The sequence below is a fragment of the Acipenser ruthenus genome, chromosome 1 (genome assembly GCF_902713425.1).
Source record: "Acipenser ruthenus chromosome 1, fAciRut3.2 maternal haplotype, whole genome shotgun sequence".
NCBI classification, from domain to species: domain Eukaryota; kingdom Metazoa; phylum Chordata; class Actinopteri; order Acipenseriformes; family Acipenseridae; genus Acipenser; species Acipenser ruthenus.
The window spans coordinates 38,837,128-38,959,023 of NC_081189.1; the positions used below are offsets into that span (position 1 = coordinate 38,837,128).

At 38.2% G+C, this 121,896-nt stretch overlaps 1 protein-coding gene across 7 annotated transcripts; it reads left to right on the forward strand.

Annotated features, from left to right (window-relative positions):
- Positions 1-19,965: 19,965 nt before the first annotated feature.
- On the forward strand, positions 19,966-121,264 carry LOC117421088 (nipped-B-like protein). Of its 7 annotated transcripts, none has more exons than XM_059024926.1 (48): positions 19,966-20,467; positions 57,200-57,345; positions 59,703-59,868; positions 61,775-61,905; positions 63,518-63,629; positions 63,914-64,065; positions 64,975-65,100; positions 65,681-65,841; positions 66,227-66,317; positions 66,720-67,373; positions 68,285-69,763; positions 84,351-84,533; positions 89,048-89,239; positions 89,408-89,479; positions 89,594-89,683; positions 90,038-90,141; positions 91,348-91,434; positions 91,868-92,096; positions 92,322-92,473; positions 93,420-93,500; positions 93,720-93,820; positions 94,514-94,649; positions 94,892-94,974; positions 95,386-95,518; positions 95,731-95,874; positions 97,206-97,292; positions 97,471-97,691; positions 98,233-98,335; positions 98,532-98,630; positions 98,752-98,898; positions 99,465-99,599; positions 99,980-100,078; positions 100,236-100,289; positions 100,507-100,615; positions 102,096-102,232; positions 104,667-104,807; positions 110,619-110,712; positions 111,447-111,601; positions 111,700-111,790; positions 112,030-112,203; positions 114,280-114,470; positions 114,640-114,747; positions 114,901-115,101; positions 115,362-115,508; positions 117,362-117,657; positions 117,861-118,035; positions 119,732-119,908; positions 120,282-121,264. In XM_059024926.1, the coding sequence occupies exons 2-48, from the start codon at positions 57,282-57,284 to the stop codon at positions 120,642-120,644; spliced, it is 8,427 nt and encodes a 2,808-aa protein (XP_058880909.1). In that variant the 5' UTR covers positions 19,966-20,467; positions 57,200-57,281; the 3' UTR covers positions 120,645-121,264. The 7 variants fall into 7 exon arrangements, with proteins under 7 accessions (XP_058880909.1, XP_058880919.1, XP_058880922.1 ...); XM_059024936.1 differs by having other exon boundaries at positions 66,723-67,373; XM_059024939.1 differs by having other exon boundaries at positions 61,775-61,875.
- Positions 121,265-121,896: the final 632 nt, after the last annotated feature.

Sequence of the window (121,896 nt, forward strand, 5' to 3'; positions counted from 1 at the left end):
TTGGTCGATTGGCACAGGAAAATCTCAAATCAGCTCAGCACCGACAAGAGCAGCAGTACAATAAAAATGCATCAATTCAAACTGCTGCACCTTCCCATGTCCGAATCGAAACTGTGTGCTAAATAGCAGGGGCCATATGAGGTGATTCAGGCTATAGGAAAGGTAAATAATTTACGCGGCCCGATCGCCGAAATGAACATGAAATTTGCCATATTAATTTGTTGAAGTCCTGGCAGGCAAGGGAGGCCTTATTTATAGCCCCAGGTGAAGTAGAGGATGATTTAGGCCCCTGTCTAGAGGCCCATAGCACCAGAGACATTCCAATAGGGGAACAGTTACTTCCAGATCAGCAAAGAGAGCTGCGTAAGTTTATTATGTTTTTTCTGACATACCCGGTAGAACTAACCTTGTTGATACGCTATTATCACTTCTCCAGGTGTCACAGTGTGAGATAGACCTTACCGGATCCCAGAGTCGGCGAGGTGGCGTTAGCAAAGGTACGGGCGATACTCGAACTTGTGGTGATTGAACCTTCCAGGAGCGAGTGGTGCAGTCCGATTGTGATAGTCGCCAAAAAGGACGGCATCCGTAAGGATGTTGATTTCCGTAAGGTAAACGTTATTGCCAAGTTCGATGCCTACTTCATGCCTCGGGTTGACAAGCTTCTCGACAGAACGGCTAGGTTTATCTCCACTTTGGACCTGACGAAAGGCTACTGGCAGATCCCCTTAACCCACAGCTATAGAGAGAAAACTATGTTTCACTTTATAACCATGACGTTTGGGCTACATTGTGCGCCCGCTGGCTTTCAGAGACTGATGGACCAGGTCTTACACCCATATGTGCGTTTGCCAAAACAGAGACTCAATATTTGGGATTTATAATTGGAAATGGAAGGGTGAAACCCATTGTCACCAAATTCCACACTTAGATGGACGTGGCAATCCCCAAAACCAAGTCTCAGTTGAGGTCTCTATTATTATTATTATTATTATTTATTTCTTAGCAGACGCCCTTATCCAGGGCGACTTACAATCGCAAGCAAATACAAATACATTCAAGTGTTACAATATAAGTCATACAATAAGAACAAGAAATACAATAATTCTCAAGTGTGACAAACCACAATTCAATAATACAGCAGATAATAGTGAAAGTTACATCAGGATATGATTAAGTAGTGATAGTTACATCAGGATATGATTAAGTACAAAATACTACAGATTAAACACTTGGCAGATTACAATATTCTGAGGTACAGGATTAAATGCAGTAAAATAGGGGGCAGATAAGAGCAAAATAAAGCATATTTAAATGAAGGGTGATAGTGTCCCAGGATACAACAGAGGAGTTCTACAGGTGCTGTTTGAAGAGGTGAGTCTTAAGGAGGCGCCGGAATGTGGTCAGGGACTGGGCAGTCCTGACATCTGTAGGAAGGTCGTTCCACCACTGCGGAGCAAGGGTGGAGAAGGAGCGGGCTCGGGAGGCAGGGGAGCGTAGCGGAGGTAGAGCCAGTCTTCTAGTGCAGGCGGAGCGGAGAGGTCGAGTGGGGGTGTAGGGAGAGATGAGGGTCTGGAGGTAGCTGGGTGCAGTCTGATCAAGGCATCTGTAGGCTAGTACAAGAGTCTTGAACTGGATGCGAGCGGTGATCGGGAGCCAGTGGAGCGAGCGGAGTAGTGGAGTAGCGTGGGCGAAGCGAGGTAGAGAGAACACCAGGCGAGCAGATGAGTTCTGGATGAGCTGGAGCGGACGGGTGGCGGACGCAGGGAGGCCAGCCAGGAGGGAGTTGCAGTAGTCTAGGCGGGAGAGTACCAGGGCCTGGACCAGGAGCTGGGTAGCATAGTTGGTGAGGAAGGGTCGGATTCTTCGGATGTTGCTCAGGAAGAATCTGCAAGTGCGTGCCAGAGTGGAGATGTGCTGGGAATAAGAGAGGCAGGGGTCCAGGGTGACTCCAAGGTTCTTAGCTGAGGAAGAGGGAGAGAGTGTGGTAGATTCCAGAGGAACAGAGATAGAGAGATCAGAGGAGGGGGAGGAGGAGGGAAAGAAAAGGAGGTCAGATTTAGAGAGGTTGAGTTTGAGGTGATGCGAGTGCATCCAGGAGGAAATAGCAGACAGACAGGTAGAGATACGGGAGGAGATGGTGGAGTCAGAGGTGGGGAAGGAGAGGAAAATCTGAGCATCATCAGCATAGAAATGGTATGAGAAACCATAGGATGCGATGAGGGGGCCCAGGGAGCGGGTGTAGAGAGAGAACAGGAGAGGACCCAAGACTGACCCTTGGGGGACTCCAGTCAAGAGAGGGCGAGGTGTGGAGGTTGCTCCACGCCAGGTTACCTGGTAAGTGCGGTTGGAGAGGTAGGAGGAGAACCAGGCCAGAGCAGTGCCAGAGATCCCCAGGTCAGCAAGAGATGATAGTAGAATAGAGTGATCAACAGTGTCAAAGGCAGCAGAGAGGTCGAGGAGAATTAGGACAGAGGAGAGAGAGGCAGCTCGGGCACACTTAAGTGAGTTGGTGACAGACAGAAGGGCGGTTTCAGTGGAGTGAGCAGAGCGGAAGCCAGATTGGAGAGGGTCAAGCAGAGAGTGGTTGGACAGGAAAGCAGAGAGCTGGCGGTGTACAGTCCGCTCGAGGGTTTTGGAGAGGAAGGGTAGGAGGGAGACAGGACGGTAGCTCTGGAGGGAGGTGGGGTCGAGGGTAGGTTTTTTGAGGAGGGGAGTGATAGAGGCTTTTTTGAAGGCAGAGGGGAAGATGCCAGAAAGTAGAGAGGTGTTGAGGAGGGAGGAGATGAAGGGGAGTAGAGCAGGAGCAGCAGCTTGAAAGAGGTGAGTGGGGAGGGGGTCCAAGGCACACGTGGTGGGTTTGTGACCCTGGAGCAGGGAGGAGAGGTCAGAGTCTGAGAGGGGCAAGAAGGTGGAGAGGGAGGGCGAGTTAGTAGGGGATGTAGTGGGTGTAGGGGTTGGAGCAGGAGGGGGTGCGGGGGAGGGAGAGGTGTTAAAGAGTTTGCGGATATCTGAGATTTTAGAAGAGAAGAAGGAGGCAAAGTCGTCAGGGGAGATAGAGGAGGGAGGAGGAGGGGAGGGAGGGTTTAGGAGGGAGGAGAAGGTAGAGAATAGTTTACGTGGGTTGTTAGTGGAGGCTTGGATTACAGATTGGAAATAAGCACATTTAGCAGAGAAGAGAGTAGAGGAGAAGGAGGAGAGAAGAGTGCGGTAAAGGTCTAGGGCAGCAGGGAGTTTGGTTCTCTTCCATTTCTTTTCAGCAGATCGCAGTGTGATTCTTGCCGAGCGGAGCACAGAGGAGAGCCAGGGATGGGGAGGGGAGGGGCGAGCAGGTCGGGAGGTGAGGGGACAGAGGGAGTCGAGGGAGGAGGTGAGTGAGGAGAAGAGGGAGGAGGTAGCATAGTCTACGGAGAGTTGTGAAAAGGAGTCGATAGGAGGGAGGTGAGAGAGAGCAGTGGAGGCAAGGACAGAGGGGGAGAGAGAGCGGAGGTTACGGCGAGAGGTGACAGTGGGGGTAGGAGGAGCAGGGAGAGGGGGGAGACACAGAGAAAAAGAGATGAAATAGTGATCAGAGAGGTCCAGGGGGGTGACAGAGAGGTTGGAGGGGCAGCAGGCCCTGGAGAAGGTGAGGTCCAGTTGACGGCCAGCTTTGTGGGTAGGAGGGGACGGAGAGAGACAGAAGTCGAAGGAGTGAAGGAGAGGGAGGAATCCAGCAGAGTGGCTGGGGTTGGAGAGATGGATGTTGAAGTCACCCAACAGGACAGTCGGGGTAGACAGAGAGGGGAGGGAGGAGAGTAGATAGTCGAGTTCATCCAGAAAGTGAGTGAGAGGCCCAGGGGGGCGGTACAAAACAATGAGCAGGAGTTGACAGGGAGAGGTTAGTTGGACTGCATGAAATTCAAAGGTAGTGACAGAGAGGGAGGTGAGATCAGAGGGGACAGAAAAGAGTAAGGAGGGAGAGAGGAGAAGACCCGTCCCACCTCCCCGTCCGGTGAGACGCGGGGTATGGGACAGGACGTAGAGAGAGGACAGGGCAGCAGGAGTAACAGTGTTATCAGGGGACAGCCAGGTTTCAGTGAGAGCAAGGAAATCGAGCGAGAGGTGGGAGGCAAAGGCAGAGATGAAATCAGCTTTGTTAGCAGAAGAGTGACAGTTCCTATTGGGGTTGGCCAGTTATTACCGAAGATTCATCCAGGAGTATGCCACAGTGGTCAATCCCTTAGTTGAAAAAGAGCGCTCCAAATTTGATTAAATGGTCAGGAGAATGTCAGGGGGCGTTTGACACTATCAAGCAGAGACTTTGTCAGGCCCCCACCCTCATCACACCAGATTCTAACAAGAGATTCATCCGCCACACTGACACTTCGGATGTTGACCTGGGGGTGGTTTTGTCCTAAAAGGGAGACAGAGCAGAACACCCCATCATGTACCTCAGTAAAAAGATGCTCCGCCAAGAGCGCAACTACTCTGTAGTTGAAAAGGAGTGTTTGGCCATTAAATGGGCTACTCACTCTTTATGATACTACCTGCTGGGACATTCATTTGATCTTGTCACAGACCACACCCCACTCAAGTGGTTAAGCACAATGAAGGACAGCAATGCCCGGATAACATGGTGGTATCTGGCATTGCAGCCCTTCATGTATCATATGATTCACTGTACAGGTAAAGACCACCAAAATGTGGATTATTTTTCCCGGGAGGAGGGAGTAATGGGAAAAGTAGATTTAGCCGAGTGTTCCTTCGGCTCCACTCTGAGCGGTGGTATGTGACAGAGAAAGAATGAATCTTGGTTATAAATCTCCCTCCCGATCTATGAGGAAGCTGTGTAAAGGGAACAGTGTGCCCCGGACTGGATGGTCTGGCAATTCATTCCAGGGAAAGGTGGAAATCGGTCATCTAGAAAGGGGGCGGAGCTATGGTACACCAAGTCATCACCCCAGAAGGGAAGCAATGTGGCAACCTCAGATTGGAGGATGAACGGTTGCACTCGCTAACCAAGGGGGCGTGACTGATGGTACAAAAGGGGACGTGGCCAGACGATCTGTTCCTTTGTTATGGTTAAGAGCGAACCACTAAAGGAGGACTAAAAACTTATCATGAGTGTTTTCTTTGTTTGTCGTGTCTAATTATACTTGTTTGTTCTTGTTAGACGGCTAACACGATCCGGAGCTGTAACTTAAAGCCAGCATCAAACCCGGACACCACTGTGCATAAATAAATTGTATTTGTTAGCACTCACTGTGGACTTGTGATCGTGTGTGTGTCTTATGTGTGTTTAATACTGTGTTTATTATTTCAGGACTGTAACACGTGATTAACAGTGCAATACACATTGCTGTGTACTGCCTGGGATTATCATTTGCGGTCATAAAGACCTGGATTATAAAACGGTATCAAAATAAACATTGTTTGGACCGTACACTTATGTGTTTGTCATTACTTGAGCACTGCATCACCTCTACACCTGTGCACTGCAACCCATTTGGCCACATGCCTATATACCTGTAAGATACCAGCTGGTAACTGTAGACACAGTTGAGCTCAAGACTCACACAGCTCAATTCAACCTGTAACTGTTCGGAGTTCTAAATCCAGCAGGTACCTGTGAACTCAGATCACCTGCATGACCATTTCCATTCTAAAGGGAATAAAAAGAAGTAAGCCATGGCTGCACCATACACTTACCACGCTTTACCACTGCTATTGTGTTCTTTCTTTATGTGGCGGAGTGTCCCGCCCCTATTTATTATTATTTGTATTTTTGTTTGCGGCGCGGGTAAAAGCGCCGCGTCTTTTATTATTATTTAAAAACCCTGTGAGGATGCATGGCTGATCAGCTACTGATTATTTAAATAGCTGACAGTCATGCATCCTTACCAAACGCGTGCAGACTCTGGCCGGGGGATAATAAGATAATTACCAACTAGTTAATCCCTCGGCCAGAGTATATAAACCTGCAGCTCTCTGCACTTGATGTTGTGGTGTTGGAGTAGAGAGTACGGGGAGCGGAGAGAAGGAATAACATTTAAAAAACAATTGCTAATACGTGCTGGATTATCCAGCACGGCACTTACTTGTTTGTTTATTTATTCGTTTGGCCCTCGTGCCCTTTTGTTTGTATTTTGTTTAAATCTTTTGTTTGTTTATTATTAAATACGCTGAGTGCTTTTGCACTCGGTTTCACCCGCCCATCCACTGTTTTGGAGTCAGTTACTTCCTGGTCCGTGACGTCATCCACCACACCACTGCGAGCCAGACTGTCACATATGGTGTCCTGCGTGGGACAAAACAAACGCCTCCAATAGCCGGACCAGGAAAGAAAAGCTCGTTTTTTTGTTCGTTTTTTTTTTCAAAGTGGTTTTTGTGTGTTTTTTGGGGGGAAAAAAAAAAAAAAAAAAATATGGGAAGAAGCGGACGGAGGAAGCAGCAGCTACAGCAGCGTGGGGCCGGTCGCAGGTCCCACTGTAGCTCAACCATGCTGGACGTCTGCCCCACCTGCTTGAAAGGTGAGGAGTGGTGCTTCGCTGTTGGGGAGGTGGGTCACATAGCACCCGACCAACCCCCTCCATGGCAGGAGAAAGAGGAGCCAGAGCGTCCAGTGAGGGAGGACCTGCATCCTCCAAAGAGGACGAATGCACTCTCCTCTGAGGGAGTCTGGGACTGGCTGGTGGAGCCGGGGAGGGATTATGAGGAAGCCCTCCCTGCAGTGATCAACCTCCTGTGGGCAAGAGATGGGGAGCGCTGGGAGGCCTGGGAACAGCAACACCACCCAGCATCCCTCCCAGACATCGCAGCCATGGTGCTCAACTACCTGGCTGCGGATATGGGAGAGACCCTGCTGCTGCCATCTCCAGCACCAAAGGGAGAGGAGCCATCGCTACCGTCTCCACTAGCAGAGGGAGAGGAGCCATCGCTACCGTCTCCACCAGCAGAGGGAGAGGAGCCATCGCTACCGTCTCCAGCGCCAGAGGGAGAGGAGCCATCGCTGCCGTCTCCAGCGCCAGAGGGAGAGGAGCCATCGCTGCCGTCTCCAGCGCCAGAGGGAGAGGAGCCATCGCTGCCGTCTCCAGCGCCAGAGGGAGAGGAGCCATCGCTGCCGTCTCCAGCGCCAGAGGGAGAGGAGCCATGGCTGCCGTCTCCAGCATTAGAGGGAGAGGAGCCATCGCTACCGTCTCCACCAGCAGAGGGAGAGGAGCCATCGCTACCGTCTCCAGCATCAGAGGGAGAGGAGCCATCGCTACCGTCTCCACCAGCAGAGGGAGAATGCCTGCTGGTTTCGCCTCCACAGCCTGAGGAGGAGGAGCCCGAACGTCCTACGCCCGAGTGGGAGGAGCCCGAACGTCCTACGCCCGAGTGGGAGGAGCCCGAACGTCCTACGCCCGAGTGGGAGGAGCCCGAACGTCCTACGCCCGAGTGGGGGGAGCCCGAACATCCTACGCCCGAGGGGGGGGAGCCCGAACGTCCTACGCCCAAGAGGGGGGAGTCGGTGCGTCCACAGCCCAAGAGGGAGGAGTCGGTGCGTCCACAGCCCAAGAGGGAGGAGTCGGTGCGTCCACAGCCCAAAGAGGGGGGAGTCGGTGCGTCCATAGCCCAAGAGGTGGAAGTCTGCGCTTCCACAGCCTTAGGACCCAAGCTGCAGTCCCAAGAGCCAGAAGGGGAGGAGTTACAGGCTCAACCCCCTGAATTTTTCTGGGGGGGAGAAGGGCAGGATGCTGGTGTTCCCCAGCAGCCTCTATTTATGCTGCTGAAGGGAGCATGGCACACACCAGCCCAGCCGCCACAGCAGAGGGAGCCAGCACCGCCACAGCCTCCCTCTGAGTGGCCAGCATCCGCCCCATCGCCTCTGTCTCCACCACCACCAGGAGCAGAGCAGCAGGAGCTGCCTCTGTCTCCACCACCACCAGGAGCAGAGCAGCAGGAGCTGCTTCTGTCTCCACCATCACCAGGAGCAGAGCAGCAAGAGCTGCCTCTGCCTCCGCCACCTCCACCAGCAGAGGGTGAATGCCTGCTGGTTCCACATCCACTGTCGTGGGAGGACTGCTTGCCCCTCCCACCTCCACCAGCAGAGGGTGAATGCCTGCTGGTTCCGCCTCCACCGTCGTGGGAGGACTGCTTGCCCCTCCCACCTCCACCAGCAGAGGGTGAATGCCTGCTGGTTCTGCCTCAACCGTCGTGGGAGGACTGCTTGCCCCTCCCACCTCCACCAGCAGAGGGTGAATACCTGCTGGTTCCGCCTCAGCCGCCGTGGGAGGACTGCTTGCCACTCCCAGCTCCACCAGCAGAGGGTGAATACCTGCTGGTTCCGTCTCAGCCGCTGTGGGAGGACTGCTTTCCCCTCCCACCATCGCCATTGCCTGGGGATGGCTGTTCTGCATCGCCTGGGGCTGCCTTTTGTTCTCCACAGGACACAGGGTACGAGGGAGAAGTGGAGCTCCCGCTGCCGCCTCCATGGCCGGGGGCTCCCCTCCCGAGTTCGCCTCCCGAGGGTCCACTGCGGCTGCCGTCGCCTTCCGAGGGTCCGCTGCGGCTGCCGTCGCCTTCCGAGGGTCCGCTGCGGCTGCCGTCGCCTTCCGAGGGTCCGCTGCGGCTGCCGTCGCCTTCCGAGGGTCCGCTGCTGCTGCCGTCGCCTTCCGAGGGTCCACTGCTGCTGCCGTCGCCTTCCGAGGGTCCGCTGCTGCTGCCGTCGCCTTCCGAGGGTCCGCTGCTGCTGCCGTCGCCTGGGGTCGCCAGGGATCCTGCTTCGCCTGGGGTCTTCGAGGGTCCGGCTTCGCCTAGGGTCACCGGGGATCCTGCTTTGCCTGGGGTCGCCAGGGATCCTGCTTCGCCTGGGGTCGTCGAGGGTCCGGCTTCACCTGGGGTCGCCAGGGATCCTGCTTCGCCTGGGGTCGCTACACGATGGCCGGAGCTCCATGAAAGGGAGCTGCCAGAAATGAAGAAAGGGGGGGAGGTCAGGAGACCAGCTCCCCCAGCCGCACTTTCGCGGCTGGAGATCATGTGGTCGGAGCCCCACGGAGGGGAACTGCCGGCCATGAAGAAGGGGGGAGAGGTCAGGAGACCAGCTCCCCCAGCCGCACTTTCGCGGCAGGATAGAGTGTGGCGGGAGCCCCGGAAGAGGGAGCTGCCGGCCACGAAGAATGGGGGGGTGCCAGAGATTCCACCATGGCCACCCCCCAGAAGTAACTTGCTTCCCCCTCTTCCGGGACTTTAAGACTGAGGGGGGAGGTGGCCGTTGGGGCCATGTGTGCTGCGCACAAGGGGGGGCATGTGTGGCGGAGTGTCCCGCCCCTATTTATTATTATTTGTATTTTTGTTTGCGGCGCGGGTAAAAGCGCCGCGTCTTTTATTATTATTTAAAAACCCTGTGAGGATGCATGGCTGATCAGCTACTGATTATTTAAATAGCTGACAGTCATGCATCCTTACCAAACGCGTGCAGACTCTGGCCGGGGGATAATAAGATAATTACCAACTAGTTAATCCCTCGGCCAGAGTATATAAACCTGCAGCTCTCTGCACTTGATGTTGGGGTCTTGGAGTAGAGAGTACGGGGAGCGGAGAGAAGGAATAACATTTAAAAAACAATTGCTAATACGTGCTGGATTATCCAGCACGGCACTTACTTGTTTGTTTATTTATTCGTTTGGCCCTCGTGCCCTTTTGTTTGTATTTTGTTTAAATCTTTTGTTTGTTTATTATTAAATACGCTGAGTGCTTTTGCACTCGGTTTCACCCGCCCATCCACTGTTTTGGAGTCAGTTACTTCCTGGTCCGTGACGTCATCCACCACACCACTGCGAGCCAGACTGCCACACTTTATATAACTTTGTAAGAGGATTTTGAAAATATTTACTCATGTTTATAATTTTAATAAGTAAAACTTCGGTTTAATTTTTAATTTAAATGTATAATGTGTTTTGTCCTGTTAAGTAATGTTTTACAAGTTTTGGAAATAACAGTCTGAATGTGATTTACCATGCTTGACTGTGCTTTCTCATCATTTTCTTAATTTGGATTTCTAATATTTGACTGCACTTTGCTCCGTTTGTACCATGACATTGCACAGAAAACTTGTTTTAGGGGTTACATCTACTCACAGTTCAGTTTAAAATACTTGATATAAAGCAGTAAACTATTCAGTATTTCCTTAGGAATTATAGAACACACAAATGTCTGATTTCCACCACTTATTGTTTTAAAAACATGTACATTTTAAAGCTAGCAAGAAAACTGACTGTAAAATCAGTTTTTGTTATTTTTCTAGAAGAAAATATGGTGCAAATTCTGAATTTTATATAAACCCAAAAGTGTAGAAATAAAAGTCATCACTAGAGGGTGACAAATATACAATTGCTTATTCTGTTTATTGAACTCCAGTAAAGTACACGCTGTTGAAAACATTTCTGTCTTGGCTTAACATTCACGTCTCTCAAGAGTAATATCAATCCACAGAATATAATAGCAGTATAAGAAACTGGAAATTAAATCAAATACAAATATTCAAATGAACAGACTTGTAAAGGAGTAGATTATATATATATATATATATATATATATATATATATATATATATATATATATATATATACTTATATATACTGTATATGCATGATTATTTCCACCTCACATTCATATGCAAGAAAAATTCTCACCTGTTAATGCTAAGAAGCAGAGATTAATTTTACCCCCTAAACTGCGTTTCTGCAATGCTGATTGCCAGTACTGTTATGACATTGAATGTTGTACCTGTCATGACAGTCTATCAAATTGTGTTCCTGTGTTTTTTTTTTTACTTACTAGTTTTGTAGAATTTACCGTAGCCCAACAAGTAACATAATCTTTCATAAATGTATAGATGGAGAAAGATTATAAATACACAGGGTTGGGTCTGAGATTACCTGTATGAAAAGTCTTGATACACATAACAATTACATACAGACATGAATATCTTCTCATTTGGAACAGTTGATAATTGTTCTGGAACTGTGCGGACATAATGTTTAATTGTGTAATCCCCATAGATTTAATAACAGTAGATGTTGCTAGTGCTGCCCTCTATTGGACAATTTAGCACCTGCAGCACAAGCACGAGCAAATGCTGTTGAGCAGGGATTCCCAAAGTTATTTTTTTTTTTTTTTTTTTGCCTGAGGCCAGCCTGTTGAGCTGCACAAGCCACTACGGCCCACTATTAACACTTCTTCAGAAATCAAAATCATTTTTAAACCTGTAACACTGTAAATAAACTTAATGTAAATTGTTCTTTTTTATTTTAATCTTATTTTTTTTCATTAGTATTTTATTATTGCTTTTCTTTATTATATATGTGAAAAATAGAATGTTGTTTCTCCCATGGCCCGCTCTGAACTGCGTCATGACCCACCTTTTTAGAATGTATGTATTTATGTATTTGTTTGTATTTATTTATATATATATATATATATATATATATATATATATATATATATATATATATATATATATATATATATATATGTATATAATTTATAGAAGATTGGGAAGATAAGAAAATCTATTTTGCAAGTGAGACCTGGATTAGAGTAAGTCATAAAAATACAAACAACAATTAAGGAGGGGGCACGTGTGGTCAATCCATAAATACAGAAAAAATAATGTGTGTCGCATAACTGTGCAGTATTTAATGATTGAATTTACACCTTAGTTCAGAGCAGGTCAGAGTGCAAAGCATTATCTGAAACAAGAGAAAGTATCCATTAAATAAGGCCCTATATGTAAAAGTTAAAAGTGTGTTTTGATACAACCAGTCTAGAATCGTTTTATGATTATCAATAAAAGAGACTTTTACAGTTTGATATATTGTGGATGTCACAGTATGTCATCTTCATACCTGAAAAACATACTGGGCTGAGCCAACCCATTTTACAATACAAGTTTACTTTTTAATTCATATTATTGGAGTGGTCTAAACCCTTCGTCATTGGTAATGAATCAAATCCAGGGGGTCTGTCTCGCTCGGTCCCAATTCCAGTCTGAAAATGACAGCACACATTATGGAATTCTCTCAGGCCCATTCAGCCCCCATTATCTGGTTTGCATGAAGGTGGTTAACTCCTATAGCCTCCTGCTACAGTCAATGCTACACCTTTCAGCCTTCAGGCAGTTACTGGTAAAGCCATCTACACTGGGAGCTGCATGCAGAATGCCTCAGCTCTCACAGTCTGGTCTGTCTACACAGCGGAGGCTCTGCCACTGTCACAACATGCCTGGCTCCACACCCCTTTCTTCTAAAGACTGACTCCTTTTGTGCAATCCCATCATTAAGTCACTTCCTTTGCTCTTAACCAACCAATGTGATTTTTCCAGCATGATGAATTCATTTGAAACTAGCTTGCACACACACCCTCTCATACTCTATACAGTAAATTCCAGTTTCTAGAGGCAATAGTGATATCATTATACATTACAGTTTGCGTTAGTCTAATTCCAAAGCTTTATAAGTGAAACATCACATTATCATAAGTTATTCCTGGCTAAACTCTATCATGACAAAGCCATAAAGTAAAGGGGATGTTTAGATTTGGATCAAGCCTTCCAATCTCAGGCAATGCGTCTGTTCAATAAAACTACATTCTGTTTTAAAGAAAAAACTAAGAAAATCTAGTCACTGCAAACTTGCAGATGTGTTATACTCACTAGATGGCGCTCTTTTGATCTTTTCTGTTAATGCAGGACTGTTCACACGTTTACTGCAGATCACATACAATCATTTAACACTTACTATCTAGTTCTGTTGTACATTTTATACTGTATCTTCATTTGCAATGCACTATGTACCATACTATGGTTTGTAAGGATACATTTCACATACAGTATATGTATGAATTCATAAGAAAGTTTTGAAACTGCTTATAAACCTAATTTACCTGAGACCTATTAGTAAAAACATGTATTTTAAAATATGGCTCAAATATTGAATACATGAAAAGTATACAGCATTTACTATTTGCCAGAAAAATGCTATTCTAAATCCTTGGATACAACTGCAGATTTTCGAGAGAAGAAATAAAAGACTCCAAGAATCTGCATACAGCAGAACTTAAACATAACATTAAGTTAAATAATATGATTTTGGAGCTATATTTTGAATAATAGAATATAGTTATAATTGTTCAAGTGTAATTTTTACTTGTATATATTGCAGTACTTTTGAGAAGGTTTCAAATGTATTCCAAAGATGTAAGCACTGCAGGGCCAACCCAGGTTTATTTTGGGTAGCCACATGAAGCTTAGTCCTTGACTTCCATTACGTTTTGACTTATTAAGGAACATTGTCAAAGACTCTTGAAGTTACAAAACAGATATGTATTAGAACAACTAATTGGAATATATTTTAATTATAAAGGTAGATAAATGTAGAAGATTGCCAGTGGGGCCTGTATATATAGTACACAGGATTCTCCTTAGGCATAATCGAACAACACCCTTCACTTTAGTTTGTAACCTAAGATGGTTGCCAATGTGTTGGTTTCACAGTCTTGTATCTTAGAACAGACTCTCCATAAAGTTCCATTACAGGTGGTGTCCAGTAGAAACAAGCCTTTTCACTGCACTGTTGTTTTTAACTTCTGGGCATATCAGTGATACAATCTTTTCACATTTTTCACATTATTATTTTGCTTCATGTTTACAAACCATTCAATCTTATATGATGTGATATACCTCTAAGATTACGCAACAAAGGGTGCTTTGTTTTTGTTATATATATATATATATATATATATATATATATATATATATATATATATATATATATATAATTGCATTTTTGTTAATAGGATTTAACAAATTATCACTTTAACTAGTTAACATTTTTGTATTCAAATTTTCCAGTAAATATTCAGTTAATGTACAAATGTTAAGTAACAGGTTATGAATAATAATATAAATAAGTTGATTTTTTTACAGCCATATACACATGTTATACATAAATAGATATGTAACAAAGAGTTATATACATATTAACATATCAATTGCCAATATAAATTTACAATGGAAGGAGAGACAGACAGACAAATGGGGTTCCTCCTACCCCCACATTATGTAACACCCAGTAGCATTTATTTTAACAGTTGAACAAGCGTTTCTCTAGATATATATCTGGTTACTGATATAACCATAAATACTCAGATCACATATTGCTTGCACTGATACACTTTTAAAACAGCACATCTAAAACGCGGGAGATCGGAGCGCGTGACTTACGACGTTGCGGTGGTAGGTATTGGTTTACCTGTCCATCATTATTTTTTATGTTTATTTTGACATTGAAGTAAAATAATCTTAAATCTTTTTTTTATTTTTTTATCTGTATTATTATTTGGCCTGCTTTCAGTATCAGATTGTATTTCGAATGGCCTAAAGAAAACGCAATAAATCATTCACTGTTTTCATTAGGTGAGTAGGCACTAAACTGTAGATATTACTGTAAAAGGGTATGTTAAGCAGATAGGCTACTTGTGGAAATATTTAACTTCATTCGATTATAAAACGAAATTCCGTAGACCTTTAGTTCATGTGAAATGCAGTAGAAAGGTCTCTCTAATGATTACCAGCAGTGCCAGGGTGAGCAGGACAAAGAAGCGTACCGTACCACAAATAAATACACTTTGAAGGCCTATTTACATTACATACGCACAATTTAGTACAAAAACAAAACGTGAGGTGTTTTCAAAACGCCGCTGTGAAGTGTAGAAATGTCCATGAGACCTAATACGATATAGATATATATATATATATATATATATATATATCTATCTATATATCTATATAGATAGATAGATAGATAGATAGATGGAGAAAGATTATAAATACACAGGGTTGGGTCTGAGATTACCTGTATGAAAAGTCTTGATACACATTACAATTACATACAGACATGAATATCTTCTCATTTGGAACAGTTGATAATTGTTCTGGGACTGTGCGGACATAATGTTTAATTGTGTAATCCCCATAGATTTAATAACAGTAGATGTTGCTTGTGCTGCCCTCTATTGGACAATTTAGCACCTGCAGCACAAGCACGAGCAAATGCTGTTGAGCAGGATTCCCAAAGTTTTTTTGTTTTGTTTTTTTGCCTGAGGCCAGCCTGTTGAGCTGCACAAGCCACTACGGCCCACTATTAACACTTCTTCAGAAATCAAAATCATTTTTAAACCTGTAACACTGTAAATAAACTTAATGTAAATTGTTCTTTTTTATTTTAATCTTATTTTTTTTCATTAGTATTTTATTGTTGCTTTTCTTTATTATATATGTGAAAAATAGAATGTTGTTTCTCCCATGGCCCGCTCTGAACTGCGTCATGACCCACCTTTGTAGAATGTATGTATTTGTTTGTATTTATATATATATATATATATATATATATATATATATATTGTAATATAGCGGGTTGTGAGAGACGGCAGGGAGGGGGTTAACCTCCCTGCAAGAAAAAAAAAACAAGTTTTTTTTTCTTGCAGGGAGGTTAACCCCCTCCCTGCCGTCTCTCACAACCCGCTATATTACAATATATATATATATATATATATATATATATATATATATATATATATATATATATATATATATATATATATATGACTTATAGAAGATTGGGAAGATAAGAAAATCTATTTTGCAAGTGAGACCTGGATTAGAGTAAGTCATAAAAATACAAACAACAATTAAGGAGGGGGCACGTGTGGTCAATCCATAAATACAGAAAAAATAATGTGTGTCGCATAACTGTGCAGTATTTAATGATTGAATTTACACCTTAGTTCAGAGCAGGTCAGAGTGCAAAGCATTATCTGAAACAAGAGAAAGTATCCATTAAATAAGGCCCTATATGTAAAAGTTAAAAGTGTGTTTTGATACAACCAGTCTAGAATCGTTTTATGATTATCAATAAAAGAGACTTTTACAGTTTGATATATTGTGGATGTCACAGTATGTCATCTTCATACCTGAAAAACATACTGGGCTGAGCCAACCCATTTTACAATACAAGTTTACTTTTTAATTCATATTATTGGAGTGGTCTAAACCCTTCGTCATTGGTAATGAATCAAATCCAGGGGGTCTGTCTCGCTCGGTCCCAATTCCAGTCTGAAAATGACAGCACACATTATGGAATTCTCTCAGGCCCATTCAGCCCCCATTATCTGGTTTGCATGAAGGTGGTTAACTCCTATAGCCTCCTGCTACAGTCAATGCTACACCTTTCAGCCTTCAGGCAGTTACTGGTAAAGCCATCTACACTGGGAGCTGCATGCAGAATGCCTCAGCTCTCACAGTCTGGTCTGTCTACACAGCGGAGGCTCTGCCACTGTCACAACATGCCTGGCTCCACACCCCTTTTTTCTAAAGACTGACTCTTGATGGCATATATATATATATATATATATATATATATATATATATATATATATATATATATATATATATATATATATATATATATTGTTACTCTCATCTATACCTTATCAAACTTACTAAGGTTTGTTTTAATGTACCGCTGATTTCACAGACGCTGATTAGTACTGGGTTATCTGACCTAAAATAACATTACGTAGTCCATTAGTGCTTCTGGGATAATGGGTGTATTTGGAGTAACTGCTTTTGTTTACAAATCCTGTAAAATGCGGTTTTATTAATGCCATTTTTGTATATATAGTGCCGTGAAAAAGTATTTGCCCCCTGTCTGATTTTATGCATTTTTGCACATTTTTCACATTGTATTTGGTCAGATTTTGTTGTGGGTTGTAGTAGTATATAGAGGGAGTCTGAGAGAAAAGATGACACCAAAGTTTGGTGCTTCTTTCATTTGTTTGGTGTGCAAGGTATTCAAACATGCAATCTCCAGGTGTGAAAAAGTTACCCCCCCCCCTAGTTAACTCAACCCAGTTAAAGGGATAATTAGGGTCAGCTGTTTGAGTACTTTGGTTAACAACCAGGCCTGATTTGGGCCAGCCCTGCCCAGTATAAAACTTTGGCCGTTACCATCAGAGTGAAGTTGTCAGCACACAGGTTCTAGAGGCACATCATGCCACGAACAAAAGAAATTCCTGAAGACCTCCGGAAAAAAATTGTTGCTGCATATCAGTCTGGAAAGGATTACAAAGCCATTTCTAAGGCTCTGGGGCTCCACCGAACCACAGTCAGAGCCATATTGTCCAAATGCAGAAAGTTTGGGACAGTAGTGAATCTTCCCAGGAGTGGCCGTCCTGCCAAAATCTCTCCAAGAGCAAGACGTAAAAATCGTCCAGGAAGTTACAAAGAACCCTAGAACAACATCCAGGGATCTGCAGGCCTCTCTCGCCTCGGCTAAGGTCAGTGTTCATGACTCCACCATCAGAAAGACACTGGGCAAAAATGGGATTCATGGCAGAGCAGCAAGACGGAAACCATTGCTCACTAAGAACATGATGAATGCTTGTCTCAAGTTTGCCAAAAAGCACCTGGATGATCCTCAAGAGTTCTGGAACAATGTTCTATGTACAGATGAGTCAAAAGTGGAACTTTTTGGCCGACATGGGCCCCGTTATTTCTGGCGAAAACCAAACACTGCATTCCACAGTAAGAACCTCATACCAACGGTCAAGCATGGTGGCGGTAGTGTCATGGTTTGGGGATGCTTTGCTGCATCAGGACCTGGACGCCTTGCCATCATTGAAGGAACCATGAATTCTGCTCTGTATCAGAGAATTCTACAGGAGAATGTCAGGCCATCCATCCGTGAGCTGAAGCTGAAGCGCAGCAAGACAATGATCCGAAACACACAAGCAAATCTACATCAGAATGGTTGAAGAACAATAAATTTAAAGTTTTGGAATGGCCTAGTCAAAGTCCAGACCTAAACCCCATTGAGATGTTGTGGCAGGACCTGAAACGAGCAGTTCATGCTCGAAAACCCACAAATGTCACTGAGTTGAAGCAATTCTGCATGGAGGAGTGGGCCAAAATTCCTCCACGGCGCTGTGAGAGACTAATCAATAACTACAGGAAGCGTTTGGTTGCAGTTATTGCTGCTAAAGGTGGCACAACCAGTTATTGAGTCTAAGGGGGCGATTACTTTTTCACACAGGGGCATTGAGTGTTGCATAACTTTCTTTAATAAATAAATGAAATATGTATCACATTTTTGTGTTATTTGTTCACTCAGGGTCCATTTTATCTACTATTAGGTTTTGGTAGAAGAACTGATAACATTCAGTATCAAAAATTTGCAAAAATGCAGAAAATCAGACAGGGTGCAAATACTTTTTCACAGCACTGTACCTTTTTATAATTGGTATATGTGATTCATTTCCAGTATGATTCAGGGAGTGTTAACTTTCTCTGTATTTTTATTTATTTATTTGTTTATTTATTTATTTAGCAGACACCTTTATCCAAGGCAACTTACAGAGACTAGGGTGTGTGCTGCAGAGCCACTTACAACAACTTCTTACCCAAAAGACAGAGCATAAGGAGGTTAAATAACTTGCTCAAGGTCACACCGTGAGTCAGTGAGTGAGCTGGGATTTGAACCTGGGACCTCCTGGTTACAGCCCAGTTTCTTTAACCACCAGACCACACAGCCCCTTATAGTGTTATTGTTACAATTGTTTAAACTAAAGAATTGTTTTACTGTGAAGATGTGCAATCTTTTTTTTGTATTTCATTTTTATCAGAGACCAACTTATTTAATGCCTCTTAAATCGTCCTGGGCTGGACAAGGTACCATTTTAATTGAACAGCCATTGCATTGTATTTGTGTACTTTCAAGTTAAAAACACACAGCATGCAAGTTGCTAGAATGATATTTTATGAGGAGAAAGAATTGGCAAGGACAATGCAATATATAACTTTCCTCACTTTGGAGCTGAGGGAAATGAGGTTTGGACAGTATGACACAAAGCTGTTTTAAAAGTTGTTGAAGTTGTTTAATACAGCATTTTGTTGATGCATTCTTTTTTTTAAATTATTTATTTTATAGTTTCTAGCTCTGATTCCGGGAGTTTAGTTACTGTATATGTACAATCAGGGCCATTACCAGAGCTGATATTCTACTGAGGTTAAACTTAGGTTTCAAGCTATAGCTGGCAGTATTTATATGACTGCTTGGTATTTACTATTCATCCTCCAAATCTATGTTACTCTGCAAACCAACAGAGCAAATTAAGGAGTCTTTTGTACTTTAGCAGAATTTCTACATGAGCTCAGCATTGATGATGCAAAAAAACAACCGGGGACACATCCTTGAGTCCTCATAGCTAGTTATAGCCATGTGTACAATGTGCCATTTGTCAATTTATGTGTGATTTGTAGTTAGTTACTATACATAGTTATGATATTTCTGACAATCAACCAACCAGAGGAACACCCACCCCGCTGGTGACTTTCATTGTGTTGTAACTGTACTGTAGTGATAATTGTAAAAAAGTTATTGTAAGACACAAAAAAGCATTTTTTTATTGGCTGTAGTTACTACATTTTATATGTAATCCAATTCATCCGTTTCCCTATAGGAATAGGTCTGGCATTTACAAAATTCATATTTTTAATTTTATCAGTCACATGTTAACTTTGTCATTGCTTGTCATAGATGACTCTATTAAAAAGCACAATGGAAACACAATGCTCATTTTTGAGAATGATTGTACTACAGAGAAGCAAATAAATGGGGAAGTATTTATTTATGATCACATAGGTTCATAATTTCTCAAATATTAGCCTGATATCTAAGCCATTGTGCTTCAAAACAGTACAATTACAAATATTTAAAAAACAGATCTAACAGACACCAGAACAAGGTCACAGCAGCCCAAACATGACTGCCTAATTTGTCACGTGTAAAGAAGACCATATCATTTATTGAGATATAGTAGTATGCCAACCAACCCTGTGCTGTGTATTTCAAATTCCCTCATTAGTCCAGTGCATTGTTTACCTAAGTGCACATTATGGCAGTAGCCACTTGCGTCTCGCAGCAGTGCTTGCTGTATGCATGGAGAGCAGCGAGCAACGGAAATGAGTGTGTTGCTGCTGGTTGGTTTGGCGCCTGTGGAGGGAGTCATTCCTGCAACGGCACTTCCGGTCGGCATTTTGTTCTGCGAGAGGGAGAAAGAGCGAACGAGATAGTCTGAGTGGATTCGTTTATCACAGGCAGCCGCCTCAGATTCTTTTACATAATATTTCCAAAACCTTCGAAATTTACAAACATGTCCACGTTCAAGGTATGAAAATCTAGAAGAGGTTCGCTAAACAAATGTTTCCTTAGTAACCCCCGTTCGAGTCTACATGTTTGCAGTGAGACGGAAGAAGAGCGAACCCTCCCGACCCGGATTATTGTTGTTATATTATTTCTCAGAGCTGTGAGTGAGAGAGAGCGACAGACTCGGATCGTTTACAAGCTTTTTGTTTTATTTTATTTTTTTCCAACAAAACAAACATTCTGAGGTAATTACTTTACTTTTTTGTGGGGTTGTATATATCATGTGCTTCAACTGTCCAACTTGTGAGGAATTTACTGTCGTTTTTGTATTTTGGTGGTTGTATGCGCTGTGCCCGCTGAGAGGCGCCGTGCCGCGGTTTTGTCATTCACTGTGAGTCCGAGGATTCAGCCAGCCCTGAGAGGCCAAACAGGCCTCTGAGAAACAATAAACACAACAACCATTCACATGATCAAACATGGAAATAAACCAGCGATGGTGCTTGTATATATCTGTATGGAGGAGAACGTGATGTATCACATTTGTGACGAAAATGTTTTTGTTCGGTGCTGATTGTAGTTTTACTTACTAGTTATAAATGAGACTAATATAAATCGGTGTTCGAATGAAATGCGATCAAGGAAACAAACCCATTACAGTTATCTAGCGCCAATATTATTTATATGAAGAAAAGTGTCTTATGACAGTTGTTAAGAAGTACTAGGACTCTTCAATATCTGACTACAGTGTTTAGTTTTTTTTTCTTCTTTAGGTTTTATAGTCTGTGACCATGAATTAAATTAATTAAACATGATTACTAGACACCATTTCAAGTGTGATGACGGGCTTGTGTGCCCTTAGAAATAAACTTAATCTGAAGTTTGAAATAAGTCTCTCAAAGCAAAACCACAGTCATCAGCGGCTGGAAGATAAACTGAAACAAATAAATATGCTAATTGCATGCTGATGAATGCCTACAGTTTCATGAAAGCATAGTGAACCGCAAATCCTGACAGAAGAACCGCACATTGTTGTACTAGCTGGACATTGAGGTAAATTAGTTTAATAAAAGCGAGAAATATTAAACTTTCAGCAAGTTGTTATAGAAGGGATTCAAAATAATGTAACTCATTCGACGTTTGGGGTGGATTGCCGGTTTTGTAGAAAACCAAAAAAGAATAAAATGTATTGAGCTTTAATTAGACCACTGTTATCAAAAACAAATGTGCGGTGAATGTAACTTGGACATGTCTTCATTGGAGATTGAGTAGTACAGTACAGAATGCAAAATATTAAAATAGTCTTGGCTTGTCAGGGTAGGTCAGTGACGGCCTCCGTTTGTATCTGACTGGTGATGATGTGTGAATACGTAATCAGTGTGGTGTCATTTTAGGGCAGATGTGTTTGCAATTGTAGTAAATTGCTGTCACATTGGGTACACAAAAAGCATACACTATTACTATTTAGGCTTTTTAACGTTGGTTGTGGATATGTTATTAATCATACAATTTTTTGTAATAAGTAAATAAAACACTTGCATATATTTCATTCATTTGTTTAATGTGAAAGGCTTATGAACCCCAGCTTTGGTGCAGTAATAACGTAATTTTTTTTCAAAGGTTAAGCATGGAAATCTGATGAGAAATACTACTCTGTAAACACAGATAGCGGGGTGAACGTTTCTGGTTGATTTGAATGTATTGGGATGGTTCGTTTTGCGGATGTTAGTTTTAAAATGTATCTGATATATGTCGCTACAGTGAGATTGTAAATCGAAAGATTAACCTATTGTATCTGAAAGGCGAGCGGTTGGGTTGCGAGCAGAGGTTTTTGGTAACGGTCTGTGCAGATCGATAGACAGTGATTCATTTGCACAGGCAAAGAGCTGTTTGAATTTTAAAAAGCCTTAGGATCCCGCTGAGCCCCTATCCAGGCCTCCCTTCCTCTAATCTCAGATTCCTGTCTTTTGTGCGGGCTGCTTCCTCCTATCAGACGATCCTGACTGGTTGCAGCAGGATTTAGGGCCCAGATTGAAGCGCCAGATTTAACATAATAATTTTCACAGCAAGTACGTTTAATAATAACAATAATAATAACAAACCAGTCATACGAAATGTTACGCTAGAATCAGTCGCTTATAGCATTAAACAAATTCAATTCCACGTTTAGCATTGGTGGTTTCTGATGCTTTTTGTCGGACAGTATTGTTTTCAGGTAGACACAACGCCCCAATGAGCTTGCAAAACGAGAGTGAATATTATTAAGTTCAAAACAATATTCACTTTCGGTAGATTTGTGCATTATAATTGTTGGTGGTTTTAGCCTAGAATAGACGTATGATTATGGTATCCAGTCTTGGATAATGGTTTGGTAGGCAGGCTTGAGGCCTGCACTAGCAGAAGGGAATGTTCTCTAAACTGAGCAGCAACTTTTAAAGGAATTGGGTAAGAATGAAGCATTTTTCAGTTAGAAATAGTCTAGAGTAGTAAACACCATCATATTCTTCCAGTATAGAGTATATACAGTTGTGTGTGATTTTTTGACTAGGAACAAGCAGTATTTCGGTTATGTTATAGTAAAATAAAAATACCATTTTAACAATAACAAATCCTGTTTACAATTTGATTGGTCTATGCCTATAGAATATGTTATTGTTTATTATAGCTGAATGATGTTTTTTCCAGTTAGATTTTGGTGAAGCTGAAGTTTCATATTCTTATAGATATCCACCCCCCCCACACCCAAGAAAAAAAATAAATAATTTGTAGTGGTACAGGAAATCATAAGCATTTAATTTTGTGAACTATTAATTTTCAAATGCGGGGGGGGGGGTTACTTCAATGTTAGCTTCACGTGTTTTGAGTGATCCCTTCACTCATTTTATATAGTTTATAATGTATATGCATAACCATTGTAAGCTTGTAAAAAGTAGATTTGTAGCCTGAGTCTTGTTAAGCTCACATTTATTGTCAATGGCAACTTATGACATATGGCTGCTTATTTAAAGTTCCTGTTTTTATTGTATGGCTGGTAAGGACAGCTGTGAATGCATACCAGTTACAAAAATAGGGGTTTTCTGTTTTGTGACATACTAAAGCAGTTTTAAACACAGGACTTACATGACTTTTATTAATATTATTTTAATAAATTGGATTGCATCATAATTACAATTTGCTTGTCACTGTTAGTCTTTTTTTATGTTTAGCGAAGAAAATGTCTTAATTCTGTAAATACTGCTGATTCATAACTGTAAATGTTTTTTTAATCATTTATTTGGAAAAAAGAATGATCTATAAATTAAACAAATTGTAAGGCTGCAGTTACATAAATATCTCTGCGGTGGATAAATGTCCAGGTGACTGGAATATAGTTTGATGCGTATACATACATCACACTTCTAGCTACAGTCAGCACCTGTTTATCCGTGTCAGTGCTGTAACAGATTTATTCTATTTGAAAATATTACATTACCACATTAACATTCATGTGGCTAAACTTCCTTGAATTATTTTTATTGTCTCATGAAACATTTTTTTTTAATCCATTGTGACGTACTGCACAACAAATACATTCTATTGTTAAGCATACTGCATGTCATTTAAAAACACTGCTTGCAAAACAAAATCACAAAATACGAAATATTTTTAGATGGAAGTAAACTTTGATCTCATTTTTACTTGCATGAGGATATTTTAATAGAGGAATTTCACGGCATTAAAATAAACTAGATTACAGTAGTAGATAAAGTAATTAGTGTATTCGTTTACATTTATTTATTAGTGATTAGTAAGCCTATACAATCACTTGTAATTTAAAACATAGGTAGGCTTCAATGTAGTGATGTCAAAAGACGCATTACAATAAAAAATACTGTTAGTTTTAATATAGTCCTTGATAAACTAACTTGTACAACGCCATGTGTTTACAACAAAATTAAATATGTATGTACAGTATGTATTTGTTGATGTAAGCATTCATAGTATAGACAAGACATGTCATAAAAAAACATGTTGGTATTTCTGTCATGGGTGTTTGTTTGCTATCGCCCATCCACCCATGACAAAAATACTCAATCTGTATTTATTTTTTTTGTTACACTAGCACTGTATTGTTTGTTATTAACTGTCATTTATCTGTCCCAAGACATGCCTGGGTTAAAAACAAACAAGAACCGGTGGAAATGTTCACATCAGTAACTGCTGAACTGATATTTTTTGTTTGTTACTTTGTTATGTAGGTTTTAACAGTTGAAAAGCCATTCAAATAATTGTTTTTGTTAACTAGCTGAATAAAGTTAAATGTTACAGTACTGTTCGTTGCTGATGTTATATTTGATAAAGAAAAGGCACGTGCAAGCCGACAGTACACCTTGTATCGTAAGTGCACTAGCTCATTGTATTGTAAGTAAAATAGTCTTTTATTATGTTTTTTTCATTACTGTAGCTTTCAGTATTACAAGCTGTAATTTTGCTGTTTCTTTTTAATGCATTTTCACTGCTTAAAATAAGATTTAAATATAGTACCAGGGCTCTTCAAAACTTTTTTACCATTGAGGGTCCAGGACTAAAAAAACTGAAGATCTTCGAGGACAATTTGGGGAGTCCCGATGAAGTACAGTCTTAATGTTATGGTATACATTTTTTTTCTTCTTTATTTATTAAGGTTTTTGACAATTTAACAATAAGAAACAAACACTAAAAGCCACAAACAGACTTTTTCTGTCTGAAAGAAAGAAGTACAAAAAGGTGTAGAGCAATAGAATATACAAAAGCAAAATTCTATAAAGATCAAAGGACAAACAACTATTCTACTGAACCAGGCACCCCCTACTGCTCTCACTGTTAAAGGACACCAAATGCTCCATAACCAGGTTTTTAAACATACATTGTTTTTATTAACACGAATTCCACAAAGTAGATACTTGCCACCATGTTTTCTGTTATGTGGGCATGGTAACCTACTTCAGTCCAAGCACACCTGTAACATTGGGGCATATTTTAAACATACTTTGTTGTTCTGTTGCAGCCTATACAATGCATGTGTTAAAACTGTTCAAAAGATAAGTCATGTCTGAGCTATACCAGAGAAAATGTTTTGTAGAACAGTTCAGGACTAATGCTTACGCATGGGATATATATAATTACACATTATGTATAATTTACTATAGTTAAAATGTTTTAAGGATTGTACTCCACCTCAATAGTTATATGTATGAAGTATCGGACTGCTTTGATGTGGATAATTCCCATTCGCTTCAACCAGTATTACAATGCGGATGTGGGCATTGTATTTTATCTATTCAATGTGTACTGATTTATACACGGCATTTAGAACTTCCTAGTTGAAAAGGGGAGTGCACCAATGAGAAATTGAAGCCCAGGTGGGAATCATTGTGAAAATATTTTTTACTAGAGCCTGCAGTGGTTATTGTGGCTGTTCTAATCAGGATACTAATCTCTTCCTAGTTCTGTAACTACCAAAGACAAATCAGTCATACTTACAAATTTAAGACGAGAACAACTAAAAGTATGGTTTAAAAAATATAAATGTTTTCTTAAATTGTACTTAGAAAATTACCAGGGTTTCCAGGGCTCTACATTTAGATGTTTTACTACTGGCCCCTTGGGCCACTGAGGCATTTTTTTTTTTACTGGCCCGGATACCATTTTAACTGGCCCAATAATAATTACAAAACTGTATCGCCCTGCTCGGCAAGTTAACAGCAGAGTAATGTGTTGGGTTGTGTGTTAGCCTCATTCAAAAATAAAATAAACAATCTTATGGATTATTTGTTTAACCATTCTAATTATGTATATACCATATATTTAAATTGCAATAGCTGATTATTTTTTTTAATTCTGGCTTTTTGTACATTTAACATGTTTTGACTAGATAACAATATACAAATAAAATAATGAGTTATCTGCAATAAATTCACCCAATGTTTAATTTTTAAACTATTATTGTGTTATTTTATATACTGTTATTTTTGGCTTCAGAGTTGCTATGACGTCAGTAAATTAAAGAAAAAAAAAACTCCCAGTTTTTCACTGTATAAATCGGGTAATCCTGTGTAAGTGTAAACATCCGGTTCACACGCCATATAAACGAGCCGAGTGCACTTGCAAATTGCATTGTAAACACAAACTGACTCGGTCCTGAAAAAAACACATTGGTGTGCTTGTCAGAAAATTAAAATGCTATATTCAAGATTTGAATGTATGTGTACAAATGACACTCGTTTTTTTTACAAGCAAACCAGCAACCGAGCTGTTACCATATGGTTACAGCAGCGCTAAAAGCTTAACAGATTTATACTAATCCTAATAATAAACACTATTCAAACAATAATCATAATAAAAATAATCATTCTCAGATCGTTTTCGCTTGTAGCCTCTCCCAAGTAAGCATCAATCTTACTGCTGATGTGAACGAGTCCTGTAAAGATTGTGAATGGCATTTCTTACCTGAACACATTGTATCCCAAATCAAAAACGTTAGACAATTCGATCCTATTGTCCAGCTTTCTGGGTATCCGTCGGTGCATCTTTTTTCACTGCAGTCACAGCAGCAGACAAACACCTGCTATCTTGCTATTACTATGAGACAGGATATGAGGGCAACTAAATGTTGAATTCCCAACAAGTAAGCTGCTGTTTTATCGGCAAGTCTGGGTAACAGACATTTGTTTCACTGTCATCATGAAACCAGATTAAGTCTTTCTTCCACTCCACTCTATATATTTGGCTTATTATTGCAGTTGGTTGCTTAGTTGTAAGAAAAAGCACTTCAGTACGTGGTCTCAGATGATGCTGACTGTACAACAAATACGACGTGCGGCGGGAAAGCTCGGACGAGTTCAGTTACGCCATTATGGGGGTGGGGGGTGCTTGTTTTTAAAAATGGATTTGTAAATTTTTTTTCAGCTTTTTGGCACACTGACCCATTTTCCTGCGTTCATGAAACGGAAGCCATGTGCACTATACTATATACGTTATACAGTTAAAAAATGTTACCGGCCCAGTTGGGCCTGTGGTGCTTCACAACTACTAGCCAAACTGTGATCTCTACTGGCACCGGGCCACGGTTAATGTCGAACCCTGGTTTCTGTTAAACAGTGGTGATTAGTGGAAACTACATTTTCACCTTGTTTCACAGACTACCATTAGCACTGATGTTGGACTACTTAGCTTCTAAGATTAGTGCTAATTTGGTTGAAATCAGCTGATTACAATTCTGCAAAAACCCTGTATTTAGCACTATGAACGTGGCTTAGGATTAAATAAAACTGACTTATGAGCTGTGTACTTTACATTCTTTTTCATTCACATTTTTTTCTGTCTTTGATCTGGAAAGAGCTAATGGTTCAGTCACCTTCCGGTTGTACCTGTAGTCTAATTCATATTCACATATTGCATCATGCACACTGAGCTTGTTCTTAGTGTTAGCAAGGGAGTCAGTCTACAGTAACTCTCCCTTTTCTCTGAGTCATTTAAAATGGTGTAAACACAGCAAATAGTTTCACACCTGTGATGTCTCATAATTCACTACCATTATTATACTATAATCATAATGATGAATGCTGTGTTTACAGCTACATTTTCCTAATTTAAATTTCACTGCAGCATTCAGTGTTTTTTTTATTTTTATCAGTACAACGGTAAAGACATTAGCCAAAACATTTCTCTGCTTGACTTAATATTTATTAGTTTTACCTATGATTCTTAAACAAAAAAAAAAGAAACAACTATTTGAAATTTTAGATGTATAATTAAAGCAAAATTAAGTTGGCATGTCTGAAGTATTTCTAATTCAAAGATATACACACCTTATTTTACCCATGTCATTAATGATGTAATCCAATGTGGGATAGATGTTTTTTGTATTTTGTTCCCAATTTTATACAAAATTGAGTGAAGTGCAAAGTAAGCCATACAGACTTGCTTCCAATTTAGTTTGTGCCAAATTGCAGTTTTTGGCTTGGGCACACAGTGAGTGTGGCATTGGCCTATGCATTGTGCATAGTTTTCTTATTGTCCTTCAGCGACTCCTGATCAGGCGACTAGCCAGGCTGGGTCTCGTCTCAGGGGTTCAGTAGCTTGGCAACATCAGTTGTATCAGTTTGACGGGTGAAAAAAGCTGGTTGGCGTGACAGCAGGAAGAAGGTCACCCTTTAATCTTTGGTCCTCCTCACAGATTTGCAGGTTGCAGTGGTGGGAAGACAATGTCGTTTTTGCAGTGTAGACGTTTAAAGACACCAGTTTGGTCTAGCTGGAAGCTTATTAAGCATAATGTAATCAACCGCATCTAATCCAACATAATACATATTTAGGCTTTCATTTGTTAAACAAGTAAGCGTCAAAATATATCTCAGTGTTTTATGCTGAACATTACTATGATATAATTGTTCGGAACCCAAACAACTGAGCAGTGGAGTGGGGAAAAAAACCCTTTAATTTAAAAAAAAAAAAAAAGTTGTGCATGTTATGGTTAGAAAAAAATAACATACCTGGTGAGGTGGTAACAAACAGAATGTCTGTTTTTGTTTGACCTGAAGCAAAAAAAAATAGGTCAAGCTAATTTTTGGATATGACCATCTGCACAAAGCTGTCAAAGTTACCACCCTGTATTTCTGTTTGCTGACTAGGGATGTCACGGTATTACATTTTGACGGTATGACAACCGTCAAAAAATATACAACGGTTATCGTTATACCACAGTATAATGTCATTTTTTAAATGCATTTTTAAAATGGCTATTTAAAGAAATACACAGTGGTCAACTAATTTTATTAATTAAAAAAATAAGTTGTAATTTTAACATTAAGCTTTCTGTTTTAAAGCAGCTATGTTAAGATGTTTAAGAGCTCTTAATGTAGTTACATTTTTCCTACAAAACATTGAGAAAATCCAAATGTTTTCCATCAGTTTGAATTTGAACTGTATTGCCTGTAGAATTATAGTTGAGAAACACGATACTACTATAAATAATGTTAAATAGAGTTCTATTATGTACTGGCGATGTAAGTTTTCAGATTGCCTCTGAATTTACTATTCATAATCCATAGTGAACGGTTCATCTGTTCTGTAGTGGTGATTTTTTAATACATTTGATTAACTCATCAGCTTTACATTAAATGGCAAAAGAAAAATAAATGTGAAGGATAACGTTCTGGAACTGCCACTATTAAATCTTTTGTGACCAAGAATCACAGTACAAGTAATAATACAATTAGGAGCAAGATAAAAATACAATGACTTTGGTTCTAGTTACTTAAACTGCAGTTATTTATTTGGCCAGAACGTGCTTCTGCAATACAAGCTTATCTTGCACTGTATACAAAGTGTGTTTTAATTTTTATTTTAATTATGAAAATGTGATTTAAGAATATACTAAGAATTTACATACCAGAGCTTCACTATACAGGGATGGGTGATGTATTCCCACCTCTAGCTGTTACCCAAAATATCCCCAGATGGATGATTTTATCCGTTTTGCAGGGGGAAAAGAGGTCACTTTCGTTACTTGTATGAGTTTGTGTACTATCTGACATTGTTTTGCTTGTTTAGTTTCAACCCAACTGTTTCCTGTGCTGAACACTACACAGTTTAAACAGCAGCGCTGCTGTGGTTTTTTTTTAGTACAAAACTGACCAGCAGCAATTAGGAGCTGGTAGAGATAGAAACACGTGAACCACCTTAACATTTAAAAAGGTAAGGCTTTTAGAAGAATATTTTGTAAAAAAAATTAAGTTCTTAGTTTCTAAAATACTGTATTTGTGTGTGGTTATGAAGTGTTTTTTTGTTTGTTTCACATGTAAGCGCTCTAGTTTTATTTGACCATTCTGCAGGCATCCTTTAGTTTCTTTGGGTTGTGTTGTATTGCTGTCCTTGTGTTTCACATCTGCTATGCTTCTCATCCAGTTTAAACCCTGAAATGATTAGGCAGCTTCATTCTTCATTCTCTTGGGGCTTGCTTACTTAACTTTTTTAGGGGTGGGGTGGTCTGTCTAAGAGTACTTCCAAAAATGTTGATGTTTGGTTGAGAAATTTATTTCCCTATAATACCTATATTGAATATAAAATGACAATAACAATAAGGATGTGTAAAAGGAAAATAACACAAATTCTAATCTATGTAAAATGATTAGCAGTTTACTCAAGTTGAGTGAGTCTGAGAATACAACTAAGCTGTCTTTGAACCAGTGATGCTGTGGTTAGTTATTAGATTTTTTCATGCATTAACAGGGCTGACAGCATTGTGCTGTAGGACAAAAACCTTACCATGGATATTTTGTGGATAGTTCATCTCTTATGAAAAAAGTGTGTGTTGTGCTCATTTACTCCTTTAGTACAGTGGTTCCCAACCTTTGTCAATGAAGGGACCACCTTGGCAGAGTCCTGTGCAGGTCTTACAACCCGCTTACGACCTGGACCCGACCCAAACCCGCAACACGCTGCAGCACCATCTTACCCGTGACCCGACCCGTTTTAATAAGACCTGCAACCCGATCCGAACCCGCAAGTGTTTGTCCTTTACCTACTGCCTGTGCTGACTGACTCTCTCGCATTCACACACACAGATACATCTACCATTCTCCACCGATTGAGCTTATACAATAGGCTGTATTTAGCTTGGTAGCTTTCTCTAGTGGGCTGCATATGTTGTTACATATTAACTATCTCTACTTACTTTACTATAAAATATCTGTCTCTTCCTTTCGTGCCACCATCTTCGCTACCAGGTCAGCAAGGAATGTTGTCGTTTTGTGAATTGAAATTTGCTGATGGCAAAGTTTCTGTTTTTGTTTAAAAAAAAAAAAAAAAAAATTCTGAATGCTTTTGTAAATAAATGGCATGTCATTTGTACAGGTTTAAGAGTTTAGTTTGACAAAACCTCCTGACAAATATTAACACACTGGGGCTTCCATTAAATGTAAATGCCAGTGCTGGTCCCCGCAACTGTTACCTTGTGTAGCAAATTAATCTGTCCATTTCTCACGTGTACATGATGTTACTTACTACTTCTGGTGGGCTGTGATGTGCAAATTAAAAGGGATTGGTGGCACACAGTCGATAGGATTTATAGCAATTTGGTTAAATATGACAGTGTCAAGAACAGACTCTACACATTATTTCCAGAAGTAATGTTAATATAATTTCCTTTTGGCATATAGTCTTGTGAGATATAAACCTGGCTGAATAAACCCATATAATAATTTGGAGCTGAAATCGATCTTTATTATAATTTGTTTATTTAGCAGACACCTTTATCCAAGGCGATTTACAGAGACTAGGGTGTGTGAACTATGCATCAGCTGCAGAGTCACTTACAACAACGTCTCACCTGAAAGACGGAGCACAAGGAGGTTAAGTGACTTGCTCAGGGTCACACAATGAGTTGGTGGCTGAGCCGGGATTTGAACAGGGGACCTCCTAGTTACAAGCCCTTTTCTTTAACCACTGGACCACACAGTTCACAAGTCAAGCTACAAATATAGCCTCTTTGTTTCGCATGAACTTGTTACTATATGCAGCTAACCTCTCCAAAAAAGTATGGAAATCGGCAGATTCCTATACCCATTCTCCACTCACCGAAACGTGTGCCGTCAGCCAACCGCTTTCTTTCACACCGCAGACTCACCGTGCAGCCACCTCAGAGCAACAGTGTCGGAGGCCAACGCATTTCTGGGCAGCTTACAGGCAAGCCTGCAGGCATCCGGCCAGACTACAGGGGTCGCTGGTGCGTGGTGAGCTGTGGACAATTGTGCGCTGCCCCCTGGGAGCTCCCGTCTGCGGTCGGCAATAGAATAACCTGGACTCGAACCGGCGACCTCCAGGCTATAGGGCGCATCCTGCACTCCACTCGGCGTGCCTTTACGAGATGCGCCACTCGGGAGCCCCCTTTAGCACCATTCTTAAAGGAGAAAAACTTGAAATAAACAACTCAAGAACTGAAGTGCGTTTTAGAAGTATTTATTTTTTTCTAGTTTTGTAACATTAACCAACTTTGTGAATTTCCCATCAAAGTGTAAAAGAAGAAATATTGGATTTCTTCCAAAGAAATAATGTGAACAAGCTTTATGGAATACACATGACCTATTACTTTTAAATAAACTTGACTGGTTTCCATTGAGGTTCTGTATGTGACTTGTTTTTGTCCAGTGATTTGCGAATATTAATTGATTGTGCCTATGAAATAAATATGCTAGAGAAAGTGCATCAGATTAATATAATAAACTAGACTCAAACTATCCTAATGTGTTTCAAAAACTGTAAAGTTAAATTTAGATAACAGAGGAGCTTAAGTATTGTATGAAATCTTTCGTTGCCGCAGCTGCTTCATCAGCTAATATTTAATAAACTGTTTTAGACTTATGTTTTCGGTCTTGTAATGATATTGTGTAATTGTTTTCTTGATTACAGTAATAAATGAGCTGTGTTATGAAAAGAGAAAGCAAAGTGTTATTTTGTCAATGAACACTTGCTGAGCATAATCGCAAAAGGTCTGCACAGGGCAGCTTTTTGTGTAGCAGATGCAATTCTGATATACAACATGCTACCAGTTAAAAGAAAAACAAGTGGGGCTCCCAAGTGGCGCATGCGGTAAAGGCACTCTGCGTGGAGTCCGGGCTATTCCACTGCCGACCGTGGGACGGGAGTTCCCAGGGAGCAGCGCACAATTGGCTGAGCACCACCTGGGTGGGGAGGGTTTAGGTCGGCCAGGGTATCCTTGGCTCACCGCGAATCAGTGACCCCTGTAGACTGGCCGGGCGCCTGCGGGCCTGCCTGTAAGCTGCTCCGACGCTGTAGCTCTGAGGTGGCTGCATGGCAGGCCTGCAAGAGTGAAAAGAAGCTGACGGCACACGTTTCGGAGGACACGTGTCCGTCTTTGTCTCTCCTGAGTTAACGCAGGGCTGGCAGCAGTGAGTCGGGTTGAAATTAAAAAAAAAAGAATTGGGCTTTCCAAATTTGTGAGAAAACAAGAAAAAATAATTGCTGATTTCCAAATTTTATTAAAAAAATTAAAACCCTTATTGTGCTTTTATAATGCAAATTTGAATAACCTACCACAGAAAGTCTCTGAAAACAGCAAGCTATTGAACTAGATTAGACTTTGTACATTGATTTAGTTTACATTTGTTTCCTTCAATTTAAAGTTAAATGTTCAGTTTAGTAAATGTATTATTCCTGATATTTTATAGACCTGTGGGGCTACTGATTTTCAATTCTGGGGAATTGCAAATTTCATTTTTCAAAAATGACCAATTCTGTTTTAACCACTTTTTATTAATGTATTGATAATATGGCATTTGAGCAGAAATATAATGTTGATAGTTAAAATAAGTAAATTAATAAATATTACCACATTTTATAATTACATTTTCAATCCGACTCTTGTTGCTGTAATAGTAAGTAAAGCACCTGAAGACACTTGCATGCCATAATGTTTATAAACATCACTTGGCTCATTGCTAACATGAAAATAAGCAGAACAACTTTAATTATGTTTCAACAGTCCAGAAAACAAATGTCCAGCAGTGTTGTGAGAATCATAGTTAGAATCTTCCACTAACACTGTAGTAAAGGGATTTTGGAAACACCTGTTTAGCTTATTGCTGGCATTACAATAACAATCCACAATATTAAAGAGTTTACAGTCCAACAATGACATGTGAAAGTAATCCTATTTACAGTACTCCACAAATGAATAGCATTTTACTGGCATTACAATAACCAGGATCAAATATGATGCACCAGGGCTCTAAATTGGCAAAAAGAAGGGTAAGGCCAAAATGACATTCATGTATAAAGCTAAATTAGTGGCTACAAAGAAACAACAGTTTAACTTAATAATGACTATTTATTTATTCAGAAAATGCTGTTTGTTTTGTCAACCAGCAGCCTAGGTAGGGCTCCAGACCAACTTTTTACCTTAGGAGCCAACGGCTCTTAGGCCAAACAAATTTGTTGGGGGCCACTTTAAGAGCAAGTTGGTTGCTACAATATTCAACTGCTTAAAATATAACAACTTGTTAAGACACTAAAGTGATATAAAAACAGTAACTTGTGTTAGTACTCGCTTGTTTGTTGCCTCATTCTGTTGAATAGGCTAGGTAATCTATGCAGCTGATGACTGCAATGAACTCTGCATTTCATATTTGAGATATTTTGTGTAGAGAATTGGTGACAACACCTTTTAATTGTGTCCCGTTATAAAATGGGAAATAGCATGCTGCAGCTCGCATGCTCAGTGTTAGTTAGTGGAGCCCTGGTCTCACGTCACGTCCATGTAACACACCCAGCTATTGCTTTTTACTGTACATGTAACCATTTATTGTTTCAGTAAAAAAACAAGTAAGTTTTAGTGAACTTTCTGTTATTTTGATTTTAAATACACCACAGTATCATATATTTTAGATATTTCCAAACCATTTTTTTCATTATCACAATCCGAAAGCTAAGCTTTTAACGAATGACAGTTTTTCTACTGCAGTCAAATAAGCTGCAGTACATTTCATTTTCAATTCGCTAAATGTTTCCTAACTACAGTTCCAAGTATTTACATATTTTCTGTGTAACCTTATAATGGTCAGTTTGAGAAATAAACTCTGTTTTCCCTGCAGCAGCTGATCCTGCTTTAGTACAAAACCCACGCTACATTTACTGTTTTTTATTATGGTAATCTTAAATTACCGCGCCTGCTTCTTTGGCTGAAGTTGAGATATTATCAGCAGATCATGTAACTAGGCCAATTAAATCATCCTACTGATGGTAATGTAACCGAATATATCTGGGATAGATGTGACTGCTAAAGAAGATGCAACAAACTATTTGAATCTGTTTGTATTAACTCAAAACTATATGTAGGCACCCCACATAGAGTGGCGAAAGACAGCATTGCTTTGTTGTAGTTCACAAAGATAACCTTTTTCAGCTTGATACAGTAACTTTTTCACATCCTTTTTTTTATATTATTGACCTGTTTCAGCTCTTCATTATTATTATTCTTTCTTTTAGGTTTTCATTTGGTTAATGGCACATGTCCAACACACACACCTTGTTTATTTTAGTTTTTCGTTGTTCTTGTTCTAAATTTCTTGAATGCAACATTTTATTTTAAGCTACATTTTTAGTCAACAGTACTCGCACACCTTTTGTCACCATCACAACTGCTGCATGACACTGGGGTTATCGTATTCTGCTGGTGTTAGTACAGCACCTCTTGACTTCCAGGCATTTGTATTCTGTCCGATTGTTATCGTCCCTCTCGCGCTTCAGTTTAAAACATGTCATATGCCAGCTTTTTTTTTTCCTTTACAGATAAACGTCATAGCGCATTCAGAAATATTGACACAAGTGTTGTGTATGGAATTGGTGTGACTTAACCAACCAAATCACGTAATCATGTTATGTTTGGATCCAAACAATTATGCGTCGCTCTTGTTGCTGTAGCTGAAAGGGCACTGCGGCCAGAATTTTGAGCCCTGAAACACTGAAAAAAGGCGTGTTGACTGACTCATTGCTACACAGGTTCACTGCTCTTTATCGCCTGATTTTTATTTAAATTGTAAACACATAATGAATCCTCCCAATTGTTTCTTTGCTATTTCTGCCATTTGCTAAATTTAACAAGGTGTGTCTCCAGACAATGTCTTTATGAAACAAACGGTGTGTAGTGACTACATTCTTTACACAGTAAAACGATCAATTTCCTTTAAGGAATGTATAGTTAGAAAAAGGGCTTTTGAGTCCCCCCCCCCAGCGTATTTTTATGCAGACGCCAGGTACTGTTATCCACGCATATTTATATTACAGGACATCCGAGTTTTAATGACAATTAACTTGTTTTGTCAACATGGAAATATACTAGGGAACGCACTTATTGTGACGTCTATATCATTTAAATTATTTGCCTGCAAAAACTTTTTTTTTTATATAAATGCGTGCATGGGATTTGAAACTATAACCTTCAGTTTGCAAGCGTGTTGTGTTATTGTCAGTGCTACACGATTCTGATCTTGAGCTCTGAAAAATGTAGGTTTCTTGTCAGTGTAATGCTCGTTGTGGTCCCTGTTGGCTAGGGGTGGGTTAGAGTACTCAAAATAATTATAATTACTCGAGCACTCATTTATTACTTGAGTATCTCTTCATGAATGTAAGTTCAATATATTGTAGCGACCCGGTCAGTTCAGGTTGGCAGATTTTTATTTCATCTGGTCCAGTGCATTCACGTTATCTGTATTGTTCTGTGGTGGGGCCATACCACTAGTTTCGGTAGTATGGGTGTGTGTGTGTGTGCCGCTGTTGGGTGTGGACAAGAGAGTGACACGGGAATGAAACTTCAGTCCTGTCCTGTCAAAAATGTTCCTTTCCCATCCCATCCCATGAAAGAGTAAACATTTCCAATCCTGTCCCGTCCCGTAACTTTTTTTTTTTTTCTTAATTCCTGTCCTGTCAAAAAAAATCCTGTCCCATCCCGTGATAAACAGAGATCAACTATTTGGAGGTACAGATTTTTGTATTCATGTATAAAATTAGGGTTTATAGGGTTTTGCATTAAATACTACTAGTAATTTGTTTTTAGTTTTTGTTTTTTTCAGAAAAAAATACAGTGCAAGCACAGGGTCTTTATAAGCACAATGTGCAATATAATGATGTAATATATATATTTGGTAATACAAAAACAACTGTTTACAGTTTTGTGCGGCAGTTTCAGTTTCTGAATCGATCACTAAGCAACCCGGCTCAGAGATTTTAGTATGTCAATGCCACAATAAACTGTCGGTGAAATACAATATTACGAACCATTAATTCATTAAAAAAATAAACAACAAAAACATGGTATTGAAATAATATTTCATAAACGTTCAGGGAGTATTCATCATGTATTTATTTATTAAAAATCATAGTATTATACATATCCCTTCAACGTAGCGCCGAAGCAGTACCTCCAAAAAATAGTAGCTGCTACGGCCAAATCGTAGCCTTTGACATCTCTGCATTATGATTAGGGGTAATAATCATAAAAACCAACAATGTGCACATCCTTAATATACTGCACATATGTATATAGAGAGAGAGATCTTAAATACATGCCAGTAGAAATCCACAGCATTCGGTTATTCTGCTAATATCAATAATTCATGTATCAATATTGTTAACTAAACGACTGACGTAACTATACAATTATGGGTAATATGAAATATTTTAAGTAACAATCTGTGTTAAACGTAAGGGTTTTTATTAACTATTCGTGTTGCCAAGACGCTGATTCCCCGCGGCCATCTGCTGTCCCACTGGTCCGTCCGTGTTGGTGTTGTCGGAGTCTGTCCGAGTTTGAACCTTCTGATTCGAAGGCATACGGCTCGAATTGATATGGCAGTCAATCCCTATTTTCTCTCTCTATATCAGATCTATACACTTAAATGTGAATTTTCGACTAATGTGCTGATTACATTTTTCCCGGTTTCAAAACGCTTGAGATGAGTTCTGATGAGGTCGTTTTTTAAAAGGGAAATAAAACAAAAACCGTCAGTGTGAGTATTGTGATTTTTATTTGTGTTTACCTGAGTATTTATACTTCTAAATAATGCAGGAAGATTGTGCTTCACTGATTTTAGTACTCAATTATACGACAAGTTAAAAACTGCAAAGTTCATGAGCAGCACCAAGCAGCACTACATAGAGGCAGAATCGCCAGACACCTGCTTTACCCACCCTGTACCGGTATTGTACACTTATGTGGAAATGTAACTTACCTGTCAAAGTTGTTTTTAAGCTTCTTGGCTTTTGTTTTTCAGGCATATTAAAAGCAGATCAAACTTGCATCAAAAACACAAGCCAAGTTAGTAGAAACAATTGGGGAAACCTTGACCCCCACTGCTTTTACAGTTGTGCCTATTTGCTTTCTGCTGGCCAAGGTTGCCCCAATGGTTTGTTGAAACTTGGCTTGTGTTTTCTCCACTTTAAATGGCCGGGCACTTTTGATAACTTGGAGTTTTTTCAAATTTCCAATGTGTTTTTGTTTCAGATTTAGGATTACATGACAAAACCTGAAAAGGGCCCATAAATATTCCTACCGTATTAAGCTACGATGACTTCAAGGCTATGTTTGCTGTGCTTCATATGTGCTGGCTAGTGTACATCCTATGATGACTTGATTGATGTTCCAAACATAATCTATTGTTTAAGCATCCGCAAACATCCAAATACATTACACTTCAATATCAGGGTTGGCTGATTTTAAATCAAGTCGATTTAAATCAATTTGTTTTATTTAAATCATTGATTTAAATCATTTTTTCATTTACTACCTGTTTTACATAGTATCTCAAGGAAAAGACACAAAGTATGTTTTAAAAACCTTTTATTAACACAAACATCTTAAACTCTTAATGTATGTAAACTAAAACTGTTAGGGCTGTATTCTAATCACAGTGCAAATGAGAGTGCAAGCGCAAATGGCTCTTGCCCCCAATTCTGTGGCGCATAAATGGATTGAAGACATAGACCATAAAAAAAATAAAAATACTGCCCCATTATAGATTGAGAAATTTAGTTTGGTATGTAACTATTCATAAACCACAATTTCCAACATCCTTAAATTTACAGTTTGGAGGTAGTGTAAAGCTAAAATTACGGTACTTACTACAAAATAAATTAAAAAAATTTAAATTAAAAAAATTGCAAACCCTGCACTTCGTAGTTTGTTCATATAGTACGAGAGTAAATCACAAAAAAGTTTCTCAAACCAAATGTATTGTACATATTGTATTCCTCAGTTGTCAAGTATGTGAGTTCTTGTGTACTGCTTATGGTGAAAGGTTTTAAAAGTAAAATCTATATTTTGCATTTGGGATTTGTAATTCCCATCGAAGTATTTATCATATTGAAGATCAAGACAGTGCAGCCATATTTCTAGTCTGTCCCACATACCCATGCCATGCTGTAAGTTGAGAGGTCAAATGCTCCAGTAACCCCGGAAACAGACGGGTGCAATAGCAACAGCCTCTTTGTCATTTAGTGCTTTCCAAAATTGTACACCTACAAATTCATTTATAGTACTGTACTATTGAAATGATAACATTTGTATCATTTCAAATGAGACTATTTCTTAGTTTGTTCTCATTTTTCACAGCCTACACCTGTGGTAAAAAAATTTTTTAAATCCTATCATATCAAATTTCTGTGTGTTACTGCCTTTTTTTTTTTTTTTTTTTTACTGTGACAGTTTTTTATATTTGCAAAAAATGTGTTTGATTTGAGACATTGTTTCACTAACTTGATTCAGGGAACTCTGCTGTGGGAAATCTGCAGTTCAAAACAGTTAATTTGTTTTTTATTTATAGCAATGTAATTATATTAAGGAAGGCCTGAGTTGTTGATTTTACAGCTGAATAAAGTTTGTTAACCAGATTATTAGGGTCAGTATAAGACAGCTATAGAAACTCAGGATAGGGTCACCTTGGCAAAGGCCCCATAATTCACATTTTCAAGGAAAGTACTAGACAAGAGACTTATTGCCTCGTTTCCAATGCATGGTGCTACAGACTTTGGCTGTCCAAATCAAAAGTGCTTTTTTTCCCAAACCTGGCCAACTTCAGAAATTACTGTGCGTCAAAGGTCACTGGGAGACTGTCGGTTCGTATTGCTTTGTTTTAAAGAAACCGGCGGTAACAGATACATTTAACCATAGTCTCATTACAAATAAAAATGAATCTCATTAAGAAGGGAGAGCCAGGTGGTGTTTATCATGAATAAAAAAACAAACAAACAATGCAACGTCAGACTTTTTTGTATTGTGCCAAAGCAGGATGAACATTGTTCAATTTAACAAAGTTCTCTGCTTTCAGTAAAATACTACAAAGCTTAAAGAAAAGCAATAAAGAAAATGTCACAGGCGTTCTTTACCTATATGAAAAAAAAAAAATCGGCTACAATGGGAGCGATTTCCCAGTCCGTTTCTTCTCTATACACACCTCCTGGCTATGTGAGGACGCACTAGGCACTTTGGAGCCATTTGGAGTGAACATTCTATTCTGAGGTCATCATCATCAACATTCTGGAATTTTGTTCAAAAGACTACTTGTTTGTTTTTTATCAACTTCTTAAAGCACAGTTTTTTTGTATTCAGCCGATGAAGGACTTGTAGTCCGAAACGTCCTGATAATTGATTTGTAATCAATTATTCTACCTTTTAAGTACCTGAAATATCCTTTTCTTTTCTTTTTTTCTTTTTTCTTATATATATATATATATATATATATATATATATATATATATATATATATATATATATATATATATATATATATATACACACACATATATACACAGTTGAAACAGAATACACTTTTAAACCATGGAGACGGTAATTTAAACCCTGACTTTTTTTTTTGGCAGTAAATGCACAAAAAACAATCAAATTATCAAATTTAAGTTAATGAATTCAGAGCTTCTGTTAACACACAGATACTCAATCGTTGAGGATTGGCAATTTTATTTGTAATAGACTAGTGAAGAGTAATTCATACTTTTTATAGTGATACAATTTGCACTGTAAGAGCCATTCATAATTTGCAGAGAGGTCTGGAAGTGCGCTTGTAATGATATTATTAGTGTAAATAAAAAGTGTTTTATTGCTGGATAAAGTCTGTTAACCCGATCAATGGGGTCCTTGTAGGATGCATGATTTATTAGCATGCGTTTCATAAAACGCAGCGTAATACTTGTTAATGATTTCTGTTGTGTTGGTGTATATTTATTGTTTGCTTGGAATAGAACATGTTTATTTTAAGAGGAACTTGTGCAAAGGAAATTCTATACAAAGTTGAAGGAACAGTTCTCAACATATAGCCTACGGTAGGTATAAATGTAAGTGACACAAGTTACATATGGACAGACTAACAACTGACAAGTCATCTCCATAAAAGGGTTTGTATAAGATTACCAAAACATTTAAATTGTATTGGATACTGCATCAGTTTAATATTTATTATAATTACTATTTCTTTTTAAATCTAGTCTTCAAGTTAGTTGCACCTTTAGAAGTCCAGAAATATTTCATATTTTGTTCTTGTTTCATGCACTGCGTCAGTGTACTGTATATAGAAGCGATTATTATCCTCCACTAGGTATGTATTCCCTGTAAAGGGCATACAGTGGAGGGATTTGTACATTTCTGTCAAATACAGGTTTGCATCTCTGGACAACCCTTTTCAATTGTTATGAAACTTCTATTACAGTAACATTATTTAGCTTAAGTTATTGAGTGTCAGATTCTAGGGTTATATAAGGGAAGGTCTGTCTGTACATCCATCCTTTTGCATGTGATACTGCCATATCTTACGCTATACTATTCTGTACCGTTGATAAATGTAATGGTCATCAACTCATTGATTTGCTCTGATTTTGAACGTCACTGACATTTTGTTCCTTCTAGTAATATCATAGTTTGTAATTTTCCTATTTACATTACATCTGTCAATATAGTTCACAGCAGGTCTGTAGTTAGGGTTAGGTTTGAATAAGAAAACAAAGCTTTGGATGTACAAATATAACTTATTAATGGATCTAATATGTTGGCAGGTATTTGCATGGTAAATAACAACCAAGATGCTGTTTGTGTTTTTTTTTTTTTTGTTAATTGTGCACCAGTTGCTTCTCATTTGCATAACTCTGGCTTGTATACAGTATGCGGTGTATTATAATATTGTTGTTGTTATTATTTGTTGTTGTTATTATTATTATTATTATTATTATTTATTTCTTAGCAGACGCCCTTATCCAGGGCGACTTACAGTCGTAAACAAAAATACATTTCAAGGATCACAGTACAAGTAATACAATTAAGAGCAAGAAATACAGTGACTTTGGTTCTAGCAAGTACAAGTATGACACAATACGATTCAATAACAGAGCAGATAAGTGTCAGTGATAGTTACATCAGGATATAATTAAATACAAAATGCTATAGATTAAATAACACTTGACAGATTACAGTACTCTAAAGTATATTGTACATGTATTGTCTGAGTAAAAACACATGACTAATCTAAAGCTACAGTATCCCACAATCCATGTTCAATTAAGTAAAATAATCATTCCTGCGTGAATGTTTACTATTCATAGCTTATCTGTATGTTTGAAACCAGACATTGTTGGCTAATAAGTTTGTTTACATTGCCTAAGGTAGTTGTAGCTGCAGGCACCCACGCTTCCTTCCTCAATGAAACTTTCAGGCAACTCTGTGAACTAAGGTGCTCTCCTCCTGCCAGTACCTGCGGTCATGTGAAAGGGACACAACTCCGTATAGTGTTCAGTCCTTCTGTCTGCTCCGGAAGTGTAGACTTATGTCAAGATTGATGCATATAGGGTTCACTTCTGAGGCAGATCCTTGTGGTCATCAGTTATCTCCAACTGCAGAGCTGAGGGGATATACTGGAGGTAGGCATACATACTTTTCATGAAATTTTTTGCACAACAGAGAACTGCTTGTGAAACAACTTTTAGCGCAAGTTAGTATTATAATCTGGGTGTGCACGGGAGCTGCCTGTCTGTCTGATTCTTTCATGTATCAAGATGGAACTTACTACGGACAATATACAGAAGAGGTTGTCTGTCTGGCTGGCTGGCTGGCTGTGTGTCACATGTATATGTTTTTACATACAGAACCACTTATCCAGTTATGATGACAAGGACTTTTTTTCGTTGTCAAAATCTGGTGGTATATGGAGGCACCCAGTCTGTCTGTATGTCACAAGTTTTTACATTACTATCTATAGAAATGCTTATTCATTTGTAATGAAACGTGCTCTTGACAGAGTATCAGAGTATTGTGGTATTGTGAAGTACTGTATGTCCAACTTACATTTTTACATGTGTATACAGGTCATTGTGATCTACTTTTTTTTTTAATGTTGTTAATGACTCCAGGGGTATGCAATTGGTATCGGCCGATGCTTGGGACAAGATTTGTGTGAGGGACAAGAAGTCCTATGTTCGTTCTGTTGCTAGAAAGACACTCCGGTTATATTTCTTGAGAGCCACGCAAGTTTCTGAAAACTGAATTGTGGAAGTCTAGCACCTACACAAATGTTTTTAAGTGTTTAGTCCCACCCCTATCACTTCTGATTGGCTGGCTGTAGAAGCAGCTGATCTTCTATTGGTTACAAAGAAACTGAGATTTTTTTTTTTTTTTTAGGTTTAAACACTTTTTTTTTACTAGATTTGAACAGAAGTGATATTAGTTCTTTATTGGACATGCACAATCCATTGATTTTGTGAAACTATTAAAACATGAAAATTGACAAATATGTTTATAATGATATAAATTAAATGCTTATAAATGAGATTATCTGTACAATATTTTATAAAAAAAAAAAAATAGACTAAATCTCATGGCAATGTATTTATGTATTAATTCATTATTTTTCAGTGAGAGTAGTGGAGGGAAAGAATGTTGCCCCCCCCCCCCCCCCCATAAAAAAAGACATCAGTATGAAACCAGGATCACCCTGCTGCAGCAGTGTTCCAGTTAGCCATCATGGGACAAGGTGTTAGATGAGGAAAAAAGCTGTAAAATGTTGTACACTGTTGTACAAGTATATAATGGAAATAAACACAAGAAATATATTTAATCTTTGCAGAATTTGATGGAGCCTACTGTAAATATTGCTTGCATTTTGGAAGAAAAACAGTAAAAATATGCAGAGAAACTTGACAGGTTATACACATCCCTTTTTTTCAGTTACAAAACTGGAAAGTCAAGAAAAATCGGAATTCCACAAAGCAGCAGTAATAGTTGGCAATAATATTGTATCTGTACAAACTAAAACACCTGTACATCAGGAGTTGGATTCTGCTTATAGAGAAATGGGGGGAAAAAAACAGGCAGAAGCCGAGTCCCCTCAACAGCCCAGCAAGTGCGGTAAAAATTGTATTACAGCACACCCTGGAGTGGGTTATTTCGCTTATAAAATGGCTTTTTTTTTTTTTTTTTTTTATAAATTACACAAACTAGCTTTTTTAAGGAAAAAATTTGACATGTATTATGTATTAGTATTATGTAGTCCCTGAAATACATATTTTGTACTTTATTTGCCATAAACATTACATTGACCATTCCCATTTATAGTAACATTTCCGAGATAAAATGGCACTTGGGAATTGAAAGCAGACTGATTTCCCACATCTGTGGGAGGATTCACGCAACAGCTAAACAGTGCACTGGTACTTGACATCAAGGGAGGAGCTTCCAAGTTTTTTTTTTTTGTTTTGTTTTTGTTTTGTTTTTTTGTGTGTGTGTGTGTGTAGGACATGATCCTGCTCAGGTTTTGCGGTATTCGAGAAGCTGACTAATAATTTCAGAGGCTGTTTTCACATCGATGGCCGGTAACCAGCATAATTTCCCTAGATTTGTAAACCAGCATTAGATGATATGTGGACTAAACGACTTTGTTTAAAAGCCCAATGGAAGAGAGCAGGAGAGATTTTAATTTTGTTTTCAATATGTTTCTGAAATCTGTGTCTAATTTAAACATAGCATACTCACTAGTCAGTTTTATAAGGCGATATTTAGTTTAAGTATATGCTGCTGCTGCATTTGTATTCGGGTGGACAAATCACTGTGTGGTAGACCGATGGGCTACCAAAAGGTAAACTATGTTTGCCCACCACAAATTTTGGTAGCCCACATTTTTCAGTAAATAAACCTTTCCATTTAACGCTACGCACCATTAAAAAAAAATGTAGACAGATACAATTGTAAGCTTCAGAAAAGAAATCAGACATCACTTCTGAGGGCCACTAATAAATGTTCTGTTACTATTTTTACCAAACAATAACAAGCTAATAATAGTTTCCTTATATAAAATGTAGGGAATTGTGTTTGACCGCATCATTTGCATTATTTTCCCAGAGTTTATCAGTCCTGGGGACTCAGTCTGGGTTTTTGATCCAACCAATATCTCATCATTAGTTTTAAAATATCCACTGCGTAACAAATTAAACAATCATGTTCTGGGTCCTAAATGGACTGTGGGAATTATGCATTTGTAGTAGTAGTGTTTTTATTTTTCCTAACCTGTGCCATTTATAGAATCTTGCCCCACCTTTTACCAGTCTTAATTAGATAAACAGTTTCATACCGTTTCTTTTATATTTTTAAATATTCATAAAAAATATCTGTAAAACACACAAATATAAAAATGATTAGTTAATTTCTTTACCCTGTGCACTCACTCTCACAGTATCCACTGTGCATTATCAGTAACTTAACTCAAAATGCATTACTAAAACAAATGCATTATTATTATACAATCAATATACAGCAGTACCGTACAAATAAACTTAGTGTCAGAATATGAACATGAGCACGGCCTTCTGCTGACTTAATAAAAACAACAAAAACGGTATACATTTAAAATAGTACAAATGCATTGCACACTTAATAAAGACATTACCATGTGAGGGGGCTCCCTCATTACCATTAGCTAATTGTTCAGTTGGAAATAAAAAAATAAAATAATGCACATTTATTAACTTTCTACTGTGCTCGAGCTGCAGTGCCCCTGCACCTCGGTAACACTGATAGCCTCTGAGGGTACGGTGTTCTCTCCTGTTTATCAATTTGTTCTATATATATTGTATATGTATATTATCTCAGCCATAACTCCAGTAAAATATAGTAGCCTACTGTATACTTGTAATCACTATATACCGCTGGCGCCATTCTAGTAAAGTATAAAGCAAATTCCCTGCTCTGATTGGTTTATCTGTCATATCACTGATCTTGCAAGCAACTAATGTGCGATTTTAAAAAGAAAAAAAAGTCATGAATCTTAAGGCATGAACCAATCACGATCGGATTCGCTGGTTACTAGCTACCAACTGAGTAGGCGTGTACTAAACGGGAAGTAAACTGAGCTGGTTTATCAGTCTGTCTGTCAGGACTACCGATTTGTCTGCCCTTGGTATTACATGCTGAGTGAGACTTTCGTGGTGATTTCTCAGATGGCTTTTGAATAAAGTGTTACTGCTACTGCTTACCTCAGAGTTTTCTTTGTTCTGTTCTCTGACTAAATACCACAGTATATTTGCCATTTTTTATGTAATTCTTAGTGACAGATGAAAAAAACATTGTTTGTTGGGTGATTTAAATGCTGTTTCAGTTGTATGTTGACATTTTTACCTACAGAAACACTGTTTAGGTAATTGTTACTGTTAAGGTGTAGTAATATTAATAGATCAGGTAAGTAAGTTGGTCTATAATATCATAACTGAGTGGTAAGAATTGTCATGTGATCTTGTTAAGCCAATCGCAGCACTTAATTTATCCAAGCCATTTTATAATTGTTGATGAGGTGGGGTCACAGGGAACCTTTTGTGTATCTTGAAGAATCCCTTGGACAAAAAGTTTTTTTCAAAAATTGCACAGCCCTGGACTCTATACTTAAAGTATACATCCACTGCAAGGGATGTTGCTGACATGCACAATTCAGCTTAATGCCGTTTTAAAAATGTTTGTACAGGATATGTTTTTTTTATTTGTGTGTTTTAAAAGACCAGGTGTACAAGTGGTTTTGTCATGAAGTGACAATAAGATGTGCAGATGTTACTACTAGAGCATTAAATACATTTCAGTTAAGCTGCTGTAGTCTTAATTATACACATGTGCAGAGTATAATGTAGGAAAATAAGTCCTAAAAAAAGATATTTAGTACAGTCAACCCTCTTTATACTGCCTGGTAAGGGCCATGGGCAAAAACGGGCAATAAGCGAGGGTGGTGTTTATAGTGAGGGTCAAAAAAATAAATAACAAACACAAACCCACAACCTTCTATGTTTGCAGTAAATTCAAACATTTTATTTTTTTAGTTGTACAATTACTGTATCTCCAGACCATTTTAATAAAACATTAATCTTTTTTAAAACTACAGTACTAGTTCTTAACACAACAGTAGGTCTGCTATTGACGTTTTATCATTTTTTCCCATCTGTATGAAACATACATGGTTACTTTTGAGGAATTAAGATAAACACTCTATTTATGCCATCTATTTATTTTGCAAAGCAATTTAAGCTCAACAGCATTCTTTTTTTAGCACTTAGAAAAAATTGACTGTACAAGCAAACACTTTGTCAGCCTTCATTTGTGCAAAACTTGCATGTAAACAAACAAACCTCTTACCATACTTTTTTTTTTTTTGTACTGTGGTTTCTAAGTCACTTATTTTATACTGCGTCAAGCCTTTTCCAGGTTAAACAAATCGACCCGTTCCATCAAAGTAAGCCATTTGTTTTTATCCATTGCAATGTCTCCAATTGTCCTTCGATTAACAGTATGCCTCACTGAGGCGACAAAATATTTGCAATGCCTTGCTTTCTTATTTTCAGATGGATACATGCAGATTTGTTTCTTTTGCTCTGGTGTTAAATGTAGGGTTGACTCGCCATTTTGTACTTTCTGTTTTGCTTTGGGAGTGGGAGTGTTGACATTTGGTATGAACGTTCAGTTAACAACGAATTAGGAAAGCAAGTCAAAGGTTAACTGCATAACTTTGTTATAATTGGCCATGATTATTTTGCTGGCGCTACAATGAGGGAAACTACAATGCTTATATATTATAACGAGTAAAAATAGCACTAGCAGTTTTTATATTGGTGACATTTGTTCAGAGAGAATAGCTGGTGGTATGCGAGGGTGGCGTTATAAAGGGGAGCGGTATAACGCGGGACAACTGTATTTGCATTCTAATTTACCCATTGTCATACACAAGGTGCTTTTGACTGTCTCTTTTTTCTATGCGTCTCAGAACAGCCTGTTGAAGTGTTGTGGGCGAAGTGCTGGGGTTTGTTTTTGTTTCGGTTCTCAGGTTCAGGACACCTGCACATAATGAAAGCAAAACATTGCATTTTTTAAATAACAATCATGCTGTTTGAGAGGAAACTTTAAAAATCATTCCAAACATCATTTTATTTCACATTACTTCGTAGATACAAGATTCAATTAATCTAAGTTATTTGAATTTAAAAATTTCAAAAGTCTTGAAATAAAATTTTTAAAAAATATGGTGGTTTAGTTGTTACTTTCAAGGCTGTGTTTTATTTTGACATTGGCATGTGCAGAAGAGGAAGTTTTTACTTTTAGGTTTCACTTTCACTGTAGTGTTATGGTCATAAGTATTGGCTGGGTGTGTATTTCTGAACTCATTTACAGACAGTATATGCATGCTTTGGCTGTTGTAGTTCTAATAACTTTTTTCCAGGAGACATGGGGCAGAAAGTAACCGTTCTCCAATATCAAGTTTTGTTGGCTTTTTTATTACTATTTTTTATCGAAGAAAAAAATATTTTAGACAAAGCTACTGTACTGAATGTCCTTGTAGTTTTCGTTTTGCAAATTGTTATTTTCAGGGGGTGGGTCACATATCCAGAAAATATGCTTACCAGTTATTAGTTGTAAATATTATTTTCACTTGTTACGGATTAACCCCCTTATGTCTGGATATTTTAAATACTGTAAGAGTCTAAACTGTATATTTGTTCAGGATAAGCAGGATGACAAACTTTATTTGTCTGTTTCATCTCAGTTGGAGCTGGCTGTTATGGTGTTAGGTTCATGCTGTTGGTTTGAAGTGCTTTATACAGTAATCTGTCGTGTATCCGCCTGTCACATATCCACCCTAACTGTTTATCAGCCATGATCAAACTCTTAAGCAAAATGCTGCTGGAAAGCGAAAGCAAGTTGTGCTTACAATTTAGTGTTTTTTTTTTTTCATAAACCTATGCATTTTGCTACTGTGTAACTTACCTGACCATTAATGTTAGTGTACACAGCATGACATCAATAGGGTTTTTTGTGTAAATGTATATTGTAAATAGTGTTGTAATTAATTAATGAAGTACCTGATGCTCCAGGGTGAGCCTGCCTTCTGTGTGTGATTACCAGGTGTGTCTTACCAGGTGTGTCTAATCAGCAGGTAGGTGTATTCCAGCAGGGCGTCACATAGAAAAAGGTTCCATTTATTCGCCTCGGGGCTGCTGCAAAGCCAACTGGGCTAAAAAAAGCTGAAATTTGCCGACTACATGTGTGTGTGAGTGAGAACTAGGGTTGGATACCGAAGAGTGAGTAAGGAAGTCGAAACAGCCGGGCGAGTTGCCAGAGTCACTCAGCAGCGAGTACACAGACCCATACGGCAGGTGGCTACCCTGTCACATTAATACCCTGTATCTTTCTAAGCAAGGGATTTAGGGGAGCTCCCTAATAAAAGTTGAATCTCAAAACAATAATTGTGTGAATATAGTAATTGTAGGTATTTTAAAAATGATTAATTTATCCAACTTTTTACATATCCACCCTTATTCTGGTCCCACTGCAGTCTGATCTGCGATGGACTACTGTATTTTCAATGTTATGGAAACTTTCATTTTGACCTTTTTGACTTTAAGATGTCTGAAATGTTGTGGTTTTAGTGCCTGGATGATAATGACCTATTGCTTTTTAGATATTGACTTCATACTCAGTACACAACTTTATTCTATGATTTTCAAAGTAAAATTATATGGTGGGAATTTTATTTTGCACAATTGTAGTGACCATGACTTTGACCTCATTTTGCAGTCATTTAACTTCACTTTTTTTTAAAATTCTGTGTTGCGTTATTAATTCATGTGTAATTACTGGTACCCTAAAGCATGGCCCATATGTAATACTTTGTTTTATTTTTTTGTTTGTTTGGATTCACTGGTACAGTGTAGAAGGGAACTGCATTTACTTTACAGTGTGTAGTACCCCAACAGGAACCGTATTTTAAAGTCAAAACATTAATTAATATTGGGTGTACTAGATTTAGCATATGACTGCATTTTTAATGACCTACACAATCGACAATTGTGTATATACATGTATATGTATCTATACATATGAACTACACAATCAACAATCGTATATATACATATTTAAGTCGCCCCTGAATTTGTCACACCCCCAAACACGGACAAAAGAAAAAAAGATAAAAAATTCTAAGTCACATTTAACCCTTTTAATGAAAAAAACACAATAAGTAACAGTTAAATTACCTTAATTTCTAGGTGCCGGCAGGGAACACTGTGTCACTGTACATTAAAGCAACAGAGTATGTCACCTACTATATTACAAATGCAAATGAGAAGAAAATATGTACAGTACTTTCAGGATTGAACGACAGTCATTGCAGTTTGTTAGCTGGGAAAGGGTAAATCACCTTGAACTTTATTTCAGTCTTCTTTATTGTCCTTGTTTGTTTAATTTGGCCAATTTAGTGCAAGACAGACGTGTAGTTCATTTTCGGTTTGAGTTAGGACTTTGGAGTTTACACTAGTGCGGTTCCCGTAGTTAAACCAGGCACAGACCATAATAACAGTGAGTAAGTTAGAGAATCATAGAGCGATGGAGAATCCGACATTAAGCAGTACATACCTTAGTGTTCCTGTTTCTTGTGTGCCTCCAGATAGAGAAAGAAAGATATATAAATAAATGATTGTTCATTTTGAAGCCTGACCCACATTGATCATTTCAACAAGTACTATACTGGTAATATTATAGTATTTCATAGCCTTTCGATTGTGTCTTCATCTTCTGACACATCTCAGGTGCCGCAGTTTCTCTTTTCTTCAGCAAACAAAATTACTTATTTTAAAAGCTGCATCAAAAAATGTTTATGAAGTTCGCTGTGCAGCCATTTTAATATACCGGTACAGTACCGAGAGTAATTACTGTAGTGGGCACCAGAATAATTGACATGTGCAAATGTATATTGGTACCCTAACTAAAAACCTCAAATCCAAGTTGCTCCCCCCAAATTTGAACATTCATTCTGGCCACAAAAGTGCTATTTAAATTTGTGTAAATACGGTATATATATCTATACTGAACTTACCACTTATATTTGAGCATCAAAAGAAACGTATCACTTATATTTGGATAAAATTCATTAGATGTGATCGAAAAATGACAAACTCTGTTTTAGAGCAGGTGCAGTGACTTTTTATTGTGCTGATTTAACAAATGACATGACAAAAATGCTGCAAAATGATCTGTCGATCTTGGGCAGGTGTGACTCTTGGTCTCCCAGTTCGTGGCCTGTCATTGACAGAGTGTATCTGGTTATACCGTCTCGCCAGGTTTGAAATTGCTGGCTGTGAGCACCCAGGATGGCGAGCCACAGTACGCTGCCCAAGTCTAGCCTCCAACATGCTGATTGCACGAAGGCACTGCTCTCTTGACAGATCTGGCATATTGTTTTTTTTTCTGTGATTTTCTTTATTGCTTTGTTATAATAGTGACTTATTTTGATGCTCGAGATAGATAGATAGATCCCACCCTCAATTTGAGAAAACAATAAAACATCAAATATGCATTTACAAAGATACAACCTCAGTTACGCATATGGAGGCAGTTTGCAGCCGTCTGCTGTCACACAGAGCATTATAGTTATGTGCTGCTTCTCATTTCCAGTTGTTATTAGTCATACCTGTACGCACTTCCAATCTGTCCAAGCTGGTACTGTTTTTTAGAACGGAGCCTAATGCTGAAATTCTAAAAGCTTCTCTTTGAATTCCTCAGGAATCTAATGACGCTTCTTTGAAAATGGCTGCTTGTATATTCCATTGCTTGGCATTCATCTTTTGCCACAAGTTTGTCATACAACTTTTCATATTTTTCTATGAAGAGGTTAATTGTGCAATCAGAACCTAATTTGTTAATTGATTATCACATGCACATTTATCGATAAACAATGCATCAACAACATTTTATTTTTCACAATCAAGAACAAATATTAGGATTATTATCAGAAGATCCAATAACTAAAAATGCATGATAGTTAAAGGGCAAGGCAAATGAGAACACTTTATTATGTCCCTTTAACCCTTTAAGTACCATGATCATGTAAACACGATCGTTCTGAAGTATCATTCTGGGCCTGAGATTGGGTAAATACAATAAACGCACTTAATTTCACTTACTGGGACACTCACTTTAGTCATGTGATGTCACTGATACATTTTCAAGCACCACGCAGATACTAAACATCACAGGAACTTGTTTTTTAAAAAAAAACAAAAAAAAAAAAAAAAACACTGTAAATCCGATGTATTTGGCTTAATTATATTGGAACATTTATTTGGTCTTGTGTTTTTTAATGTTTTTTTACAACATTTATACATATCAAAAACGAGTGGATATAAGCAGATAATGTTTCAAGAAATCTTTTTTTTTTTATTTATTACCAATTTAATAATAGAATGAAGAGCGATTAATTTTATTTATAAATACTACTTTTGAGAAAATAAATCTAATAGTGACCATTATTGCTTATAAAGACCCTGAGAATGAACGTTTATTATGGCATTTCAATCACTGGTGAAACAATGTCTTGTAATTTGCCCAAACATCAATATTTTTCAACAAAACTTTCACAAAGTATTGCAAGGTCACTTAGGTCATAGAATAACATGTTTTTATATATGTATCTCTAAGCAGAATACATAACAATAAATAAATAAATATTGTGTTGAAAAAAAAATTCAATGTTTTTATGGTTTATCAAGTACAGTACACCCTCACTATAACGCCCTTCATTATAACGAACCTGGCCCTGGATCCTGGATCCAAATAAAAAAATAAAAGATAATAAACACACACTGTCAACTCTTGTCTTAATAAAAAGCGTGCGCTGTGTAACTATGCCTACGAAACGAAAATCCTTATGTTACAACAAAGCTGGAAACTATATTGATTTTTTGAAAAAGGTGTAACGCAGGCATGTCTCTGTCCTGAATATAAGTTGTGAAAACGCACTTGTGTTTTTTGGCTTGTTCAGCAACCATGCGGCAAAGGAAAATTGATTAAAGAAAAAGAAGAAATTGGGGATCTGATGAACTTTTCATGTCGGTTTGATTTGGAATAAAAGCTCAGTTTGGGATTCTTGCATGTTGGATTAGGATTTGGTGCACTTTGAAATGATTCATGTAAGGTTCATTTTGAATAAAAGTTCAGCATCAAGTCAGGAGTTTTGCTTTTTTTTACTGCGTTTTAATTCTTAAATGAATAGGATTAAACAAAGGCAATCTCATCTCATTAACTTATTCCAGCAGTTTATCCTTCATTTTGATTGATTGTCCTTTCATTATAACAAACCCCTCGATATAACGAACAAAAGGCTTGGGCCCCAACAGGTTTGTTGTAGTGAGGGTGTACTCTACATTATAATGTTCCCCAAAGTGTTCTGAAAAAAAGGACACCAAGTCCAAGATTCTACTGTGAAAAATAGATTTTTAGTGAATTTTTATAGATCTGGGGGCGCACCCCACTGAAAAACGCTTGGTCCTTAAAGGGTTAATACTTTTAATAATGATAATATAAATAGAATACTATTTATTTAAGAGAAGGCATTTCGATCTGAATATATACTTGTTAATTAACATTACAAGGGTGGTGCAGTGCTTAGAACTGCTGCCTCGGGTCTGTGTGTGGAGTTTGCATGTTTTCCTCGTGTCCACGTTGGTTTTCTCCGGGTACTCCTGTTTCCTCCCATTGTCCAAAGATATGCTGGCTAGGTGGATTGGCCTCTCTAAATAGCCCCTTAGTTGTCCTGCGATGGACTGGCGTCACACCCAGGGTGTAGTCCTGCCTTGCGCCCTGTGTCTGCCAGGTTAGGCTCCGGCTCACCTCGACCCTGTATAGGATTAAGTGGTTACAGATAATGGATGGATAGAATTAACATTACTGTTAACATTTCATGTCAAAAGCATTTTCCATCTACACAAAATCCAATAAATTGTCAAACCTTTGTTGTCCTCCCTTTCCTTTACCTCAATTACCAGTTTTGTGTCAGATTATTCAGTTAAAATAAATTGAATAAATAAAAATTGTGTGCCTTTTTCATTTTTAAATCAGCAAAATGTAAATAAAATATTTAACTGATGTAACTTGTCCAACGCGATTCCAAAGACCAGTCTGTATCCTTGCAATGCGCTGAAGTTGGCAACCTAACATGCTAACACGAATATAAGAGCATAACGACATAATCAATGTTTTAATGCAGACTGGCAATGGGAGACTTCCGACTCCACGCTAATTTGATGCATCGATTCAACAATATGTAATCGAAGCTCAAGAAATTTAAGGGCGATTGGGCAATAATTGATGCATCAGTTGCTTGTTGCATCTCTAGAAGAGATAAAGAATTTTTCCATGCTGAACTGACCTGTAATTTTAACCAAGCTGTACAATGAAATGCATGCAATTGCTGCAGTAGAAATCACACTTCAATATTATGATTAAAAAATAAGTATGAAAAACATTTATAGATGTCTACTGTAATTTGTATTCAGGCTTATTACAGAGTTTAGATGAAGTGCCATATTCTTTTCAAGATCATCCTGGCTGACACAGAACAAGATATTTCATATGTGTTCAGTTGTCAATTTTGTAATAATTCTAAATAATACCAGTTTTTTTTTATTTTTATATGACATCCTTTGTATGGTACTTCTATATGAAGATCCATTTTTCATGCAGCTCAGTTTCATTGTTTTCATTGCTAACTTTTAGCCCAGGTTTTCTATTTCTTTTTTTATTTTTTTGGATAAAGCTGCATGGATCTGATCTTGGTTCACTGCTTAAGAACTGTTAGTTTTTGTTACTTTAAATTTGGAAATAAAATTGCATCACTGCTAACCTTTGTAAATGTGCATGTTTCAGTATTAATTGTAAAGACTGTAGAACTTTTAAATTGTTTTGTCTGTATGGATTTGCTGCATGTGAACAGTTCTGCTACTGCAGCATGCTATTTTGTGTTAATAATTAAAAGGCCAACATCTCTAAGTGTACATTTCAGTCTGTCATTTGGTTTTAGATTTTTGGGTGATATTAGAAAACCACCACACAACAAGCAATTAATCAAGGAGAATGTTTTTCTGTCTCATGTCAGGGAAATGTTGTGCATGTGCTGATGTCCAGGAACTTAAGCCTTGCTGCTCAGATGGACAGCAGAGGGAGCCATGTAGTTTACTGCAGTTCCATGGAACAGTGTGTTTGGTTTCATCAACTTATTACTTTTAGTGATTTCATTGCTTTTTAATTGTTTCATTGTCATGTATGAAACATGTACAGTACAGTACCCTTCAACAAATATTGGGACACATTAAATAGACAACTGAGGGATCTTATGCAGACCTTATTCAAATAAATAAATAAAAATGCAACCCCCCAAAAATGTTCTGCAATGGATTTGGGTAATTTTACTTTGAATGTTTTATTTTGATGTAGGCCTAGTTTGTTCTACAAAAAATGCAGATGTTCTGTGGTGTTTTTTTTTTTTTTTTTCCTGTTAAACAAAGGGTGTGGTTTTAATAGGTGATGGTCAGGAAACGTGTTGGAAAACGAGTTCACACACCTGCCTTCATCTTGACTTTTGTCAGAACAGCGTGGCTTTGGCAGTTGTGCTTTGTTCTGCAAGAAAGTGGTAGAATTTGTTGGTTGGCTATAATTGAAATTCTACATGCATTGAAAGCTTTTGTTTTTCAGTTACTGGTAGCATAATTCTGAGTTATTATTTAATAATCATTGTAGATATATATATATATATATATAATGTATAAGGCCTGAAATACTGCACAATTATTTAATTAATACAATGAACTTCTGCTTTTAAGATACTTTGAATAATCTGCACTTTAGACTACTGTACAAGACCTTGATAGAGGGTTATGTTTTTCAATTTAGCAACTTAGTATTGCTGTTTGAACTGCAGTTATACCTAGTTCTAGCCTTTGCTGTGCACCCCTGATCAATTCCAACAAAATGCTCAGCATTACAGGAAATTCTACAGCTTTAACTTTGATATGGCTATTTCCAGAGCCGCTTGGGACATTGTTCAATGAATTATATTATTTACAGCTCAGTTCAATCTACATCATTTTATTTAATCTCAGCACTTGATTATAATAATACTATTGTTGAATATCAATAGATGCTCCAGTGACATACTGGACTGGGTCTTCCCATAGGGCTTTGTTGTATTCACCTAAGATTTTAGAGGGAGTGGAGTTTACCAAAATAATGAGAATTTATCTTTGTGCATTTTCCCCCTAATTGTTTTCATTTGAACACAAACCCTTATGCCTTATTAATTATCTGTTTTCCATGGATATTGTTAGTTTTGGGCTGTTTTCAGAGAGCTCTGGAATATCAGCAAGTGTGGGATTATTTCCATAGTGACTATACAAAAAGTTTGAATGTTTCTTCATTACCAAGCAATTCTACAAGAAAAAAATGCAAGAACACCAGGTAGTATATATTGCATGATAGTTAAACATTCTAAGAACGGACATTAACTTGCTACGGTATCTATCATTAACTCCTTGCTAAACAACACTGACCAAACATCAGTTTTCACATGATTGGGTTTAAAGTCTGGAATGAGATGCAGTGGCAGAGTAATGGTAGCTGCCTTGTATTCTGTAGAATGAGTGTCATAACCCATAATGTTTATGTGTGATAACCTTGAATCTGGATGGCTTGTTTGTGCACTGAAAAACATCCTTGTTACACCCAAAATTTCATTAAGACCAGGCAGAATAAAAAGTGATTATATATATATATATATATATAATATAAAGCCTCTCGAACTTGGGAACTTGACTCCATGTGTTTGCAATTTAGTTGGATTGTTTGCTGTCTTCTTTCAGGACCCCTTGGATAAGCGATATTGATAATTCTGGTTTACTATAGTTTAAAGGCTTCAAGTGCCTAAAATAACATTTGATTTTCTCTGCCCTAGAGTTTTATGCTGCTATTTTTTCTGGTGGAGATGACTAAAAGGAATCAACGAATCAAAGAAACCAGCTTTGATTACCTCCTACTCAGTTGTTAATTGATTCATGGAGCGAGTTGCTAATAGTTTTTTTTTTTTTTTTTTAATTCTTTTTAGCGCTTGGGAGATGTGAAGCAACGTTAGCTGGTGACGAGACTGAGCTATCTGTGCATAGACACGATCACCGCACAACTTCAGGATGAATGGGGATATGCCTCATGTTCCCATCACCACTCTCGCTGGGATCGCTAGCCTCACAGACTGTAAGTACACATGGTTTACGGAGCATTACATTGCTGTTAAATGTATATAAGAAATATCTGAACCTGTTCCAGAAACTCTTTTGTTGGTTTTAGACAGATTATGTCAAATACTGGTAATTTTTTCCGCTAGAAGTTGAACATATTTAGTTTCCCCAAGTGATTTTAATGGTGGTGAAAGTTTATTTTGTTGAAGACATGAAAATATACATGAAAAACCTTTATTGATTTCCCGGTGAGGTTTTTGTTTCACTCTGCAAACACGGCTAAACAAAGGGATTATGGATACACTATCTGGATGCTCTTCCGACTGGCTGTCCTTTTATTTGAAGCGACATGGAATATGGTTGCAGTTGGCGTGATATCTGGTACCCCTGTTGAATTAAAGAACATTGGCACTGAGGAGTTACAACAATAATTGTAGTGATAACATATTTTGAAGTTGATGTTGAAAAAGCTTTGAAGGAAGTGGACACCAAGGACTTTAAACTGGATAACATTTAACTGGGACATATTTCAAAAAGGATTTACAGTACAAGCAATTTTGCTTTTTATTGTTTTTCATGTTTTTATCAACTACATTTTAAATTAAGTTTAGATATGTGATGTAAAGAAACTCAAAACAGCAGAACTGTCAAATATCAGTAGTTGACTGATGGAGCTAATTACAACGTGATTGGGATGTAGCAGTTTTCCAACGATTTTCAAATACAGTATTAAGTATTTTTCAGGTGGTATTTCATTAACTTTTCTTGTGGAGTTGTGTCTTAAATAAATATGGCATCGCCTATGTATTTTAATTACTCCTTTTTCAGTTCAAGGACTTTGAATGTGTGTTTTTCATTTACTCATATCCACACAAAAAAAAAAATTCTTAAGTTAAGACTTCACATGACAATGTGACCGCTACTGCTTTTTAAAATTTCACTAACTTAATAGCAAATTTCCACAATACAATAGTTGTGAACCGTCTTGTCAGGATGTGAGTGGTGCGGCAATGCTGAAATGTCCACAAAAAACGTGTATTTACAATCGTCTTGTTTCATTTTCAATTTCCCATCTACCAACAATGGTATCGGGGATCCAATGGTGAGCTTGAGGTCCCACACAGAAAGTTCACCAACAATAATAACCACTTCTCCCAATCCAAGGTGCACACAGAATGTGAGCAAGTGCAGGTGCTCTGTGGTGTTGTGACAGTTTGCGCCGAGGTGGTAGTGCAGATGCTCCGGGGGTTTGTGCTTGCTCTGCAGCTTCAGCTACATCAGTAGTCATCTGCCAAAATACAAAAACAGCAGCAGCAGTACTCCGGCTTGTTAACGTGTCAGCGTAAGGGGCCATACTCGCGTAGCTGCGTCCCCTTTGTACTGCTAAACTCCTCCCTGTGATCTGTGCCTTGCGCAACACAGCTGATCACAATAGAGCTGTTCAGCAGTCTTACAGCTACGCCCTTTCATCTCGACTTCCTGTTCCGTCCTACCTACCACAGTCTGTCACAGTACTTTTTGAAGACTGTTTGTTTGTTTTTTAAATAATCTGTAACTGAATGCTAGTATGTTTGCCTTTTTTCTTAGCAGTGCAAGATGTGCAGCAATGTTTCCATTAGGAAGGCACAAAAGAGAGAGAACTGAATATAGGCTAGAGTAGAAAAAAACATGTGGGACTCCGAAAAGGTGCAGGCCAACATGTGAATTAGTAGGCTGGTCAGTTGTAAATATAAGATTAAATTCTGTACTGTTATTCTAAAACATAATGTAGAAAATAAAAATAAGTGGATATATTAACACAAGTGTCCTGCCCAGCTTAGGCTTTTCTTATTATTGCTTAAATATTGCATAAATGATAGCTAGCTTATTTTTCCCCTTATTCCTTAGTCTATTACATCACCTTATAGAAGAAAAACAACCTGTAGTGTTCAGTGTCTCAAAGGAATGTCATGTATACAGTACTATAGGGTAAACCTTATGCTGTATTCATTTTTTATATTGATATAGTAGGACTGTATGCATAAAACAGACAATAAACCCATTATAAAGACATGCTAGTAAAGACATAATCTAAAGCTTCCGTTCCCCCCCCTACCCCCATTACAACAACGTGCTTTATACAAAACACACTGAATTCAGTACGGTACTACAGTGTTGCTGCTTAAATTGACTAGAAAGCAAAATATTTTGGGATGCTCATTCCTAATTTTTATTTATTTTTTACTACAGATGAAAAAAAATCTAATAAATAATTTGTTCGTGCATTGTACACCACTGCTTCAAACACAAGACGACAGCTAGCTACATGTGGTTTATTTCTCTGGGCTTCAATCAAGTCCTAATTACCTTTTGTTTTGTTCTTTTTAAACTTAGTATTGAACCAGCTCCCTCTCCCGTCTCCTCTGCCTGCCACCACCACCAAGAGCCTGCTGTACAATGGGAGGATTGCAGAAGAGGTCAACTGTCTCCTGGCCTGTCGGGATGAGAACCTGGTGTCCCAGCTCGCGCACAGCCTCAACCAGGTCTCCACGGACCACATGTATGTTACATAGACTTTTACAACATTAAAGTGATATGACATTCCTCCTAAACACTGCAGCATCAAACATATTTTTTTTGTTTTTTTTTAAACCATGGTGGTTTGACAGAAAACAACTGCACACATGATTTGTTTATTATGCTCAAAGTAGGTTCTGAGGGGCTGATTGTAGAATGCATCTATGTGCATTTCAGATCAGATTTATAATACCCAACAGTATATTCATGCTAGGATTTAAAATGAGGAGAATATTTATTAACCTTTTTGTGTTCTTCATACTTTTAACCCTTTGCGGTCCTATGTCGGACCTGGTCCGACATCACAATTTTCCCTTTCCGGTCCAATGTCGGACCCTGTCTGACATCATCAAAAAGACACAAAAAACAGTTCTTTAGTCGTTTTTTCTCCGGAAAAAGCAGAGAAAACCATTCACTGGCCGAGTGAGACCAATAGGAGCCGAGAGAAGCCGGGAAAAAAAAAAGGGGGTGGATCTGAACAATACACATAGCCCTGACACGACAGAGATAACATGGACATAAATAAACAAGATAGCTGCTTCTGCATCCAGCGCACAAAGAATATCACAGACATTTGCTGAACTTTGAGTAATAAAATTAGTAATAAAATAACGACTTGGATCGCATTATTGAAGAGTTTGGTGATAAAATGAGTGATCAGGAGATGATTAACAGTATGCACAACTATGAAAAATACAGCAAACAAGAGGTGGGGCGAGGCTGGAGATGCAGTACTGAGTGTCCTGTTGATATGCAGTGCCTTTTAATCCTGTTTTACTGTGAAAAAAAATACTTTTAAACAGCGCGTCTAAAATAAACTGCGCGTGTGAAAATAAATTTTACCTGATGCGCCTGAGACATGCTGAATAAATGGACCGGAAAGGGTTAAATGTTGGTAACACAATCTTATTACATAAGAGCATAAGAAAAGTTTGGCCCATCAAGTCTCATCCCTTGTTAGCACACCATTTTCCTCTACTGGGAGGATCTCATTTAAAAGCACAGAATCTTGTCTTTTTTTTTTACGTTCTCAGTGCATTTATAACTAAACTTACTTTCACTCAGCTTCCACTTATGCCCTCTTGTTCTACTCTCTGTGCTAAATCTGAAGTTGTGTATTGGATTAACTTTTTTTATGATTTTATAGACCAGTAGAGTCCCCTAGTTCCCTTCTTTTTTTTAGGCTGAAGAAATGTAATTCTTTTGATCTTTCCTCATAACTCATGTCATTAAGTCCTGGGATCAGCCTATTTGCCCTTCTTAGTACCTTCTCGGGTGCAATTGTGTATTTTTTGTAGAGAGGTGACCAAAACTGCGCACAGTATTCTATGTGGGGTCTAACTAGGGAATTGTATAGTCTTAGCATAACCTCTCTTTTGTATTGCATGCTTTTTGCAATGTAGCCTAACAATCTACTTTCCTTTTTAATGATGACTTTGGTGAGATACTTTTAATGATGACTCCATTATAACCCTGAGGATAAGTCCTCGTCCTCTGTTTCTGTCCCATACATTTTATATTTTTAACCTGGATTACTACGCCCAATATGCAATATTTTACATTTCTTAACATCATAATTCATGTGCCACAAGATTTCCCAGTTACAGAGCAGGTCCAAATCCCTCTCAATTAGTTGGTCTGCTACTCCCCTAAGTTTGGTATCATCTGCAAATTTAATAATCTTGCAATGTGTATCTTAGTCCAAGTCATTTATATAAATAAGGAACAGTAAGGGTCCAAGTACATACCCTTTACCTTGCTAAGAACCCCCCCCCCCCCCCCCCCATCACATTTTTATACCTCTCACAATGACTCTGCTTTGTGTTTTTTAACCAGTTGTGTATCATGTTTTTTTAATAGGTTATCATTTGCTTTTATTTTTTTTGCAGAGAGTTGAAGGATAACCTTGGCAGTGATGATCCAGAGGGGGATATCCCAGTTCTGCTGCAGACCGTCTTGACCAGGAACCCCAATGTTTTCAGGGAGAAAAGTATGCAGAATCGATACGGGGTTCAGGGCGGTAAGGAGGAGATGGAAACATTGCTGCTGAAACACTTTTAAATGTTTGACATAAAAATCTGATTTGTTTTAGCCACTATTTTCTGTGAGCTTTTAACTCTAAACCTAAAAGTACAAAATGCTGTTGACTTGTAAATCAGATTTAAAAAAATGTCACACATTTAAGTGTGGTTTTCTGACAGGCAGAATCCATATTGTTGCCAGTAATAGTTTTACAATGGTAGGATTTAGGTGGGGGGGGGAATAAAAAGATCAGGTTGATGTGGTTCCATTCAGGGTCTTCCAGTTTTCTTTTGTGGATACGGGAATCAGAATTGTTTGTCGAGTGGGAGTGTAAGTACCAGAGTAGGAACAGGTGAAAGAAATTTTGTGCATAGCATGGATTTACTCAGTTTGTCTGGTGGAATGACCAGTAAAGGAAATAGCTACATGTGTACAGTTGTAAAGGGGAAGAGTAAGACAGAGGTAAGGGTTTGTTTTGTGATGGTGTTTTAGTTGTTATTAGTTGCATGACAGATGTTCTTAGATTGATTGGCTCAACATTGGCAACTAATCTCCTGCTTTCCTGATTTTAGTTAGTGGATTGTAGCGATGAGGCAACATTTTTAAATTGGCATATAAGAAAAACAATTGCAAGTGTGGAACCCATCATGACTTTCTAAGTTTCTGCACGATGGACACAGCACACCTTGTAATATTTGGTACACATCTGTATTTTATGATTCTGTCCTTAAAGTTCAAATACATGTGTTCCGTAAACGATACAATACCACTGTGTTGGTGAAAGTGATATTGAACTTCACCTTTGACCTAATAACTGACTGCCATGTTTTATGTTATGCGACTTTACCATTTCCAGATGATAAACACACACTTTAAATTATTTCAGCACTCCAGAATGTTGTGAGGCAGTGACTTTTAAACTCTGGGTGCATTTAAAAAAACAAAAAAAGAAAAAAAAGACAATTAAATTGTTGGAATGTAAGTGAATGAATTCTAGCTGTATAATTTCTTGGAAGTTTGCCAACCATTGGTGTATGGAGATTACTAAATTCATTCAGAAGTATAGTGCTTCATCATATTTATTGTTGGAGCAGAAATAAACTAGAGAACCACTTGTCCCGTTATGATGAAACTTGGTTTGAACATTGAGTTATTAGAATTTGGGGATGTCTGTCCATCTGTTCTTACGTATGAATTACTGTATTTGTTGTCACATTTAAATTTGTGTGTAGTTATTGACTCTGATAATCTGGGTATATATTAAAGAACCTGTCCATCTGTCTGTGATCTGCTTTTTTTTTTTTTTTATAACACCGATTTAACTGGTTTAATTTGACATTTACAGCCTTGGTGTGGGTGGGATATGCTACTACAGTGTTAAATCAATGCTTTAAGATGATAATTACTTCTCAAGTTGTGTTTACGCTGAGGGCACAATTGCGCTCTTCAGTTTTAATTTGAGGATGTACAGGGATATGGTATTTGCTATTATGGTAGTAAGTTTGTTTTTCATCTTGAGGTAGACCAGCTTGTTGTGTAAAGTGTGAGCATTTAAGATATGAAGAGTTAGAAAAGTTGTTTAAAGTGAGTTGTTCTTTGTTTGCTTTCAGGTATTATGCAGCAGCCAATGATGCCACAATACAAAATGTCTCAGAATTCCATGCATAGCAGCCCTGCATCTTCAAACTACCAGCAAACCACTATCTCACACAGTCCTTCCAGGTGACTGACAGTTTCTTATTTTTTGTTAACCCCCCCTTTTTTTTTCCACAAACTGTTCAGTAGTTAGTAGTAAAACTAACTAACTTGTATAATAACTGACAGTAAATATATAGCAAACATTATGAATGGAAATGTTAATCCTAATGCTTAGCAGTTTTCTGTGAACTTAAATATTTTTTTTGCCTTTGTGATCTTATAGTTAAGCTATCCTGTAATATCCATTGAGTGATATTTTCTGAGAAGTGAGACCAACTTATGCTTTTCTTTCTCGGTTTCATTAACAGCCGGTTTGTACCACCGCAGACGACATCTGGAAACAGATTTATGCCTCAACAAAATAGCCCTGTGCCCAGCCCTTACACCCCTCAAAGCCCTCCAGGATATATGCAGTATCCACACCCCCCAAGTTACACTCAGCACCAACAGATACAGCAAGGTAAGAGTGAAGAGGATGAGACATGGGAGAGCTTTGAGAGTTGCTGTCATTGTCTAATAACACACTGAGTCGATGAAAATAATCTAGTATCTGGTGCTGTAAAGTGATTTTAGAGGTCCAAAAATATGTTGTTTAAAATCATGACTCTGTGGTCCAGTGGTTAAAGAAAAGGGCTTGTAACCAAGAGGTCCCCGGTTCAAATCCCAGCTCAGCCACTGACTCATTGTGTGACCCTGAGCAAGTCACTTAAACCTCCTTGTGCACCGTCTTTCGGGTGAGACGTAATTGTAAGTGACTCTGCAGCTGATGCATAGTTCACACACCCTAGTCTCTGTAAGTCGCCTTGGATAAAGGCGTCTGCTAAATAAACAAATAATAATAATAACATATCATTGAGGCTCATGAGGTGAGTTCTGTTGTGGAACCATGCTACTGTCTGTTCTCTGGTAAGGTGCTGTTGAATAGTTAAACACTTTTGATACCAATTGTTTTAAACAGCCCAGGGGAAAAAGCTATCCCTTTGGTCCTGCTGTCAAAGTGTAGTAACACTGGTATAACACTTTTTCTTTTAAGGAATTTTTTGCCTTAAACAAAAAAAAGATGAATAAATTAAGAAAAAAATATATACATATTGACATGGACACATGGCACATAGAAGTTATTAAAAATCCTCTATCGCAAATATTTTGCTCGTCCAAGTGCTTAAAAATGATTTACTAAAAATACCATGTCAAAACATTTGTATTTCTTCACATATAAACTAAGTCATTTAATAATGGAACTGATAAATATAATATGTCCAAGTTACCCTTTCAGTAATGTATAAAATGTTTGAAACGTGTATATATACAAAGTATATTTAAAGTTAATGGCAACCCAATATTTATTTTTTTATTTTTCTGATTTTAGAATTACATGGCTCCCCTCTTGTATCTGCACCTACATATTCAGGAAGCCCTCAGAGGCCAGTGCAGCCCTGTCTTATAGTGCAGACTCAGCCCTCTCCACAGCAGAATCCGTCTACCCCAGCATTAGGTATGGCAGCAGGACTGATTCCAACTTAATGGTGAATTGCCATTCTGGAGCCAACAGTATAGGGTATAAACGTTGGTCATTACATCCCATCGTTCAGGGTTTTTTTTGTGTGTATACTTTCAACATTGGCCATTTCCTATCCCATTTTTTTGTTTGCCTGACTGCTAGGTTGTCATGGCAAATAGATGGAATCAAATATAATTTATGTAATGGGCTGCAAAAGGCATCTTGTTCATGATATACTAATGATAACGTTGCCAGTAATTATACTTTGTTAGAATCTGATGTGTACAAGGGGCTTGATCTATTAGTCAAATGTTGCGTAACATTTTGCTAACTAGTTGTAATTTCTTTACATGTGCCATTTGTGTCTTACTGGACGTGCTTTTTAAGTGTTCGTCAATCTCGTCCATCACAATCCGTCGTTTAATTTCTAAAAGCGGCACCCTTCATATCACTCAAGATTTGGAATGTTTGTTCCTTTAAACGAGTATCACTATTTATTTTTGTGTGTTTTGTATGCGTGTATATATGTGGTAGGTAGATAAGTACTTTATATAAAACATTTTTTTTTATTTAGTTTCAGTAGCCAGCCCCATGGTTGCTGGCACCATGAGGAACATTCATGAGAACAAGGTGTCTGGCCAGGTGTCAAGTAATTCTGCTAATCACCACGCAGATAATTCCAGGCATGGGTCAAATGAAGACTACCTACACATGGTGCCCAGACTAGGGAATGAGGTACGAATAAACATTTGCTGCTGAAGTGTTTTTAATGACCAGTTCTTTTGCTCCAATAGTGTGATATTTTTTCTTTGTATCAGAATCCACAAGGCATTGTTTGTGCCTGTAGATGGCACTATAGTAATTGGTATGAAGAAGTTAGGACCACCAGAGTCGAAGGGTGGTGTTAGAAGCAAATAACATAAAAGGGAACCACTATAATGATGTGCTTTATCTATGTCAAAAAAAGCAACTGAAGTGATTTGATTGATATGACGTGGAATGATTATGTCCAACCAGAACTTAAATCACCAGAAGAATTTGTATTCTTGTTTGTAACAAGTGTTAGTCACATAGTTGTGAGTATATAGAGATATAAATGGTGTTTTTTGTCTTGTAACAGGAAGCTGATCCCTCCATGAGAAATGCTTCCTTCACTCTAAGATCTCCCCAGTCTGTGTGCTCTCCCGCAGGCAGTGAAGGAACTCCAAAAGGTAATTAATATAACTTAGTCACACACATGCTTGTTCCCTGTGTTGCACTTTTGAATCATTAGTTCCTTAAAGTAACAATATTCATCCCCTGTCCTGATTTTGTTTTACATTTTATAACTAGCAAAACCTATGAGCCAGTGGTAGCACAAGCATTGTCAAAGTCACTTGTTCTGCCTGATGACTCACATTGGAGACAATACTAGTAACATGTCATCTGCTTAATTTTCCCTGAAGCTCTCATTTGGGGTCTACGCTTCCCTGCAACATTTTTTTACCACCATATACATAGTTTGAATGGATTCTTGTTAATTGATAAGAATTAAATAAGAATTATTTATTTTCAGTTGGATTTATGGGGAAATTCCAGTAAGGCTAAAAAACAAACTTTGTTTGCTTTTCCAGCAGGATCCAGGCCACCTCTTATCTTACAGTCTCCACCTCCATATGCTTCGCCTAGGGATGGCCCACCAGACATCCTACTAGACTCTCCAGACAGAAAGAAAAAGCAGAAGAAAATGAAAATGAGCAAAGAAGAAAAAGAGCAGGCGGATAAGGCTGCAATGTACGACATAATTAGCTCTCCATCTAAAGACTCGACAAAGCTTACATTAAGACTTTCACGTGTGAAATCATCAGAAATGGACCCACAGGAAGATTTGCTTCCTGGCATGGAAATCGGTACTGATCCTGAGGGTGACATGGCATATAACAACATGCCATATGTGGGCCAGCCCCCCAAACAGCCAGTAGCTCCCCAGGATTTGCATCGGTCCCTCAATGTTGCTGCACAGTGTCTGTCACAGAATGAGCAGGCCGCCTTCCTGCAGGCACAGCAGGTGCCTGTTTTACAGCAGAACACTTCAGTGGTATCGGCTAAACAGCCACAGCCTGCCACACTTCAACCCCAAGGTGCTCCTCCACAGCAGGGAGTCACGCAGCCCATGTCAGTGACCCCCTACGATGAGGTGGAAATGGACGCTTTGGCAGAGATCGAGAGGATAGAGCGGGAGTCGGCCATCGAGAGAGAGCGCTGTTCAAAAGAAGTGCAGGATAAAGGTGCCTATTCTACTTACCAAAAGACATGGGAACTGTGTTTTTGTTAGTTGTTGTTTTTTTAGTCTTTTCCTCAACAGCAGTATTTCTGCAGAAAATATAGCTTGTCAATAGCATCCAGCTACTGCAAACACAACCTCATTTAGTGGCACACTGTCACAGATGTTCTAAGGAGTGTTGATTTATATTTAGCAATGTGATATCCTAGTCAGTATTGGACAGACAAGATTGTCTTGCTTGTTCAACATACATATGTATCATCCTGATACAGTGAAGTAAGCTGTTTGCAATTTCAAAAAACGATAGCTCAGTAGATCTGAAGAGAAATGTTTTAGTAAGCTGCTGTTGAGTGTTTTTTTTCCTCTCAAAGCAGTCCTTTCTGAGGTGCATGATGCCCTTCAGTGTAGTATGATTGTTTTTGTTGTTTTCCAGATGGGTCTAGCCATTGTATTTTAGTGTATCTATATGTTGGACATTTTTTCACTCCCCAAATTGTTTCTATGCATTATTGATTTTTTTTTTTACATTCTTTTTAGCACTATGGTCTGTGGATTTGTATTTGTCTTTATTTAACTATTGCCAAAATCCAGAGACCTTTTATTTTCTGTACTTAAGAAAAAAAATATCCTTCATCCAGTCCAGTCTTTCAGCAACCTGGCAACCATACAATGTCATATTTCACTAATCCAATATAAACTTTATTTTGCCAAGCTTCTACCTGATTATCACTGACATTTTACTAAGCTCCTACGCCTGTTGAATTAAACATGATCTTTAGGTTTTTTACATATGTACCTGTAAGTTTAATTAATGCTATTCCTAACAATAAGAAATGATCATTAACAAAACACAATACCACAGCTCTTTAAAGTTTATTCTTTTATAAATGTACTTATCTCTATATCTATTTGCAGACAAACCTTTAAAGAAACGGAAACAGGACTCCTACCCACAGGAGCCTGGAGCTGGGGGCACTGCTGGTGCTACAGGTGCCAGTGTTGGAGGAGGGTGCAGTGCTGGGAACAAAGCTGCTCCTCAGGAGGCTAGCGCGGCAGGGAATGGTTGTAGCCGACCAGCCTTAATGGTGAGCATCGACCTCCAGCAAGCGGGGCGGACTGACTCGCAGGGTCTCCCAGACCCCACTCTTCCAGACCCCACTCTCCCTGCTCCTCTAGACGAGGGACAGAAACAGTCTGAGGACCCCCGAGGGTTGTCCTTTGCTGCTGTTGCTGCTCCTGGGGAAGGTTCCATCAGCACTCGACAAGAAGACACAGCTGGTGTCCTCAAGCCCAAACCTGAGAACCGTCCAGAGACTCCCAGGAGGAAGTCAGATGGCGAGGTTCAGAAAGCATCTGACGGGCGGCCTGAGGTCATTAAACACAGGCCTGAGACCCCCAAGCAGAAAGGAGGAGAAAGCAAACCTGAGACTCCTAAGCATAAAGGTGAAAGCAGACCGGAGACCCCCAAGCAGAAAGGAGAGGGCCGACCGGAGACCCCCAAACACAGACACGACAACAGACGGGACTCCTCTGGCAAACCTCCCAGTTCTGAGAAAAGGCCAGAGGTCTCCAAACATAGACACGATGGCAAAACCGACTCTATCAAGGTCGAAACTGGAGGACGGGGATCAGAAACACCCAGGCAGAGACCTGATGGGCGTCTGGCCTCCTCTTCTACTTCAGAGAATCCCAGACGAGACCAGGATGGCCACAAGCAGAGATCAGAGGACCGTGGTGATGCTGAGAGGCACAGAGGAGATCCCTCCAGGATAAGGCGGCCTGACACCCCAAAGTCCTCCAGCAGGGGCGAGTATGACTCCAAACATGGCGTCAAATCGGAAGGCTCCCGGGACAGGGAGAGAGATAGAGACAGAGAAAAGAAACACAGGCCTGAATCAGGCGAGTCCAGGGAGAGGCCTGATAGCCCTCGGGTGAAACAAGAGCCCCGGGGGGACTCCAGCAGCAAATCTCGGCCCGACAGACCTGGGTTCAAATCCCCCAGCAGCAAGGAGGAACGGCGGTCAGACGGGAGCAAAAATAGACCGGATGGCCACAAGCAGCAGCAGCAGCCTGACAGCAAGCCAGATTTTCCCAGCTACCTACTAGGAGGCAAGTCGGGGGCACTGAAAAACTTTGTAATTCCCAAAATCAAACGGGACAAGGATGGTAATGTCACTCAGGATTTGAAAAGGACACAGACAAGAGAAGAGAATAAGGTAAAGGTAGAGAAGATGAACTTGGTGGAGGATTTAAACAAAGGATCTAAGCCAGTGGTTGTCCTGCAAAAATTAACTTTTGATGAGGTTCAGAAATTCATAAAGGAGAAGGAGGATAGGAATGCAAGAAGTTCGAGTAAATCTGGCAAGAACAGACCATCCTTAAAATCGGGTAAAGGTAAGGCTATTTTATTTACATTCGTTACTACCAGTGTGTTGAGTTAAGCTTTAGTTGATCATGTAGTATTTGTGGTAAACGGGAAGAAAGAAATAAGCTAATACCTTGTCTGAGTAATTCAGTCTGTTCTAAATTTTCTTTGCGGGACAATTTCATTTTTTATTTCTTTTTACTGATTTCACTGTATTACAAAATTCACAAATGGGCCTGCTTATCAGCAGTTGCTAGAGGCATATTTGGTGATTGTTGGTAACTTGTAGCATCTTTAATGTTGCCATTGCCCACCCTCTACCAAACTCATTCATACACTCCAAGACAATGGAAAGAACGTGGACGGCTAATCACTTCTTTCAGTACCCTTTAAATAACAGTCACAGTGTCTGTGAAACTAGTCATTTTAAGTTAGTATTTGATACACAGCTTCATGCTATGATTTTATGTGCTGTACAGTAGAAATTAACAGTTTCTCTGCCACATTTGTTTTAACCTCTGACCATTTTTCAGCACACAGATATTGTGGTCTTTTTTAATGATCTAAAGAGCAATGGATCTAAATCTATAAACCTGCTGTGTCTTTAGAGATCTTTTCAGTGTATTTTTAATTTAGTGAGTTATATAGAGGTAATTAAATAGTTAAAGGTGGTATTAGATGCACCGCTGTTAAGATCATAAAATAGACCCCAGTGTCTATACAGTTGTTTCCTGTGATTCATTGTCAAGTTCCATTAGTGATGTTCTCCGGTAAAATAATTATATATACACACACACACAGTGCCCCTGTCTGATTTTCTGCATTTTTGCATATTTGACACTGAATGTTATCAGATTTTCAACCAAAACCTAATATTAGATAAAAGGGACCCTGAGTGAACAAATAACACAACAATTTGATACATATTTCATTCATTTATTTATTAAATGAAATATGTATCAAATGCAACACCCAATGCCACCGTGTGAAAAAGTAATCACCCCCTTAGACTCAATAACTGGTTACGCCACCTTTAGCAGCAATAACTGCAACCAAATGCTTCCTTTAGTTATTGATTAGTCTCTCACAGCGCCGTTGAGGAATTTTGGCCGCCATTCCAAAACTTTAAATTTCTTGTTCTTCAACCATTCTGATGTAGACTTGTTTGTGTGTTTCGGATTATTGTCTTGCTGTATGACCCAGCTGCGCTTCAGCTTCAGCTCATGGACGGATGGCCTGACATTCTCCTGTAGAATTCTCTGATACAGAGCAGAATTCATGGTTCCTTCAATGATGGCAAGGCGTCCAGGTCCTGATGCAGCAAAGCATCCCCAAACCATGACACTACCACCACCACCATGCTTGACTGTTGGTATGCGGTTCTTACTGTGGAATGCAGTGTTTGGTTTTCGCCAGACATAACAGGGCCCATGTCGGCCAAAAAGTTCCACTTTTGACTCATCTGTCCATAGAACATTGTTCCAGAACTCGAGGATCATCCAGGTGCTTTTTGGCAAACTTGAGATGAGCGTTCATGTTCTTCTTAGTGAGCAATGATTTCCGCTTTGCTACTCTGCCATGAATCCCATTTTTGCCCAGTGTCTTTCTGATGGTGGAGTCATAAACACTGACCTTAGCCGAGGCGAGAGATGCCTGCAGATCCCTGGATGTTGTTCTAGGGTTCTTTGAGACTTCCTGGATGATTTTACGCCTTGCTCTTGATTTTGACAGGACGGCCACTCCTGGGAAGATTCACTACTGTCCCAAACTTTCTGCATTTGGATAATATGGCTCTGACTGTGGTTCGGTGGAGCCCCAGAGCCTTAGAAATGGCTTTGTAACCCTTTCCAGACTGATAAGCATCAACAACCTTTTTCCCTGAGGTCTTCAGGAATTTCTTTTGTTCGTGGCATGATGTGCCTCTAGAACCTGTGTGCTGACAACTTCACTCTGATGGTAAGGGCCAAAGTTAATCAGATTTATATTGGACAGGGCTGGCCCAAATCAGGCCTGGTTGTTAACCAAAGTACTCAAACAGCTGACCCTAATTATCCCTTTAACTGGGTTGAGTTAACTGGGGGGGGCAATAACTTTTTCACACCTGAAGATTCCATATTTGATTACCTTCCACACCAGACAAATGAAAGAAGCACCAAACTTTGGTTTCATTTTTTCTCTCAGACTCCCTCTATATACTACTACAACCCACAAAAAAATCTGACCATATACAATGTGAAAAATGTGCAAAAATGCAGAAAATCAGACTGGGCAAATACTTTCACGGCACTGTATGTATATGTATATATAATTATTTTTTTTCACTGTTATGTCTTTTTTAACCACTGGTAATGTAACATTCCCAGTTATTATTATAGGGTCACTTCATGAAAAGGAGTTACCAATGTAAGGTTAGTAACTTGTGTACTAAAAATAAAAAATAAAAAAACACAACAGGACTGCAGTTACAATTGTAAATCAATAAGGTATATATGTATAGATAAATAAGAGAATGTGAAAGTCCGAGGATGTGTCATATTTGAATAAACATCTTGCCTCTATCAAAAATGCACTTTTTTAAAATTAATGGGCAGCAGTTGCCGTGGGAGCCCTTCTCAATTGCCACAATGCCCCTCAATGTATGTCTATTCATGGCCAAAGACGCCTGTATTAGGAAGTGTTTTGGATCCAAACAAAAACATGATTTGCGTGGTTAAGTCACATCAGCGGGAAAAAAACCACAAACAACACTGCCATTTCAAGCACATGGATTTCTACTGTGCATAATAATGCCATCTCAGAGTCCAGAAAAATGTTTACAGTCTCACAGAAAATAAGCAGCTTGGAAAAGAAGTAGCCTCTTCCCTTTTTACGCATGCGAGAAATTCTAAATTTAAAGGAGAGGTTTGTTGGAGTCTCTGTGAAGCTTCCAGGGGTACTGCAAACCATTTTTTTTTTTTTTTAAACAGTGTAATTTGTCGTTTTAAATATCGAAATTTAAAGTAAATTTACGTTTAATGTATTTAATGTTATGTAATTGAATTTAATCTTCAGGAGATCGATCGCTGTATTTGAATATGCAATGTGTTTTTAACAAATGTTTTAAACATCTTTTTGATAGTATAATTTATATTTGTGTGTACTTAAAATCACTCAACAAATGTTTACTTTTCATACAAAAGCAAAGTACAGTATTTGTTATTTATTTGCTTAGAGGACGCCCTTATCCAGGGCGAGTTACAGATGTTGCAGAATATCACAATACAGTTAAGGTGTATTTAAGTGCTATTTAAGTTATGTAGGTGTTTATGTAGGCTCACTTGAATTAAGTTATAATACCACTGTACATTTGCTCTGTGATTTTGAACTTTTCCAATAATTTGAATGGGGAAATGAGTACAAACACCTCTTCATATACAAAATACTGTTTTTGTCCTTTTTAATCAAGTCTGCACGTGGGAAGGAGGACTAAAGCTGTAAACTTTTAATTTATACAGAATGGATAATAGAAGAACGCACAGAACGATTTGCTTACTGCACATAATGTGCTTTAGAGCAATTCCATGATTTATTATGGGCATCTGTACCAGTTACATGGCTATGTTACATGATAGACACGTACTCGCTGACACTTTGTATATAGTATTACAGTTTGGATAGCTCTCCCTCCATGAAAGTCTTTAATTCCCACTTTCACAATAAGTCCCTATCTGTGGTATATTAGGAAAAATAAAACATCATATCACATGTTGTAGTATAACAACTACCATATACATAAGTAATTTTTGAAATATTTTTATCTCCTTCAAGAATTCCAGAACTGACTTATGCTTTATGCTGTATGCTTTTGGTCATTGTCATGTTGGAAGATAAGGTTTCTGCCAATCAGCCTACAAACACATGGCATCATTACTTTGTAGAATGTTTTGATACATCACACTGATCTTCACTTCTACAATAAGTCTCCATTAGTGGTATTTCAGGAAAAATGTGAAAATTACTATGTAAAGCTGCGTGAGAACTCATTCTTCACCTTCACCTAAATTATTTTTATGTTGTACACCAGCTGCAGCTCAGTTTAAGAGTACTTATTGTACCATAACTTAATTCATGACCTTGCTTTATAATTTGAAAGATATCACATGTATCCTATATAAAGACATCATGCATCATATATCATATCGCAGAATATCATAGATTAATACTTAAGACCATTTACATTTCTCAATTAATAACACATTTAAAAAAAAAAAAAAAAAAAACCTTTTTATTTAAACATAAAATAATGCAATAGGAGAAAAACAAAGGTGTAAGGGTGTTTATGGGAAGGAAGGGATAACATATTTACATGAAGTGTGGTTTAATTCCATGCTGTAGGTTTTTTAGGAATATATCGTTAATTGTCACTCATATGGACACCATCCCCCCTAAAAAGCCCAACCTGATCATTTTTAATTTCACAATGCCATATTGAATCCCCCTTAAACCCCTTACAAAATCAGAAATTACTTTGTTTATTTTTGGAGATGCTTTTACATCTTTCCAAAGATGTCTTTGGGTGATGCACGAGAAAATATTTGTTTTTGGAAAGAGCTCATGCAAATTTGTCAAATCTTTTTTCATTTTTTGAATTAATTCCACGCTTTTCAATGTTCTTAAATCATTGCCTCCAGCATGGATCACCAGGATATCGGGTTCAGAAACAGGGGAATTGAAAATTAAATCATAAACAAAATTTAAAAAAAAGGTGCCATCTCAATCCCCTCCATCCGAACCAGCGGACAGAGGTGCTTGGCAACTACAGGTCCAGCCCAAGTGTTCTCCTGGCACATTGCTCCCCCCAGTGCACAAAACTGCCCAACAATCCAGACAGAGGTGACTATGAAGAATCAACAAGATATTTGATGTTATTTACAGTAGGTTGATTGCACTGATGATAGCAGCAGGATCTGCTGAAATGTTTGCATTTTAGCACTTTTGATTACTTTATTCACTTTTTTGCACATGTGAGTGTGAATAAGATTAAATATATTTTTGCTTTGGATTTTTTTTGATCTTTTGTGTCATTTTGTGATAGTGTGCGAGCATTAGACTTTAAAAAATAAATAAATAAATAAATAAATAAATAATAATTACAGACAAACAAAACACAGCACACTTATTAGGAAAAGTGTACCTGCATGAAACCAACAAAGCCGGCTCTCTTTACAGCGGTATCGGCGCTATGCTTCAGAGCGGGAGGTTCCGGGTTTGTGTCCCACCTCAGTCTGTGAGAAATTCCTGCCTGCGGGAACCACAGTTTGTTATAATATTTTCAAGAACATGGTGTAAAAAGGTAAATACAATACAGTTGTTGCAGACACCAGTATGTATTATAATGCAATGAGCAGCTTTGTTCAGGTTGACTGATGTGACATTCTACATGACTGTCTCACTGAGATTCTTGAAGTTAAACTACTGTTGAGAAGAGACGTAGCCAGTGTGTTTGGAGGAATTAAAAATAAAGATTATTGTGCTAGGGAAACCTTGATTTTAAATGTCAACTTTACTTCCCAAAGTGTATAAAAACATGTAAAACATGTAAATAGCAGTTACCCATTTAGTTTTTCAAATTGCACTATCGATATTATTATCGTGATAGGGGGTCCTCCCTAGATGACAGAATTAGTTATTAAACTTGTAAAGACAGTAAGTGTCAAAAAAACTGCTGAAAAATTCAAGCCATATTTATGCTTATGCTGACGTTGGTTTCAGGATGCAATGAATCAACACGTACCTGAAAGGCAGACACAGGCATTGAAATTTGCAAAGGATTTAAAACATTTTGTGTGACCCGAGACAGGCAAGCATTCATTACTTTCACAAAATAATTTGTTTTGTAAATGCATTATCTAAATGAATGTTATTAAATTACATACTTCCTTTTGTTCATATTACATCTGCTGGCGTTTACAGTGTATGTACAGCATACATAATTACAGGAAAGCATGTCAGAGACAAATAGAACATTCATAAGTTATGGGCCCTCTTAAGAGACCACCTGTCTTAGAGGCCACTATTAAACTGTCCCTTGAGTGGTCTCTTAATACAGGTTTGACTACTTCAGAACCATTTGTTTTCTTTTGAATGTTCATAAACTGATTTACATTTTCTCTCCATTCTTCATCCACTAAAAATATTCTTTTTTTCGTATAAGTATTTCAGTTTAGTTTTTGCTCAAGATAGTAGTTACTATGCCTGGCAAGTACCACAATAATCAGACTTTGGCTAGAATAATCAGGTGATAATGTGTTTGTGAAGTGACAGAGAACCATGTTTGAATGTTATTTGATCATCTGACGTCTAAACGTCTGCTGTATCCTAGGATATACAGTGTAGAGCTGCTTATTACAATGTCGGCGTCAAAATAAAACAGCATTTTAATCAAAATATTGTGTATTTCCTAGAAAATAGTACCAGGAAAATATTTAATGATAGACAAAAATCGGGTATAAATCAGTAAAAAACCGACGTCCAGTAAAAAAAAAAAAAAAAAAAAAAAATCATAATAAACCTGTAATGCAGAACACTAATTATTTTATACAAAAACTACCTAATTTATTAATATACAAATTACAGTAGGTGTATTTTTCTACTCCTTTTTGTTCTGGGCACCCACCAGAAATGTAAAAACTCAGTGCATAATGTTTTTTTTTTTTTCTAAACTCACTGACTTAGACTGGTGGTTGTCATGCTGGTCAAGTATAAAAAGCTATACAGAAAAAAAACCTCAATCCCAGCAGAAATGTTGACAGTACAAACAAGTTAATATCTGTCTATGGCAGTGCTCTTCAGCTAGTTTAAGGGGGCCAGATTGGAAAAAAGTTAGGAGTAGGCGGGCCAGAAGTATTTTATTCTGCACATTTTTAAGCAGTATAATAACTAATATATAATAATGTTAGTATATTGAACAAGTCTTGGAGATTAACATATGAATAGTACTTTAATAATAGAACAGTGTGAACATTTAAGAGTATCATTACAAACATTTTAAATGTATGTGACATATTAATAGTATAACTGTTATACTATAATATATACTATTTTACAGTTTGAGAGCGAGATCTGTGTTACACTGTGGTTGTAATGATGTGACTGAAAAGAGTAAAAATGCACACAAACTTTCATCACACAATTTGTGAGTGTGCCACTTACAACATATAAACTTGTGTCTTTGTTTCTGTTCCATCGCTGATACAAAAATGAAAACTTGAGTAAAACAAACAGATTGGTACCATGGAAAGGGATGTAATCAATCATGTTTCTATGTTTTGGTTAATTTCCCAAATAATGACATTTTGATGTTTCTGACCAAACTGTTAATCTCCTTTGTATGGTGTACCTTTTAATGACTCAAAAAACAATCAATGAGTGAAAGAGTTGCACAAGCACATTGGTAGGAAGAGATCACCGGCTCTACTTTTGAGTGTCTTACTGCTGAGCCCTGTGGATACGCATTTCCAAAAGCTCTGTGTTTCAAAATGCCATTTCACATTGTATTCCTTAACTAATGACACACATTTATTGCACAATAAACACATTTGTTTTGCATTTGGTTTTATCTAAGATTTTCACCATTACGTTTTCTCCTACTAGCTAGAGTCGAGAGAGCCATGTTAGCAACACAAGTTTAAAAAAAAAAAAAAAAAAAAAAAAACTAAAATCACCTACAGAGTAATTAAATCAGAACTGGTTTGCGTGAGTCATGCTTAGTGGCTGGAAAGGGTTGGGGTGATGCTCGCACTGCTTTGCCGGATACAAAAATCAGACACTCTTAAATTGCAAATTGATTTACGATGTTACTGTTTTTGTTTCTTCTTTTAAGTTTTTTATTTTTTTATTTTCCACATTTAATTTAGTTAATTTTTATAATTGCTTACTGTCGTCAGGCCACTTGGTTGGCCCTTGTTGACGTGGCCCGCAGGCTGCCAGTTAAAGAGCCCAGGTCTATGGGAATGGTTTGAAGAGGCCTGTGCTCATAACAGGTAAACATTTTGTTGAGGCATTGTTTAAAGTTCCATTTGTTTTGTCATGTTACCTTTTAGGCACAGTATTTAATTTTTTACAGTAACTCAAATCCAGCACAATTTTCTGGTCCCAACAACGCTGGATTGTACAGGTTTTACTGGATTTTGTGTAAGGCTGGGGCGATTTTTCACTGTCGATTTTATATTGTTCTCCAAAAAAAGCAGATTCATCAACATTATGAAAGGTTAAAAAAAAAACAAAAAAAAACATAGTAATACATATGGAGCTGTGGATTAACAAGTAATGCTTTAAAAACTATTATGCATATTAAATTGATTATATATATATATATAATATATATTTTTTTTTTTAACCTTATTTGTGTTGATTTGTACCAGTTGGGTGTCAAAGCAAAATCCCCCCCCAAACCCAAAAAGCAATCAATCAAGCGAAAAACTATGCAGGACATTTTAGTAAAACGCAAACAATAACAGCAGTGCGTTTCTAAAACGCAAATGTAAAAGACAACATTTTCCATTTTCATCCTTATCCAATAATTTCATATATATTACAAAGTAGTTTTATGCAATGAAACGTGTACTGCGCACGTCCCTGGTTGTGACTTACAAATCTGTATCCGAGCATCTTACCTGTTGACTCTCAGCCAAGAATTTGGGCAAGTAAAACACATGCTCAAAAATCATGGTTTTAAGACCATGGATGAGGCCTGCAGGGTTTTTATTGAGAACTATTCCAATATCTATCCTGCTTTCGCAAAACTTGCAGCAATTGCAATTATAATACCTGTATCTTGTGTACCAGCAGAACAGGGTTTTAGCTGTCAGAACAGAGTGCAGACCAGCAAACGCTCTCGCTTTCGTGAGGATCATCTAAAACATGACGATTTCAATGGAAGCGCCTGAGAATTATTAAGACTTTGATTTGGAAAGATCACAAGTCATTTTTTGACTTGGGTTCTAAAAGGAAAATTTAAAGAACTTGTAAACAACAAAACTGTAAATAGTTATGATGTTGACAAGCTACCCGCAGAGACATTGGTACATGCTCTACAACACTGGTTTTTACATTGTGATTGGGGGATTTTCAAAGGAAAATGTTTCATGATAAGCTTGTCTTTGTCTATTTCTACTACCATTATTTGTACTGTGTACTGTTTTGCATGTTAACTTTGTTAACACTGGAAAATAATGCAACTATGTTGATACAGTATGCAAAAACGCAGATGTTATGGTTGAAAACACAGATTTTGAGATGGTATGCAAATTAGTTGTGTTACTGGAGTATCCCAAACATTACTTTCTTTACTTTTCTTTCTTGTCTTACTTTAGAAAACATTTGTCAAACATTTGTAAAACATGTATGTGTAATTCTAGCACACGCTCTTAACTCCTGCACAGATCCAGTAACATCAGTAAATGCTCACAGGGGGCGGTGCAGTGGGGGAGAAGGTGAGCTCAATCGCATGCAGATTCAGTGAGTCAGACCTGAGGGGAGCAGAGAAGTTTTGTGCTTAATGCAAAAAATAATGGCCGGTTCCAAATTTAATAAAAAATAAAAGCTTTTCTTTGCTTAAAACCTTTACACAAAAACGATGCACAGGCTTGACTATCGATAGTTGTCAAACGATACGATGCATCGCCTCAGCCTTAATTTTGTGTAATTTTGCTTATACAATCTATACATGAACAACAGAAATAACAAATTGAAATAACAAATAACTTATTTAACAATGGTATATAAATTAAGGTAATAAGCAATTAACGTGAAACAAACAAGTGTGTCTATTAACCTATATGTAATCTATCTGTTCAAAGTTGCTGGATTAATCTCTGATTTCATTGGACATGGCTGGTCATGTGTTTTGTACTTTTGTAAAAATGTTGAATAACCCCTTAGTAAGTTTTGAATCCTGAACATGGATAAATAACCTCTATTAAACACAAAAAAGTGCTGTAAAATAGCAAAAACTTAAGTTGTCTTATCTGCAATTGTAGGCTTCCATTTTTCATCTCCATAACTTTTGTAAATCTTCTTTCTGAAATCCATCCTTGGATAAGATAGTTGTACAAGAATTAAAATACTGCAAAACTTTGTTCTTTTCCTGACAGTTGTGTATAATAGCCAGATTTTTGACAAAAGTACACCTACAAGTATGTTAAAAACAAACAAACAAAAAAAAAAAAAACAGCGACTCAAGATTTGGGCTACCGGGATTGGAGAAAAAGCGCATCTAACGTATCAGAAAAAGATAAAGGAGCCTTTAGGGATGAGAATCTTAAATGTTTAAATGTATAAACTTGTTTAAAAAATATAAAATCCATTTATACAAATGTATACAGCTTTCTTGAAAAGATCTGCGTTTCCCTCGTTTTTCTTTTGTATTTGTTATGCTCTCATTAGTATCTAAACCTAGTAGATACAGCGGCTGGCAGATTCTACTGTACTTGCTGAAGCGGTTTTCTCCCACTGCTAATAAATTTTATATATATATATATATATATATATATATATATATATATATATATATATATATATATATATATAGCCACCTAGCTAACAATTTCATCCCGAGGGCTACGGTGAAACGTACTGTCTTTAAATTGGGTCTTTAGTGAAGACTGAATGTGTACGCAAGTACATTAATTATTGTAGATAGTAATTCATAGCCAGCCAGCATTTCTGTAAATACCAACACATGTAATGTGCAATAAGTCAGTACAGTTAGTCACTCAGTAACGAGGTGCAAACAGGTAATTGTTTGATCGATCTGTATGAGCGTTTACGAAGGTGCTTTGTTAAAAAAAAAACTAAAAAACTAAAAACAATTGTAAATCTAAATTTGTAAATGTTTTATTTTTTTTTGCAAAATAAAATCTTAGCCTATTTTAAGGGACCCCAACTGTTGTTGATTCCAACTTTAGGCACTTAAATTTACATCAGGACTAGCAAGTTTCATAAGGTACTACTAGTCCTTTCTAACCCTGCCAATAAACAAACATGTTACCACAGCCTTCTCTTAAACATGTGTGTTTATGTATGGTTAGCTCATGTTTTATTTTTTTAAGGTAGTAATATATAAAAACGAATAGTGAGGGTTCAGTTCTGTAGTCTGTTGCAAGCTATCAGTTGGATATTAAACCCTACCCCCTCTAATTTAATCGAATGTGACACTTCATTCCATTGCAGGATGTTGTCTGAATGTTACTCAGGTTTGGAAGGAGCTGGTTAGGTTTTTATTTATTTATTTATTTATTTATTTATTTATTTTTAAAGAAAGTAACAAGTAACTTTGTAGGTGAGAGCGGAGACTAAGGGTGCACAAATAATCGGTAGCCTATCGGTATGGCACAGATATAAGGAAAGAAAAACACAATCGGCTATCGGCAGTTTTTGTTATTTTAGCAGATAATGTATGCCGATATTCATGCTTGAATTTCTTCCAGTACAGAATTTTTAATGTTTGGTCAGGCGCAATTACTAATGACACAAGAACACAGACGCTCATTTTCCCAGTGCTGTGTAACGTGCGATCATCCTGCAATAAATAAGTCTCAAAAGAGCTGTATTTTGGATTTTTTTTTTTTTATATCTGAAGACGACAATAGGATAGCGAGTTGTGTGCAGAAAAGCAGACGATGAACAGTGAGTAGAATATTATTCTGATGCTTTAAAAAAAAAAAAAAAAAAAAAAAGTTATTTAGGTTGAATCCTAAATAACATTGGTTTGAGTTGTTTTTTGTTATTACACAATGTACTTCAAAGTTACCTTTTGTATTTTTTGTTTATCTTGCTTAATCTGTATTAAGCAAGGTGCATTCAGCATTATTCAGTGGCATTTTGAAGCAAGAATTGATTACTGTGCTGTATTTTGTTAAGTAACAAATTCAAATTTGACTGAATTTTGTAACCTGGTATTTTCATGACCATCTTTGTTTCTGATTAAGTGAACAATTTAAGCTGTGCTGCATTTCTAAGCAGTGTATACTTAAAATAAGAGTTTAACGAACATTGTTGTAGTTGACATTGCGTAGGCTACATTTCATTTGGTCGATGTTATAATATGCAATGTTTGACAGTAAGTGGCTATAAAAGTTAATGTCACATTATATATATTTTTTTTTCTACAGAAGTGTTTCACTAGTACAAATGCAAAGTATTATTTTTGTGTGACTGTTGAAAAACAAATCTATACATTGCTGTCAAGTACACAATATAATACTACGTTATTCTTTGTATTCATTTTCTGAAGTAAATGCAAGTAAACAATACCTGTTCATTTTTTTTAAATTATTTATTTATTTATTTATTTATTTATTTATTTATTTATTTTATTTTATTTTATTTTTTTATAAATTGTCGTCACCAATTTTTTACCCAGGTTTTCTCCCCAATTTAGTATGCCCAATTATTATCTATCCTTGGCTCACCGCTCGCAACCCCCCCGCCGACTCGGGAAACGGCGGCTGGAGCACGCGTCCTCCGAAACGTGCTCCTGCCAAGCCGTCATTTTTCGCACTGCGGATCCACAGCGATGCCACCAGACTTATAGTGCCGGAGGACAACAGGGGTCGCTGATGCGTGGTGAGCCGTGGATTCCCCTACCGACCTAAGCCCTCCCTACACGGGCAGCGCTCTGCCAATTGTGCGCCGCCCCCTAGGAACTCATGGTCACAGTCGGCTGTGACAGCCTGGATTCGAACTTGCGATCTCCAGGCTATAGGGCACATCCTGCACTCCGCGCCTTTACTGGATGCGCCACTCACTGGATGCGCCAAGTTCATTCTTGTCATGAATACAACAAGTAAACTATCTGTTTATTTAACATTTATAATTGTAAAACAGCCCAATGTCTTATTCTAGTCGTTTTACAATAGCTTACCTGCACTGTCTGTTATTATTGGTATTGGCAGATATGGGAAGATAACCATTGGCTATCTGTGTCGCCCAAGAAAATCTTTATCAATGCACCCCTAGCTGAGACATTTTTTGTGGAAAGTTATTATTATCGTGGTTTCACCCAAAGGTTAATTGCCCAGTTTGTTTTACAAATTTATTTTAAATACCGTTTTTGGAATCCTCATGCAGTGTCATCTAAAGTGATGTGTAAGGCATGTGTTGTCTAAATAATTTAAGTAAAACCTTTAATAAAGATCTTGCTGAAAATTGGTTGCAGGGTTAGAAACTAACAAAATTGTGGTACTAGTCCTAAGGACTAGTACCTTTTGAAACTTGTTAGTCCTTATGTAAACTTAGTCATTATGTGAAGTTCCTGAGTCAGAATAAACAACAGCTGTTGGGGTCACTAAAATACTTGGCTTAAATTTTATTTTCCCAAAAAATGAACACTTATAAATTTAGACTTTTTTCCATTGTATTTAAAAAAAAAAAAAAAAAGATACAGATGCAATAAACATTAACCCTTTGCGGTCCATTTATTAAATGCGCGTCAGGCATGCCAGGTCTAATTAATTTTCACACGCGCAGTTAATTTTAGACGCGCTGTTTAAAAGTGTTTTTTTTTCAGTCAGACGGGTTTAAATGGCCCTGCATATCAACAAAGCACTCACTAGGCATCTCCAGCTCCGCCCCACCTTTTCGTTCGCTATAGCTTTCACCTATGTAAGAAATAAATAATAATAATAATAATAATTGCAATGTCGGACCAGGTCCGACAATGGACCGCAAAGGGTTAATGCTCATTCCCAGATACATTGATTGGGTTTCTGCATCTGCCTTCCCCACATTCCGAACCCCGATAAAGTCTGTGTGGACAGCATACTTCACGTAGCATTTCACTGCCTCACTAATAGAACTATCTGTAGAACCATCCGAGATAACCGACACATATTTAGCAGATGCCATTCTGGTTAACTGGGCTGTAAGCTGGGTCCTCGCAATAGCGTGTATAAACTCCTGTGCCTGTTTAGAATTTCTATAGGTTTTCCCCACATTTAACCCCTTTGCCTCACCCAGGTCACACATCCATTCAAAATCAGAATACGGTGGTGCATGCTTTGCAAGGGCATGAGCTGTTCTAAAAAGCACTTTTAGCTATAAAATCACAGAGGTGTTTATGGTGTGTAGTAATTGTTACGTTTTTGATGTGCCTTTTTTGGCAGTCTTCATTGGTTTCACACAGTATAGTGATTTACTTGATTTTTCATGCGCTTTAAAATTGACTATCTTCAAGGTAGATGACTCAGTCACAAATGTGCCACTCTGGCTTTTGTCATACAGGACACAAACCTTGTTAGTACATCTTATTTTTTGAAGGTGCAGACAGTCACATTTAGTTAGCACTATGCAGTTTGTTTCACAGACCCTGAAGACAGCTAATCTTGTACTATCCTGTGTTGACAAGGACCAACATCAGTGCCAATTATGGTCTATAAAACTATCTTACAATGTACTAAATTAAATTGTTCAAGTAACAGCAAAGCAAATGTATAGCATGTACTGTGTACATGCAGTGGTTGATATCTTTTAAGTTAATTTAGTTGTTTAGCCAATGGCAAAGATTAAGCATAATAGTAGTAAATAACCCTGGGAGAGTGACCTTGTTTTAATACAGACCTGTTTGTTTGACTACAGGTGGAATAGACCAGTCTGTGTTGAAGGACTTGCCCCCTGAGCTGCTTGCAGAGATCGAGTCTACCATGCCTTTGTGTGAACGGGTAAAGATGAACAAGCGAAAGCGTGCTACTGTCAATGAGAAACCAAAATATGCTGAGGTCAGCTCTGATGATGATAGTAACAGCGAAGAGGCCTTCGAGTGTAAGTAAAACAGTATTCCCTTTCAAGTACGAAATGTATCCATTACATAATGGGTTAACTTTGCTTACCTGAAAATTCGGAGACTTGCCAAAGCTGTCACGCAGTGACCGGCAACGTCATCACACCAGTGTCCGACTCCATGATGACAGTTGAACAGGGCCATTTTCTTTTCAGCCTGATTCGAGCAAGTTGCAGAGAGATTCATCGTTTCAAACGGTTTATAAAAAAGCGTATATAATTCGATTGTTTCTTTGCAGAATTAATCGCTGAATTATTTTGTAATTTAAGCTTTTTTTCCCCAGAGGTTTTGAGTGTGTTTTTTGAGTCCAGTGCTGCAGTACCCCTGTTGTTGCCAGTGGTCTGTGCAGTTGCTTCCAGCCACGGCTGATACCACAGCGGTTGCCCGTGCACCACACGAGCCGGCTGCACCAGCAGCTCAGGCCTGTGCATTGGCCACCGGTATCCAGCCCGTGCACCACACTGAGCCGCGGCCTCACCAGCACCGGCACGTGCATAGTCCACCGGCACCATCCGTGCACCATACCGGGTCACAGCAGCCTCGGTACCGCACAGAGCTGCGGCCACACCAGCACCGACCGGTACCAAACCAGCCAGTGCAGTGTTCATCAGTACCACCTGTACACCGCACCGGGTCGCAACAACCTCAGTACCAATCCGCGTCCACACCAGTGCTACCCGTTCACCGCTTACTGCATTACCACTGAGCCCGTTTTCTGGTAATCATCCCTGGGTTCCACCAGTGCACGAAGTGCAATACAAACATCCCGCCAGAGGAACGACATACACTTTGTTAGTCCTACCTGGGGATTGAGCATTCGTCTCAAGCCGTGAAGGATCGCTCTTTCTGCGAGTTCTGCTCTGCCCTCATGAGATGCTCAGTTGAGAGGCGGCAGGCGCACCTGATTTAAAGGAGACGCTCTCACCCCGGCTCAAAGGTCACACTCTCCTTCTGTGGAGCAGAGAGGCTCTCTACACCCTGCACACACCTCTGCTTCGCGCAGGCGGCGCTTCAAGGGTAGAAGCTTCTCTTCCTTTCCACCCCCGCGTAAGAGAAAGGAGCAGCCTTCACCGGCCTCGTCCTCTGAAGGTTTCAAAAAGCAGATAGAATGTGGCAGGCAATCTCTGTGCAGCAGTCTTTGTTGACTAGCCTGTTAGATACGCACACTGCTGCATCTGCCCCACTGCTTCGGTTCCTCTGATGGAACAGCAGGTTGAGGGCGTAACTGTCTGGCAGCAGGACAACTCTGTGTCTCAATGCCTCAGATGAGCCTAATGAGGACATGGAGCAGGAACTGGAACTCGGGCCTAGACTGAGGACACAGAGTCAAACTTTTTCAGTTCCCCTTCCCTTTTCTGGGGAACTCACAGCCCTGTTAAAGCGTGCCACCACCTTTCACCATAGAAAAGGCTTGCATCTCACTCGCCGCCTGTCCACCCGGACTTTCTGCATGAGGTCCAATCCTCGTGAGGTCACCCTGCGACAGCCCCGACTGTTTCGCGGTTGTCTGACCTATTGTACAAGGTACATGAGGCGGAGAAGCTGGGTCTTGGGTCGTGTCGACATCGATCGCCGCTTTAGTTCAGGCTTCACATTTGCTAGTCCTGGCTCAGGACTTGTCCTACCCGAATAAGTAATGCAAGGTCACAAAGACCGTGCTCAAAAAAGACTTATTCGGCAGAGTCCCTCGCCACATGCATGGTTAACATTACTAGCACCTTTGTGACGTACCAGGCTGCACTGCTGCAGGCGCTGTCGTTGAACGACAGACCCTCCTAGTGCATGCTACAGGAGCTACGCCTAGTGACAGATCACCTCCTCCAGCTGTCCAAATTTAATGGACAGGCACTGAGCAGAGGCCCCGTGGCGTTGATGATTTAGGCAAGGTTGGTCTTATGGTAAACATACCAGAAAGCCAGCTAGTGCCGTCCCAAGTTGTCACCTACCTGGGAATCCACTTGAACTCAAACAATATGAGTTCAAAGGTTCTCGTCCTGCCTAGAACTTTTTCAGCTCGACAAGAGACTGAAGGTGTCCACCTTCCAGCAGCTCCTGGGCATGATGGCAGATACTTCCTCCTCCGAATGCGCCCCCTCCAAGTGTGTTCAATCGCAAGGTTTTTCAGCCTGCGGTGAGCCCCAGTCGCTTGCTTACAGTGACGCATCACTGCATGTGGAATGGGCGAGGAGTGCAGGGTGTATGGCAACCCCCCTGGTTGGGCTACCACATCAATTTCCTCAACTGCAAGCAGTGTGTCTGGACTTGCAGCATTTTTCTCGGGAGGTTCAAGGCAGGCATGTGTTGATCCGGACGGACAACACTGCAGTGGTGGCTTATGTAAATCACTAAGGCTGCCTGCGGTCACCCCGCCTCCTTGAGTAGTCAAACTACTGTTTTGGGCACATAACATTCTATCTCGGACCTCCTATCAAGGAAGGTTCCCTGCGGATCGGAAAGGAGACTTCTTTTAAGACAGCATTTTTGCTTGCCATCACCTCTGCCAAACTTGTGAGTGAGATGCAAGTCTTTTCTATGGCAAAAACTTGTCTGTTTTTGTCTAGGACCAAGGTCACGCTCCACACAAACCCTGCTTTCTTGCCCAAATGTAGCTGGAGGAGCTGGAGGCTTTCCATCCCCTTCCTTTCCAGTCTGTTAGGGCATTAGCGTATTATGTTGACAGCAAAGAGTTGGAGCCAATCTGAACAGCTGTTCATCTGCTATGGAGCTAAGGCTCACGGTAAAGCCCTGTCTAAGCAGAGACTATCCGGTTGGATTGCAGAGACAGTCAAGATTGCTTATAAACAAGCCAACTTGCCCCCTCTTGTGAAGGTCACTGGTCTCTCCACAAGAAGTATGTCTACCTGTTGGGCATTGTTCCAGGGTGTATCTGTCACTGACATTTGCAATGCTGCAGTATGTGCCATGCCCCATACTTTCACAAGGTTTTGCAGACTAAATATGCTGGATCCTCAAAACCCAGGCTTTATAACCAGTGCTAATGAGCTTCTATGTCGATACCGGAAGCACCTGCAGAGAATTGATTCCTGCTATGTAAAAAATAATTTAATTAATTAATTAATAAATACAAAATAATAATAGAAAATAAAAATAAAAATCAATATTGTGGCAGCCTTACTGTCTGACCCTGTGATTTAAGTCCTTCTGTAAGTAATTACAGACGGCTTGGGTATAATTACCCATTATGTAATCAATACATTTCGTACTTGAAAGGGAACGTTAGGTTATTATCATAACCCTGGTTCCCTGAAATAGAAATGTATCCATTACAATCTTCGGTTGCTGTGTACATTTCACAAAGTAGGCTGAAGAATAAAAAAAAAATGGACTGGCGCTGTTCAACTGTCATAATGGAGTCTAGTGCCTTCCAGGAGGGGTCGAGACTGGCATGATGACACTGCCGGTCACTGCGTGGCAGCTTTGGGAAGGCTCAGAATTTTTAAACAAAGTTAACCTGTTATGTAATGGATCCATTTCTATTTCAGGGAACCAGGATTCTTATAGAATATTAAACAGAGTAGTAAACCGCTAAGGTTAAGGAATGCATACAGAAACATTTATGTAACATAATCTCTCCGTAAAGTGCCATACCAGAACAGAAATGCTGTTTCTGCTGCTTGGTTTGATAGAAGTTTTCTTTAGAGAGAGATTTCCTAGTACATTTAAAGGTAAGTGTGACAGAGGAACCAGTATCAGTTTAAAATTGCAATTGCAATTTAACCACCCAGCTGCTTATCCCGCAATTTCCACGTGGAGCGCAAGCGAGTCCAAATTTGTCACTCCCGTGAGAATAGCGTACAGGGGGTTATAGGTGCCTCTGCAAAGTTTTTAAAAAAAAAGTATGTTATGTTGTGATTTTATATTGTCACAATGCTACAATTGTAAACACATTGTTGTTACTTAAGTTCTTTTGAAATAATATATTTCCGTTTTTCGTAATAACAATAGTGTATTTTAAAAAATATAGCAAATTGTTTTGAAAAGTCAAAATTGCTTATTTGAGCTAAGAATGAAACATCTGCAAAAAAAAAAAAAAAAAAAATTGACTTGGAAATTGCCAAAATAAATGGGCAGCTGTGTGGTTAAGAAGGATATATGTGTTAAGGATGATATATAGGGTGTCAAGTTGAGGCATTTATTAACTTCATTTAGCCTCAGGTCAACCAATAAAGTAGCTGGTGAGAACCCATTTAATATTGTATTATGGTTTACCATTATGTACTGCACAACATCAATTAGAATGTATAGGTTGCTATCCATTATACTTGAGATATATGACATTTTTGGCAGGTTACAAGGTAATAATGGAACTCTAAAGTCCGACATCAGAGGTCGGCAATATTTGAAAGAGGGAGTTCCATTATTACTGAGAACTCCCTACCGAAATACCATTACCACAAATATTCAATTTTTTACAGTTGCAACCCCCCATATCCTGAACAACAGCAATCTCACCTGGTTTTTTCACTTTCTCTAGCTGCTCGAAAGAAACACAAGAAAGATCGGGATAAGGCCTGGGAGAGTGAGGAGCTACGGGAGAGACGGGGCTCAGGCGACCACAGGAAGAGCAGTCATTCACACGAGGGCAGGAGGAGCTCAGGCAGCCGCTACCGAGAACGCAGCCCTGAGGACTCGGAGAGCGACACTGCGCCTCCTAGTCTCAGTGACAGTGAGTTTAATTATGTATTTAACCTTCAACCTAATTTTTGTCAATGGTCTCCACCTTGTTTTAAAGTTATTTATTTAATCCAAATATACATAAATAAAATGAGTTCTTGCCTTGTGCTTGTTTGAAAACTTAACATTTGTTAACAAGGTTTCTACAACTTATTTTCAGTTGCCAAAAGGTTGAAGAAAAAAGAAAAACAGAAAAAGAGGAAAGCATATGAACCTAAACTTACACCTGAAGGTATTCTTTTGTTTTATTTTTACAATCATTTTTTGGACCTGTGATTAACCAATTATGCCCTTACTTTCAAGATGTCTGAAATTGATGTCATCTTGCATTTTTCCCCTCATCTAGAAATGATGGATTCATCAACATTTAAGAGGTTCACGGCCAGTGTTGATAATATTTTGGAGAACTTGGAAGATATGGATTTCACAGCTTTGGGTAAGAATTAAACAGTAGTTGGGTATGGAAATATCCTATGTTCAATTCAGATATTTTATATCAATATCTTTTTAAACTGGACTCCCTTTTCCCTAATATCTTACTTCCTGAGCCAAACTTCTATGTTTATTATGCAAACCGTTTTTTATAACATCAGCCTGGCTTTGAAAATGTCTATTTTTTAACTATTCTATGTAAGAGTATCTTTATATATGTCCAGCCAGTTTTACAGTAAACTAAGTGTTTGCTTAAATATTGCAAACAGTAAAATAGTTGTAAAATGTCAGTAGTAATATCCTGAAATCTGAACAGCATTGCTTCATCTTATGCAAAATTGCTTCCTTTTTCCTGTAGCGGATGATGATGAAATTCCGCAGGAGTTATTGTTGGGCAAACACCAGCTCAACGAACTGGGCAGCGAGTCTGCTAAAATTAAAGCGATGGGAATTACATGCAGGGTATGTAACACTTTTGTCAGGTGCGAAGAGTGAAAAATGTCAAGAATTTTACAAATGTCTATTATAACAAAGCATTAATTATTTAGTACATACTATGTGTGTAGTAACTTAATTCAGTGTTTCCGTCACTAAATGTTGTTGTTTTTTTTTTAAATTTGGAATCGCCAATTATTTGTCTTATTTTCTCCTCAATTTAAAATGTCCAATTATTTTTATTTCAACCCGGCTCACCGAAACGTGTGCCGTCAGCCATCCGCTTCTTTTCACTCTGCGGGCCTGCCATGCAACCACCTCGGAGGTACAGCGTCGGAGGACCGCGCAGCTCCGGGTAGCTTACAGGCAGGCCCGCAGGCCCCCGGCCAGTTTACAGGGGTCGTTGGTGCGCAGTGAGCCGAGGACACCCTGGCTAACCTAGACCCTCCCCACCCAGGCGGTGGTCGGCCAATTATGCGCCGCCCCCTGGGAACTCCTGTCCACAATCGGCAGTGGAATAGCCAGGACCAGAACCAGCGACCTCCAGGCTATAGGGCGCATCCTGCACTCCACACGGAGCGCCTTTACCGGATGCGCCACTCGGGAGCCCTAGGTCACTAAATATTTTACCAGTCACAAAACTTCGTCATTCGTCTGACATCTGTCCAGTCTTAAAGCAATACACAAACTTAGTTATGGAGAAAAAATAGGCCTATGATCGAGTTAAAAAATAAATTATTTATTTAACTTATCAGCCTTATTTAGTTGTTAAAATATTCTTATTTTTTAATATTCATATTTCACATCAATTTCAAATTCAAATATTTAGCACAATAGTTAGCGTAACTGAAAACTACTGGTATAAAATCAACTTGAATTGAAGCATTTTGTATTGAAAAGATAGGAGGGTGCGAAGACTAGACTGACATACATGTATCTAGACTAAAGAGAACATGTAAAATCCACAAAAAAATAAACTGCACCTGCTTTCATTTCAACGAACACATAAGGCATAGTCAATCACAACCATGGATGAAAACTAAATAAATAAAGATTGAATCAGCCTATCGGTTACTTGCTTTGTTAACAAGCATGCGCGCGAAGGCAGGAACTCACTCATTCGATTGCCTGTGCCTTTTAAAGGGCGTAGTCTAGGCGCACGTATTTTTGTGTGTGCAAGAGTGAGATTAACAAGTGGGTTGTGTCAAACTTTTTATTTATTTTTATTTGCAGCTTCCTTCAGAAAAACTGGTGAAAGTTTTAAATATTTTGGAAAAGAATATACAGGATGGCGCAAAACTTTCTACGCTGATCAACCATGTAAGTTTGACCTGCTTTACTGTATTTTGTTTAACATCCTAAGTGTCAGGACTAGGGCTCTTTAATAGGGGCTTTGTATTCCGGTTTATGTTCATGTCTTTACAACAGACTATCAGCCTCTTAACATATTAGGAAATGAATACACGGAAAGGTTAGGCAAGTTGGTGCTGTTATACACCTATGTAGTACACTAAACATTCTTGCAATGGGCGCTGACATGTTGTAGGGGGTAAAAGTAGGGACTTGGAATGTAATTGTATCTGGAAACAGAATAGGTATACAATGCCATAAGAGTTACGTTGTACCTAGCAGATTTGTAAATAAACTTATTTTTCAGTGTCTCTGTCTGTAATGCATTCTATACAGTTTACAAGATTTGAAAAAGATTGAAGGAAACAAATGTATGGTGTTGTAATTGTGTACTTGCTCTCAGGACAACGACACTGAGGAAGAGGAAAGGCTTTGGAGAGATCTCATAATGGAGAGAGTAACAAAATCCGCTGATGCTTGTCTCACAGCTCTCAATATCATGACTTCTACCCACATGCCAAAAGCCGTGTATATCGAAGATGTGATAGAAAGAGTGCTCCAGTACACTAAATTCCACTTGCAAAACACTCTGTATCCTCAGTATGATCCTGTTTACAGGGTGGATCATGGAGGTTGGTCATGTTTTTTTTGGTGGGGAGGAGGGATTTGTTATGATAGTGAAAAAAATACTGTTTACAAGATTTACTCAGCACTCAATATGTAGAGTTGCTTATTGCACAATAAAAACAAAGATCACTTCAATTTGTGTATACATTCCTGAGAGTTCCATTTATGTGTAAATTAGATATGTGCTACGCATGCTGCTATTGAGATCTGTGTATTCTTTTTTCAAATAGGTGGTTTGTTGAGTTCCAAAGCCAAGCGGGCAAAGTGTTCAACCCACAAACAGAGGGCAATAGTGATGCTGTACAATAAAGTGTGTGATATTGTAAGCAATATGTCAGAACTCCTGGAGATACAGTTGCTCACTGATACAACCATCCTACAGGTAAGAACCAAATCCTTATTTGAACAGGGTTTCAGGTGGTTATGCTTTTTTTCACATCCAGTCAGTTTTCATATCGAATTGACAGTGACAGGTTGTGGTTCTGGTTTTAAAAAAGTTAAGCAACATGGCAGTTATAATTAGGGCTTCTGATTTTTGGTTTTAACCTATAAAACCAGATAAAACACCCCTGATACAAAAAAAATGAAATCGGAGGATAGCCAATAAACACCGGAAAAACTGTGGAAACGGTTAATCAAGTCACATTGACTTTACCCTTTTCCCATTAAAAAATAAACCTACTAGAAAAATAATAAATACATTTCCCAGTGCTGCTAGGCAATGTCCCGCCTTCCTGACTTGCATCTATCATTGATTCGTTCTCAAAACTTTAAACCCACCCCCAACTATTGAATGACGGATCATTCCTCCATTTCTATTGGAGACTCCGCTTGCGAGATTTAAAACAAGATTACAATCAGGATGGAGGCTTGTTAGCAGGATTTCAAGCTGTATTACAGTTAAGATACGGAGGATTTAAAACAGAATTGTGGTGAAATGTACAAAAATGCCTACACAAAAAAAACCAAAAGAATGTGCCTGTGACCATAGGGATTTCGTTGTGGAAGACAGCAATGGAAAGAAGGTAAAGCTTAAGTGTGCAAGTACTGTCGAGTTACTACTATACATATTTTGACAGAAAAAAAAAAAAATACGCTCAGGCATTTTGGAAAGTAACCGAAAACACTAATTTTATACAGTATTCACAAATGAAAGCCCCGAAAAAAACTGATTTACATAAAACTCGAAAATAGCTAAAAAAATAAGCACCGAAAAATACAATTAATAAAATCCGAAAAACAAGAGCCCTAATTATAATATAAAAAAGGAATACCAAATGACAACAAATATTTTCATTTTTCTATGTTTTCTTTTTTTCCATATGTAGGTTTCCTCAATGGGAATTACACCATTTTTTGTAGAAGGCGTCAGTGAGCTGCAGTTGTGTGCCATCAAGTTGGTGACTGCGGTAAGTAACACATCTACTTTATTCAGAACACCTATTCACAATTTAATGTATTAAAAAAAGTTTGCAATGGGCAAAATCATCACAAAGAGTTTTTATTTGCTGTACAAGTAAATGTTAAACTGTTTTACTAAAAATGGCCAAAGCTTGTGGACTGATTTTTAAACTCCACCTTTGTACACCATTTTTGGATAATTCATTTTGTAACATTTACCAAAACAGGTGTTCTCACGCTATGAGAAGCATAGACAGTTAATATTGGAGGAGATATTCACATCACTGGCAAGGCTGCCAACGAGTAAGCGAAGTCTGAGGAACTTCAGGTAAGCAGTGCTGCAAATGCCTAAAGATCTGTAAAACCCTAAATGTGTATATATGGTCATGCAAATAGAAGACTGCTCAGCACTTCAATAACAGGATAAATTGCATTGTTTTGCGAGATCCCTATTGTTTAAGTGATACTAGCACTTCAGTCAACCCTTGCAAGCTGCAAAATGAACAGTATGTGGTTTATCTTGTACATGAAATCCAGAAAACAGTTTAGGCATCAAAGCCTTTATCAGAATGGTCTAAAAACTGGATAATTGGCTGGAGAATGGAGAGGTAAAAAGGTTGTTGGAGTAAAGGTGTAAGAGATGAGAAATGTCAAGAGGGAGCAGTTCGATAATGAGAGAATAAGAAGTTGTATAAAAAGTTGTGAAATGTAGGATTGGAGCCATTGATTTAGTTCTGCATAATAAAAGGTCAAAGGGGTTGGGTAGGTTAGTGTAGAGTAAGAGACAAAGGAAATGTAATTTGCTGAAGAAAAAACTAGGAAATTATTCCTGACAGCTGTGATGTTTTTTAGGCATTCAAGTTGGTTGAATACAAGGTGTTATATCTGAAGGGGGCATTTGGCTCACTGACTGATGTGGTAGTCAAAGAAATCAGGAGCCAACTTCACCTGGCTTTTTTTTTTTTTGCTTTGGCTTTTTTTCCTGTTCATAACATTATACTTTTACGTTTTGTTTCATCAGGCTGAATAGCAGTGACACTGCCGGAGAGCCTATGTATATACAGATGGTAACTGCTCTAGTTCTGCAGCTTATTCAGTGTGTGGTTCACCTGCCATCAGACAAGGATTCTAATGCTGATGATGAGTATGGTAAAAAGGTACAATGCTGCTTATTCATTCTGCACTGATCACATACATACCATATTTTTTATTTTTATAAAAACTACTATTTAAGAACTTTTTGTAAATGTAATCGGTATAGCATATTTCTCTTTGAGCTATATATAGCTTGAAGACGTATAACTGTTCAAGGGAGTTATAACTGCATCAGTCACTTATTACAATTGTATCACATGTTTGGGAAAAGTACCATTTAGAAAATGTGTTTGATGTTTTGCAGGTTGATCAAGATGTTCTAATTACAAATTCTTATGAAACTGCAATGAGGACAGCACAGAACTTTCTTTCAGTCTTTCTAAAAAAGTAAGAATTGCATTACTTTAATGTATGTAGTACCAGTATTTAATGGTTTACATTTGTAAGTGTTATGGGGTAGGGTGAACAGGCCAATAGGCTACTACGATCAACTATGTTTTAACATTTTCTTAAGAGATGCAAGGGTATGGGTATTTATTGGACCCATCCAAAGAACCTTTTCTCCAATTGACAAAAAATGGTAAGAATTTTTTTTAGCACAAGTTATGTAGAGTATCTTATTCTGGGTATTATTGAAGTGCTTGTCTGCTATTTGACAACACAATGATGTACATGGAGGGTGCTTTTGGCAAATATTTCTGCCTCCAGAATATATTTCAAGTAATGTTGGATTGAACATTTCATTTTGTATTCTCAGCTTCAGTTTTGTGTTTTTTAAACTTGTTGCTTTATTTACAGGTGTGGAAGCAAGCAGGGCGAAGAGGATTACAGGCCGCTGTTTGAGAATTTTGTGCAGGATCTATTATCTACTGTGAACAAGCCAGAGTGGCCAGCTGCTGAGTTATTGCTCAGTCTTCTGGGCAGGCTGCTGGTAAGTCAATCGGATAAATATCACATGACAGGTGGTAATCTGACTACATGTCATAATTAGTTTAATAACCGTTTACCTTACCTGCTTAGTTTAAAAATGCACTAACACTTGTAGGTCATGTTTTAATGTGTTGAATATAATTTAATGTTTTGTTTTAGAAATTACAAAGAAATTATAAGCCTGGTTTTAAACATTGCCTCTATTTTCTCCAGGTGCACCAGTTCAGTAACAAGCAAACAGAGATGGCCCTGAGAGTGGCATCCCTTGATTATCTTGGTACAGTTGCAGCAAGGCTCAGGAAGGATGCTGTGACAAGTAAAATGGATCAGAGCACCATAGATCGCATACTGAAAGAGGTACATTTAATATGCATATATTGCATTTTCAAATGACTGATTCAGTGTGTACGTTTTAACAATGGTTTAAAATGTTTTAGTGGTTTAAAATGGGTTTAAGTTGCATTTTATACTCTCAGCCATTTAGAATTGTTCTGGTAGTTTTTACCAATACTGTTGTCTGATGTATCAGACATATTAAAGTAAATACAAGCAGCACAACCTTATTTATTATTTTTTTACGGTATACTACAGCAAAACCTGTGTAATCCAGCCCCTCTACATACCAGTATTCTGTATAATTCGGCAAGATCTTTGGGTCCCGACCAAATCCTTATTGAAATGAAGGGTGTGTGATAACCTCTACAATTTGGAATCTATTCTGGAATCGTCTGCCTGAAGTCAATGTAAATCTGATTGTGCAATCCTGCACCAGGTCATGTGATATTTTTTATAAGTTTAAAACTAGTATATAAAAAGATGTTGCTGATATACTCACATGTCCCTCTGGCACCATTCTGAATTGTGCAGGAGCTATCTCTTGAAAGAAAGTTTGTGCTTATCAAAAAATCTAAACGTTTACCAAAACAACACAAAAATAGCTCATTGAAAAATTCAAAATCACAAGGCAAACTTTCAGACATTCTGATAAGCTGTCTACATAAAAGCAACACAGAAAACTTGACTGTCAGCAGTGTTTGAGTCCTCATGCATGCGTAGGTACAATAGGAACAAGTGAACGTCATTCTGTGGGAATGGTTTAACAAGCTTGTGCTAATAACAGGTAAATCATTTGTTGAGATATTGTAGTTTAAAGTTTGCTGAGGCATTATTATGTTATACTTTTTTTATATTAACTCTGTAATCCAGAACACTGTCTAATCCGGCACAAATATTGAGTCCCAAGCAATGCTGTATTGTACACATTTTACTGTAGTTACTCTGGATTTGGGTTGAAGTCTGATTCCTAGATTTGCACTTTGCTTTCTTTTAGTTTTGTGTCTGAGAGGTGTCTGCTTGGTGTGAACAGTAGGTTTTTTTTGATTGCACGTGGCAAAAATCATATAGGTGTATTAAGTTTTACACTGAAAAGGGTGTAAAAACTATGTAAGGCTTTGTAACATTTGGGCTCAGATGTGCTCAGTGGTTTATCATGGAAAAGAATATGGACATTTTAAAACCTGTGCCTCTGGGAATTAACACTTAGACCAGTCAGTCACTACACTTTTTAATCTTGATAGAAAAAAAGCCCTTTAAACCTACAAATGGGGGGGTTAAAATTTAAAAGGCTCTCCTACCCTACTTGATTCTATGATCACACTATTGTCTCTTTAACTCCTTCTATAATGCAGTCACCGGGAACCGATGAGATACAGCAGTTACAGAAGGCCTTGCTAGATTACCTGGATATAAATGCAGAAACGGATCCATCTTTGGCTGTACGTATTTTTTTTTTTTAAATATATTTACTTATTACTGTTCTCAACGGACAGACTTGTGTTTGGTATACTTACCATTAGTCCTTACTGTACATTTTTGTTTGTGGTAAAGTTAGATAACAGCAGTTTAGAATTTACAAAATATCATCTGTATTTCAACATTTTCATCTCATTTTAGTTTTCCCGGAAGTTCTACATTGCACAGTGGTTCCGGGACACTACAACTGAGACAGAAAAAGCAATGAGGTCACAGAACCAAAAAGATGAGGATTCGTCTGAGGGGGCGCATCATGCAAGAGACATAGAAACAACAGGAGATATCATGCAAAAAGCAGAGGCTCGGAAGAAGTGTCTTCGATCCATAATTAAAACTACACCATCTAAGTTTAGCACGTTAAAGTATGTTTGTTGTGTCAAAGTTGTAATTTTAAAGTTATCTTTTTGCCTCACTTTCTTCCTATTCATTAAACCTAAGTCAATTTTTTAGCTAAAATTCTGGTCAAAACAAAACCGTTATTTGTAGATCAAGTAAAATATGGATCCATTAAGTTAATTGATTGGTGTGTCAGTTTTAGTAACCAAAGATCAGATTTTTCTAAGTTTTGTTGGTGTTCTCAAAACATCTGTGTGGATTACCATTATTTTACCACAAACCCATCATTTGTCAAATGTTTTGTGGTAAAAATAAAGAATATAACAATGGTAAACAGTAAACACCAAAATTTAAAAAATGTAATTAATGTCTTTCCAAGTTTGAGACTAAGCATTTCCTTTCCCTGACCTTTGTTAATGATTTGACTTTGTATTAAGACTTGGAAAGTTTACAATCATGTAAAGTGAATGCCAAAAGTGTAGCATGAGCCAAAAGCACAATTACTTTATTGACTCTCTTGTTTCATTGTTGAATGTATCTTTGTAATTGTTTCACATGTGTTTACAGAATGAATTCTGATTCTGTGGACTATGAGGATTCCTGCCTGATTGTCCGATATTTGGCCTCTATGAGGCCGTTTGCACAGAGCTTCGATATTTATTTAACACAGGTGAGTGGCGTTTATTTCCTACTAGAAATAAAACAGAATAAATGAGTCATTAATGGTTTAATGCAGTGCTTGAAGTGGGTATCTTTTTGTGCACCACATTGTCTGTCTTCAGTTAATCCTGTTGTGCTTCTTTTCATCAGAACATCTGATCAAATTTGTTCATCAATTATTTACTGTTGTATTGTGCACTTTTTAGATTCTTCGTGTTCTGGGAGAGAATGCAATTGCTGTTCGAACTAAAGCCATGAAATGTCTGTCTGAGGTTGTCGCTGTGGACCCTAGCATTCTGGCCAGGGTACGTTTCTTAATAAATAAAGTCTGTAATGTTCATACCAATATCCTTCTAGAAACAATATAGAAAAGGTACTGCATGTGGTAAGTGACTAATTATTTATTTTTTTTATTTTTGTTTACAGCTCGACATGCAGCGTGGCGTCCATGGACGGTTAATGGATAACTCCACAAGTGTGCGAGAGGCAGCAGTGGAGTTACTTGGGCGATTTGTGTTAAGTCGTCCACAGCTTACTGAGCAGTATTATGATATGCTGATAGAGAGGATACTGGTATGCAAGTTTTATCTTGGTGTTCAGTTAAGTTGAAAATGTCACAAGACAAGTGCACTTCTCAAAAGTCGAGTTAGAATTGTGTAGATGTGTGTTTACTGTGTAAACTGTCACTGGACTTGGTATTTATTGTAGTATTTTATCTGTCTTTCTAATTAACATGTTCACATACAGTGGTGTACAAAATATCAGAGCGAGAGATAATATAATAAATTCAGTTTCAAAACTAGTAAAAGCTTTTAGTTATACAGAAGATTACAAGATTTTCAACTGGATTTGTGATATTACCAAGCTCCCTGAAGTTTCTGAATGTGACATTGTAAGGGAAAGTTCACAAAGTGTACTAAAGTTCACTTTAGGTAAACATTCAAAGGCACAATGTCAACACCTAGTGGATTCAAAGAGAATTGCCTTTGTTGTGATTTTGCTGTAGCTGTTATTTCCAAGTGGCATTAAAATGTAATAAGCGTACAGGAATTATTGTCCTAATATTCAAATAGTGTATATATGTATTGTTTTTTGAATTATAGAACAAATGTAATAATTGTGATCTTTTTCTTTAACAGGACACCGGTATCAGTGTAAGAAAGAGGGTGATAAAGATCCTTCGTGATATCTGCCTTGAACAGCCGACTTTTAGCAAAGTTACAGAGATGTGTGTGAAAATGATTCGCAGAGTGAACGATGAAGAAGGCATTAAGGTATGATTACCTTGACATTCATATTTCCAGATATTGGTAAAGTGTTCTACAGTTGCTGCACTGACAGAAATAAAAAATAAATTAACAAGAGAGTTCTGCTTCCTGCACTTGTCCATTGGTTCAGTTGAACACAGTTTGGCTCACATGCAAAAGAATAACAGCGTAATGAGACTAGCTTTTTCCAATTGTTGGCGCGGCAGTAAATATTAATTTAACAATTCTTGAATATTTTTATAATGTTCATATTAATTACCCATTTTATTCTTTTTAGTCTTGCCTGTTAAGTGTATAGGTAATGTAGTTGCAATAATTACACCTGCAACAGGTCTGAGAATATGCATCTGTATGTATCTTACAGCCCCCTTTCCTTCCCTTGACAGAAACTAGTAAACGAAACATTCCAGAAGCTTTGGTTTACTCCCACTCCCAGCCACGATAAGGATGCTATGACCAGAAAAATACTCAACATTACAGATGTGGCAAGTCAAACTTTTTACCCATGATGTAGCTGTACAGTATAAAACAATCCTGGTATTGAAAGTAAATGTTTTGTTATAGATGCAGTTACTATATTTTGTATTCAAATATTGATATATTTGGAGCCTTCAATCATTGTAAAAATGTGTTTCCTGTCAGGTTGCTGCTTGCAAAGATACTGGTTATGACTGGTTTGAACAGCTTCTTCAGAATGTAAGTATCGCTTCTTCTAATGAGGATTTGCTATAACGAATTGTTTATATATTTCCATGAGACAATGCTTAGTTATTTCGTTATTACTTAATTGTATTGTTTATTTTTTTTTAACTGAAGTGAGAGTTGTCTTATATATTTATTGTGTGAGTAATGTTTGTCGAGTCTTTTCCAATACTATGTTTTTTTTTTCTAAACTATAAATTATTTATTGCAGTTGTTGAAGTCAGAGGAGGATGCCTCTTACAAGCCAGCAAAGAAAGCCTGTGTACAGCTTGTAGACAATTTAGTGGAGCACATCCTTAAATACGAAGAATCTCTAGCTGGTATGCAGTTATTTTCTTCCCATTCACTGTAATACAAAGACTTGTAGATGCTGATATTTGATACTTGTTACCTTCTGTCAAGGTCCAAAAAGGAATTGGACTAAGTGGTGTAGTTTCTGTCACAAATTAATTTAAAACTAAGAAAATAGACAGCACTTCTAATCCAACTGAGTTTTTTTTTTTTTATCTTTCAATGTTCTAACTTTTGACAGGTGTGTAAGTAATCATCAAGGAAGATTGACTTTAAGTTAATCACCATTCTGTGTTGCAGTCGTGTTTAAGCGATAGTGCCTGTCGATGAAAGCTCTACTGTGTGGTAGTTGACCGCGACAGTTTACATGTCCTGAGACTTCATAGAGAGGGTACCATTGCAATTAGAAAACAATTTTTCTCATTATTTTCTATAAAAATAAAACTTTAAAACCTAGTTTTACCTTGAAGTATTAATGATTTGTCGAGTACCCTTCTGCTGAGAAATGTTTTAGGAACATAATCCTGAATGTTCATAAAGGATCACATACATAATCAGAGAAACAAACATAACTTTATTAAACAAATAACTTTGTACTTGTCAGAGTTGCTTATAGTTTATCTGGACAGTGCCAAATATCTGAATGGAGCAATATTAATGGCCTGTGGCTGAGTTTGTTGTTGAAAGCTGCTGAGCTCCAGTCGAGCTGACAGATTGTGATTGGCTGATTTGGCAGTTGTGGGTAAAGGACTGGTTGCATTCTTCGGTGCGAAGTATTGATTAGCTGGTTTTGGTGTATAATGAAATACATTTGGACAAATTGTGCCTTTTGTTTAGTATTTGCTGTCCAGTAAATGTGAACTGAGCTTTCATTACGACAAGTCAAAATGAAAAAGCTGTCGTGTAAGTTTGATTCACTGTCTGATAGAAGCCTGCTAGACCTGGAAGCTGATTGGCTGATGGTACTGAATTTTCACATCCTCTTGACAACTTGTAATTTTCAGGATTTATAGAAAACATTGTTCATGCAATTAGGTGGCCATGACAGAACAGTTGTGACTCAACAAGTATGCAAGCATCTCAAAAAGGACCCTGTGGTGTGTGTAGTTTGACAGCTAGCTTGCGAATTGGAACTATAGAACAAAGGACAGTAAAGCCTCATTGTAGCTGCAACAACTAGATTGCTAAAATTAATTGGACGAATGGGCAAAGGATGGAGCAAGATCATCCCAAAAACAGAACTGGATCACAGCCTAAAAAGTATTTATTCTCTTGCTTAAACAGTTTATACGCAGACTATTACAAACAAAATAGTCCACCACTCCAGAGCCAAACTTCTGACTCTGTATTCAGGAAGAAAAAAAGATTAACATGCCCGTATAACCTCAGTAAATACAATATGTTGCAAATGTGCAGTATTTTAACAATGTACAGGATCACTTTCCAGTCCATGGAAACATGTAATGAGAACCACATTATATACTGACAACTTTTTTCCCCATTTTTTAGATTCTGAAAACAAAGGAGTGAACTCCAACCGCCTGGTGGCATGTATTACCACTCTGTATTTGTTCAGTAAGATCAGGGCACAGCTTATGGTGAAACATGCAATGACCATGCAGCCATACCTCACCACCAAGTGCAACGTAAGTATGAGATTGCTTTTGGAAAGAAACTCGCGTTGAAACAAATGTGGCTTTACCACCCAAAAAGCATATATGAATATTTGAATTGGCTAAACCAAAACCTCACCATTACATAACTAAATCAGTTGAGGTGTGTAGTACTAGGCTAAATTTAAAAAGCATAAATTGGCAATAAAAATAAATAATTCTAATATTTGTAGTACTTTGAGCCACCTTGTGGCTTTGTGTTATAATTACATAATTTGTTTGGAATTTTAGAAAATTCTAAAGGAAGTACTTGTTAATGGTGAAGTTATATATATATTATATTCAGAATATGTGGTAGATTACAAAAACGTATACCTGTTAAATTAAACCTGCTTGTTTTCTTCAACTTAAAGAATGTATTTATTGTGACTATTAAAAAAAAAAAAAAATGTTGGCATTCTATGAAAGCTTAATTCTTATATTTTTTGGTGATGCATAGCACATAATCCTGCTTATACAAATTAAATGATCCCTGAATAAAAGGTGAATAAGAGATGGCCCATGCAAGGCTTGACCTGACAAATCCACAGGACATCAGATTTTGAATGTACAGCTATGGCGCAAAGTTTTGCATCACTCTAGAATGCTCTAATTTTGCTTCATAAAGTTGAATGAAACCCGCTGAATAATGTTATGTTATCATATTAAATGACATCCTGCGGATGATGTTTAATCAGTGTCCTATTGTAAGTGACTCTGCATATATTGCACAGTTCACAGCCTACCTCTGTAAAGCACTTTGTGTTGGTGGTCCACTATGAAACGCGCTATATAAAAATAAAGATATTATATTATATTACATACCGCTTTGTAGTTTTCCACATACCGTATTACTGTGAATTTGAGACGCAGACCAAATTTCCCACCCTCCACGTGAGGAAAAATCTAATAAAGATGCATTTACTCGTATAAGAAAATAAGTATGGAGGCAGTTTGTAGCTGTCTGCTGTCACACAGAGCATTGCAGTTATGCACAGCTTAATTCCAGTTGTGATTACTCGCACCTGTTCTCCCTTTTTGTGAACTGTGGTATTGCTTGGCAAATAGAAGAATATGGGGGTCTGATTTAGAACTGAGCCTGATAACATAACGCTGAAATTGTAAAAGCTTCTGTTCGAATTTCTCTGGAAGCTAATGATGCTTTGTGATAGGGATGATCCTGCGCTGCTGCTGTGGTAAACAGGAAGGCTTTCCCGAAGCTAAGCTGACCGGGATGCACTGATTGGCTGGGGGGCATACCCAGGGAGCCTACGCCTATTTCAGACCGCAGCAGCGCCAGTTCGAGGCTACTGCACCACGGCTATAGCTACACAGGCAGGCGCTGAGCGAAAGCTTGCTTTGTTTACATCGAGGAGGAGAGCGTCCGCTCCGCAGGATAGCTGTTTGCTGTTTGTGTACTCTGGCAGTCACATCTTTTGTTGGCGATTTTTAATACATGCATCACTATACTGCAATTTTTGAGAAGTGCGTCTTAAATTCGAAGGAATACAGTACTTAATGAAAAACTGACAAATTGAAAAATCTGACATTTCGAACTCTAACATGAAAACATATCATTTCTGAAAAGATGTCCCAACTCAGAAGGTGACAATTAGAAGTAGTAACAAGTAGATTCAAGCTAAATAAGCATGATTTTTACATAGATTTTGTAAGTTCAGAGCAAGCCACAGGGAAGAGCCATACCTCCTCAGAAACACGCTCAGCCATCATTGCAGTTCATAAGGAAGGTTTTAGTAGATGTCAGATAGCCAATAGAGGTTATGCCAGCCAAAGCACAGAATCTAGGATCATCCAGAAATATAAGATGCCTGGAAGCTGTAAAGCTGCCCCCAGGTCTGGACGCACAAAAGTCAGCACTGCTCGCCAGGATCGCCACCTATGCGTTCAAGTTTTACCGAAAGGGACAGCTATGAACAAGGACTGCTACCTGAAAACACTCCAAGACCACCTCCTTCCTATGGTTTGGAACCATTTTCCCAATGGTAATTTCTACTTCCAAGATGATGGAGCCCATTGCCATCGAAAAACAAGTGAAGAAACGGTTAGAAGACAACAGTTTCACAGCACTGGAAATTGTAAAGGCTGCATGGAGGAATCTAAACATAACTCCACCCTTCAGTGCCTGATTGAGTCCATGCCTGAGAAGATTAAAGAAGCCTTCAGACATAATGGAATGTACTGCAAATACCAAGTACTACTATTATGGCTTCCGATAGACACTTGCAATATAATTTTGTAGTTTCTTTGATTACATGATGTTAAAGATATTTTTTTTTTTTTAAATGAAGTCTCAATTCTACAATCCTAGGGTGATACAAAACCTTTGGCCAAAGCGAAGTTTCAGATCCATTAATTGTCAGTTCAAGTTTTATACTATGATGTCAATATATAATTTTTATTGTTACAGACTCAGAGTGATTTCCTGGTCATCTGTAATGTTGCAAAGATTTTGGAGCTGGTAGTACCATTGATGGAGCATCCCAGTGAAACTTTCCTTGCTACTATTGAGGAAGATCTCATGAAACTCATCATTAAATATGGCATGACAGTAAGTGACTCAGAAACCCATTTTACTTCTGGTGTGTACTCTTAAGTAATGAGTATCTCGTGTTGGTTTCAAAATTGCTACTTATATTGTCAGTTCTCCTGTCGTAAACCTTTTTTGTAAGATGTTTAATTGTCACGGTTATGGTACAATAGGTTCCCTGAAAAGTCCCTGCTACGGCAGTAAACTTACAGCACCTCGAGCCACTTCACAGTGGACGGTGGTCCCTCTCTGACAACCATAGGCCCTGGCAGCTGGAAGAGCTGTGCCTGGTTAATAAGAACCTCCTCCGTCAGTCAAAAATGAACGGGCAGACTAGTTAGAAACCGGGCTTCGCTGGTAGCCGCACGAAGGCGTGCTTGATGGGGACAAAGGACTGCTGTTGGTTGCCCCTATTATACCAGGACATACCTTTGGTCCCACGGTGGACGAGATGCTGCAGCGCTGTCGCCACGAGCTGGTGCATCTGCTTTCCAAGCAACCACCCCCAGTGCGCAAATCAGTGGCAGACTGGCGTCCTAGGCCCCAGCAGCCTCATAGATCGGCACAGCCAGCTGCGCATGCTGCCAGAGGTGGTGTTCAGAACTGGCCTGTGGCTGCTCGTCAGAGGCTACAATAGGTTCCGCCGCACAGCGCAGAGACAGAAGCCATGCATCAGCCCTAAGAGTTTGCTGCCACAGGCCCAAGTCCCCTTTTCAGGGAGCCATCTGGAGTATTGACATCAGTGCACCACAGACATATGGGTGCTTACTATCGTTCAGACGGGCTACTCACTGCAGTTCAAACGCAGTCTCCCACCCTTTCGGGGCATGAATGCAACATCAGTCACGGACCCACAGGATGCCGCGGTGGTGTCTCAGGAGGTAACAGCTTTGCTGCAAATACTTTTGCAGGATAGACCCCCTCCAGTGGGAAAAGGGTTATATTCCAGGTACTTCCTACTGCCCGAGCTGGATGGAGGCCTCAGCCGGATCCTTGACCTCAGGCAGGTCAACCTGTACCTGAGCTGAAGGAGGCTAAAAATGTAGACAGCTGTTGCAGTCAATCAGGCCAGGCGACTGGTTCACTTCGTTGGACCTCAAAGACGCCCATTTCCACATCTCCATAAAACCAGCACGCAGGAAGTATCTGCGGCTCGCATTTCAGGAAACAGCATACGAGTTACAGGTCTTGCCATTTGGCCCCATTTAAGACGCAAAGGCATCAGAGTACTCAATTATTTGGACGACTGGCTCATTTGTGCCCAGTCTCCAGCACAGGCAAACGCCCACATGGAAGTTGTCACTGGCCACTTTCAACAGGGCCTTATCGTGAATCATGCGAAAAGCCAGCTGACGCCCTTTCAGACAAACTCCTATCTAGGAGTGTGCTCGGACTGCAGAGTGCAGAGATTAGCCGCCTGTTTAGAGCTATTTCAGCTCAATAAAGCGCTCACGGTTATGACGTTCCAGAAACTTCTGGGCTTGATGGCAGCAGCTTCTTAGACCCTACCTTTGGGTCTCCTGTGCATGTGCCCTCTGCAGGCCTAGTTCAACAGCAGGGTCTTGCAGCATGTGTTCTGTGTCTCGCCACTGTCTAAAGGCACCAGAAGGGAGGTTGTCACCACGGACACGTCTAGCCTCCCAGTCTCCATCGCGTGACCTGCAAGCTTTTGCCGTGGGCACACAAGAACTGCCTCTCACTGCGGTCAGTGCACCTGCCCGGTGTGACAAACTGGGTGGCGGACCTCCTCTCAGGGGGAATTCCCAGCGCCTCAGAGTGGAGGCTTCACCCCGAGGTGGTGAGCCTCATTTGGGAGAGATTCGGGAGAGCAGAGATTCCTGCCTCCCAGGAATCAACCCACTGTCCTCTCCTGGTTCTCCATAACAGATGAGGACCCACAAGTGGCCGGGGTGCTCTTAGTAGGCCCAGGAGGCTCTGGTTTACAGCCATCCATCAAATACTAAACTACTGTTAACACAAAGGCTAATAAACTCAAGGGGTGTGCATTTTGGTACAGTTCTATGAATGTTTAAACTCTATGCCATATAGTAGTTTAAACAATCTCTGTCTGTGTATAGATATACATATGAACACAGACACTTTTTCTTTATGTACTAACAGTAGACCCGTTCACATGACGACGTGACAGGATTCTAAGCACTGTTTGTTGCCTTCATCTGCATGTGTTTTTATATTTTTCTGCATTCCAGTAACAGCAACAGCATCACCGTGTCTGCCTTTTAAGCGAAGATTCTTGAAAATCTGTACATCCGCGTGTAAATCATTTTTTTGTTTTGCCCAGCAGCTCTTTTACATACACTACAGTACATCTTCCCATCTCGATAAACAAGCCACTGATACTTCATCTTCCTTTCAAAATTTAAGAATGTATTTTTCATTTGCGTTTTTTCTACATTCCTACTGCTTTTAACTGCTTTGGTCACTCTAGTACTCGTACAGTCAGATGTAGATGACTGAGATGCAGATGAGCAATCTTCTGAAGCATAGCAAAAAAACTTCCAATTGACAATTGACTTGCTGTCAGTGTACACTCTGCTCTAGCTATTCATTTTTATGCTTAAAAGAAAAAAAACTGTCGGGACATCCCTGTTAAACTAGTGGGGAAAATAACAAAAGCACAACATTAAATTAGGCGACTGCAAAAATGAAATGCGAGTTAAGTAGGATCATGGATGAACAATTCACATAATTTGTCAGTTCTGTTTGAAATAAAAAAAATTAGTCTCCGTCTCAATTAGTCTGAACGTAAAAGCAAAAATTGTTTTGTAATTAACAACTTTTTCTGAGTTTAATTGAAACAGAATCAGTTAAATTTGTGTAAAGGGACGTCACCAGATTAAAAATAAAACCTGAAAACTTCAAGCCCTACTGTGTGTGTGTGTGTGTGTGTTCGCATTTACTTTTTCCAGAATACTTGTTTTATTTCTTAGCAATATGGACCTATGTTAATATGGGACATAACATGTTATTTTAAAATAAAATACAGTGCATGGTGGGATACTAATGTATTAATTTCCACCCTGTGCAACCCTGATTGTGTACAGGTGTAAAAAACTAAAAAATGTGCTTATTCTTAGCCCTCTGCACAAATCAGTGACCATCGGGACTGATGCTAAACGAAAGCCAGAGACTGTTGCATTTTACAACACAACGAAGAACAGTGTGGATATACTGGATCAAATGGCACGTCTGTATTCTGTCAATGGTGGTACTCGCAGGTGGCCTGTGTCTGTTTTTTATAATGTTTTGGACCTGGCAGCCGCTTTGGTTTTGTACAAGGAGTGCACCGGTAACACAATCATTCGGAGGGACTTTATTTTGCAGCTAGTCCCGGAGCTACGGCAGAAACATTTTGATAAGAGACACGAAAGCCGACTGGCAAATGCCCCTCAGCCTTCAGCCAGTGCTGCGCCCACTGGCACACAGAATAAAAGACAATGCCAGGTTGCTAAATGCAATAAAAACAGAGCTTATGATGTCTGCACCCGTTATGAAAAGGCAGTCAGTGTCAAATGCACTGGTACAGTTGAAAAGCATGTTTTCTGTGTAGGTTGTACTTAGAAAGCTGTAATAGAACTCTGAACAGACAGACAGAGCCTTTGAACTGTTTCACTCAAACCGCTGTCACGTTGCATAAGTTATGTTTTTGTTTTATGCTATTTTTATAACTAGTTATTTATGTTTTATAATTATGTGCATACAGCTTTCTACACCTGTTTACACAGAAGTTTATTGCGTAAAGTTTATTTTATTACAGTTTTTCATGTTTATATATGCGCTCTTTGAAAAATAAGAACAAAGTTAGTAATTTTCAATGTAAATACGATGCTTCCGCTCTGAAAATGTTATGTATGATGTTCATAAATAAAAATATTAAGTTGTATCAGATTGTTTGTTTATCATTTTCATATCGAAGCCGTTTTAAAACATTTTGCGGGTGCGGCAGTTGTATCTAGTCCAAAATCTCGGCAGTTCTAGTGTTAATGTCTTGAACGAACAAAACACCAGCTGCATCAAAGATAATCTAAAATAGGCCTACCACTTAATCATTGTTATTTTAGTTTTTTGGGGGGTTTTTCTAAGCTAAAGAAATGTAATTTGCAGAATTCGAGTCCCATTCACACGCATATTTAACCCACAAGATCAGACAGGCAGTGAAGCAGGCTTCATAGTTTTCGTCCCTTCGCGTTAAGAACTGTAGAACTATCCTGCAGAATATTTTGAAAAACAAAGTAAAGATACAAAGAAATTAACCCTGTGCTCAAACTGAGAAAACCACATGGAAATTAGCATCGGGGATCAGAGGTTTTTTTAGAAGCTCCACACAGTGATTTTCAGTACTGCGGTGTAGTGGGAGATTTTAACTGTGTGTGTGCATTGCTATGTGGTGGTGTTTTACTTATTGATTTCATTTTCATAACCTATTGAGGTATTGTGAACGAGTGGCTTGCAGTGCGCAGGTGTAGTGGTGATGCAGTGCTCTGGAACAGACACACTCACAAGACAGTTGTTTAAATAATACGCACGGTTCTACACACCAATGTGTTTTGCACCGTGCAAAAGGAGGGTTACAGTCCCAAAATAAGAAGACACTTTAATCAACTCAAGCACAGACACGGACACTTTTCGTCAAAGTGGGTGCTCAAGTGCAGGTGCGTGGTGCAGTGTAGTCCGGGGTTTGTTGCTGGCGTGTAGCTACAGCTCCTGGTTCATGTTAGCCGTCTAGTGAGAACAAACAATAATAATCAAACTGACAAACAAACAAAACACGGTACTTTTGGTTTGTTTTAGTTTCTCTTTCATGGTCCTTGCAGTTTAACCATAAACCAAAGAACAGATTGCTGGGGCCACTTCCCCTAAATACCCTTCATCATGCCCTCTTTCGGTGGTGCGGCCAATCGCGTCTCCTCCAATCCGTGACTGACACATCGCCTACGCATTAAGGCGATGACTTCTGGTATCGTGGCCCCGCCCCCTTCCTGGGTGGCCGGCTTCCGACTGACCTTGGAATGAACTGCCAATCCATCCATTCCGGGGCACTCTCCTCCGGTTATACAGTGCCCTCACAGACCGGGAGGGAGATTGTTGACTAGGATTCATTCACTCTGTCACAGGTATATAGTTAGTTATACCATTAATTACAGAAACCATGCATATTTTACAAACAGCAACCTACATGTATTCTAATATTTAGTTATTTAATGTATAAATTAAGTAAATTAATAACACTTGTTCCTATTCATTATAGTTAGAATCTGTAGGCTTTTTTTCCTTGATTGCAGATTCTAATTTTATGCAGTGCTTAAACCCACCTGTGCATTCATTCTAGGTTAATTTCAGTGTTATTACTGTAATTTACAAGAAATAAAGATAATATCAAAGTATTACACCAGTGTAGGTCTATCATACTGTCTGTATACCAGTATATTGATTTTTTTATGTTTTTTTTAAATTTTTTAAATTTTTTTATTGCACAAATATACTTTTACTATTGTAACCACTGAAAAACCCCATTTGGTCACGTTGCATTAATTTTGAACTAAAAATTAAGCTAGAAAAAATGTGTTAGTCATAAAGCAGTATACAGTACAACATGTGTTATGATACATTTGGTTTTCAGCATATTCCACTAAATCAAAGTTATTTAAGTCGTAAGGAAAATTTTGTACCTGACGGTGGTTCTGGTGATTAAAAAAAAAAAAAAAAAAAAAAAAAAGTGTTTCTGTATCAGGGACTGCAACTATCGTACATTTTCCATGGAAACCACCAAGTATTTTCAGGTGGATTACATAATAATCTCTCTCTTTTCAGGTGGTGCAACATTGTGTGAGTTGTCTTGGGGCAGTTGTTAATAAAGTGACACACAACTACAAGTTTGTGTGGGCATGCTTCAACAGATATTATGGTAAGTTATTTTATGTACCAAAGTAATGCAATTTCCTCAGAATTCCATATGTGGTTTGGTAGCCTTCAGGCTTCATTATTCCTGTGAAATAGTAAATTCTGAGGCCTTTACAATATTGAAATGTAGTTCCTTTTTGGAGATTGTTAATTACCAGCGGTAGGCGATATCACATTGTGGGTATTTCCAGTAGCCAAAATAATATAAATATAAAAAGTTCAGGCACTTCGCACACGAAGGTGAACATGTTTTGTGATCTGTCTTTTTATCTACCTCTTAAATGTAAAACATATCAATTAACTTTTTAGGATTTGAGTGTAGGTTTGTGTATTTGTGCAAGCTTTAGTATTTAAATTACTTTTAGGTTGTAAAGTTTATCAGCAATTAAAAAAAAAAAAAATGTTTTAGTACTTAAAAATATCTAATAGCCTGCATGTGTTTGTTCAGTAACTTGTTCAGTGTGTTTATAAAGTTTATTAAAAACCTGATTTATAGAAGAGAGCACCAAGCCTGTGTTATGATATGCTGACAAAGTTGCTGGAAGTAATTCGTCAATCTCATGTAATGTTGTAACCCTTAAAATACACATTTTGCAGTCCCATTTCTGTAAAGATCATCTCAGAACTTTCTGAACTTTTTTTATTGTGTGGTTAAACTGAATTGGGTTGCTGATGTATTTATTTATTTTCATTGCGTGTTTTGGATTTTAAATAAATATTCATATTGTTTTTACACAGGTGCCATAACCAAGCTAAAAACACAGAACCAAGAAGATCCAAACAGCACAGTCCTTGCTGCCAATAAACCTGCACTCCTGCGCTCACTTTTCACTGTTGGTGCTCTGTGTCGACATTTCGACTTTGACCAAGAAGAGTTCAAAGGCAACACCAAGGTTAAAAAAAAAATGTATACCTGTCACACAAGTTAAAAATGATCTTTTCTGTGGCACAACTTTAAATTTGTATTCATGATTTTGTTTTTATTTTTTAGGTTGTTATAAAAGAAAAGGTACTCGAACTGCTGCTTTATTTTACCAAGCATGCAGATGAGGAGGTGCAAACGAAGGCCATCATTGGTTTAGGTAAGGGATTCTTTTGTGCTTCATTGTAAAGGCTTAGATAGGAAAGGCTAGTTTGTGTGTTTTTATATCTATGTAATTATTGAGTTTCAATGAATTTGGGGTATATTATATTTACATTTTTTTTATTTAGTGTTATATTCAAGTGTTGCAACTGGCAAAGTTTGCTATTGTGCTAAATTTGAATGCTTTTTCAGTGCTATTGCAAAGTATAAAGGCTGACAATGGTATTTTTGTTTCAGGGTTTTCTTTTATTCAGCACCCTAGCTTGATGTTTGAGCAGGATGTGAAGACTCTATATAATGGTATCCTGTCAGACAAGAACGGTTCTGTGAACTTGAAAATCCAGGTGCTGAAGAACCTTCAAACTTACCTGCAGGAGGAAGATACCCGCATGCAGGCGGCTGACCGAGAATGTAAGTACAGGTTAACCTAAATCAAACCCCCCTACTTTCCTTCTGCTTCCTCTGCCTCCTCCGACCTCTCCATCTGTCACCCTTGACTATCCCTTTCACTCTTTATCCATCTCCTTCTGATAAAAACCTAGGTGTTACTCTTGACCCCTCTCTCTCCTTCTCTCAACACATCTCTTCCCTGACACATACTTGCCGCTTCTTTCTTGGCAACATCTACAGAATTTGTCCTTTTCTCACTACTTATTCCACTCAACTTCTGGTCCTTCCATGCCCACTCCTAAGCACCACGTTACTGGATCCTCAGCTGATGCACTATCCTTGCACTATTGCATTACTATTGTGTTATTGTAGATATAAATTGTTGTAATCCTAACTTGTTGCATCTTAAGCTCTTGTTACACGAGTCAATGCACTGGCAACATAAATTGTAGCAACGTGTTGCCTGTGACGTCACCGCGGGGGATTTGACCTGTTACACGATACAACTAACAGTTAACTCGCATTCGATACAAATTGCCTTTAATCCAAGCAATACCCAATCATATTTAAGAACTACGTCACGTGGTTCTGGTTTTTAGGTCATATACTTACAAATACCAAGCATCAGTACAACTATTTAATATTACTACATCTTTAAATAATTGAACAAATAATAATTATAATAATAAAGTAGTAACGTTTACAGAATAAAAGCAAATAAGCCAAATATGTAAAACTCAATTTAACGTACATTACTACACGTAGATAAAAAATGAATGATAATTCTTAATTTCTTTAAATGCTGTAAAATATATATGTCATAATAAAAAAACAGCCTTTTTTGATTATTATCGGTGTGGCAGAGTAACAGTTTAAAAAAAAGGTAACAAAATAACATAATATGGACATCGGTTTAGCAGTGTTACAGTAGCTACATTTTTATTCCCCTATTATTATTATTATTATTATTATTATTATTATTATTATTGCTGTCTTTTATACAAAGGTATTTTAAATATTAAGAGGGGGAGACCTGAACAAAGTGCAGTTTGGGGTTAGTTAACGATAGTTGGACAAAGATTAAGTAGTTTTAAAAACTTGTTAAAAGTAACTCTAGTCCCAGCATTGGTTGTTATCAAAACAGTCCACTACCAAAGTAACGATGTGTTGACCAACCTTCATAAAACTATGAGAAGTATTTCTTTCTCCTGAGTCCAGGTAATTGCGGCTTTCGTTTCCATTTCAACTGTTGTTTTCACTGTAGCAGACAGAATCACGTGACACACACCAGTGCTCTGATTGGATATTGCCTGGAACCTGTTGCTTGGAGTAGGATTGCTGTCCACTCAAACAATCGCGTTGCCACGCAGTTGCCAGAACGTTGGCAATACATTGTCAGGGCTGTTACACAGGGCAATCCTCACAGGATTTGGTTGCAGGCGATAAAAGTTGCTAGTAAATTGACTCGTGTAACAAGGGCTTTAGTAGTATAATTTGCCCTTACTGTAAACTATACTATATTTAAATACTGCTTTTGCATTGTAACCCTGTACTGCCCTGTAAAACCTGTAAGTTGTCTTGGATAAAGGCGCCTGGCAAATTAAATAAATAAATAAATAATAGTAATAATCATCATAATAACCAACACCTCTGCAGTGCTGGATGAGCCCCTCTTTCTCAGGTCTTTATGTAATTTACTGCTAGTTTATGGTATTCACTTCTGTCTAAGTAGTCCGGTCTATGTCTTCCTTTGGGCTTGTTGAAATTCATATACAATTATTTCTCACGGTGTACAGTCTTGTGGTACAGTTTTGCCAGGGTGTATGTCAGTTCAGTTTGTTCAGTTTCAACAGTATAGGTGTTTTATATTGACTGAATAAAGTGTTGTGGGACATTTGAAATGCTGGTGTTTATAAAGTGATTGTGTAGAGTCAGAAAGGAAGTTATGGTTTAACAAAAGGAACAGTCCTGCAAGTGGCATCTCAAGCTCTTTTTGAGGTTACTATAAGACAAGTTATACTTGGAGGCGTTTGTTTGTCCTTGTCTGGACTTTTGTAAATGTTACCAAACTGTTCATTGTATTAATTTACCTTGCAGGGAAGAAATTGTCAAAGCAAGAGGATCTGAAAGAAATGGGCGATATTTCCTCAGGCATGAGCAGTTCCATAATGCAGCTCTACCTCAAACAGGTTCTCGAGGCTTTCTTCCACACGCAGTCCAACGTCCGCCACTTTGCTCTAAATGTTATTGCTCTGACACTAAACCAAGGTCTTATTCACCCAGTACAGGTATGCTATATTTCATACTGTGATGCTTGATATCCTCAATTGTATTTGCAGTCTTACAAGATTTGAACTGCGCTCATTTTTTTTTTTTTTAACATATTTTCCATACTGTAAATGCAGAACAAGTGGCCCATGTTTTGATTATTTACTGTACGTATGTATACTCTTTCAGTGTGTGCCATACCTGATAGCCATGGGTACAGATCCTGAACCGACCATGAGGAACAAATCTGACCAGCAGTTGATTGAAATTGATAAGAAATACACAGGTTTCATTCATGTAAGTAAAGCACATTTTATACTGTAATTTAATTTATTTTAGATCCACTTTTCTTAATGTAAAGGGCAGACCTGCTTAGCTGCTTATTTTTCACCTGGTATCTGAAGTTTACTTGCTGATGTGTTTTGTATGCTGTTACAATTCCATTTTTAGATGAAAGCTGTGGCTGGGATAAAGATGTCATACCAGGTACAACAGGCAATCTGGGCAGCCCACAACACAATAATAAGGGGATTCAGACAGGATGAGCAAAACACTGCCTTGTGTTCCCACCTTTTCACCATGGTCCGTGGAAACCGCCAGCATAGACGAGCATTTCTTATTTCTCTGCTCAACCTCTTTGATGACAGTGCAGTGAGTATAAGGGACTTTTAATATCTCTGCGCATGAATTAAGAAAAATCAATACGGTTCTTGCTGCAGTTTATATAGATCATATCGTCATAAATTTAGCAAATTGCAATATTACTTTCACATTTCTAGCTTTTTAATGAAGTGACTGTTTGGTAGTTTTGTTGGATTATGTTCTTAAAGACCAAAAAGTGGAAGTAATAAATGTTTGAGAGAAATGCATTTATGTATTCAAATGTATTTATATATTCTTTCACCCTACAGAAAACTGACGTGAACATGCTGTTGTACATAGCGGACAATCTAGCCTGTTTCCCATTCCAGACGCAGGAGGAGCCCCTCTTCGTAATGCATCACATTGACATCACGCTTTCTGTCTCGGGCAGTAACCTACTGCAGTCCTTTAGAGAGGTAGGCAGCAGTAATTCATCAGATAAAGGCATACTCGACAAAATAAGGAAGAATTACTAAGGTTTATTGATCCTGTTAGTAGATTATTGGTCGTAGTATTGTACTTCAAAATGCGGTATGTAACTGAGGGATCATCACTGACACATTTTGACCTGGGCAGAGTTTTGAGATCACTGGAAGATACTACAAGCAAAAAAGAAATACGTTTTACACGGTGTTATATTTTGATTACATTTTTACCAGTTTCAAAACATCTGAGATGATAGTTCTGAAATTGTCGGTTTTTTTTAAAGGGAAATAAAACAAAAATACGTGATTTGTATTTGTTTACCTGAGTATTTATACTTCTAAATAATGCAGAAAGATTGTGCTTCACTGAATAGTATTAGATTGTACAACTAGTTGAAAACTGCAAAGTTCATGAACAGCACTGAGAAGAACTCTTCATAGAGGCAGAATCTCCAGATGCCTGCTTCACCCACTCTAGGATTATTAGCCAAGTGCTTAAACTAGAAAAATCATGATGACGTAAAAAACTTTTTTAGTGATTTTAAATAAAATGAAAGTGACCTAAAAATGTATATTCTGGGGTCGGTTGCACTAAAAAGGTCTTGACTTCAGTCTCAGACTCCAGTTAAATTGGTCTGAGGTAAGACCTTGTGATAAGACTGCTGCACAAAGGAAAACCTTGAAGGTCTTACTTAAGACTAGCCTTAATCTACTGTTGCTAAGCACCGAAGATTGGTTATGCTTTCTAGAGCCTGTTAGAAAAAAAAAAATCTTTTTTGACACATGAATAGAATTGGGATGGAAATAGACATGCACTGATTATCAGATCGCTACCTGTAATGTCCTTCTGAGTGAATTAAATTAATTTACATAGATTTTTGTGGTTTGTTTGGCAATATTAGCTGAATATCCCCTATCCACTGTGTCCATTACCTGGATTACAAATTACAGTGATCTGACTGGAAAACTACAAAGCGTGATGGTTGAATACATTTAATGTGGGCAGTGAAAAACACATTTAGCCTTTTATTGCCAACACTGTTCTAATCTTTATTGGTCTAAACCTCCAACCATGTGCATTTGTACTAGGACAGGATCATGTTATAAATGGTTAGTTCAGTGATTTTTTGCAGCTGAGGTTTTATATAATGAATATTATGTGAATTGGGCATACATGTAAAAGGTTTGAGTAACATTTCAAAAACTGTTTAACTAGCCTCGTGTGATTTTATGAGGTTGGTCCATATACTAAAATGACAAGTTGTAAGTGAAGTAATTTCTGAATTTGTTTTTCTACAATGTCAAGTTCAAATTTGCTTCTGAATTGGTCAACATGGATCAGAATGCACCTGAGAGCATGTACAACCCCAGAGCTTATGTGGGTCAAGGCGGCCCCCAGACCCCTGTTCAAAAGATTGGTTTTTGTTCAAAAGATTGGTTTTGCCCCTGGAGTTTGTTAAAATGATCATTGGCCACTTTCAGCTATATTACTGTGAAGTATCAATGTGTCTGATGACTCGAGTCCTCGAAAAAGGAATCAAAACAAGCTCAACACTGCCACAGCAAGCAGGATGTCTCTCGTATGTAGGGTGCAAGTGCAAGGTCCTCTGTGAAACAAACGGGCATGCTTTGTCATGTACAGACATTTGAACAATCGGTGCTAAAAATGTTTGTATATTTAATTTCCAAGCATTTAACCTGCACTAGAATATGCTCCTTTCAGGGCTGATTTTGATGGCACCTTTTAAATGTAATCAGTAACTGTTTGGTATCAATGTTTATATAAAAAAACTAGCATGAATGAATGTCAAGATTTGAGTAAATACCTTGCTCTCCCTTTCTAGTCCCTTCTGAAGGAAGCCAAACCAAAAGAGCAAAAGTACTGCTCAGAGGAAGAGGAGGAGGATGAGGAGCAAACCAGCGACAGTGAGGATGAGGCAATGAGACGACCCAGGAAGTTATGTCGGCGTGTCGACTCAGACTCGGAATCAGATTCTGACACAGAGAATGAGGACAAGGTGATGAGGAGGTTACCGGACAATCCCACACCGCTCATCGAATTTGCCAATGCTTCCCAAGGAATCCTCCTTCTGCTGGTCCTAAAGCAGCATCTAAAGAATCTCTATGGGTTTTCTGACAGGTATGGTCATCTGTGACTGCGTTTCTTGGAATTACAATAAAAAATGTTGGCACCTTTTTGTATGACTGCAGACATACCATTTTAAATAAGTTTAACATTTGTAAAATGAACTTTCATTATGCAAGCTTTAGATTCATCATGTTGAAAATGTTGATTCTTTAAACATTTCTCTTGCTTATGTGTGTGTTGTTTCTTTTCCTTAGTAAAATCCAGAAGTACTCTCCAACTGAATCGGCGAAAGTGTACGACAAAGCTGTAAACAGGAAGTCTTCAGTGCATTTTAACCCTCGACAGACGATGGAGTTTCTTTTGAATGATATGGCTAATGCAACATTAACAAATGAGGTTAAGAGGAAGATCGTCAGACAGTATCTTGATGTAAGAAACATTTTCTTTGCTTTAACCCTTTGCGGACTCTAGAATTCTACCTTTCTGAGGGATGACTGCCATGACTTTAGGGCATGTATCTGGCCAAATATCTACTTAGAGTATACAGTATTATACATTTCTAAAATCTGTTGTTCTGCAGATTTACTAAATAAACAACAGTTTCATTATGTGATCAAGTATACCCTACATTGGCCTAGTTTGAAATTGAAACAAGTGTTAAAATACACTTGAATGTATTATTATTGTATTATGTCCTCAAGTGTCATTTACTGGTCTTCTACTTATGCAAAGTGACCAGTGGTGGCCACAAGCCTCAGGAACTAGAATCTGAATTGTTTTAATACATGTATGTTCTTGATTTTGCACAATTGTTTGACAGGTGCATGTTTTTAATCTTTTTGAGAAGTGATTGGCAGGGTTTTAGCTGATTATGTGAGTTAATGTACATATCATTTTAAAGCATAGAGTGTGATACCTTTTTGAAAAGCTGAGTGTCTGTAGAACCTGGACATACCAAGGGTTACACTCTGACATGAAGGAAAATCTAAATGTACCCAACTAGAAAGCAAAACAAAAGTAGAAAAAATACGCAGAATTGTTTTTTTAAATTGCTTAAATATTTAATTCATAACAAATATCATCAGTATACTTATTTACATACATATGTTAGAATGTCAATAATGTCTGAGCAACAGCAAACTTTTCAGAAAAATGTGCACTTTGTCCATCAAATATTTAAACACATTTTCTTTCAATATAAATAAGTACTAAATACTACATTATAATAATTGATAGCTATGCAAGTAATATACTGCATTGGACCAAATTCATAAATGGCAAAATGAAAAAGGAACCAATAATGTGAAGAAATAAAAAGGGTAACACTATCAACAGTTAACTGATGCATTATTCTAAATGTAACACACTAGTCTACACTAAACAATTGTACAATTTACTATTTATATACACATTAGTATATTTATAACCAGGGCATATTTCACATAACTAACATCTATTGAAAAATAAACAAGCAAAACTGGAATGTTCCCAGACTCCTCTACTTCAGAATCTTCATACTCAGTGTGAAGAAGTTTGTAATCCAGGAGATGAAATTTTCCTTCTGGCATTCATTCCATCAACATCTCCTATAAAATATATATATATATATATATATATATATATAATATATTATATATATATATAATATATTATATATATATATATATCATATAATATATATCTCTTATGTAATTTCTTTTGGCTCAGTTAGAGTTCTGGGTCTTGCAAAATGATTTAGAAAGCTCTCCGGTAAAGCATTGTGCTTTGATGCCATGGTCTACAGTAATCTCAAGTAAACACTGCAACCATAGATACTGAAATGCTGCACTGCATCCAAAAGTTAGGAGCTTTAGTGAAATACATTTTGAAGTTTGTCACACAGATGTTTCACTACAGCAAATTGTTTTGTCACCAAATCGCTTGGCAGAAGATGCAAAGGGTTAAGGAATGCAAAAAAAATGCACCCTGTATGACACTGGTGAATAGGGTTATTGTTATTTCACAAAATCTCAAAAATATTGTATTTTATCTCCTTCTAGCATAATACACATTGTATAAGAGGCAGAGCGTAACAACATTACACCATGTAGTTAAGTCTCCTAATTTATGTGCTATTTTGTTTCAGTTCAAGTTACTAATGGAACACTTGGATCCTGACGAAGAGGATGAGGAGGGTGAGGCTAGTGCAAATGCCCGAAACAAGGCTATCAATGCATTGCTGGGGGGAGCCAGTCCAAAAAACAATGCTGCTGACACTGAGGATGATGAGAGCGATGGAGATGAAAAAGGAGGAGCCTCCGGGGTAAGCAAAATAAATGTTTATTTTGAACTGCAGGTGCATTTGAGGGATTTAATCTTAATCTAGTTTTATTGGCATCTCATGGAGACTCTGTGGTTGACATATAGAAAATATAAAAAAAAAAAAAAGAAAATGTATCCAGCTTTCATACCACGATATCAGAAATCAGTTATAAAATTCAATAAGATTTAAGCAATAAAGTCTGAGATTTCAAAATTTGTGTGGTTTCGGCTTCTGTTATTTAAAGTGCCTTACAAAGCCTGTTTAAATAAGTATTTAATAATTTAATCATAAAAATGAATTAGTCTGTGTTTCTTGAAAGATACAGTAGATGCATGTTCCCTAATTTTAATAAAATATTTGTTCAATTTTATAGTCAAGAAAGTCCAGAAGGGGAGGAGAGTCAGCAGAAGTTGCTGGCCACTTGAATGAAACTGTGGAAGCCATGGATGTTATTGCTATCTGCTGCCCTAAGTACAAGGACAGGCCACAGATCGCCAGAGTTATACAGAAGACCAGCAACGGTTACAGTGTTCATTGGATGGCAGGCTCTTATAGTGGAGTCTGGGCTGAGGCTAAGAAACGGGATGGACGCAAACTGGTGCCTTGGGTAGACACTGTAAAAGAGTCGGACATCATTTACAAGAAAATTGCTCTGACGAGCGCACATAAGCTGACTAATAAAGTTGTTCAGACTTTACGATCGCTGTATAATGCGAAGGATGGAACTTCCAGCTAATGAACTTGTAATTGCAGCCAAATTCACAGGGACTGAAAAAAAAAAACTTGAAAATGCAACATTCTGGCAAAAAATATTAAGTTTGGTCTGTGAAGAAGTGCAAAGATATGGATCCAGGACACTGAAAATAACAAACAAAAACCCCAGAAGGAAATGTTTGAAAAACATTTTGTGGGAGCTTCCTTCGCTGTTGTGCAGCAGAAACTTCTCATTTGATTTCTACTCCCACTGTATTATAGTTTAACAAAAAAATGTTTATATCTCTCAAAAAAAAATCTGTTTAAAAAAATAAATAAACTTAAAGTGAATGTTGGAAATTAGTCTGTTAATGTTCTTAATAAAGTGTTCTTGGAGTTTAACCTAGCGACGGATGGCTTTCTTTAGCTTAGCTCAGTTTCCAGGGAAGCGTTTTTTTCCCATGCTGTAAAATGGCAGAATCTCCTGGATATAATTTATTCTGTTGAAAAAGAAGCATGCAGTATCTGTGGCCTATCTGCAGGAGGAGTTTTTGTAAATGTAGATTTTGATGTATTAGGTCACCCTGGTAATAAGAGAAAAGGGATCCCCAGCAAAACTGGTGGAACAAATACTGCAATAAATTTTTTTACTTCTCTTTGTTACTTGTCTGTTTCCATTTGACTTTCTTATTTTGTTCAACAGTGTCATCTGTTGTGTTTTGTTTTTGTTTTTTTTAAATTATTATTTACAGCCTTGCCTGCTAGTGACTACAGATTATTAAAGAAAGTAGTGTATGAAGTAGTTCTTTCCTTGAAAATGCTTGCTTTTATAAAGTGGTGTCTTATTTATAGAGAGGAATATATAGTTAATTGTGTGGTATGTTATTAAAATATACATAGCATTACTTTTTAACATTAACAAAAGTGTACACTCACTGCTGATTTAGGGAATGCCTACTTAAAAGTGGAACTAACCCACACAAGTTTTAAAGTGTCCTTAGAGGGCCATCAGACAATCGCCAAGCCGGTCCCTTTATGATGAGAATCGGGACTGTCGTCACCCCTGACATACATACACGAAAATTCCCAATATTCAGGCTACCGCAGTTGGGATTTCTTGAGTTATGAGCAGTGAGCGTATATATTATATTTTTTATTATATTTTTATTTCAAAGGTTTTTTTAATTGCTTGTTTTATTGTTTTTTTTTTTTGTTTGTTTGTTTGTTTTTTACATAGATTGTATGACAATTCAAGGCAGGAATATACGTTTGTGTTTTGTATTTGCTTTTTATAT

Bases quoted from the DNA above. Each gene is read 5' to 3' on its own strand.
- LOC117421088 (XM_059024926.1), top strand. From the start codon at position 57,282: ATGAATGGGGATATGCCTCATGTTCCCATCACCACTCTCGCTGGGATC. The intron at 64,066-64,974 runs GTAAGAGTGAAG...TTCTGATTTTAG, and splicing joins GCACCAACAGATACAGCAAG to AATTACATGGCTCCCCTCTT. The intron at 114,748-114,900 runs GTAAGTAAAGCA...TTCCATTTTTAG, and splicing joins AATACACAGGTTTCATTCAT to ATGAAAGCTGTGGCTGGGAT.